The sequence below is a fragment of the Carettochelys insculpta genome, chromosome 4 (genome assembly GCF_033958435.1).
Source record: "Carettochelys insculpta isolate YL-2023 chromosome 4, ASM3395843v1, whole genome shotgun sequence".
Taxonomy (NCBI): domain Eukaryota; kingdom Metazoa; phylum Chordata; order Testudines; family Carettochelyidae; genus Carettochelys; species Carettochelys insculpta.
The window spans coordinates 14,499,508-14,628,595 of record NC_134140.1 but is presented as its reverse complement, the minus strand read 5'-3'; the positions used below and the strand labels follow the sequence as shown (position 1 = coordinate 14,628,595).

The window sequence follows — 129,088 nt, the reverse complement described above, 5'->3', positions numbered from 1 at the left end:
CCACACAAAAAACAGACCTTCCAAGATTCATTGGGTCCTGCACATGACTATCAGAGTATATGGTCTACCTCATCCAGCACATAAATGTCCCAACAGCAGCTATGTAGCTTACACCAAACAGCCACAACTCTCTCAAATGAACTCTCACAGAAAAATGTCAGGAGACAAACACCTTGTCACCTGTTGGCAAACATTTTTCCCAAAATGATTACTCCATAGCTGACCTCTCAGTACTTAACCTCCAAAGAAACAAAAGCAAGCCTGGGAACATAACTTCACAACTCTGCTAGACACTTAAGGCTCTTTACAACAGTGTGTAACATATCCTACTGCTTCCTAAAAAGTAAGTGCCCCTTTCATACCCTTTATGGATAAAAATCTAACCTGCACTTGCCCACTTAATTTCAAGTGACCACCTGTCACATGTTACACCTTCTGCTTAACAATCTGTCTTAGCATATGTTTAGCCCAGCTACTCTGCCTTCTTCCCCAGACCTAAAAGAGAGTTCTGTGTAGTTTGAAGACTTGTGCCTTCCATCAACAGATGCTGGTCCAGTAAAAAAACAGTATTACCTTGTCTTCTCTCTCATACCATGGGGTCAACAGGACAACAACACTGCAACTATGACTTTTTGTGATTTTTCTGGAATTTTATTGTGCATTCCTTTTGAATTAAAAATTGTGTGTTGGCAAACTGATAAGCTAGGAAACAAGAAAGATCTCTGAGGTTACCTCTACACTAGGCAAAGTAAGAAAACCACAGATATGCAATTCTAGCTATGGCAATTGCATAGCTAAAAGAACCAATGTATCTGCGCTTGGCTAACTGGGAGAAGGTGGAGGGAAGAGTTTCTCCCGTCAGCCTCCCTTACCCAGGAGCACAGAGGTTGACTGCAACCACAGAGAGGTTGATTTTGCATGTCCATACTAGATACACAAAATTGAACCCTAGAAGATTGCCCGTGAGTGGATCGATCTTCTGGGATTGGCTGAGGCCATGCCTACACTATCAATGCATATGAACATTCGCTAATCATTAATAAATATTTGCACAATGGGTCAAGTAGCAAGTTATTGTTATTTCAGAGTATGACCTTAAGACCAGCCACAAACATGTAGGCAATAACACTTTGCATATAAGGGACACAAGCTGCTTTCTCTCCCTCGCCACAAGATTTCATTTTTAAACTGTAATTCAGTTTCAGTCGTGTGTGTGTGTGTGTGTGTGTGTGTGTGTGTGTGTGTGTGTGTGTGTGTGTGTGTGTGTGTGTGAGAGAGAGAGAGAGAGAGAGAAAAAGTAACGGAAATGCTCCTTTCAAGATTTACTGCACGTCTGTTACTGTGTGGGCTGTTTTGACTCTGCTGCGTAGCAGAGACGATGCAAACCACGCACGGTTGGAATCCGTTCAAACTTTTACAGTCCTTCAAATTGGGGCTGGAGCCGGAGAGGAAATACTAAAATCCTGTATATACAACTTCTGTCTGTGAGGGGGAGAGAAATTCCATAACAATTAAGAACTCACTGATGTATAAATTTATATCGTGTTTTAGGGACGAGGGGTTGATTCTTCAAAAAAAACCCAAAATCAAACAGTCGAACTCTCACATAAGGAGGGACAGGGTGTTTCAATAGTACTGGCTTCTGTGAGCTGGTGGTAGTACACGGGGTCAGTTTGTTCAAGACAACTATTTAATTAGCTTGTGAGCCAAGTTTGATGAAGGTGAGTCAGTTCTGATGTATTTCTGGTTAGAAAGTGAAGCCAAACTTTTTTTTTTCTTTTTTTTAAATCCATGGTATGTGCTATAAACAATAGGCCAGATTGGGAAATCAACAACCCAAGTGTATTGTCCTTCATACTCTATCATATAAGGCTCCCTCATTATATCACAGCAAGTAGGAAAAAGTATCTGATTGCCACAGGCCCTGCAAGGGCAAGGAAAGCCCTAAATTCAGCAGTTCTTCTGTGGTCTGGGCAGACTTCAGGCTTCGGGATATTTGGCACTCTCTAGTATCTGCACAGGTCTGCCTCAAAGGGTCTATCTATAGAAATATGTCAAGAGGGTGAAAATATCAGTCCTCACCTTAATGGACTCCCCACAGGCCTGAACAGAATTGGCCACATTCCCTGATGGGTTTGCATTGTCCCTAATGGTGCAAACAGGCTGCAGTATGGCTCCAGCTGCCCAGCTGAGAATTCCCCGACTCCTCCACCAAACATGTCTACACACTCCAGTGTAGGGGCAAGCGGTGATGGCTGCCAGGGACAAGAAGCAGTGTTTGTATTGCAGGAGTGCTCTGTAGTGCCCCAGACATGGACCCAGACCCAGGCGTCTCAGTTGAGGTATGGTCCCTGCGGGCTGTTCGCTTGATCTCTGAAGTTAGAGCAATCTGCTGCCTGTTGTACCTGCACCAGGGCTCAGAGGAAAGGCCAGCTCTAACTCACTCACTGATGGCATCCCCATCCCTTCACTCCTGCCCGAAGCAGAGGAGACATGCTGGTCCAGGAAACCTAGCTCCTCTCACAGCCGTGCTTGTAGAGCTTTGTGAGGAAAGTTGAACAGAACGTCATTCTCTCTGTCACTTCTGGAATGGCACCTCCTCTCCCCCACATAAGCCACCTGGAAACCCAGCACAGAGGTTAGAAATGGGATCATTAAAAGCACCCCAGTGTTTTCTATCTGAGCGAGCAACCACCTGCTCTTCCGCTGACAGTTCCCATCCAAATGGGAGCTGCTTTCACTGGTGCCATGCCCACATTGTTTCCATAATGTGTGTTTGTCTCTCTTGGACACAGGGGAAGCCAGAGACAAGAATCACAGAGGAACTGAGAACAGCAGAGGCAACCTGTCAAGCCAGGCCTTGGAGGAGGCAATTGACAAGAATGTGAGGGTCAACTCCCTCTGGCGTGAGTACAGCTTGGAGTAGTGCTCAACCCAGCGCTCCATCTGTTTGGCTTTGTCAGCGATGACTTCACTAGATTTGGATTTCAGAGGTGCCATCTTGTTCTGGGTGGGTCCTAATGCCTTCTTCATACCCTCGTACATTCCTCTGAGATTACCAAAGTCAGCACAGGTCTGGATGCTGCTGCATAGCTGGAGCCAGTGGTTGTTGGCACAGCGCCTGGCTGTCTGCTGTACTGTTCTTCTGGCCGCTCTAAGTGCTTGCTGGGTACTCTGGCTCGGTGAGCGTTTGTCCTCCAGGAGTGCAGCGTGCTTCTTTTCAATGACTGGAATCATCTCATCGGAGGTAGCTTCGAACCAGTCGTTCGTGTTTCTAGCTCTTCTTCCAAACACCGACAAGGCTGTGTTGTAAACTGTATCCCTCAGATGTTGCCATTTGGATGTCACATTGGCGCCCCCAGGGCCGCTGCGCAGATTTTCCTGGAGGGTCTCTCTGAACTTTTCAGCTTTCTCCGAGTTTGCCGTCTTTCTGGTGTCAATGCGGGGCCTTCCAGCAGGTTTAGAGCGGTACAGCTTCTTGGGTCTCAGCTTGAGCTTGGAGCAAACTAGCGAGTGATCTGTATCACAGTCAGCACTATGATAGCTGCGTGTCAAAAGGACGTTTTTGAGGTTATTATGCCTAGTGATGACCACGTCTAGTTGATGCCAGTGCTTCGAGCATGGGTGTCTCCACGACACTGTGCTGTGGCTTCGTTTGGAAGAATGTGTTTGTGATGCACAGATTGTGGTACGTGCACAGTTCAAGGAGATGCTGTCCATTGTCATTCATTTTTCCCACACCCAAGTGTCCTAAGCAGGAAGGCCATGAGGCCCAATCAGCTCCAGCTCTTGCATTGAAGTCACCCAAGATGTCCAGTTGTTCACGAGCAGGTATTTGTGCTACAGCAGCACTAAGCACGTCATAGAACTTGTCTTTTACTTCTGGTGTGGATTACAGGGTTGGAGCATAAGCGCTGATCAGGTGGACGGGACCGGCACAAGTTTGAAGCGTGATCCGACAAGTCTTTCTGATCCTGCCATGACTAATTCCACCATTTGTAGAAGGGTGTTTCTGACAGCAAAGCCAACACCATGCTCTCTGGGTTCTTCTTGGAAAGAAGAGAGGAAAAGAGGCTGAACATCTTCCACTTGCGCTGCCACAGGCGCATCCTTGGAATATCATGGAAGGACAGAGTGACCAACACCACCGTCCTCGAGCAAGCTGGAATCCCAACCATGCACACCCTCCTCAGGCAGTGTTGGCTCCACTGGCTTGGCCACGTCCACAGGATGAATGATGGAAGGATTCCAAAAGACATCCTGTATGGTGAGCTAGCCTCTGGCAAAAGACCTCCCGGACGCCCCCAGTTGCGCTACAAAGATGTCTGCAAGAGAGACCTCAGAGAGGTAGACACCGAACTGGACAACTGGGAAGAACTAGCAGACGACCGCAGCAGATGGAGGCAGGGGTCACACAAGGGCCTTCAGAAGGGTGAGATGAGGATCAGACAGCTAGCAGAGGAGAAGCGAGCGCACAGAAAGCACAATAAGGACTTGCCAGACACCCACCACATCTGCAAGAGATGCAGCAAGGACTGTCACTCTCGTGTGGGTCTTTATAGTCACAGTAGACGCTGTAAATGAAGTCCTCAATTGAAACTATAAAGGGCGCGATCCATAGTCTATGCAGACTGAAGGATGCCTACTACTCCCTCCGGCACACATAACCCATAAAAACTATATGAAACATATGCAGTCTGCCCCAAAATAAGGCGAGCCAATCACTTCAATGGCGACCTTGCACGCCAGCCCTCACTGCAGGCACAAGCATTATGACCTTGACACACAGTTTTGGTCATCTGCTGATGACCACACAGGTCAGAAGAAAGTTACAAGTTTCTCAGGCATGCTCCTGCCTGCCTAAATCCCCACCTTGCTTGGACTTGATGGAGCATTCAGCATTCCTTGAGCAGATGCTTCTTGCAATATGGTGGTGAGGAGGGTTCCTGCTAATTTTTGCCATACGTGGGTGGAATAAATTTTGTTATGCGCACTGACATGTATGGATATGCACCACTCATAGAAACACATGCTGCCAGCTGAGAGTGCTCTGTTACTCAACTGGATGGCACCTGAATTTCTTGTGGGTGGCTGCCTGAGTGCTCAGCTTACAGGGTGTGTTGGTGGGGAGCACAGGCACCAGTTGTCTTCTTTCCAGGTGGGTGCTCCACCCCAAGACCCTGCCCTGATTGTCTCCACCCACAAATCCCCAACCCACTTTTCCCTACCCCACTGCCTCCCCCCAGCACCTCCCACCCACTGCCAAGCAGCTGATCAGCAGCTGATTGCTGACTGCTCTGTATCTTCTATATTTCTTCAGGGTGTGCACCAGCCTCAGTGTACCTGTGGCATCAACGCCCATGGTGGTGAGGTTGTGGCGTAGCAAGGGGATAGATACATTGTAGCGTCTTGTAAAGTGGGAGCAGGAGGGAGAAGCTGCCACACAAAGTTGCAGAGTCTTGGGACCATCAATACCAAGTTCTAATGAATCTATGGCCAGCTGGGAACTTTGTGGTTGTCACAATTCTGCAGGCCATGAGCATTCAGGGCTACACAGCAGCTGCAGAAATAGAACTCAGAGCCCTGCCAGCATTGAACAAACACAGGCATAACAATCACTAAAGGCGCCATTTGTTACATTTGTCAACGTAAGGCCTGACACACAATGGAACTGTTCCGATTGTGTCCACAGGAGGTCACTAGCTGCACAGATACCAGAAAAGATAACCATAAACCACGGACAATGGTATATTATCCCACCCCCACATTGCCCGATGTCAGCAGCAAAGACAAATTCCTTCTGAAAACTGAAATACCTGCTCAAACTTCCACCCAGAAAACAGGGACACTATCTACATCACCCTCCAATCCAGGACACGCCAGCCACTTGCTCACACTAGCTTGACCACAAACAGTCGCTGGTAAGCTTGGTGCCTGTCCTCGTGGTCAGGGCTGGGTGGTGGTACAGCAACGGCAGAGGAGTTTCCCAAGATGGGCAGCGGCTTCTGTGCATAATGACCCAACGTACTTCAGCTTCCACCACTGCAGTTCACGGTAGTGTCGCAAGTCCGTGGAGCAACGCTCCCTCTCATTTTAACCATCCATGTGTGGAATAAATTTTGTTATGGGCACCAACCCATGTGCAGATGTGCACCTCCAGTAGAAACACAGGCTGACGGCTGTGGGCATTCTCCTAATCCATTGGGTGGCACCTGAATCTCTCCTGGGTAGCTGCCCGAACACTCAGCTTCCAGGGAATGCTTCAATGGCGACCCACTCTATGCCCATGGATATCTGCAGCTGCAGACAGAAATTTTGTCTCCATGCTGGGATACCTGTTTGCCCACTTTGCTATAAGATTGCACTGGGAATTCATGTTTAACTATTTCCCATGGCCTCTGGATCCTTTTCAGTGTCACTGTGTTCCAGAGTATACTGTTTCCCATCGAGTAAATGTGACACGCATTCTTTGTTTTTTGATGTATGACTTTGCCTTTGGCTGCATTGAAAAGCACATAGTATAAATGAGTCCAATTTCCCATGTAATCCAGGCTGGTCTGTGTCATGAACTCATCCCCACCCCTATTTACTACTCCACCAATGCTGGTGTCATTTGCACATATTACTGAAAATTTTGCATTCTTCCTGCTCTACTGATGAAGATAGGGTAAGTATTGGGCAAAGACAGGATCCCTGCAGGGCCACATGAGAAACAGCCTCTTTGGCCTTGGATTCCTTGTTTACAGTTACTTTTTAAGAGCTCAGTTCAGCAGCTTTTAATCCCTTTAATATGAGTGACGCTAGTAGTGCTAGAATTTTATTTTTTAAATCAGAACATCAAGCTGGAGTAAGTCAAAAGCCTTAGAGGTGTCGAAGTAGGTAATGTCAACATAGTTGCCTTTATCAACCAATCTTGTGATCCCCATCCAAAACCCCTATCATGTCTGTTTGACAAGACCTCCTTTCCATAACCATGTTGGTGTCCATTAGTTATGCCGATTGCTAACAGAAGACAAAGTGCCCACTCTTTTCCAGAAAGTTCATATACGTATCAGACATGAGCCAAACATATCACCCGTGTCCCGGGCTCTGCCTTTGCCAACTTATTTAACAAACTTCCATCTGTGATTTCTCCTGAGGTTGGCTGCTCTTGTTATATTTTGTGGCAGAGCGAACCACCCCTGTTATGGACTAGGACCCCATAGTGAAAGGCGCTAGGGGGAAGAGACCAAAAAAATGGCCCCTGCCCCCCAAAATGCTTACAAGCTAAGCCCCGTCTGTATTGTACATGAAAAATAGAATCTTTGCCTGGGTTGAAATTTCATATCTTCAACCATTCCTGACTCCTACTTGTGCCCTGCCGATGCCTGAAGCATCAGAAAGAACTATCTTTCTAGCAGAACCTAATATGTGACCTGAAGGTGAGTCCACAAAAGAGCCCTGGGGTCCTTACGCTGTCCTAGAACCTGCCACCCTGTTAGCGTGGTTCAGGGTTAACAGACAGCACCTTTTCCTTCATAGTCAGTTTTAAAACAATGCCTTAGCATTATCCTTTGTCTTGCTGACTGGGCCTAGCTACTTTTGTCCATTAAATTCCCTTAACACTTTCACAAAAAGAAGTATTACACTCCTCTGAGAATAAAATTCCTCTGTACTGAAAACTCCCTGCAAAGCTTCAGTTTGCCACATTATCCTCCACTTCCTAACTTAAACTCCTTTGTAAGTGTTGCTGTGCACTGCTAAGCCATTGCCACAGTTCACTGAATCCATGCTTGCAAATGTGTGGGTATGCAAAAGTGGTGGGTGAAATCATGATCATAGGCTATTTATATCTTGCAACTGTTCAAACATAAAACTAGGGAATTTATGCCAATCAAAAGGGGGAGATTTCAGCTTTCTGTTGGGATGCACAAGTCTGGCTTCTAACTTTAAGGGTTAAATGATATCAAACTGTGATATTTTTGCTGACGGAAAACTATTTGGAGGAATTTTAGAGGTATTTAAAAACATATTAGTTAGGTTTTTTTTTCCTCTTTCCCCTCATGTTATATAAAAGGCACAGATGTTGCAGTTGGAGAGAGGCCAAAAATAGTTAACATTAAAAAGGTTACACTAAAATATTTCTAAAAACTTTCTGTTAATATGCAGCACATATGATGATGAGTTTGTGTGATATAAGAGTTTTAGTGCATGCCATTGAAGATGACCTAAATAATACAGCTCAGATAATACAGCCAATCCAAGTTCATACTGGTAAAAGTTTTATACCACATTGTCACATATCAAAACAAAAAAGCAGTAAAGTAGCACTTTAAAGACTAACAAAATAATTTATTAGGCGAGCTTTCGTGGGACAGACCCACTTCTTCAGACCATAGCCAGACCAGAACAGACTCAATATTTAAGGCACAGAGAACCAAAACATGATAATCAAGGTTGATAATATTTTTTCTGTTTTGTCAACCTTGATTATCATGTTTTGGTTCTCTGTGCCTTAAATATTGAGTCTGGTCTGGTCTGGCTATGGTCTGAAGAAGTGGGTCTGTCCCAAGTAAGCTCACCTAATAAATTATTTTGTTAGTCTTTAGAGTGCTACTTTACCGCTTTTTTGTTTTGATAGTATATAGACTAGCACCGCTTTTTCTCTGTTACTATTGTCACATATATTATTCATTCAGAGTATGTTAGTCACCCCAATAAATGCCAATAAGACTTTTATGCCACACCACATCATATTTCCTGTTTGCCATAAATTTAGCAATGTGTTTACTTTTTTAAAAAATTATTTGTATTACTGTAACATCTCTGAACCAAAGTCAGGACTGCACTGGGTTAGGCATTGTACAAACACAGAACAAAAAGACGCTCACAGCTCCAAGATCGTACACTCTAAGTAGTGTATAAGACATGAGACAGACAACTCACAGACAGACATAGGAGTACAATCAAACAATGAGAAAACATTGAGCAAGACCATTTTTTGTATTCCTGTATTTGTGAAGCCTTCCTCCCCTAGTGCCATGATGGACAGATAAGAGTGTTGTCACCGGGACAGTGTAAATTGTTCTCCATGTCCACCAAGTATAGGACATGAAGTAATTGAGTGAATTTGCAGCAAGGAAAATTTAGGCTAGATAATTAGAAAACTTTGGAAACATAAGGATAGTTAAGCATGGGATCAGGTTTCCTAGGAAAGCTGTGGAATCCCCTTTCTGGGGGACAGAGGTTCAAGAACAAGTTAGACAGACACCTGTGTGGGGTTGGCCTATGTATACTTAATCCAAGGGGATGGAGTAGGTGACTTCTTGAGGTCCTTTCAGCCCTACATTTCTCTGAGCTAATTACTGAAATTAATGTAGTGATGAACATAACTATGTAGTGATGAACATAACATGCCAGGGTCAAACCTACAAACTTCTTATTACCAAGGGGAAGGTCTGGTGGGCAGCTGTGTAATAAAGCCAACACACCACAGGCTAAATGTATGTGGGAGAGATATGAACCTACAATGCGCTTAGTTGGAGTCCCATGTCTGACTCCAGATATTTGTTGCTCCTCATCCTGCTGGAGGTGAAAAGTAGGCAGGGGACAACCATGAAGCCTTTCCACTCAGATTCGTCTGTCGTTCTGCATTGCTCAAGGAAATGCTCCTCCTCACCATATTGAAGGTGATCTGTCAGAGACTAACCCAGACACACCTGTGAACTGAGCCCTTCACACTCCCAAACACAGCACTCATGCCTTTTAATTTCCAAATGAAAAGGCATTTGGCACAGCGGTCAGAAACTAAACCAGAATCACCTCCTTTTCCTCCTCACTTCTTCCCATCTACTCCAGCACATTCCACGAGAGGCGAACCAGAGGTGGTCCTTTCAGATGCAATAAAATCACAGCCTTGTTGTTTCCAGGAAGAAAAAAGCTCACTTAAGAGGCCAGAGGAGGGCTTCATCCTTCTACAAGAGGATGGGAACCCTGAGGGAGGGCCAGAGACAGGGTCTAAAGCAAGAAACAGCAGGTTGCGCTGGTAGGTCTTTGGGGCAGGGACTGCCCCCAGTTTTTGTTAACTTGTGAGCCTCTTGATGGTGCTCAGCAAATACATTAATAAAATGTTCACATAGCAGATCCCAACAGCAAGGAGAGAAAAGGAGAACCAAGAAGCTAACAGCCAAGAGACAAAAGCTGGCCCAGGAGTTGGTGCTCTAGACTGCTAACAGGGAATAGATATCCTGGACAGAGCAGTGCTGGGGAAAAGGAAAGCTGGCACCAGTGGAGCTCAGGCCTGAATAAGTGCCAGGTTGAGGCCAAGCGACAGGGGTCCAGAAAGGTACTAGGGCTGCAGAGGACCAGCTAGGGCAGGAATAGGCAGCAGGCTCAACCCTCATGGCCAGTGATGAAGTGGCTAGTTCAGACTACAAATTGCTCTGAGGCAGGAACTAGCTGACTGGCAGTAGGTCACTGAGGCAAGTGATGACTTTTGGGGTAACAAGATTCCCTGGGAAGGGAGGACCCCCAGATTGTGGGTGCTGCTGTGGGGCAGTACCCAGAAGAAGGGCCACCAAGGTTTGGGCGGGATGTAGGGAGTGGTACAACAAGTCAAGGCTCATTTCAAGATGGTGCCTCTCAAGAAAGGGTGTGGGTATGTCTTCATGACAGGGAGGATTGAAACAGCCATGGTTGATCTTCTGGAGTTCAATTGAGCCCATGTGGTAGGGAGGCGCTAAATTGCACTCACAAGGTGCCCCGTCGGCACCAGGACTCCTGCCCTTCATGAGGGACAAGGGAAATCAATGGGAGCCTTTACTCCCAACAGCCTCCTGCAGTGGAGACAGTGAGGAAGCTTGAATGAAGGCATATGGACTCCAGCTACAAAATTAAAATAGCTGGAGTCACGTTTCTTAATTCAATCTTCCACTTTAGTGTACACCTGACCTGTGTGTGACACGAGACAACCATGTCTGATAACCAGGGATGCTATGGGCCGTTGCAACATCAGCTCAGAAGGAGCTATGAAGTAGCTGTGCCCCACAGGGGAAGGATTCTTGACCCCTACCACAAGCACACAGCCCTTCTACACAGTTTGTACATTGCCTCCTGAAGTTTTGGGCCATAGCAGATACCCCACGGTAACTCATTTGTCATGGTCCAAACTGGGTTAGGTTTTTAAAAGGCCTCTGTATTCCATCTTCTAACACCTCCCCTCATGCAGGCTGAAATGAAGCATCCTCCACTTCATATGTACAGATCCACAGGATCACCCCTCATAATCCAGCGGCTTGGGCTGCCAGTACTACAATTTCTAGTGCAGCAAAAATAACATCAAGAGTATCAGACTATTTCAGGACAGTTCTCTCATGTAGCGTGACACAGCCCAATGATCGTAGGCTGCTACTGTATGTGCGGATAGATATTAAACCTATGTGCCGGACATACTGTACTTTCCCTCGTAAGGACTTGCCCGATTCCGTTATATGGCTAAAGTGCTCTTCTGGCTATCATCCACCCAGATTCATACATTCCTGCTGACTAGAAGAAAGCATCAGAATTTAGTTGACAAATTCTAGCTGGTCTCTACATCACAAATCTGTTTTCACATACATGCTAAGTCTTCTTATAACTTGGCCAGAGTTGGGTGGACTTTCACTCAAACGGCAAAAGGCATATACCTGAGTTTTCCCTCCACTCACCATACTATAAGTGATTCCTCCAAGTCTTGGAGGAACTAGAGTTCATTGTTTTGTGGAGGAAAAATATTTTTAAGAGGGGCAAAAACATTTTCCCCTAATATGATTCTGAGCAATGGCTATGCTTTTAAATAATTTTTTTAAAAAAAATCTACCTGAGGCAAACTTACAGCATGAAGAATATCAGCCTGAATGGTTTAAATCTGGCAGACATATAAGCAAACAAAAGTAAGGTCTATACTGAAAAGAGTGGGTAACTTTACCCGTAGGTGTAAAGTTAATGGCTACTTGCCTCCACCTATGGGTTTTCTATAGCACTAATGGCTGCATCGCTGTAGGGTTGCTACTCCTCTCCAGCTGTGTTTGTACTTTACCAGTCATTTTTGGACAATAGAGCTAAGAATAAAGTTAACTTCTCCTTCCGTTATCTAGTCTTTACAATTCAGGTAAGAAAATTACCATCTATAGCCATTATCCTCAAAAAATCAAGACAACCTTTAGTCATGGGCATATTGCGCACTACATGCAGAAAATACTGAGGTTATCTTAGTGAGACTGCTAAATATTTGGGCTTTGTCTGCACTCAGAACACACTTGCTGGCATAACTTATACCAGCTCTCCAAATGAAATAAGCTGTGCCAAAGAAAAGGACTTTGACAGTACAGTAGGTTCTCAATATTTCAATTATTTGCGAGCTGTTGTGAGTGGCTGCTTCCCCCAGTGCTCCGAGCAGGGAGTACTGGCAGCCGCCACTTCCCCCAAGGCTCCAGGTAGGGAACACCAGCAGCTGATGCTTCCGCTGGGGCTCCGGTCAGGGAACACTGGCAGCTGGGAGCTGCCATATGCGCCAAATTCAACATTTGCAAGGGTTCTCAACATGGAACCCTTACGACTGTTCAGACCCTACTGTATAGTTGCATCTGTATAGGTGTTTTGCTGGCTGAGCTACATCATGTGATTTTCCCCACACCCCCCCCCTCACCTCCAGACCCCTTCGTAGTGTCTAGTTTTGGGGTCTTGACAACACGACACTAAACACTTGGCATATGGCAGCAGTTTTCAGCTGCTATTGCCCCAGGCTGTGTACGCGTAGGTGACTTTGTAGCAAAACGTTCTGCTTATTATTCTAATAAGACAGAGACATCTAAAACCATGTCTCTTATTCTCACACCATTCAGACTGCGGGAACAGGGCTAGAAGTGTGCACCAAAGTGTTATGTCGTAACTCTCCAGTATGGCTACCGAGGACACAAACTAAAAGTTCCGTCGCTTGCACTCATGCAATTCTCTTCGCATCGGCACCATCCCCGGGGGGAGGAGAGGGAGAGGGGATTTACGGCACAACACTTTGGAGGATGCAGCAATTCACACACACACACCCCGGCACACACACTCCAGTCCTTCGTTCACCTGTAGAGGAGGATCTAGTTTTGTGGCTCAGTGATGCTTAAGCATGCAAGAAGTCCCTTTTTTGCATTTAAATACCTTTCCACTGGCATACACTCATCCCTCATTTAACGAGTACTTTACTAACGAGTAGTCGGTAATATGGGGAACATTTATACCTGCCTTTATTCACTAAATGAATGAACTTCTCCCACTTTTTGAGCCCCAAACTTCCCTCAGTCTTAGACTTCCCGCCAGCCACCCTAAACAGCCCCAGCCTCAGACACTCCTCCTCCTCCTGCAGCCTCTTCACCTGCGCTGCTTGGCTGGGTGGCTCTCCCAGCTCTCCTGCTCCCAGCAGGTAACTGTCCTGAAAACCCATTAACTCAAGTGTTAACCTTTCAGCCCCTAGGCCTAAGGCAATTGCTATCCCTGGTGACAGAGAGAGCTGCTGGAGATAACAGCTCTCTCTCCTGATAGGCATCTGCCTGAGGCAGCAGTGTTAAGAAACTGCAAATGGCTTCTTTAACAGCCACATGCAGCTGGGAACTGTCCAGCTGGCAACCCTTAACAAATCTAATGGGACCCGTGTTTGGGTCCCAACCCATAGGCTGGAAATCCCTGCTCTACATACATACACTACATTCTATTTCTGGTGCCAAACTATTCAAATACATCAGAAAAGTACCGAAACTCAACTGGTTTATGTCAAGTTACAAGTACTTGGAATGAATTGGAGACTTTCACATGTATTTTAATGGGAATTTAGTGTCGGTCTTACGAGTTTTCGCCTACGAGCAGAAATTTGGGAACCAATTGTGCTCATATAGTGAGGGATGAGTGTACTGCCAAACTTCCTTATAATTCCATATTCCTTCAAATTCTATATTCATCTGCCAAACTTCCTTCTAATTCTATACTCATCTATCCTGTAACACCTCATAAATTTGTTAGTCTCTAAGATACCAGAGCACTGCTTGTTGGTTTTGAAGATACAGACTAACACAGCTACCCCTCAGACATATTCATCTGTGTGAGTCAACAAGGGAAGCTAAACCTTCAGAAACAAGAGATGCCTTGTATTAACTGGTCACAGTCTTCCCCTCATTGCAGCAGTAATGATTCCGAATGTGCAGAACCATCCTAGATACACAGACTTCAAAGTTAGAAAGGACTGTGGTGATCATCTGATCTCCACTACAAGTTGAGCCTCTCTCGTGTGACACCCTCAGGCCCTGACCAGTGCCAAACGAGAGAATTTGCCAGACTATGGGACGTTTATATTGTCTAGCAGCATTACTAACACTTCTACTGCATTTGGCTCTTAGAAGACATTTATGGGTAAATTAGAGATAAATAACAGCACAGAACACTGAGAACCAGGACTGATGGCTGTAAACAAACTTCATGTGACCATTGGAAACTTGGCCACACCCATGATAATTGGTTGTCTGTATAACTAAAATCATGCCAGTTTATGGATTTGCCAGATGAGAGAGTGTAAGATTAGAGATGTTCAATCTGTAGAGCATAGACCATAGAATTTCTCTGAAATAATACTTAGAGCAGATTATTTTGGAAAAAAAAATTAAATCTGATCTATACATTAATCAGTGATGGAGAATGTCCCCTGACTCCCTTGGTAAGATGTTCCACTGGTTAATAACTTAGGCCATTAATCTGAATCTGTCTAGCTTCAAATTCCAGCCATTAGACCAGTTTCAGCACAAACTAGGGATTTCCAGATGTGTTCCCTATAAGCTGAGCAACTGCCCATGAGAGATTCAAATGCTGCCCAGCTGATTAGCAGAGCACCCACAATCATCCAGAGCTGGCAGCTTGTGTTTCTATTGGTGGTGCACATCCAAACATGTCTTGGTGCACATAAAATTTATTCTGCACATGTGTGGAAAAAATCAGAAGGAACACTGACTTCCAGTGAAGACGGCAGTGTGGTGTTTGTGCAAAAGTCTGATCTTTTTTTTCCCCGCTAAAACAGACAAATGTAGACATAGACTCAGACTGTTCCTTTAGTTCCCTCCCCACCAGCATTAACCTCCACCACACAGGTGTCTCTACCATGTCCCTTCCCCCTTCACCATCACTAAACCTCTGAGGGTTTGGTCTCAGTGAGCAGCATGGTCCCAGAGACCTGAGATGCACCCGTCTCCAGTATTTTGGGAAGTGCAGTCTGACTTAACCAATGTGCACTCAGTTCCCTAACATGGGCTGTCATCTCAGACAAAACAAATGGGGAAAAAACTTGAGCAGCACTGAAACACCTCTCTCCCTCCCCTGCCCCACACAATACCAGGTCTCTAGGCCATTCCTTCAGATTTGGCCCATCACCGCTCCATTCAAACCTGATCAGCACTGTGGCACCAGGTCACAATGCCACTTACTCAGAGCTGGCCAGCTGTCCCATCTCATGAAGGAGAGAGGACAGGTCACAGCAATCTGATGCTTGGTCCCCGCACTTCTGCCACAGCCACCAAACCATGAGCTGGATGGCCACACATCCCCACAAGTCTAGCATGCGCCTGATGTGAATGAATGAATGCCTGTAAAGGGTGAGAGAGGGGTCTCCATAGAGGGCAGCCAAGTGAGCCAATGGGAGACAAGAGGGATTTTTGAACTGAAGCAGTGGCCTGAGGAGAAAGTCTTTTTGCTGGGCTGGAGCTGAGAGACACAAACAAGCTGCTTAAACTTTAAGCAGGATAAATAAATCCAGTCAATATCCTGACCATCGCATTACCAGTGCATAGATATGTTAGTAGAAAGGACATGTTTAGTTAGACATGATCAGGTTTTCTTTATTTTGGATTTGGTGTGCGCATTCTCAGGCTGGTTGATGATTTTGCCCCTGTACTCTCTAACTTCTAAGCTGAATCCCAGGGAAGTGATTCTCTGTGCTCTAATATTGATAATCTCTAGTTGCTTTAATTACATCTAGCAACCATATATGCTTATTTTCTTGGGTTTTTTTTCCCCATCTTTTGTGAATAAGGTAGTTTTGAGGCACTGATTTGATTCCTGTGTCTTAGAGGGGCGTGTGTGTATATGCCTGGGCCAAAAGGGTCAGCTTGGAAACAAAGTTGTAACCTGATAACTATCTCCTAAGGAAAGTGTGAAGCTTGGGGGCTCTCCCCACAGTGAAGTCTTTCAACTGTGTCTTCCTGGTTTTTGAGGGGCCCTTTTTCACTTGGTGGTGGCAGTGGCAATTACCATTCAGAATCAGGGCATTTGTGACCTTGGGGAGCTTTTTTAGCTAGAGCCTATACAGCCAAGGTATTTTTTAAGGTTTCTGTGGGCCTCTGCTTTCTGCACTTGGAGTGTCAGAGTGGGGAGGCAACCCTGACAGCCCCCCCGCAACCCACCTTTCCATCAGAAGTGCCTCTGCTCTATTGAGAAGACAGGGGATGGCTATTGTTTTGTATACTACATTCTCATCTACTATAAGGAAGGTGCCCACCAATAAATGCGGAGCCCCAGAATTGTTCAATCTGGGCATGCTCGCCTGTGGGTCCTCCACTGAACCCAGTTAGAATATTTTCAGCTGTCTTTAGGCCTGGGTAAGAGGGCCTCACTGGAGGTTACTCAGCTCTGTGGCTGTCTTCTGTGGCTTCAACAAAAAACCCTCTTCACATTACACCTCGTCAAGGAGCCACTTCAGCATCAGCCCCCTGTCACAATGCTCTTCCCTCTGCATGGGATCCTCTTGGGGAAGGGGAATCAATAGCAAATAAGACTGTGACCAAACTCTTTTCCATGCCAGTCCATTCATCACCACAAGTTAGGAAGCCTTTGCTGCCAGTCTCATTGGCTCTACCTCCCCAATCAGCCCTGAGTTTATATCTAGTTACAGGGCTCCTAGTGTGGTAACTAGATGTCCTGATTTTATAGGACTAGGGCAGGTATTTGGAGCTCTCTTACATGTGCTCCTAACACATCCCCATCCTGATTTTTCACTCTTGCTCTCTGGTCACCCTAGTTCTCCACATGTCACGGGAGGAATTCCGCATGTCACGGGAAGAATTCCGCATAGGACACTTATGCAAATGATGCTGCTCTGTGGCTCTTCACCCATTCACCAAAAGAGGAGAGCAGAGAGTTCCTTTCCCTCTGAAGCTACAAGCCACAATAGCAATGAGATTGTCCACTGTAGGACAGATCCCCCTTTTATTTCAGCTAGTAGCATTGTGGAGGAGGCGTGGACACGGCAGACAATTGACTTCTAACAGAAGAGCAACCCCTCCCAGCTGACACTGTGCACTCTGCACCAGCCCTTTGCAGGGAAGAGAGGATTCCAGCCTCTACTATTGTCAATATTTTCTTTGACATTTTTACAACTGAAGGGTGCCAGAATGACATCTCCTGTTTCTGGGCATTCATTCAACATTGACTCAAGGAGGAAATGCCACTTACTGAATTCCCAGCACTCATTTCTCAACAACCTGAGATCCTTAATTGGAGGTCTCCTGTCTAAATCTTAAACAGACCTATTTGCTACTTAACTTGCAAGCACAAAGGAGACTGGAGTTCAACGTGATACTATTTTGCATTCTGTAAAGCACCATGCAAGCAAATCTCTTAATGTATAGAAATAGATGATCGTATTTTAACAGATTGCTTCAGACAGTGTTGGTAATTCATTTCAGCCTCTCAGTCTTTCCATCTATAGTGAGCACAGGCCTGAGATACCATGACTCATTCCTGCTCTGGTAGCTCAGGTGGGTTTGGTTTTTGTCACTGTGCAGAGTTTAAATAAAACAGTTTGTTACGGGCAGGGGACAAAAGGGAGGAGGATGATCCAGGCGAAGATATTTTACCTTGCTGAATTTCGGCAGCAGTGGCTTTTCTCCTGGCATCATTTAGGGAGAACTCAGCCTCAGTGAAAACCCCTGTGTGCTTCCTCCATTTTCACTCTGTGAATTGCAAATTCCTACTTGTGCCTATAGCAGTTCCCTCCACCGCAGCCTTGTACACGCTGAATCAGACCTGAGGAAGGACTCTAGAATTTCACCATCTTTTTCTACTCCACAGAAACAACCCCACCCCAAAAAAAACACTGTCAAGACAAATGCTCCATGAATCTGAAGCTTGAAACTTAATTGCTGGCAGTATCTCCATCAGCCTATCCCCACCTAGTCCAACAGTGACACAGAACTCAAACTGTAGGGGTCAAAGCCTCTGTCATTTTCTGCCTCAGCAGGGGAGATGAGAAACCAGGACTTGATCCTGTAAGCTCTTCAGCACACTGGCCCGATCCACAAAGCATTAAGTGTACAGATTATACGAAAGCTTAACTGGCGGGAGGACGTTGGATAAAAGGTGCTGCTAGAATAAGAACGTGGCTAGCCCTGTAAATATCTGTGGACTACTGCCATCTGCTGGGTAGAATAGGTTGATTCTGATCAGGTGCATATAATAAAATACATTTCTATTTCTTCCTTTATTCTTAAAGATCCCAATGTGCTTTATAAACCCCACGACGTGCAGGACAACTGAGAAGGAGGACAGCCAGGGAGACAACCAGCACACTAGTATGAGGGGACATCTTGTCCATGGCCATACGGCCAAACCCTTCTATCAGAAAAAGTTCCATAGGGTCGTTACCCACGAAAGCGCATCACCTAATAAATGTGTTAGTCTTTAAGGTGCTACAGGACTGCTTATTATTTGAGAACCCAGATGGTTTCATCTGAAGAACCCAGCACAAACTACAAAGAACCCTGTTGACCATGGAAGGCTGGGGTTTGAACGTGTGGGGCACTAACATTTAGTTACTACCACAAACTGGATGTTTACGCCAATAGACTTAACCTCTCCTCCAAACCTCTGCCTCCCCTCCATAGTGCCCTTCTTATTGCATCCTGGGTAAAGGCTTGCACATCAGGAACCAAGGGTTGCTAGTACGAATCCCCATGCTGTACGCCTGTGTGGTCCCTGGACACTCAAACAGCGCTACCCTGTTGTACAATGTGCTTGTATTTAACTATGGTTTAGACTGTTAAAAACGTAGCACCCCATCAAAATAAAATGGGGTCCAGGAGAAAGCTTTCCTAGTGCTGAGAGAAAGGGGGTTGGTTAATACGAGCTCTTTTCCTCCCATTCATTTCTAATCCTCTTCCTCACCTGGTTTGTTGGGAGGGTGAGCTAGGCAATGGCCCATGGATCGATCCCACCAGAGAATTGCAGCAAGAGGCCTCTGTGGCCCAGCCACAGGGCTAGCGGGCAGGAAGTCCTGGAAGTCTAATCCCAGCTCTGTTTCAATGGACTGGCCCAAGTCATTTGACCTCTCTGTGCCCGAGTTTCTCCAACTTGGAAACGACAGCTGCTAACAACACCCCTGCTACATAACTACTGTCTGAGGCCAGGTCCAAACTAGACCTTCAAGTCAATAGTAGATCAGTCAATCCTAGGTACGCAATGGCCGTAGCTGGAATTGTGTATCTACATTTGACTTATCTGGCTATCCTCACTGAGGGAGAGTGATGGGAGTAATTTTCCCATCAACCTCCCTTTCTCCTCATGAGACTGAGGAGTTCAGGGATCCACTGTCAACCCCTGATATTTTGATTTTGCACATCCCTGCTAGGTGCACAAAATCACTAATGACTAAGATCGACCCAGTCTGTCTTCCCGGTAGTGAAGACATACCCTGAGAATATTCTTTGCACTTACATCTGTCCCCCACAAACCTGCGCTGAGCCTTAAAAGGGCATTAGCACAAAAGTGCCACGTTCACTGGCATTTATGCCAGAACTTCAGGTGGCCCTAGGCTGACATACCCCTTCTCCGGATCTGTCCCACAGTTACTACATTTCTCAGGAGTGACTTTATTTACAGTGACTGGCTGATATTTCAGTCATGCGTGCATTTCTTCAGCACCACCCCCAGGAATCTTCCTAACCGCCCCACCCAATAGCCACCGAAATGTGCACATTGGCTACACAGCCCTGACGGGTAATGATACTTTACGTGTTAAATCACAATGGTCCAGCCAGTGTCTGGGCACATTTCATATTGCTAGCTACAGCCCTGATTAGCTGTGTAAATTAGGAACACAGAAGCTGCCCGAGTGGATCAGACCCAATGTTCTGCTCTAATTTTTTCCGTGGGAAAAATACATTTTGTCGTGCATGCCAAGGCTCGTGCAGATGTGCACCACCAATAGAAATGCATGCTGCTCACTGGGGGTGGCTGTGGACGCTCGGTTAACCAGCTGGGTGGAATTTGAATTTCTCCTGAGTGGCTGCCCAAGCGCTCATCTTGCAGAGAACACTGATCAGACCTGTGGCCCACCATATCTAGTTTCCTGTCTCAGTTGGCCACAACCCGCTGTCTCAGAGATGGGTGTAAGAACCCTACAGTAACAGTCATGGGTAATCTGCTGTCTAGGCTGGTCTCATCCTAATCCCCCATAGTTAGGGCAGCATGAGTTTTTATCTCCTTTCCAGAGCTTTTGTTGCCATTATAAATCTGAATACTCTTGTTATCCATAGAAATGGATGATCTCATCTCCCCTGGCCGCATGATAAACTTCTGGCCTCAGTGATATTCCATGGCAATGAGTGCCACAATCTAATTACATACTGTGTAGAAAAAATAGAAAAGAAAAAGCAAACAAAAGCTTAGGATGCATGAAAAATAAGATAGATAACAACACAGAATATTATAAGGCCATTGTTAAAATCAATGGGACATCTAGGATACCCTCTTCAATATTGGTCATCTCATTGGTCATCCTTCCTATAATTGGGGTCCCATGACTGGACACAGTACTCCAGATGCGGCCTTACCAAAGCTGAATAAAGAGGAATAATCACTTCTCTGGATCTACTGGCAATGCTCCTCTTGATGCGACCTAATATGCCATTAGTTTTGTTGGCTACAACGGCACACTGTTGACTCATGTCCAGCTTCTCGTCCACTACAACTCCCAGGTCCTTTTCTGCAAAACTACTACCGAGCCAGTCAGACCCCAGCCTGTAACAATGCTTGGGATTCTTCCGGCCCAAGTGCAGGACTCGGCACTTGTCCTTATTGAACCTCATCAGATTAAACATCTGTCCCTCTCCTTTGGCCACTCAGAAAGACAGACTCCTCAGCAGTTACCTGATTCAATTCAAAAGATGGCTCTCTTCACATTGGCTCACCTGGCTGCTTGCCAACAGCAAACACACTCTCTGGGATTAACCCTTTATAGACATTCATTCACGACAACCTTCAATAAAAAAATTTCGAGGACATCTGAGCCAGCTGGTGTGAGAGCAATAGATATAGAAGGGAGAGTTGCCAAAGAGGCACAGGGGACAATTCCTCGTCTGGTGTAAATCGCTGTGGCTCCAATGAAGTCATCAATTTACCCCAGTTAAGAAATCACAGAACTTTGGCTTGCAGTTGCCTGTGTTAGATCTCCAGAAACAACCCTGCTTTGCAATAGTAGCTTGATTTATTTGCATCTACAGAACAGTACAGACACGTGAGAAGACCTCATCTGACATGTTCTCAGCAGGCAGAGCCGGCTGAACTCCCTGTGAGAAAGGGCAATGGACTATGGAGGCAAGAGTCAGTGAGAAGAGTTCTGTAGCATACTTCACTGATAGCATACAAAATGTGGGGGAACAGGCTATTTTCACAGGAGGGGAGAACAAATGAAGTGCTGGAGTTCAGTTTTCCAGCCATCTGCAACAGAAATTGTGCCTCATGAGAAAGTGCCCGTGATTCCGTGAGTAACCTGGTTAGGTCCAGTGATGGTATTTCCAGAGAAGATATGTGGACAAAGCTGGCAGTGGGCTTTGTTGCAGGGAAAGGTTCCAGGACTGGTAATCCTGGGGTATAGACTGTGGCTTAGTGAGAATCCTCATGAGGTTGGGAGGTTGTCTGTAGGAGAGAACAGGCATGTCACCCAGGGCCTTCTGGAGTGTGGCATCCTGATTAAGGATAGGTTGTAGGTCTTTAATAATTCGTTGCAGTGATCTGAGTTGGGGGCTGTAGGTGATGACCAGTGGTGTTCTGTTCTTGGCTTTTTTGGGCCAATCTTGGAGTAGCTGGTCTCTGGGTATTCGTCTGGCCCTGTCAATTTGTTTTTTTACTTCTCCTGGTGGGTAATTCAGGTTACCAAATACTCATAAACCAGGTTACTCACAGAATCACAGGCACTTTCTCATGCTCCTCTACTAACATCATATATTCCATCATGTGCCAACAATGCCCGGATGCTTTGTATATTGGACAGACTTCTAACTCCCTTAGACAAAGGGTCAATGGGCACAAAACAGACATCAAAATACTCCAGATCCACAAACCAGTTAGTCAACTTTTTAATGGAATGGGGCATTCTGTCAATGACCTAAAGGTATGTGTGTTACTGAAAAGGAATTATCGCACCGTTCTGGAAAGGGAAACAGCCCACCTGGCTTTTATATTCAAATTTGGCACATTAACACATGGTTTAAATCGTGATGGGAACTTTCTGAGTCACTATAGGGGGCTCATCTGCATACTTGGCTTAATCTAATTCTTGACCTCCCCCCCACCCCTCCACTCTCTGATTTGCTCACCTCGATTATCTTTTTCTGATTTGTCCTCCTTGCTTACTGTTTTTGATTCTCTGTGCCTTAAATATTGAGTCTGTTCTAGTCTGGCTATGGTCTGAAGAAGTGGGTCTGTCCCACAAAAGCTCACCTAATAAACTATTTTGCTAGTCTTTAAAGTGCTACTTGACTGCTTTTTGTTTTGATATAGTGTATAGACTTGCACGGCTTCCTCTCTGTTACTTGTCAACATTTTCAGTGAGTTAAAGTATAGGCACTGGGCCTACCCCTGCCCTTATCAGTATTTGGATCAGACAGTAGGTGGTGCTCTTCGTTCATTTTTCATTGCTCTTAAATCCTGTAATCCTGCCTTCGTTCTGCCTGAGGCTCAGTTAAATGGGCAGCACACCCTGCCCAGTTAAAGAGCCTTCACTCATCAGAGTTCTACTTGAAATCTGTTTTCTGAATCACTTGACTCTCTCCACTTTGACAGGACTGCAAGAAGCATAAAAGCACAGGGCTTTAGAAGTGGGCATTGAGTCTTCAGGCTTGTTATACAGCTGGTTTAGCTCCATTAGGAAATTTGAACAGGGCCTGAATTTGCTTATTCATCTGCATTACAAGGGCACCATTTCAGATTTTCACATGTAGCTGGGGGCAGCTAATAATGATTCCAGGGGCTAGTTGGGCACCTGGAAACTCTGGGTTTCTTTGACAATAACTAAGAAATTTGCTGGCAGGAGCACTATAGCTAATTCCTATATAAAGAAAATTAAATAAATGCTAGAGCCACTCAGCTCAAATATTAACATGTTCTGACATCTTTTAGAAATTCACTTAAGGGACACTGGTTAGGCTTAATATTTTAATGTATATGTTTACTAAGTCTTGAACACAATAATTGTCAAACAAAATCTATCATGTGGAATACTCACCTTTTTTTTTTTCTCATCTGAGGAAGTGGGTCTCACCCATGAAAGCTCATGACCTAATAAATCATACCATAGAATCATATCATAGAATCACAGGGCTGGAAGGGACCTCAGGAGGTCATCGAGTCCAGACCCCTGCTTCAAGCAAGATCAACCCCAACTAAGTCTTCCCAGCCATGACTATGTCAAGCCGGTACTTAAAAACCTCTAGGGATGGAGATTCCACCACCTTTCTAAACAACACATTCTAGTGCTTCACCACCCTCCTGGTGAAGTAGTTTTTCCTAATATCCAACTTACTGCTCTCCTTAGCCGTGTCTACACATGCACGCTACTTCGAAGTAGCGGCACTAACTTCGAAATAGCGCCCATCACGTCTACACGTGTTGGGCGCTATTTCGATGTTAACATCGACGTTAGGTGGCGAGACGTCGAAGTCGCTAACCCCATGAGGGGATGGGAATAGCGCACTACTTCAACGTTCAACGTCAAAGTAGGGAACGTGTAGTCGTTGCGCGTCCCACAACATCGAAATTGCGGGGTCCTCCATGGCGGCCATCAGCTGAGGGGTTGAGAGACGCTCTCTCTCCAGCCCCTGCGGGGATCTATGGTCACCGTGTGCAGCAGCCCTTAGCCCAGGGCTTCTGGCTGCTGCTGCTGCAGCTGGGGGTCCGTGCTGCATGCACAGGGTCTGCAACCAGTTGTCGGCTCTGTGGATCTTGTGCTGTTTAGTGCAAGTGTGTCTGGGAGGGGCCCTTTAAGGGAGCGGCTTGCTGTTGAGTCCGCCCTGTGACCCTGTCTGCAGCTGTGCCTGGCACCCTTATTTCGATGTGTGCTACTTTGGCATGTAGACGTTCCCTTGCTGCGCCTATTTCGATGTGGTGCTGCGCAATGTCAATGTTGAACATCGACGTTGCCAGCCCTGGAGGACGTGTAGACATTATTCATCGAAATAGCCTATTTCGATGTCTCCACATCGAAATAGGCTACTTCGATGTAGGCTTCACATGTAGACGTAGCTCTTATGTAACTTCAGACCATTACTCCTTGTTCTGTCATCTGTCACCACTGAGAACAGTTTCTCACCATACTCTTTAGAGCTCCCCTTCAGGAAGCTGAAGGCTGCTATTAAATCAACCCTCCCTCTTCTCTTCTGCAAATGAAATAAGCCCAAATCCCTCAGCCTCTCCTCACAGGTCACGTGCTCCAGCCCCAAATGTGTTCATCTTTAAGGTGCTACAGGACTGCTTGTTATGTGTGAAGCTAAAGGCTAACACAGTTACCCCTCTGAATTTTTTGTAGTTTGGAAAACTTTTGGAAACATCTTACTAGGGCAATGCTCCATGAGTTTATATTGTACCTAGCTGAGGCACTACAGGCATTACCTCACTACACAGAATTGACTAGAAACTGAAGGCTTGTCTATATTTAACAGAGAGTCGACACTCCAGAAGTTAATCTTCTGGGGTTCAGTTTAGTGGGTATAGAGGGAATATGCTAAACACAAACTCTGAGAGCACTCCCGGTACTCCTCACAGTCACAAGTAATAAGGGAAGATGATGGAGATTTTCTGCCATCAACTTCCTACTAAGGGGACGGCACAGAAAATCAGTGTAAGGTACATTGACTTCAGCTACTCAATTCACAAAGCTGGAGTTCCATACCTTACATGAATTTTCTCCCCCAGTGTAGACATTGCCTGAGTTTAAACAGGAGTGAAACTGACACTTTCAAGTCACTTTTAAAATATTGCCTATCCCAAATATTCAAAAATCAGGAATCCAGCTCACCAATGAAACTGGCTCAAAAAATCCTGAGACTATTTAAAAAATAATAGATGTTTCCTTTTTATTTACCTTTTGCTTTTTGAATCTTTAGGGGGCACTGGGGCAATAATTTGATAGTTTCTCCCCAACCATGAGGGCTAGAAATTTATTTTTTTCTTGGAAATGAAGGCTGAAATCACCACTTGTGTCCTAGACTCCTACAGCTGGAGTTATAAGGAAAACAATTATGAGATTAATGCCAAAAGCATGAGAGTTGGCAGAACTGTGTTCACTTCCATTTAAAAGCCAGGGTCTTTCCAGCAGGCACTTAAACACAACTCTGCAGTGATGGAGTCGCAGGTCCCACAGGAGAATATTTACACCTAAACACACACAAAAAATCCTCATTTTAATAGTGTGACAAAAGTGAGTTTTCTGAGGAATGTCGGATACAGCATACAGGAAAGGAAAAAATACCCAGGAATTCCAGGCAACTTCTCCTCTTGAACAACAGTTGGAGGGTAAAAACTTCCAGTGCTTAATTAGGTAAACCATATATAGTTGTCATCACCTCCCCATATAGATATTAACGTGTTCAGTAACTATACAGTTCATACTTAAATATCTGTAACAGCAACAAAGGGTCCTGTGGCACCTTATAGACTAACAGAAAAGTTTTGAGCATGAGCTTTCGTGAGCACAGACTCACTTCTTCAGATGCTGGTCTTGGAAATCTGCAGGGCCAGGTATAAATAAGCCAGAGAAAGGCTGGGGATAACAAGGTTAGCTCAGTCAGCAAGGGTGAGGCTTACTGCCAGCGGCTGATCTGGAGGTGTGAACACCAAGGGAGGGGAAGCTGCTTCTGTATTTAGCCAGCCATTCGCAGTCTTTGTTTAAGCCAGAGCTGAGGGCGTTGAATTTGCAGATGAATTGTAGCTCAGCAATTTCTCTTTGGAGTCTGGTCCTGAAATTTCTTTGCTGTAGGATAGCTACTTTTAAGTCTGCTACTGTGTGGCCTGGGAGATTGAAGTGCTCTCCTACGGGTTTTTGTATATTGCCATTTCTGATATCTGATTTGTGTGCATTTATTCTTTTACGTAGAGACTGTCCAGTTTGTCTGATGTATATAGTAGAGGGGCATTGCTGGCACATGATGGCATAAATTATATTGGTAGACGTGCAGCTACATATAGAATGCTTTCGCCAACGCGCACAGGCAGAAATTGTGGAGAGACAGCATCATTTGCCTCACAACCTCAGTCATGCAGAACGCAATGCCATCCACAGCCTCAGAAACAACCCTGACATTATAATCAAAGAGGCAGATAAAGGAGGAGCTACTGTCATCATGAGCAGGTCTGACTACCAGAAGGAGGCTTCCAGACAACTCTCCAATACCAAATTTTGCGGGCTACTTTCCTCAGATCCCACCGAGGAATACACTAAGGAACTACACCATCTGCTCAGGACACTCCCTACACAAGCACAAGAACAGATTTATACCAACACACCTCTAGAGCCCCGTCCGGGGCTATTCTACCTACTACCCAAGATCCACAAACCTGGAAATCCTGGACGCCCCATCATCTCGGGCATTGGCACTCTCACTGAAGGACTGTCTGGTCATGTGGACTCTGTCCTCAGACCCTATGCCACCAGCACTCCCAGCTATCTCCGAGACACCACTGACTTCCTGAGAAAACTGCAAGACATTGATGACCTACCAGAAAACATTATCCTAGCCACCATGGATGTAGAGGCTCTGTATACCAACATCCCACACAAAGATGGAATAAATACTGTCTGGAACAGTATCCCTGATGATGCTACAGCACATCTGATGGCTGAGCTCTGTAACTTTATCCTCACACACAACTATTTCAGATTTGGCGACGATATATACCTTCAAACCAGCAGCACAGCTATGGGTACCCGCATGGCCCCTCAATATGCCAATATTTTCATGGCTGACCTGGAACAGCGCTTCCGTAGCTCTCGTCCACTAACACCCCATCTCTACTTACGCTACATTGATGACATCTTCATCATCTGGACCCATGGGAAGGAGACTCTGGAGGAATTCCACCGAGACTTCAACAACTTTCACCCCAACATCAACCTCAGCCTGGAACAGTCCACACAGGAGGTCCACTTCCTGGACACCACGGTGCTAATACACGATGGCCACATCAATACCACCCTGTACCGTAAACCTACTGACTGCTATGCCTACCTTCATGCCTCTAGCTTCCATCCCAGACACACCACACGATCCATTGTCTACAGCCAAGCACTAAGATATAACCGCATTTGCTCCAACCCCTCCGACAGAGACAAACACCTACAGGATCTCTACCAAGCATTCTTGAAACTGCAATACCCACCTGAGGAAGTGAAAAAACAGATCAACAGAGCCAGACGTGTGCTACGAAGCCTCATACTACAGGACAAGCCCAAGAGAGAAACCAACAGAACACCACTAGCCATCACCTACAGTCCTCAGCTAAAACCTCTACACTGCATTATCAGGGATTTACAACCCATCCTGGACAATGATCCCCCACTTTCCCAGGCTTTGGGAGGCAGACCAGTCCTTGCCCACAGACAACCTGCCAATCTGAAGCAAATCCTAACCAGTGACTATACACCGCACCACAGTCACTCTAACTCAGGGACCCATCCATGCAACAAACCTCGTTGCCAGCTCTGCCCGCATATCTGCACCAGCAACACCATTACACGACCTAACCAGATCAGCCACACCATCGTGGGTTCATTCAGCTGCACATCTACCAATATAATTTATGCCATCATGTGCCAGCAATGCCCCTCTACTATATACATTGGACAAACTGGACAGTCTCTACGTAAAAGAATAAATGCACACAAATCAGATATAAGAAATGGCAATATACAAAAACCCGTAGGAGAGCACTTCAATCTCCCAGGCCACACAGTAGCAGACTTAAAAGTAGCTATCCTACAGCAAAGAAATTTCAGGACCAGACTCCAAAGAGAAATTGCTGAGCTACAATTCATCTGCAAATTCAACGCCCTCAGCTCTGGCTTAAACAAAGACTGCGAATGGCTGGCTAAATACAGAAGCAGCTTCCCCTCCCTTGGTATTCACACCTCCAGATCAACCACTGGTAGTAAGCCTCACCCTTGCTGACTGAGCTAACCTTGTTATCCCCAGCCTTGCTCTGGCTTATTTATACCTGGCCCTGCAGATTTCCAAGACCAGCATCTGAAGAAGTGAGTCTGTGCTCACGAAAGCTCATGCTCAAAACTTTTCTGTTAGTCTATAAGGTGCCATAGGACCCTTCATTGCTGTTACAGATCCAGATTAACACGGCTACCCCGCCGATACTTGACAAATATCTGAGCCATCTTATCCAGCTCTTCACTCATAACTCGCTTTGCGGATGCATGCATGGAATTTGGCCTCACAATCAGCTTAAAGAAGACCCAGGTGATGGGCCAAAACATGGGTAACGAGCCATCTATCAGCGTGCTAGACTACGAACTGGAAGTCGTCCATGAGTTCATGTACTTAGGCTCAACGATCTCGGACAACTTGTTTCTTAATAGAGAGATCAACAAGCGCATTGGAAAAGCCGCCACAACGTTCTCCAGGCTGACAAAGAGAGTATGGGCTAACAATAAACTCACTGTACACAGCAAGGTGCAGGTCTACACAGCCTGTGTTTTGAGCACACTGCTGTACGCCAGTGAAACGTGGACTTTGCGCTCAAAACAAGAGCAGCGGCTCAACACATTCCACATGCGCTGCCTTAGGCACATACTCAGTATCTCATGGCAGGACAAGGTCCCCAATAGTGCAGTGCTTGAGAGGACAGGCACCACCTCCATGTTCACCCTTCTCAAACAGAGGCGTATGCGCTGGCTGGGCCATGTCTCACACATGACAGATGGCCAAATACCAAAGGACCTCCTCTTCGGCAAACTGGCGTCTGGAAAGAGGCCAAAAGGGCGACCTAAATTGCGCTACAAGGACACGTGCAAGCATGACCTCAGCGCTCTCTCTCTCAGTGTGAACACCTGGCATTCGCTCGCCTCAGACAGACATGCCTGGAAACAGGGAGTGAAGGAAGCTCTTGCTATGTATGAAACTACCCTGGCGAAGGAAGCGGAAGACAGGAGAGCCCTCAAGAAGATCCGTGCCCGTGATACCAGAGCGACATCTGCCTACTGCTGCTCACAGTGCGGAAAGGACTGCCACTCCCGCATTGGATTGCACAGTCACAGAAGACGCTGCTCGAATCAGTCCAACTGGGGCGCAAACCCATGATCCCTCGGGATCGAAGCATGCCTACTACCTTATCCAGCTCTATATGTTTTATACACATTGAGCCAGAGGCTATATTTTCTGGCGTATTCTGAACAGTGCTGAGCAAACAGATGCTGCCCAATGACCAACACAAATCATGACAATAATTGTAGATTTTGTGGCTGGAATTTCTGTTCTGTGGTCTGGAATTTGCCTGAATACAGCAGAAACCCTAAGAATTTGAGACATAAACATGAGTGATACCCATACAACAGTTTCTCGTTCCTTCCTTTTTTCAAAAGCAGAACCAAAACTGACTGAACAAAATAGTTTCAGTGCACGTGTAAAACTGTACAGCAGCCCTTGCACTACAACCCAGGCTAGGGCAGAACCCACCACCCTCTGAGGGTTATGTGAGCTGCCAGCTGACTCCCATTCTCTCTCCATCTTTCCTGTCTTCTGTGCTGCCTTTCGTGCTGTCAGTCCCATTGATATCCTTCCCAGTATCCTCACCCATTTGCTGGCCTCTCAGCGAACTGGCCTGCTTAGTTTTGCTCCAGTCTCCCAGAGTGCACTTTTTTTCCCAGCATGCAGCAGAGCAGTACGCTGGGCCAGTAGATAGAGATCTCGCCTTAGAGACATGCGGTCTACTCTTACTGTGGCCTTCGTGTCTGACCTCAGGACACTGTCTTAGGGACAGAGTTTAAAAGGCTTTCAGGCACCCGAAGATGCAGCTAGTGGGCTTTATAAACCTCCTAAGTTGGGGGTGGGGAAACTTTTTCGGGTCGGTGGCCACTGCCCTGTAGACAGATCAGTTAAGGGCCGCACAAGTGAGAAGAAAAAACCAAATCAAAACAAACAACCCTCCCTGACGTGGACCCTGACTGTAGAGGGGCCAGGGCGATGGGGTCTGAGCAGCAGGGAGGGTGCAATCTGGGCAAGAGTGGGGTACAGGATCAAGATGAGGGTGATGGATCTGGGTGGGAGGGCGTACAGGAGCAGGCTGTGGGTAGGGGATCTGGGTGGGAGGGGCATGTAGGAAATGCATGGGGGTCTGGGTGGGATGGGGTGTGGGGTATGGAAGGGAGGGGTCAGTGTGGGGGTGAGTGATTGGGGGAGTGAAGAGGCAGGGTGAGGTAGGGTGAGGAGTTGGGGTGGAAGGGAGGGCACAGAAGGAGGTGGGAGCGGGGGTCTGGATGGGAGGGGGCTGAGGAGTGGTGGACGGTCACAGGGCCTGGGCAAAGGGGGCGCTCGCCTGCTCACTCCCAGACGCACGTGGCTTTGCACTCGCTCCTTCATCTCCCAAGCACTGCCCTCCATGTCTCTGATTGGCCAGACTTCCAGCCAATCAGGGAGGCAGCATGTGGCCTCCCAGATGTACTGTTGAGGCTGCTGCTGCTCCCCCTTCTGTTGCCCTGGCTGGGGGAACAGCAGCAGAGCCCAGAGATGCTTCCTGCCCTCTGCCCCTCCCCCGTCAGGGCTATGCCCCCCACCACCTCACCGCGGGCTGGATGCTATGGAGGGGAACCTTGAGCCTTGGGGTCCTGATCTAGACAAGACACACGCTGGCTCCAGACCACGGGCCAGAGGGTCCCCCCTGAGTTCTAAGTACTTTTGAAACTCTCCATAGGCACTAAGCTGTCTTTGACATCAGTCCTGTGGTCTGTGTGTGCCTTAGGGCCCCTCAGTACAGTAGCGCTAACAGCACTGCTCTAGCTCACAAAGGGGCTGAGTGCAGAGCTGGGTTAGGCTCTGTGAGGTGCTTAGATCTTACGGTGATGGGGCCGTGTATGTAGGGTGACCACATTGCCCTGTGGTAAATACAGCACACCAGCCTCTCAGGACTGGGGGGCTGCAGTCTCATGTCAGGTGTCCTCAGCGATGGGGGTGGCTGCCCCACAGTGAAGTACCAGGGATGGGACTCTATGGCCTCCCAATGGGGAAGCACCAGGGATGGTGGCTCTGTAGTCTCCCAATGAGAGGCAGCAGAGGATGGGGGTTCTGCAACCTCTGGGCATGGATGTGTGTCGAGAAAAGGAGTTTTGCAGCCTCCTGGCAGGGGGCTGGGGAATGTGGCAGCTGCCCTGTGGCAGGGGGCCCTGGCAGAGGGGGCTGCTGTGCCTGGGAAGTGGGAGCCGCCCGGTGGAGGAGGTTCCTGCAGCAGAAACTGCCTCCCCAAGGTGCAGGATGCAAGGGAACGAGGCATCTGCCCTGTGGAAGGGCTTCCTGGTAGGGGGAGCTGCTTCTCCTAGCTGTGGGGCAACAGGGAGTGAGACAGCCGCACTGTGGCAGAGCTCGCTGGCAGCAGGGGCTGCTGCTGTGGGGTGCAGGGGACTGGGGCAGCTGCCCCATGGAGGAGCTCCCCAGCAGAGGGAGCTGCTGCCCCAAGACAGCAGGTGACAGGGAACAGAAACCCTGCAAAATATGGGACAATTTGCCCTTTTCCTTTAAAAAGCTGGGACACCTGTGAGACAGCTTAAATAAGGGAGTGTCCCAGTAAACACAGGACGGATGGTCACCTTGTATATACGTACCACAGGCAAAATGGGAACTGCTTCATACCACTGCTACCCCTTCCTTTGGCTTTGCCCCCCTACTCCCTTTTCACCTACCCACCTCACAGCCCCCTCTTTCCTAAGCTGGGGCGTCACATTGAGCACTGCAGGGGCCCTGTGCATCTGGTGAAGTCATTCTGTGCTGGCAAAACCCCAAACACCTGCGTCCATGGGAGACGCTGTGCGCACAAGCACCTCATTTTATGGTGCTGAGGGGCACAGGCTGAATAGCATATTTATTGGAGCATAAGCTTGTGTGGGCAAGGACCCACTTCATCGGCTGCTTATGCTCCAAAAAATCCATCAAGCTACAAGGTGCCACCAGACAGCTTGTTGTTTTCGTGGCTACAGACCAACTCAGCTACCACTCTGAACCACAGGCTGAATGGCACCTTGGCTCTAGTCTCGAGTCCTCTGGGTTCTGTCAGGGGCACCTCACTCCCTTCCACAGAGGGATTCCCGTTTTACAGGCTCATCTAATGACTTCCAGAGCCTGAATTTAATTACCAGCCCTCCTTATCTGAATCACTCTGTCTCAGAGACTGGGAGTGGCTCGAGGCTTACAAAGGCAGTTTCTCTGCTCTGGGCGCCAATATCTCCCCATTAGACTCTGACAATGGCTCACATCCCCCTGTCTGAGCTGACTTGTTTTTTCCTCTTTTGATTAGTGCTGTTGACACTGGGCCATTTCCACCTTGCTGAATAGACCTTGTCAGCTCTGGCCCTCCCTCTTCTTGGGACTCCACTCTTTAAATACCCCTCTGAAACCACTCCCCCACTCATGCATCTGATGAAGCAGGTCTTTGCCCACAAAAGCTTATGCTCCAAAAAATCTGTTAGTCTATAAGGTGCCACAAGACTTCTTGTTCTTGAAGCTACAGACTAACACGGCTAACTCTCTGACACTCTGTTTATCAGCACCCCACCATCTCCCTGCCTCCGGGGCACACGCTGGGGGTAGCACTTCTCTGCAGAACTCCTATTCTACAAGCCGGCTGTGCTGCAGATAAGAGAGAGGCCTGGGGCTAGGACATGTGGCAGTCACAGGCCTCCTGTAGGAAAGCTGGGGTGGGGGCAGAAGCCCGCCTCTTTGCCACTAAGTGACTTCCCATTTGCATTATCCAGGACAGCAAGGTCTCAGCGTGTGTGACCCCAGAGTATGCGACTCCGCTCTCACGTAGCTGACCCCATTCCGACAGGAAACCCTGGACACACTCGATTTCCAGGTGCACTTAACTCGCACCCCACTCCCGCTCCAGCCCTAGCTAAACCTTTCCCTGCGGCTCTGCACAGCCTCGGTTCAGCCACCCCGTCAGCTCCTGCTCACCTCCCACCCCCACCTCTGGCTCTAGCTCTAGCTCACCACCCCTCATGCATGGCTCCAGTTCAAACCCACCCCCCCCGCAGTTTAAACCCACCACACATGGCCCCCGTTCTGTCCTCCCGCCCCGGTTCAATTCCCTGCTTGTGGCTCCAGTTCAAACTGCCCCCTCTGCCCTGCACAGCTCTGGCTCAACCCCTCACCCCCCGCCACATGGCTCGAGTTCAACTCCCCAGCCCCAGTTCAAACCTCCTGTGGCCTGGCTCACCACCCCCGTGCACAGCCCCAGCTCAACTCCACCTGTCACCCCCCTGCAGGCCTAACCCATCCCAGGCTTAACCCCCACCCACCCACCTCCCACGGTCCCAATCCACTGCCAGGCTTAGCCCTCCCCAGCTGCCCCCCACCCCAGGACTTACCTTTCTGCTGCTTCCCCGGCTCCAGAACTGGAGTTCCACCAGGGAAAAAGCCAGACCCCCACTTATGCAAAAATCCAGGTGACACAAGGGTGTGTGGAACAGAATCCTCACGTAACTCAAGGGGCCACTCTAGTAAAGAGAGAGGCTAATCGCTCCCTTCCCCCAGCTCACCCCGAAGCCAGGAGGAGCTGGGAAACTGGTGGGAAAAGATGTCAGGGAACAGCTCTGGAGTTCCTTTTGCTTTTCATTTCATGGGCTCATAGCAGCTGAGTGACCAGATCTTCCCCAGCTCCTGGCAGCCCATGAGGGACACTCCTGCTCCAGGCTTTGTACATGAGCTGAGCAGGTTTAAAAGGCCACCTTGGAGCAACCCACTTTTTTTAAAGAAAGTATAAGAAATGCGTCTAGGCCCCAGGGTCATCCCAAAGGGGAGCAGGGCTGTGGCAACCCACCTCCCCAGTGCCGCAGGCCTCACCCTCCCTTGTTCCTCCCCCACCTTACCCTGATCCCTTCCCCGAGCAACCTAGCCCAGGATTACCTGGTCCAGGGCACAGCAAGGGGTGGCAGCAGCAGCTGCAGGGAGTCATCTCCCTGGGCTTCGCCCTGCACTCACCCTGCTCTGCTCCACTCCACCGCCCCCTCCCAGCCTGCAGAGCCCCGCTTCTCTGGGGGCAGCTGGGTTGGCCTCCAAGCCGCCCACGGAGAAGTGGGGCAGGCTGCAGCTCACACTGCTTGGTGAGTGCTGGGGGGAAGAGTAGAGGGGGCAACCCCTTGCTGCTGCTGCTGTCCTCCACTGCTGCACCCTGCCCCAGGTAATCCCCCACCAGTGGGGCAAAGGGCAGGGTGGGAGCAGAGAGGGGGCAGGGATGGAGCCTGCAGGACCTGGGGGGTGCCAGGGGCCCCACACCTAAGATACTGAGGGCGTTGCCCTGGGCCTTATCCCCCCAGCCCAGACAGCTCTGCACTAACTCCTTGAGTAACTAGATGCAGCTCTGGCTGCCCATGATAAGAAAAAGATGGGTTAGGTTGGGAGAAGGTACAGAGACATCAGAAATGATTAGGGGTATGAGGCAGCTTTGGTGCAAGGACAGATCAAGGCACCTGGCACTGTTCAGTGTACAAACGAGACAAGTAACGGGGAACATGCTGGAGGGCTATAAATTCATGAGCGGTTTGAGGAAAGTGAACAGAGAATGATTTAACCTTCCACATAATACAAGAACTGGAGGCAAGAGGCCTCCCCCAGGCTCAGCATGGGCAGGGAGGAGTCCTGTGGAGTGGGGAGTCACATAGCCAAATGCCAGCTCTGGGTCCTTCCTCCCAGTTGCCCCAGCTTACAGGGACTGTGGTATCATAACTCACCTCCAGTCCACTGTCCTGAGGCCTATAACCCTTGTCTCCATTTCAACATCCTCTTGCCACAGCATTTTAAATGCCACAACTTCTCTTCTGGGGTGTGTCTTTTCTTTCATGTTGCCTCTTCCACCCAGAAGAGTCTTTTATTTAAAACACAACAAGCTGCTGCCTCCTCAATTCGCGAAGTGATGAAAACCCACTGACCCTGCAAGCACGAGAAGCAGTGTTGCATAGACAAGGCCATGCTGCCTGATACAGCCCATTGGAGCTCCGTGGCAACAAGAACCTCAGTAACAAGCCTGGAGTGTGGGAAAGAGAAGAATTGTTTATTGATATTTTCCCAATGCACGAGAGAGGGGAAATGCAGTTGCTTCAAATGAGCATCCGGACAGGGCAGGGAGCCATCCAATCCACATTTCCGAGGCTTGCCCATTGCTGGGCTATACCCAGGCCCTCTCCTCCCATCTCTCTTGACCCTTAAAAACAGTTTCCTCACAGCTGTGTTGCACGTGTATAACACAGCACAGCGCCTTGCAGAGGACCCAAAGACCCTGCACCCGTTTTCGGCACAGCCGTGTCCCCCCCCCCGGCTCTGTGACTCCCAAGGGCCAGATCCAAAGCCCTAGATTTCTATGGATGTGAAAGAACCCTTTATCAGCTGCTTGCTGTGCTGTGGGCAAAGGCTGCTGGACAAAGCCGTCGTGCGGGCAGAACGGCTGTTGCTGTGGCTTCTGTTTCAAAGCTACTAAACGTTTCTGGTGCAGTGGGGGCTCTATTTTAGACAAGGTGTGAGGGAAGGAACACTGACAGTTCCTTTCCCATGGCTCTTTTTCTCTTCCTGCAGCAGATGCTATTCCTCTTGACTGCTCTCAGGAACTGCTACGGGGAGCCCTGGGTTTTCATAGCTTCCGCTCTGCTGCCTATGGGGCCCACGTCGGTCACTGTACCGTGGATAGCATCAGAACATGGGCGTGTGGGAAAAGAGCAGAGCTGGCAGCAAGGCAGCGGCAGTGAGCGTGGCTGCCCCACGCTAGGGGTGGTGAAGACAGAGACTAGTAGGAATGCTTTGGTCTAACATAAGTCACACACGGACATCCAGACACTAGCTGGCTTTGGCCTGAACACAAGGCCAGGACGTTGGTGTGAATCAGGGACAAGCAAGCTACAATCCACGGGCAGGACCTGCCCTGCCACAATCTTCTGGGTCATCAATGTCCTGTGGCCCAGCAGGACCCTTGGGCAGAGTCCCTGCCTGCTGCACCCCCCCACCCATGGCTCACATTGGCCAGCTGCTGAGGCCAGCATGTGCTTCTCTGTGTGACATGTGCCACTGGGGATGTGAGTGGGACTCTGCATGCTGCTCCCACCCCCAGCACAATCCTTGCAGTTCTCATTGGTCAGAAACAGGCTTGGCTGCTGGCCAGAAGCCACTTAAAGCCACTTAAATTCAGCACCTCCTGGCCAGATTCTGCACCTGGCCCCTCACTCCCTCCGCTGCCCCCAACTTCCTATCCCAGGTCACAACTTAAAACCTTCATACTCCCTCCCACACCCCAGTCCCCTGCCCTGGTCACAATCTCCTCCTGCATCCAAACCCCTCCCAGATCCCACATTCCCTCCTGCACCCCAGCTCCCAATGCCGAGCTCCCTTCATGCTCCACCCCAGACAGAGGCAACTGGTCAAGGAGGATTCGGGGGACACCAGTCACATTACCTCCCCCCAGCCTGGGGAAGGTCCAGGAGGATCTGGGGGGAATGCGGGGACCACCACATCGCTCAATTCCCACCAGGGAGTATGGGAGCCGTTCTGCCCTCCCCCCCCACATAGCCTAGCTAGGGAAAGCAGAGCAGCTGAGCCACCTTGCTCCACTTCCCCTGTCGGTGAGTTGGGGTGCTGGATGGACCCTCCAGCAGCCACCAGCTCTTGTCTCCCACTAGTCCTTCCAGCTGCTGCTGGCTAACCCCTCCCACCCATGGTATTTGGGGGCACGTGACCCATCATGTTTCCCCCACGTTGCCCCTTATCCCAGGCCCCTGACCACTTACCAAAGTCTGGGCGCAGCTCCCCTAATGAAAATTATTGCCCACCCCCAGTGTAAATGGAAGAGCCTCCAGCCTCCCACCATCAAGACAAAGCACTGGTACTGAGTGTAACTCTTTGTTGCCCTTCTCAGCTCTAAGGCCAGTAAGGAGAACAGGTCTGTTGTTAATCCTAAAAAGTGGCCTGGAAAGTGCAGCTATGACACACACAAGTGTTTTAATTAGCATCAAGCCATAAATAAATAAATAAATAAAAGCTTTGTTAAACTACAGAAAAGTTATCTCAGAACCAGTGTATTGGCAATTAAGGAAAATAACAAATTTCTCTTTAGTTATTTGATGACATATAGTTAATATGTTAGACCCTGTGGGGCTGCTTCTCCATTGAGTTGGAAGGTACAAAGTTTTCCTGATGAGGAAGGAAACCCATGCCCTGCAAGTTAAAAGGAAAACCAGAAACTTAAAGCAACAAAGGTGAATGGTTAAGGATCTGTTTCCACATCTTCCCTTGATGTGCTGTGGCCTTGAGAAATCCATACCAGATATGTTATTTTTGCTGTGTCCATCCATTTGGGAAAGGTTCTACTATGTCCTCCCCCACCAGATTCTGGACAATTCTATGACATTCTACAAAGCTCCATGGGATTCTACCAAATTCTTCAGTGTTCTAGAACATGCCATGTCTCAAACCAGGGATGATGATTATGCTGTTATGGAATTAACATCACATGATGGTCTTTGCAGTGGCACCCATGGCTTGGTAAAGCAGGTGGTGAACGAACAGCTCCTGGAGGCAACTATTGCAGGAACAAACCATAGCGCCCTTATTCCCACATCACACTCCTACCTACTGACAATACGTTTCCATTTGTGTGGCAGAGACGTCAATTCCCAGTCCAGCTTGCACTTGCCATGACCATCAACAAAGCTCAGGGGCAGACACTACAGAAAATCCGTGTCTACCTGTAGGACCCTGTCTTCATGCATTGACCACTATGTTGCTGCCTCCTGTGTTGGCAACCCACACAACAGCTGGTTTGCACTGCCTCATAGCGTAAACAGTAAGACTCAGAAGGTAGTCCATCATGAAATGGTGTGAGCACTGCCTTCTAACTTCTCCAAGGACCAGTTTCATTGGATTGTGATGATAAACAAACTTTGGATGTGTATTACAACAAGTGTCTGTCCACAACTTTCTTCCACCCTAACTTCTGCTTGCAAACAGAGCTGCAATGAGTGCTCTAGTGTTGAAAGTCCAATTTTTTACTGCATCTTATAATAAGAATCGCAGGGAGTCAAATTTCTCTATACAGCATCTTTCTGCTTAAAAGAAAAAAAAAATCTCTTATCCTGGACCCAGAATGCGCTTGCTGTTCAGGGGACTGGTGTCTGTAATGCTGATTGGAGTCAGCATACGAAACTGTTTTGATCTTCAGTAACAGAGACAGGAAGCCGTGCTAATCTATATACTATCAAAACAAAAAAGCAGTCAAGTAGCACTTTAAAGACTAACAAAACATAGGACTCAATATTTAAGGCATAGAGAACCAAAAATAGTAGAGGCTGCTGAACTCTCTTTTATATTCAAATTCAACACATTAACATGTGCTTTGAACCGGGATGCGAATTTTCTGGGTCATTATAGGGGCTCTTTTGCATACTTGGCTTAATCTAATTCTTGACTTCCACCCTCGCTCCCGCCCCTCTGCTCTCTGATTTGCTCACCTTGATCATTTTTTTTTTCTGATTTGTCAATCTTGATTACTATTTTTGGTTCTCTGTGCCTTAAATATTGAGTCTGTTCTGGTATGGCTATGGTCTGAAGAAGTGGGTCTGTCCCATGAAAGCTCACCTAATAAATTATTTTATTAGACTTTAAAGTGCTACTTGACTGCTTTTTTGTTTTGTTTTGATCTTCGTGACACTTCATACCTCAGAGTGGCATCGTGAGCCTTCATATCCATTGAACTGTGCTTATGATGTGTTTTATACTATACCGGCTTTGTGAGTTGTCAAAGTCTTGATCTGTTGAACCTTAATATCCTATTTCACATGCAAGATCCCTGCCGACGCCATTATGAAGTCCAGGCAGGGGTGCAAAGATGGGAACCAGCTGGGCAAACAGGCCAGGTGCAGGAATGGAGAGCTGGGAACAGAGGAGGCACCAGGGAGGGACTGGGATGGGCGAGGCCAGGAGACTAGGAATCATGGGGCAGTGGAGGGAGAAGAGGGGAAGAAGTAGGTCTGACAAACAGCTGGGAAATGGGAGATAGCTAGGACTGGCTGGATAGTCAAGAGATGGAAACCAGGAGCCAGAGGAGGTGAGCACACTTAGACTATGAGAAGATCATGGAGGGAGGCTTGGACTGAGAACCAGTGAGGACAAGGAACATGGTCAGGGGATGGGCAAGTACAGGCCAGAAGGAGAAAACGGTCAGGGAGCAGAGAGAGGGAACTTGAACTGGGCAAGGCGAGTGGGGATAGGGAACTGGGGGTAGGAGAGTAATGGCAACAACTGGGCAAGAAGATGGGAGCAGGGGTGCAGGGTTGAAAACACAGACATTCAAGAGTTAGAAAACGCCAGCGTGAAGGTTGCCTTTGCAACCTTATATTTAGCCCACTGACCTGTATGGATTTTGGTAGAGTCCTTAATTACATACCCACACACTATTTATAGCTACAGACTCCAAAAATCAGGCCCTCCAGGTCTCCAACTGGGCACTCACCAGGAACAGATTTTTTTTAATCTATGTGCCTCAATTTGTAACGTATAAAATGAGGCCCATAACCTTTCATCCCACATTGGTGGCGTCCACTTCATCAGTGTTTGGGAAGCACCTGATTACTAGAGCGATAAGCAACACCAAAAAGCCCAGGAGGAACATATTAATTCTGTCCTCCGAGCAGAGTTTGAGTAGTGGGTGATAAATAAGGTGGAGGAGGGGGCACTGGCGGAACACAGAGACTACAAAATACAGACTCGCTGTTCCTTACAAGCACTGAACATGGAAAGGTTCTGGGAAAAACTAGAATGAGAAAGTGGAAAGGACTGAGCCCAGTCCAGCCAATTCAGGACTACTGACTACAGACTGTATTGTCCAGTGTACATTGCAGAGGACCAAATTAAGGTTGCACAGCCTTTTTTATGGCATTTCTTAATTTTGGAGTACTTGACTTTGCAACCTTGATTATGTCGTTTTCATGTTGTCTTTTGAATTTAAGACCAGAATACAGTTTCAGCAGCTTTGAGCCCACAAATACTAGAGCAGCGACTGGCAACTGAGACCAGGGAGTGGGCCCCATAAGTGGCCCTCAAGATTGAAATCCAATAATGGACAACCTCATGTTCACTGGGGTTCCACCTGCAGCCCGCACACCTCCTCTCTGCCCCCTAGCCCCACACCTCTTGCATGTTGGGACCTTGGAGGCCCGCCCTTACCTCCTACTCCCCCTCTCTCTCCGCACTTCCAGAGTACCATAAGTCAGGTGATTTGCACTCGGGCCCCGCTCCTCCTAGAACTTGAAGGGCTACAAATCAGCTGATTCTTGGTGCTCCATGAGTTTTGGAAGGGAGGGAGAGAGAGGAGTAAGTCAGCGCGGTGCTCCAGTGTGTGACAGGCCAGGGAAAGAGGGCACAGAAGGAGTGCGCAGGCCACAGATATAACCCCAAAGAGCGGCATGCTGCCGACAGGCCGCAGGCTGCCCACCCATGCCCTAGACCCACCCAAGCCAGTCAAATAGCCAAATTAAACGTGAACTGGTTTGATGTGCTTTTGACCACTAACATCAAATAAGCACCCACATTTTTGAAAATCCCCAACATTTAAATTCAAAAGGCAAAAGATTATTCATCCCCCTCCCCCAGCTTTCTTCAGCTCATATTTAAAACATTGTAAATAAAAATATGTCAGCTCAACTTTTGCTCACAACGGGCAGCTGTGAAACCTGTCATTGCAAAACCTGATCCCCACTGAAAGTTTCCACAGTGACCACGGAGCACCGGCTGTCCTGTATGGTGGTGTCACACATACAAACACTGTCGGTGTGGGGATATGGTTTAGTGGCTAGAGCGGGACGCTTGTTTTCGTGGCTGGCTCAGCAGACTAATGCAAATCACATCAACCAAAAGCAAAATGACATATGTGCTATTACATTTAGAGGGTGTTGTGAAGGTCAGATCATGTAAAGCGCAGAGAGACTCACACAAAAGGCCGCTTAGGGGCAACGAGCGTACACTATTGTTATTATGAGGGGGCAGCTGGAAGTACTTAGACCCATCCTGTTCATTGGACAGTTTGGGGCAGTTGGCTCCACACTCAGGGGAGACCCCACTTCAGAGGGGCTTGGTGGCCCTGGCAGTGCAGGGCGTCTGCAGAGCGACTTCAGGAAGACGTGGGGCTTAGATGGCGCAAGGGTCAGAGCAGTGTGACAAGTACATTTTTAGAGACTGCTACCTGCAAACTGAGGCCTGTGGTGTAGTGCAAGACAAAGGGGCTGTTTTATGCCTGTTCAAAAATTAGGAGCTTTTCAGGGGGCATTTCTTGTTCAGGAAAACAATAACATAGTTTTTGTTTTGGGCGTCACAGAACCCAGCAAATGATTATCGCGTACACACAACTAGACATGCACAATATAAACTGGCTAGGTAGGTGTCCCCTGGCATCTTTCCCAACAGTACAGCTTTTGTCCCTCTCAGACTATAAACGTGCCAAGTGTCTGGTTGTATCTTTCATCTCTCTTTACCATTACGTACATCTATGACAACACACAAGGAAGCAATAATGAATCTATCAAGTCGGCGGCACGTGGAGAGATAGGACAGACGTGAAGTTTAAAATAACCAAGTTCCAAAAAAAGAATGTCTAAACTGAGGCTCAAACTGGGAGACCTGGGTGCAGGGTTCAGGCATTTTATTAGCCAGCACAGTTCTTTAAATATTTCTTTTACCCAAAAAGAAGCTTAACGTAACTGGAGCACACTCGGTAATTACCTATTTGGAGAGAACATTTCCAAGAGAAGATGGCTCATTTAGGTAGCAGATAAAAGGCTGGAGGATAGACTAAAGACAGACTAGAATAAGGTGCAATTAACACTTGAAGTAAAACACAAGATTTTAAACAATTAAAGGGAAAAAAAATCCACTGGAACAACTTTACCTAGTGATATGGCAGAATCTCCATTGCCTGTGGTGTTGCTTGCTTGTCGCTTGGTGCTTAGTGAGCACCTGTGCCTCGTCCATCAAGAATGCTGTTATGCAGGCCACTAAGTCCACTCTTCCCATCCTGCTGCCTGTGGCGCCTGCTCAAAGATCTAGAGAAAGATCATCACCCAGTTTGCCAGGCCCATAGCCAAAAGACCACCAGTTCCATTGCCAAGTGGGTTTGTGAATAGGGGGTGACCCAGCTGCTTCTGTCTCCACTCCTGCTGGTTGGAGTGAATTTCTTGCCATAATTGCTGGGCCACAAACTGTGCCTTGCTTCTGCAGATTCACCATCCATTGCATCAGTGGGGCCTGGGTCTGCTGATGCTGCTGGCCTGTCACGAATAAGCAAATCACTTCCTCCATGATGGTGTCCGTGTTGATCAGGGGTTGTTTGGAAAGATTCCACCTGTGATACAAAATACAACTGCGTGGCACCCAGCTCTGACAAGAGCCCCATTCTGGTTGATTAGGCCTCTCTCAGTTGCTACGGACCCCTTCTGGCAGTTTCCAGTGACTCTGTCCTCCAGGCAAATCTCACACACTCTGTATAGAACACAATTCAAACAAACCCTTTCCAGGATATTAGTCCAAAAAAGTCTTTTGGTGCTTCTGGCCGTATGCCCAGTCCCAGTCCAGGAACCCTACAAATAGCAGCCATGTGCCACCATGTTCTGGTGACCAAACTTCCTGTGATGCTAGTCTTCACCAGTGCTTCACCTCAGAGATCTTCTATATGCTCAGGCCCAGCAGGCAACCAGGAGCTTCTTTCTCATTCAGTCCCTTGGTCCTTGCCAGCACTGCTCTGTCTATGGTACTGCAGTTCCATCTGAACTGCCAAGGGCACCATCTGTAGAGCTCTGTGTGGAGACAACACTTGAACCTGGACACACACACACACACACCCAGTAGAACTGGAAGGGACCTTCAGAGGTCATCAAGTCCAGTCCCCTGCCATCTCAGCAGGACCAAACACCACCCCTGGCAGATTTCTTTTTTTAACCTGTTTGCCACAAACCCCTAGATGGCTGCCTCAAGGACTGAGCTCACAACCCTGGGTTTACTAGGCCAACGCTCAAACCACTGGACCTGGTCTATGAGCTTCCAAAATAGTCCACGAGTATTTACCAGTTTGCAGGGCTCTAACCATCTGAACTGCTCTGGCTCCAGCAAAGCATTAATACTGGGCTGCACTGCAGCAGCTTTTATAGTTTGTAGTTTCTCTAGGCACTTAGAGGACTTAGCTCCACTGCTCCTTTATAGAGATGTGAGTGGCGGGACCTGAGGCCTACAGGGCTAGAACACCCAGTCATGGATGCAGGAATAGAATGAAAGAAGATGTCGCTGTATACATCAAAAATAAAGGTAAAAGGGGTGGGGGGAACAAGGGTGACATAGGAGTGTATTGTATATCACCAAATGAAGAGAAAGAGGTGAACGAGTTGAACAACAGAAATATCCAAAACAAGATGCCTGGCAGCAAGAATGACGTTTAACTACTCAAACATCTGCTGAATAAGTCGTATGGAGAAATACAAAATATGCAGTAAGTTCTGGAAATGTACTGGCCACAACTTCTTGTTTAAAAGACAGAAATAACTGTTGGAGGAACTTTAGGCTTGATTTGCTCGAACAGACAGGAAATGAAAGTGGAAGTAAGTGAATAGGGGGCTAAGTGGTTTCATGAGTCTGAGGATAAGGAGCTAGAGCAGCAGCAAAAAAAAAAAAACCAACAGACTTCAAAGAAGCAGACCTTAAACTGGTAGGTAAGGTCCCATCTGGAAACCCTGCAGAAGTGTGAAAGTTTGTGTCTCTCACCATGGCTAGGGCTACACTACAGTCATCCTTTGAAAGAAGCTCTTCCGGAAGATCTCTATTGAAGGATCATGGCCACACACAAAAAGTGGATCAAAAAAATCAATCTGCTCTTTCGATAGGAAGCAGCCACACAGCCCTGGCTACTCTTTCGAAAGAACAGGCCAGAACACACCGCAGATGGGGTCACATGGCTGGCAACCCCTTCTGGCCGCTCCAGCCAGGCGCCTCCTTAAAGGCCCTCTCCCCAACACCCGGTCCCTGCACATACCAAGGCCTGCTGAGCAGACCAAAACGAACCACAGCCAATGCAGAGACCACAAATGAATCGAAATGTTCCACAGAATCACTATGGATAGCACTTCCTTCTTCTGATGGAATATAGCACTAGGGATATATTATCGACCACCTGACCAGGACTGTGATGCTGAAATGCTAAGGGAGATTAGAGAGGCTATCAAAATAAAAAACTCACTAATAATGGGGGGTTTCAATTATCCCCATATTGACTGGGTACATGTCAGCTCAGGAAGGGATTCAGAGAGAAAATTTCTTGATGCCTTAAATGACTGCTTCTTGGAGCAGTTGGTACAGGAACCCACAAGGGGAGAGGCAATTCTTGATTTAGTACCGAGTGGAACACAGGATCTGGTCCAAGAGGTAACTATTACAGGACCGCTTGGAAATAGTGACCATAACATTTAATATTCCTTTATCATTTATAATATCCTTTATTTAATATAATTTAATAACAACATTTAATATTCCTGTGTTGGGAAGAACACTGCAACAATCCAACACTCTGGTGTTTAATTTCAAAAAGGGGAATTACGCAAAAATGAGGAGGTTAGTTAAGCAGAAATTAAAAGGTAGAGTAACTAGTGTAAAATCCCTGAAAGCTGCATGGAAACTTTTCAAAGATACCATATTAGAGGCCCAACTTAAATGTATACCTGTGAGCCGATGCCCAGGTGCCAGCTAAGGGTCTGGTGGGGCAAAGGGGGTGATGCCACACCAGCAGCCACACTAAGCAGCCAGGGCAGGCTGGGTTCTTTGGTTTGTGTTCAGGTACAGCAGCAAGAGGAAAATTACACTTAGAGAGGCTTTAACAGTTACTTTTTATTTATACAAAGATAGAAACAATTTAACTAAGACAAATGATTAAAGTACAAGTTAGTACTCGCAGTTTTTAAAGGGGAAACAACACAATTTAACTTAAGAAAAGTTTTAGACAAACTAGCTAGCTTAAACTAATACAATTAATGTGTACGCAAGAAAGGCAAGTTGCAGGTGTAATTTTCACCCCTGCCTCTTAGACCTGGTGGAACCAGAGTCTTTCCCTCAATTCCTATAGGAAAGAAGTTTAATACAGGTGTAATTCTTATCCCTGCCTCCTAGATCCAGTGTGACCCAGATTCTCTCAATCCCTCGGGAAGAAGTAGATATGAACCAGGCGTCCCCAGTCTCGGGAGTTAATTCCAGACCTGGCCAGCAGGTGTAGGTGATTGAAACTCAAAGTGGGGGGTGGTCTGCCAAGCCCCTTTATACTGCTTTTGTCATGTACGCTTCTTCCTGGTCTTAAGTGGCCAATTGGGAGGAATGTTTTGAACCCCAGGTTTCCCAGGGAAGGTGCAAGGCTCAATTCGCACCTGTGAATTGTGGACAATTGGGCACCTTTGGAGGTGATGGGCGGGGTTCCCCATTCTTCCTGGGGAAGCGATTAAGGCTGGGGAAGTGATCAAGGAGTGTCAATTACTGAGATTAGCCAGAAGGACGCCCATTAGCTAGCCCATCCACTGTCTGGTTTTCGTGTATAGTAGAGAGGCTGGGCGAGACAGCACACCTGCGTTCCCAGGACATCAAAGGCTACCTGTCTCCCCTGCTTATTTCTCTCTCTGTCTCTCCCAGTGGGCGGGGGGGAAAGGAAGAAAAGGCCAAATGGGGAGTTCATGTCTGGCTACATTCCACCCCCTTGACACTCCTTATTACGTCCCAGGAAGCAAGGTGGTGATGATGCCAGCACCTCTTGCCCTCCTTGGAGGAAGCTAAAATCGCCCTATTGGCAGGGTCTGATTGGGTAATTTTGGATCTAGGGATTGATTAGGATCACTTGCCAATGCCATATACCGGATTTGTGCAGAGGAGACAGCTGTGTACACAAAACGCCTAACAATACATAGAAGTATACAGCAAGCAATTACAATGAGTAAAATAGTTAATATAGCATTTACAATAGAGTGAAGGAATGGAGTTAATGAAAGTCCTAAGTGTTGGGCTAGCCAATCTAGCCATGAGATTTTCCCATCCTCAGTTACAGCATGTAGTAAAAACAGCAAGACTGGTTAATTACTGCACATACTCCCCCTTGTTGGGCTAAAACTGCATCTAAGGCTATTCTGTTTTGTAGGGCATAGCGGGCTACTGATTGTATTTGCTCATTAAGCAAGCCTAGGGCATCTGCAGTGCGGTTTAGAGCCTGCTCTATTTGCCCAGATACATAAATTAAAAGGTAGAGTAACTAGAGTAAAATCCCTGAAAGCTGCATGGAAACTTTTCAAAGATACCATATTAGAGGCCCAACTTAAATGTATACCCCAAATTAAAAAACACAGTAAGAGACCTAAAAAAGAGCCACCATGGCTTACCAACCATTTAAAAGAGGCAGTGGGAGATAAAAAGGCATCTTTTAAAAAGTGGAAGTCAAATCCTAGTGATCAAAATAGAAAGGAACATAAGCACTGCCAAATTAAATGTAAAAATGTAATAAGAAAAGCCTTAAAAGATGTTGAGGAACAGTTAGCCATAAATTCAAAAACCAATATTAAAATGTTTTTAAGTACATTAGAAGCAGAAAGCCTGAAAAAAAAAGCAGTGGGACCCCTGGACAATAGAAACATAAAAGGAGCAATCAAGGAAGATAACACCATTGCGGAAAAACTAGATGATTTCTTTGCTTCAGTCTTCACGGCTGAGGATGTTACAGAGATTCCCAAATCTGAGCCGTCCTTTATAGGTGACAAATCTGAGGAACTGTCCCAGATTGAAGTGTCATTAGAGGAAGTTTTGGAACTAATTAATAAGCTAAATAGTCACAAGTCTCTGGGACCGGATGTTATTCACCCAAGGGTTCTGAAAGAACTCAAATGTGAAACTGTGGAACTATTAACGGTGGTTTGTAACCTATCCTTTAAATCTGCTTTGGTACCCAATGATTGGAAGACAGCTAATATAACCCCAATATTTAAAAAGGGCTGTAAAGGAGACCCTAGCAATTATAGACCGGTAAGTCTAACGTCAGTACCGGGCAAATTAGTAGAAACAATAGTAAAGAATAAAATTGTCAGACACGTAGAGGAACATGATTTGCTGAGCAAAAGTCAACATGGTTTCCGTAAAGGGAAGTCGTGTCTTACTAATCTATTAGAGTTCTTTGAAGGGGTTAACAATCACGCGGACGGGGTGGATCCAGTAGCCATAGTATACTTAGATTTCCAGAAAGCCTTTGACACGGTCCCTCACCAAAGGCTCTTATGTAAATTAGGTGGTCATGGGATAGGAGGAAAGATCCTTTCATGTATTGGGAACTGGTTAAAAGACAGGAAACAAAGGGTAAGAATAAATGGTAAATTTTCACAATGGAAGGGGTAACTAGTGGCATTCCCCAAGGGTCAGTCCTGGGACCAATCTTGTTCAACTTATTCATCAATGATCTAGAGAAAGGGGTAAGCAGTGAGGTGGCAAAGTTTGCAGATGACACCAAACTGTTCAGGATAGTCAAAACCAAAGCAGACTGTGAAGAACTTCAAAAAGATCTCAGCAAACTGAGTGATTGGGCAGCAAAATGGCAAATGAAATTTAATGTGGGTAAGTGTAAGGTAATGCACATTGGGAAAAATAACCTCAATTATACATACAATATGATGGAGGCAAATTTAGCTACAACAGATCAAGAAAGGGATCTTGGAGTTATAGTGGATAGTTCTCTGAAAACATCCATGCAGTGTGCAGCGGCAGTCAGTAAAGCAAATAGGATGTTAGGAATAATTGAAAAAGGGATAGAAAATAAGACGAAGAATATCTTACTTCCCCTATATAAAAGTATGGTAAGCCCATATCTTGAGTACTGCGTGCAGATGTGGTCTCCTCACCTCAAAAAAGATATATTGGCATTAGAAAAGGTTCAGAAAAGGGCAACTAAAATGATTAAGGGTTTGGAATGGTTCCCATATGAGGGGAGGCTAGAGACACTGGCACTTTTCAGTCTAGAAAAGAGGAGACTGAGGGGTGATATGATAGAGGTATATAAAATCATGAATGGTGTGGAGAAAGTGAATACAGAAAAGTTATTTACTTGTTGCCATAATATAAGAACTAGAGGACACCAAATGACATTAATGGGTAGCAGGTTCAAAACTAATAAAAGAAAACACTCCAGATCCACAAACCAGTTAGTCAACATCTTAATGGAATGGGGCATTCTGTCAATGACCTCAAGGTATGTGTGTTACTGAAGAGAAATTATCGCTCCATTTTAGAAAGAGAAGTGGACGAGCTAACATTTATATTCAAATTTGGCACATTAACACATGGTTTAAATCGTGATGGGAACTTTCTGAGTCACTATAGGGGCTCATCTGCATACTTGGCTTAATCTAATTCTTGATCTTCCCCCCCCACCCCTCCACTCTCTGATTTGCTCACCTTGATTATCTTTTTCTGATTTGTCCTCCTTGCTTACTGTTTTTGGTTCTCTGTGTCTTAAATATTGAGTCTGTTCTGGTCTGGCTATGGTCTGAAGAAGTGGGTCTGTCCCACGAAAGCTCACCTAATAAACTATTTTGCTAGTCTTTAAAGTGCTACTTGACTGCTTTTTGTTTTGATAATAAAAGAAAGTTTTTCTTCACACAGCGCACCGTCAACCTGTGGAACACCTTACCAGAGGATGCTGTGAAGGCCAGGACTTGAACAGAGTTTAAAAAAGAGCTCGAGAAATATTTGGAGGTTAGGTCCATAGAGGGCTATTAGCAAGGGGAAAGGTATGGTGCCTAGCCTTTCGTCGAAGGACGGAGATGGATGGCAAGAAACAAGTCGCTTGATCATTGTCTTCGGTTCACCTTCTCTGGGGCACCTGGCATTGGCTACTGTCGGCAGACAGGATACTGGGCTAGATGGACCTTTGTTCTGACCCAGTATGGCCATTCTTATGTTCACAAGCTGGTAACACCCAGCTATGGACCCATAGCAGCTCCCAGGCCTGCACCATATTCACACTCTGGTCAGGCTGCTGGTCACCGTCACTGCGGCTACCCTCCATCTCCTCCCGTGGCAGAGACCTCCCACAGGGGGCCAAAGAGCCCAACAACCCATGGCCCCAGCGGCCCACCCCACAGGTGATCAGGTGTGTCTGGAGCTACCCCACCAGCTCAGACTGGTGGGACAGGCTGGTGATGGGTGAGTGAAACAACATACAGTGGCTCCAGAACTTCTACATGAGGAAGGAGACCTTTCTGGAGCTCAGCAGCTTCCTCACCCCTGCCTTTTGATGCCAGGATGACAACATGTGGCCCTCACCTACCCTCAAGAAGCACATAGCCATCACATCTGGAATCTGGCTACCCCAGACAGCTACCGCTCTATGGGACAGCCATTTGGGGTGTCAGAGGGTGTCATTCTGTTAAAGACCTGAAAGTTTGTTTTCTACTGAAAAGGGACTTTAACAACCATCTACAGAGGGAAAGCTCAGAACTAACATTCATATTCAAATTTGACACATTAACACGTGGTTTGAAGAGGGACAGCAATTACCTGACCTATTATGAGTCTTTTACATACTTTGATGCTTTATCTAACTCTTAACTTCCCCACTCCACACACATCCCGCCGTCCCTCTGCTCTTCTGATTTGCCAACTTTGGTAACAATTTTTCTGATGTCAACCTTCATAGCAATTTTTGGACCTCTGGACTTTATATATTGAGTCTGTTCTGGTATGGCTATGATCTGAAGAAGTGGGTCTGTCCCATGAAAGCTCATCACCTAATAAATTATTTTGTTAGTCTTTAAAGTGCTACAGGGCTGCTTTTTTGTTTTTATGTAAAAAACGGCTTGACAATTTTAAAAAAAAATTAAAAGGGTATGAAATAGCTTACTAAATGTTTAAAATAACTCTTTAAAATATGGGTTCATTAAGTTTTGCCTAAAGGAATTGCCCAGAATAAAAAAAATCACCGCACCCCACTCTGTTTGTGCATTAAGAAATCTTTGACATCCAGAACACAGTCAAACACCCACAGCTGATGGGTTTTGCAATTTAAAAAAAAAAAAAAATCCTTCACATGACAAGAGCCATAGCTTTGTGACTGCATAACACTACAAATAAATCCTGTTACCTCTGATGTGATTATCTGAAAAGAGAATCTCCAACCCACAACCTGGCTGCTTCCTGATATTTTTCAGATTTGAAACTGTCAGTTTCTCTGTGCTCTATTGCTAGATAAAGTTTTTAATTGTAAAAAGGAAAGTTGGGGATGTGGGTTAATCTTTTAAAATGGCTGCGTGTCAGGCAGGACGTAGGGGATAAAAGCTGCTCTGGATTTTAAGGGAATAGTCTTAACAGACAAAAATCTTTTTAGTGCAGCAGTTTTGCAGGTAGCTGTCATGCATTACCAAGGGCCAGCACTTACCATACAAAAACAAAACAAAAAAAGCAGTCAAGTAGCACTTTAAAGACTAACAAAATAATTTATTACGTGAGCTTTCGTGGGACAGACCCACTTCTTCAGACCTGTTTTTGTTTTGATACTATATAGACTAATACGGCTCCTTCTCTGTTACCATACAGAAACAGTTTCCTGCTTTATAAATCATTATCTCGCTCATACAACAGACTGTGAGGACTCATAAGATTAACAAAAGCACTGGGGCATTACATGCTTGGAGATTTTGGTAGCAGTAGTTACAAAGCAACAATTGCATTTTTGTTTATTGTGCGCTGTCCAGGTTTTCCCCCATTTTTATATGACACTTGACAATTTACTTTTATACAAGCCGTAACCATAGGTACTTTACCATAATAAATAATACACACCAGTAGACAAGAAACCTAAGAAATTACTGAAAACTGAAGTGTCATGATGACTGAAGTCCTAACACACTGATCCTGGAGAGTAATTCAAAAGGCACATCTGAAGTGAAGGAGGATATGATGTAAAATACTCTGTGAGGGCCAGGCTTCCCACTGCCTCTATTTCTAACACACAAGCACCATGGTCTCCAGGTGAAGTGGGGGAGATCTAGGTTGCATATTAGGAAAAACAATTTGACTAGGAAGGGGGGCGAAGCACTGGAAGGAGTTACTTAGGGAGGTGGAAGAATCTCCATCCCTAGAGGTTTTTAAGTCCTTGCTTGACAAATCCCTGGCTGGGATGGTTGGGATTTGTCCTGCTCTTAACAGAGGGGTTGGACTTAATGACCTCCTGAGGTCTCTTCCAACCCTGTGATTCTAGGATTAACCCCGTCCATATTACAAAATTCTTTGGGGCTCTTAAATATCTCCGATAATGGAGATTACACAAACTTCCTTGGCAATTTATTCTAGTGCTTAACCTCCCAGACAGTTGAGAAGTTTTCTCTAACGTCCAACCTAAACCTCTCTTGCTGCAATTGAAGACCGTTGCTTCTTTCCCTACCCTCAGAGATTAAGAAACATTTTTCTCCCTCTTCCTTGTAACACCCTTTTGGGTATTTGAAAGCTGTAATCATGTCCCCTCTCAGCCTTCTCTCTTCCAAATTAAACAAACTTAACTCTTTCAGTCACCCTCCTCCCCAAAGGTCATGTTTTCCAGACCTTTGAGCATTTGTGTTGCTTTTCTCTGGACTCCCTCCAATTCTGCCACATCTTTCTTGAACTGTGGTGCCCAGAACTAGACCCGATACTCCAGTTGAGGCCTAATCAGTGCAGAGTGCAGCAGAAGACTTCTTGTGTTTTTCTTACGACACTCCTCTCAATGCGTCCCAGTATGATAATTGCTTTTTTTGCAACAGTGTCACACTGTTCACTCATATTTAGCTTGTGGTCGATTATAACCTCTCGCTCTCTTTCTGAAATACTCCTTCCTAGACCGTCACTCCCATTTTGTAGAATGTTTTCTTGTTACTCTCTCTGTTTCTAGCTAGACTGACATTTTGAACCTTCACCTTTCCCAGGTTGTCCCTACATACTGTAATTTGACTTAGTTTCCACTTTTTATAGGACTCCTTTTTCATATCATTCACAATCTCTTGTTTAAGCCAGGGCAGCCTCTTGCTATATTTCCTATCTCTTCTATGAAGTGCAATAGAGAGCTCCTCCCTCCCTAACACCGGCCCTTTGAAAAACTGCCAAATATCTTCAAATTATTTTCTTTTTTCTGACTTCCCATTGGGCTATCACTTCTAGCTCCCTACTTTTCCTAACTCTGCCTTCTTGAAATCCATCATCTTCATTTTGCTGTGCTCCTTTCTACCACTCCTTAGAATCAGGAATTCTGTCACTTTCACCCAAGCTGCCTTCTACTTTCCAATTTTCAGCCAGTTCCTGCCTATTTCTTAAAAATCAAATCTTGAAGAGCCTTAGCAGCTTCTCCACCTTCTGGGGAAAAAAAATGGCTGCCAATGCATTCCAAGAACGTGTTGGCTAATTTGTGCCCTATGTTATTTTCACAACAGATCTCTGGATAGTTGAAGGGCGCCCCCCACATCATCAAGTTGGCAAGGTTGTAAATGTCAGCCCTGCTGTGCCCATGGGTCGAAGATTGTTGTGGAGCAGTGTCCCTCAGCCACCTGCCCACATGTGCACAGCTCAGGCATGTGAGCCTGTCACAGCCACTGCACAGGCAGGCTGTCACGTCTGGTCTGCTCTAATCTGGATGTTGAGGTAAAAATCTAAAGGAGAGGGAGGAGCGTGGGTGGTGGAGCACCCATGGTGATCATCTCGAAGAACTCTAGTTCCTGCACAGGGTGAGTAACCTCTCCTTCTTCTTCAAGAGTTGCAGTGGGTGCTCCACCAAGGTGGCTACAGAGCAGTGTCGGCAGGAGGCGGCTCCTTCAGATGATGTGTCTTGGCTGATAACAGTACAGATTGGCCAAATGTAGTCTGAGAATCAGAGTATGTTTGTATGGCATAATGTCATGTGAATGTGAGAGCCAAGGCCCACGTGGCTGCTCTGCAGGCATCCTCAGTGGATACGCCTCACAGGTAGGCCATAGAAGCAGCCATCACATGTGTGGAATATGCCCGAATGCTTAGTGGGGGTTCCTTATGTGCATTACTATAGGCAAGTCTTATGCAACTGGAGATCCATTTGGAGATCCTCTGTTTAGAGATGGGCATGCCATGGGACCAGCAGTGGAAACGAATAGTCATGTCGCTTTCCGAAAGGACCGAGTTCTCTAATTAAAAGGCCAATGTCCTGCAAATGTTGAGGATGTGCAGTTTGGGAAAGAAGACAGGTAAGTACAGCAGTTTATTGCAATGGGATGAGGTACATACTTTAGGGAGGAATTTGAGGTGGGTTCGTAAGACCACCTTGTCTTTATAAAAGGCTGTGTATGGTTGTTCTGACATAAGAGCACTGATCTCTCCTACTCTCCGGGAGTTATTGCCACAAAGAAGGCTCCTTTCATGGAGAAATCCAGTTGAGAGCAGGTGGCCAAGGGCTCAAATGGTTTCCTGATTAGAGCTCTGAGGACTAGGTTGAGGTCCCATGCTGGTGTCAGTTTCTGGTGGATGTGTGTTACAAATGCCCTTCAGGAACCATTTGATGGAAGTTTGGGGAAAGACCAAATAGTCTTGCACTGGTGGATGGAAAGCCCAATACAGCAGCTAGGTGGACACATTGATATATTTGTCTGTTGGAGGTGAAATAGGTAGGTAAGTATACATAGAATGCCTGCTTGCATAGGTTCACGTGATTGGGAGCAACAAACAGTCCGTGAAACACTGCCATATTCATGAGTAAGTCTCTCTCATTGTAGGCCTCCTGCTGTTTTCAAGAACTGAGCAGACCTCGGGCAGACAACAGAGCTCTAATTTCGTTAGCCAACTAGGAACCACGCATGGAGGTGAAGGCAGCCAATGGCTGGGTCACGGATGGGCCCATTCTGCTGGGTTAGGAGCAGAGATACAGGAGGAAGACAGTGTGGGTGACACCTCATCAGCTGAGGCAGCTCTGAGAACCTGGTCTGTCTGGGCCATCTGGTTGCTAGGAGTGTGACCTGAGCTCCATCCAGCTGTAGTTTGGCCACAACCCTCTGGATGAGAGGGGTTGGTGGGAATGCATATGGTAAAGGTGCGTTCCATGTGAAGATGAATGCATCCCCCAGGGAGTTGCAGTTTAATCCATGTTTGGAACAAAACTAGGGACAGAGTGTGTTGGCAGCTGAAGCAAACAGGTTTGCAATCAGGAACCCGTATTTGTGAAAGAAATGGTGGATAGTGGACTTGTTGATTTCCCACTCGTGATCTAGAAGGAAATTGCGACAGATTGTCCACAAGGATGTTGCTCTTGCCCAATATATAGGCTGCCATGATATGTATTTCTTGGGGGGTACACCACTCCCAAAGTTGCACTGCTTCCCTTCAGAGTTGTTTTGAGCATACTCTGCCCTGTTTGTTTATGTAGTGCACTGTTGTTGTGTTCTCTGTCAATATGTGGACTGTGTTGTTGGAGATCTGCGTGGAAAAAGGCATGCATCCATGGCAGTACGCTATGCCTCAGTTCTAGTAGATGGACATGTTTGAGTTGTTTGTCTGGTGACCGTGTGCCCTGGACTACTTGATCTTCAAGATGAGCACCTCAGCTCAGCAGGGAGTTGTCCATTGTTATCATGATAGTTGGAAAGTCCTCTTGAATGTCACCCCTACACATACATTGTGGGGTGTGTCCACCAGGTGAGGGAGCCCCTGGCCTTGGCTGGGATGCTCAACAGTTTGTTCAGTGGATGTATGTGAGGCCAGAACATCACTCTGAAACAGGCCTACCTAGATCTCCTTCAGAGGCATGCATGTGGCACAACCAACATTGCTGCTGCCATGTGGCCCTGTAGCCAGAGGCACTGCCTGGCAGCAACAGTAGGAGAGAGCTGCAGCTTGTTTATGAGGTCCTGACTTGTCTGCAGCCTGTGTGGAGAGAGAGAGGCTGTAGTGGTCTGACAGTCCAAGAGTGCTCCCACAAATTGAAATCTGGGAGTTGGTGTGAGGGTGCACTTTGGTAGGTGTATGCATAAACCGAGATTGGAGAAAAGATTTCTGATGAACGTTGTTGCTTGCTTGTTTTGAGTCAAGGATTGGCTCTTTATCAGGCAGTCATCTAGGTAGAGGAAGATGGTCACTCCCTTTGTTCTTATATGTTCAATGACTACTGCCAGGACCTTTGAAAAGACCCTTGCTGCTGTACATAGGCCAAAGGGAAGTACTCTGTACTGAGAGTGTTGATTTGCTACAGCGAATTTGAGATATCTCCAGTGCAATGAGTCGATAGCTATGTGAAAGTACGCATCCTGGAGGTCAAGAGCAGACAGCCAGTCCCCTTTTTGTAGTGCAGGGATGATCGTGACTAGGGTGATCATCTTGGATCTTTGACAAAGTACGTGCTGGTTCAGTTTCCTGAGGTCCAGTATGGGTCTCCAACCCTGTTTTCTTCTGTGAAAGGAAATACAGGGAGTAGAATCCCCTTTGCTGACATTCGATAGGTATCTCTTTCTATAGCCCCTAGCCATAGAAGGCATTGGGCTTCTTGCAATAGCACAGTCTCATGAGAGGGGTCCCTGAAATGGGATGGGGAATGGGGCTGGGGTTTGGAGATGAATGGACTCGCATAACCAGTTTGTACAATTTCCAAGACCCAGCAATCAGTCATGATGGTTTGCCAAGCAGGGTAAAATACTGCTAGCCTTGAGCCAAAGACGGTGTGCGCAGCTCTGTCCAGGGCTTGTGATTTAAGGGGGCCATCCGACTCTTGACCAAAACTTCAAAATGCCTGGTGGGCCGGAGCCTGCTGGGTTAGAGGCTGGCTTGATGCCTGTCTCATTCTAAGCTGTTTTTGATGTCCTCTGTTGTCATAGTCTGTTATTAAATGAAGGTGGTTTATATTTGTAACTGTATTTTCTGTTGTGGTTATGCTTTGCAGTGGCTGTTTGGATACCCAGCATTACACAAGGAGACCCTTGAATCTTTGAAAGAGTTCAGCAGCTCGTTGGTGTTTTCTGCAAAGAGATACTAGACACCTCAAAGGGAAGATTCTCAACTGTGGCTTGGACCTTATTAGGGAACCCAGTAATTTGAAGCCAGGACACTCCCCTCATGACTACTGCAGATACTAAAGACCTGGCTGCAGTGTCTGCTGCACCTAGGGTGGATTGTAATGCTGGTTTTGCAATTAAGGAGCCTTCTGCCATGAGCACTTTGTATTGATCTGTTTTCTTGTTTGGAATGGAGTCAATAAAGGTGTGAAGCTGGTCAAATATGTGATGCATATATGTTGCTAGCAGTGCCATGTAATTGGCAATGAGAAACAGAAGACTGATGGAGGAGCACAACTTCTTCCCCATTGCATCCAGCCTTTTCCCGTCTTTATCACTGGGGCTGACTCTAGCATTATCCTGTCTACCCCTTTGGTTCACAGCATCCACTACTAAAAAGAGTTAGAGGGTGGATGCAAAGAGAGTAATTTTGTGCCTTTTGAGTCTACATAGTACTTGCACTCCTAGCTTCTGACAGTGGTGTGACAGAAGCCGTGGTATTCCAGAGGATCTTAGCTGGATCCAACAGCACTTCATTGGCAGATATTGACAGTCTATTCTGTGTGGACGTATGGAGAATGTTTGTCAGTTCGTGTTTAGTATCTTTCGAAGTTGAAAGGGATATCTCAAGTCTATCTGAGACCCTTCTAAAAAGGGTCCTGGAGGGTTTTGGAGCTGTTGGTTGGAGGTAGAAGGGTGAATTACTGAGGTTATTGAGGACAGCAAAGAAGAAAGATGTGACGGAGGAAGAGAGTTTGATCAATCTTCGCCCTTAAACTGTGAGCCATAGTCTTCTATGTCGGAGATGTCCAACTTGATGGATGATTGTATCCTGGTGGGTTGTGGTCTGCGGTCTGCCCTAGGTATGGGGAATGGATGTGGAAGAGGCTAATGTTGAAATGCTGCCCACGGGTCCCAGTAAGGCCAACTGGGTGGCAACAGTGGAGGAGCCCATTGATGCTACCCTTGTCAAGATTGTAGAGACTTAGACTGCTTCTTTGGTATTTTCTGAAGTGGCCTGTCTTCCTCTGAAACTGAGGTCCCATTAAATCTGTGGCTGGGTTGTGTGGAAATGATAGCCTTAGGCTATGCAAAGAGGTCTTACTCAGCAGGGGTGTGCCTGGAGCCGAAGCAACAAATAACTCCTCAGTTGCTGCGCATGGCATAAATGGGGCAGGCGGGGGGCAGTGGTACTGGAACCCCCTGCATGGTTGGTACTGGGGGGAGAGTTGGTGCAGGCAATGCAACCGTTTGAGCATGCTTCCCCGGTGCTAGTTTGTCAGCGCTTCCCCCTGCCGGTACTGAAGCGGTAAAAGCAGAAGCCGGTATGCGCTTGTCAATCAGCGGTCTCTTCTACTCTGCCGTAACGGTTGGATTATCAAAAAACCTCACCATTTTGGCTGAGGAGGGGCGATCCCTCTCCTTACGCTGCCTTTTTGCCAAGCACACCTAGACTGCCCCCTCAGATGCGGGAAGAGCAGCAGCGCAGTGTTTGGAGGTGGTCCTGAGCGCACTCGGGGAAATAGACTTTGACAAGGCAGGAGACGTTTTCCGGTCTCCAGGGGATTTCCCCTTTCGTGTAGGACTTGTCTGAGTCCAAGTCCTCTCTGAGTTATCAGCCCCCTGAGGGCTACATCGGGGGGAGGGAGTTTGTATGGCCCCTAGACATTAGAGCCTCCTCCATTAACCAGCCTTGGAGCTGTTGCTCTCTTGCTCTGCAGGATAATTTAGAGAGCTTTTTACCGTGTGAGCAGCTCTCCATTTCATGGTGCTGACGTAGGCACTGTATATACAATAAGGGGCCATGTGATATCGGCATGGAGAGGCCACACGTAGAACACTTGAAGCCCAGGAAACTGGGCTTTGAGTGAGTGACAAGGCTGTCTGCTGCTTGTAACAGAGCCAGACAACAGCTGAATCTGGTTGGGGAAAAGCCACATCAGTGGCTTTCCCTTTAGTCTACTCTTTTGTCCTTAAATGATGCACCACTGATTGTTCAAAATTACTTTCCTTTTTGTTTCTTTTTCCTCCAGGTCTGAGGGAGAGAAGGAGATCTGCAACCCGAGTGGGCGGCGATCAGACAACAGAGGTGACAGCCTGCCTATGCACGTGCAGCAGCTGCAACAGGCTCTTGCGCCTGGGCTCTGCGTGCATGGGCAGGCAGTTGAGGGACACTGCTACACAAAAATCTTTGACCCATGGGTGCAGCAGGGCTGCCACTCCTAGGTGGAGCACTTCAGTGGAGCACTCCCAGGAACCCTCAAAAGAGCAGCAGCAGCAGCAGCAGCTGTCTCATCTTGCCACTTCACACAGGTAGCAGCTTTTTCCTCTTTGGTTCACAGATACAGACAACTCTTAACTGGGAGCCCCGGGACCAGGAGGTTGCCGGACATTCAAATATTCTGGATAACAGAAAGATATACCTGGCAATGCAGAACTTTAAAGAAAAACTAGAATAGATATTAAGAACTTATGCAGAGTACTTTATTTACCAACAACAGTAGTATTGCACGCTGTAAACTTACACTCTATTTGCTGTATTGATTTCTATTTACTTTCACTATGCTATTTATGGAAAATGTAACGAAAATTTGCTTATCGTTAAAATGCTGGTTATTTGAGAGTTCTGGATGGTAGAATTCCAGCTATGAAACAGTTTACTATATTATGTAGTACACAACACAGCTATAACCACTGCAGTGTTTTTCTTACTGAGATCCAATCTACTGACTAAAAGTCAGTGTCTTTCACTCTATTAAAAGCACCATCAAGAGTCATCCTGCAACTGCTGAGCTAGTAGCTGTACCTTTCTTGGGCGCTGTCAAAGTGGCCAGTACATGGGTTCATGAGCCAGGAAAGCTTCATATAGGCTGGGTCTCCAAAAATCACTATTTCAGCACTGCCAGTGGCAATCTTTTGATTGAGGAAGAATTTCCCTGATTGCACAGGATTTTGCCAAAAGCCATTCCTAAAGAGGAGAATGTCATGCACCTTGTCTGACAAGCCCACATGGAAATGTGTGATGTGTTCCCAGTGATCCAGTACCACTTGTCTAACCATAGGAAAGTAGTTCTGTTTATGTACTCGCTGGCAAGGTGTGATGGTGACAGAACATTTCAGGAACTCCATTGCTGCAAACACATCCACTACTACCTGTACATGATCCTGGAACGTTTCCTTGCAACAAACCCCGCTGCCAACTTTGTCCATGTATTTATTCTGGGGACACCACCACTGGACCTAACCCTGTTAGTTACAAGATCAAAGGCACATTCTTGTGCGCTTCCAGCAACATTATATATGCCATTATGTGCCAACAATGCCCTGCCACTATGTACATTGGACAGACTGGGCAAAACCTTCACCAAACAATAAACAGAGACAGAGCAGACATCAAGAAACTCAATAAACATAAGCTGGTCAGTGAACACTTCAGTGGAGTGGGCCATTCTGTTAAAGACCTGAGAATGTGTGTCCTAGAGCACAGGGAATTTAAAAACCAATTACAGTGAGAAATTTGTGAATTGGAATTGATATTCAAATTCAACATATTAAACACATGGTATGAACAGAGACATCAATTCTCATGCATTACAGGGACTGCCTCCCTTCCTTTGATGCTCATAATTATCTCAGGCAGGACAATTAACATCCCCCCACCCTCATCCCCCTCCTTCAGTTCTATGTATTTGATTCATGAGTTTTTATTGATTTTTTTGTTTGTTTGTTCGGTCCTCTGTACTTATAAATGTCAGTCTGTATTGGAAATGAGGTTGATCTGATGAAGTGGCTCAGTCCCACGAAAGCTCATCACTGAATAAATCATTCTGTTAGTCTTCAAAGTGCTACATTTCTGCTGTTTTGTTTTGTTGGAGTACAGACTAACACAACTACCTCTCTGTTACTATTCAATAAGCACATATAGGCTACGTCTACACGTGCAGCCAACATCGAAATAGTCTATTTCGATGAATAACGTCTACACGTCCTCCAGGGCCGGCAACGTCGATGTTCAACTTCGACATTGCTCAGCCCAACATCGAAATAGGCGCAGCGAGGGAACGTCTACACATAGCACACATCGAAATAGGGATGCCAGGCACAGCTGCAGACAGGGTCACAGGGCGGACTCAACAGCCAGCCGCTCCCTTAAAGGGCCCCTCCCAGACACAGTTGCACTAAACAACACAAGATACACAGAGCTGACAACTGGTTGCAGACCCTGTGCCTGCAGCATAGATCCCCAGCTGCCGCAGAAGCAGCCAGAAGCCCTGGGCTAAGGGCTGCTGCCCACGGTGACCATAGAGCCCCGCAGGGGCTGGAGAGAGAGCATCTCTCAACCCCCCAGCTGATGGCCGCCATGGAGGACCCAGCACTTTCGACGTTGCGGGACGCGGATCATCTACACAGTCCCTACTTCGACGTTGAACGTCAAAGTAGGGCGCTATTCCGATCCCCTCATGAGGTTAGCGACTTCGACGTCTCGCCGCCTAAATTCGAAGTTAACTTCGAAATAGCGCCCGACGCGTGTAGCCGCGACGGGCGCTATTTCGAAGTTGGTGCCACTACTTCGAAGTAGCGTGCACGTGTAGACACAGCTATAGAATGCAAAGGACAGTGCTGTAATGAAGACAGATACATTCACATCTACATTAACCTCAAGAAGTTGGAGAGCACATTGGCAGGGGACCAGCTCTTCTGTAGTAGCCCTCATTAAATTAAATTAATTAAATGAAATTGGTGTAAGTGAAAGGAAATGTGGCACTATTCAATGAGTGGGCACTAAACAGCTACTTGCACCTTCCTTTGGCCATGGTTCAGTGTTCCCAGCCAACAGCAGCTGCAGGAAGTAGTGCCAACCAGGCCAGCTCCCCTTGGCCAGGAATGGAGTTCCACTACCAACCGGAGCTGCGAGCAGCAGTACCTGCTGATGCGCAGATAAATAAAGTATCTGGTAGTCTGCCAGGGGCAAACCTTGTCCAGCCAATGGGCCACTTGTTGCACACTCCTGCACCATTCCATAAGGTCTCCTCTTTCTAGATGGTTTGGGATCTAATGTACACTATTAAACTGGATCAGTGAATACCCCAGCTATATACAATTCTTACTGAAAAAGGCAGAATATGTGAAAATACATCAACAGAAAAGGGTTCCCTGTGTTTATTGCTTTTCACAGCTTCAGTTCCATTGCTGTTCAGGAACGGTAAAGCCTATATAGAAGTATTCTACACAATATTTACTACCACAGAGAACAAATTTTTATCACAGCTGACAAAAGCTGGCTAAACTACAGTTTAAGCCCACATTAAAGCATCTTGTAAAGCTGATGATAAATGGAAAACCTCAAAAGGATGCTATTGTTTGCTTTAATAATAACAACACTTCCATTCCATTAAGTTCACATTTTCATATTCTTGCACCCTAAAATGTGAAGTTTTGGTGAACTAACAGCTGATGCACAACAAACCTTTTAGGTAACAGTACTTTAAAATAGTTAACTATAATACTGTCCACATACACATGTTGAACTTTCCCAAACCTTTTCACTTTTCAGTAACATTGAATTAAGTTAAGGTAGCTTGTTTTGATCATAACTATATGGGGATAGTAATCAACAGGTTGTATTAAAGAAAACACTATCTGTAAAAACTCTTTACTCAAAAAATTACTGAAACAAACAATTTGATTGATACTTCAAAGCATACAAAAACATTGACTAAAAATTTATTGCTCTTACAAAAATTACTTTGTTCCAAGTTACAAGGTGAATATTATTGCTGTTACACAATTGGAGCCCTGAATACACAGAGCATGATTTCTAATTGTTCACTTTAGGGGATGTGTGGGTGCTTAGGAAAGATCAGGTTCATAGCAATTACCTTCAATGCTACACTTTGTAAGCAGGTTGTTTTATTGTCTCTCCACAACCACAGCCAGTGCAATGCTTGCTTTCATCCATTAGACCTCTTCATGGCACCTATGAATATTATATTGCATTTCCACATCCTGTTTTCTTAATGCACTTCCTAAAGCTCACTAACAGTACGCCTAGTATATCTTACCACATGGCAAGGAACTAATAGAAAGTTTATCAGCTGAAAGTCAAAGTGACTCATGTAATTCATATAATTATGTTTCACTAGTTCACTGTTATCAACATTCTGATAAGATTTCATATTCAAACACAGCATTTCATTTCCTCCGAGTAATGGGACAGCACTCAAAAGCAAGCAGTCCAATGAACACGCACTGTGTTCTTTACAAAAGCAAATGAAACAGTTCAGACTTAACAAATCTGCTATCCCACTTTCTTTCACTGCATTGATTTCCACTCATTAGAAAGTATATTTATATACAGGAACTTTAAAAAAGTAATCTGTGCTTAACAGACATTGTACAGTACCAGTAGATCATTTTACTTCCTCAAAGACAGTTTCTTTTTCATAAGTTATTTGTGCACACAGAATTGCTTGTTTATTAGGTTGTCTGCAAAGCAAACAACTCCACTGTCTCCCTCCCAATTAAGAAGCATACACCAGAAACACAACACACAAGGCTATTATCAACTTCAATTATAGCTGAGTCTGATTTTTTTATTTTACATAGTATTGTTGGAAGTCAATACCTACGGTATCATGAAGGAGAAAAAAATAAAATACTTCAGTTCTTTACTTTGTCTGTTGTCAGTTTCACTGCGACTACTACACAGTAAGCTTCCATTTTCCTTTTGAGTCTTTCCCACAACAGAAAAGTTAAACATGCTTATAAAATAGCAAAAGGGCACACACTGTCTTTAACCCTCTCCCTAAAAAGGGCTGCAGTACACCTTGAAGCTGTTCCTTTAACAGTGATGCTTAAAATTTTTTGTGACCCAACCACATTATAACCAGGCATTTGGGAGCCAAGAACAGGAAAGAGAAGTGTTCGGGCTCAGATATTCACCTTCTGTAAGCTAAACTTGGCTACAACAGGGTTAGGCCCAAATGTGTCAAGTGGTTAAGTAGACAGCATTCTAATCCTAAAGCATTTGCACCCATCAACTGTTTAAATACCAGGCATGGCTAGATGTGGCATTAATGAACGTACTGTTCAGCTCCATCACACGCCAGTTTTGCCCCTTCCTGTTTGCTGCCCCTCAGCCCTCCTCCACAATAGGTATCGGCACAGAAAGTAGCTTAAATAGAAGGTTACACAAGCAGATGATCTACCACACAGGCAGTGAACCTGCAAGTAACAAAAGCAAATACACTTAAAAATGCCCTCCTTTGCTCTTCTTTGTATACACAAAGAGGAATAAGGTACTGAGAAATGGACCCAAGGTAACACCACTTCACTGGGAAAAATTCTCATATCCCCAAAGCAGGGAACACATGCCTACACATGAGTGCCCGTCACATAAGAGATCGTTAAATTGCCAGTTTTTCTTCAGATAGCTTAAAACAGGACATTAAATATCCCTAACTTCAAAATTGCGTATTGATAAATTATCCACAGAAGTGTGCAATGTAAACACCTGGCCTCAAAATAAATTAAAAAAAATACATAAACTCAACTAACATTAAAAAGCAACAGAAATACAAAGAACAGAGATTCTTCAGAGTCTTTGTGGCATGAGAGCACTGAACACTACAGGAACCTCTAATCCAGTCTGTACTCTCAGGTCCAGCCATTAGCTTGTTTTTTTGCAGAATTCACACTGTATTCCTCCACTGAGGTCTTTCACAACCTCTTCTTTGACCAGTTTTTGTAGGAACTTTGTTTCAGTTGTCACATTATGCATAGTTTGTCCGTTCATTGCAGCCATGCAGAGACTGTCATAGTAATGCAAAGGTGTGCTGGGTTGACTGAGGTCATATCCAAATCCTGCTAAACTCACTTCATCACATAAATGTGTGGCCAGAACAACTGCAGTGACCCCGATTGTGGGAACGTTCTAAAAGAGAAAAAACAAACATTTACAATATAACATATCTCTTCTTTATTAGTTTTCACAGAAACATGGGAGTGGCAGGAAACCCTAGAAGTCATCTAGCTCATCAATGTGAGCTAAGGAAGACAAAAATCTACTAGATCACCCCTGCCATTTCCAGGTTGTCTTTCCCGCCCCACTTTTCAAAAGACAGCTGTTAGGTTTGCCCTTCTCCTCGCCCATGTTCTGTAACAGTGGTTCTCAGACTTTTTGGCTTGCGGCCCACCCAATCAATGCAAACCTTTCCGTGGACCACTAGCCAGCCTCCCATCGTGACAAAATGCATTCACTTATCTCTAAATACCTTGACTATTAAATTATTCATATTCAGCTGTAACCATATAATAAACATGGTTTTTCTGAAACCATATTGAGAGTCCTAGAGCTCTTCTGCAGCCAGAATAAAAAGCAGCAGCTATTAATTGGGAAGCCACAAGTTACAAACTCACATTCCATCAACATTTCATAACAGCCTGGTATGATGCTGTTGTAAAGAAGGTGACCATATCCTAATGCCACCTACTGTCACCAACCAACAGAACGAAGAACTCAAGATTGGTAAAGAAAACGTAGTTAACAGCATTTTGTCTGGCAAGAAACTACATATCAATAACTGAGGTTGTGGAATCCCCATTCTATGATAATTGTCCTCACTTTCCTACTGTTTTCTGTATAATCTCTGTCTGGTTTGTAATTGTTTGTCTGCTGTAGAAGTTAATTTGCTAGGTGTAAATCAAATTAAGGTGGTGGAATAGGATTGGTTAGGTAATTCTGTTAGACTAGGTTAAAAAACTGGTTAGTAAAATTATACCAAAATAATTGGCCAAGGTATAAGGAGTCCAGGAAGGAAGGAAGAGAACAGCAAAAAGAGGAAGAAGGAAAAAACCTGGGAGGACTCACCCCCAAGAGCAGAGCTGCCAGACACTGAGGTGCAACAATCAGTATCCAGACAGACTGCCTTTGTCCAACAGGGGAAGTCTGCCTGCCTTTATCAGGATTAGTGACCATAACACTGGGTGCTTAGTATGTGTTCTGCTTTCTTGGTAGTTGAAAATAAATAAAGAATAAGAAATATTACTGTGTAAGACTTTTCAGTGACACAGATCCTGCATACCCACTGGGAATTATGCCTTGAGCCCTAGGGATTGGGTAAAGGTGTGTGTGTCCCTGAAGCACGGATAACACAGCCACTGGACACAGAAATGTAAATTTGCTGCTATAACGTAAGGGGGCATTTATGTAGATTTTAAAGCACATATACCATATTAGTTTACCAAACTTTGTTTTAAATATAGCAAAATATTAGTTTTAGGTCCAAAACAAAAGGTTTCAAAACTGTCTTTATTTACAGTAACGGTGGTTGGGAACCTTTTCTGGATCAGAGGCCACTGACCCACAGAAAAATCACGAAGTGAGAAGCGAAAAAAAAAGAAAGCCCATCACTGATGTGGCCCCTGACCGAGACACTTCACTCCCCCTCATGCTGCAGTCCCACGAGGGGGAAGGGGTTGAGACCAAGGTTCAGGATTTTCCAAAGGTCAGATAAACTCTTTGGGGTCCCAGGGCTTGTAGACTTTAGAGGACCCCTTAGGTTCTAAGGTGTGGCCAAACATGAGGGGTTCATTGTGCAGGAGGGGGCTGCCAGGAAGTGGGATGTGGGTGTGAAGTCTGGATAGGAGGAAGGGTGAAGGAAGGCATGCATAGTCTGGGCAGAGGGAACATGGGGGGGGGGGGCACTTTCCTGATTCCAGGCTCCCCACTAGTACCAGGCACTGCCCTCTGCTGCTCCAGTGGGCTGTGATTCCAGCCAAAGGGAGTGTCAAGGCTGTTCCCCCTCTCTGAGTGCAGAAGGTAAAGGCCCACAAGAAACCTGAGCAATACCTTGCCTCTATAGTGTTCCGCTTAAAAGCTTCCCAAGCACAGGGAACCTGTGACTTTGGGGAGCTTTTTTAAGCAGAAGCCTATAAAGGCAAGGTCCTGTTAAGGTCTCTTGCAGGCCCCCACCTTCTGCACCTCGGAGCATCAGAGCAGGGAACAGCTTTGACAGGCTGGCAGCACAGCAGGGAGCAACACGTAAAGCCTCCTGTGAGCTGCTTCCCTATACTGCCATTCCCCAAGCTGGGGGCTGGGGAAGCAGCAGAGTGCAAAGCCACTTCTCTCTGCAAACTCGCCCCTGAGAGTGGGAAGCTGGCACTGGTGCTCCAACCTCATGGGGATGCTGTGGGGCTGGAGCATCAGCACAGGCCCTTGCTGCAGGAGGGCAAGTCCCAAGCCCACAGGCCACCTGCAAGGCAGTTGGGTCTGCGGACCACAGAGCAGTGGTTCTCAAAAGACAAACATTAACAATTCCATAACTGCTTTAGTGACTACCTTAGGCAGGACCACCCCTAGAGGAATGGGGAGTGCGAAGCCTAGACAAAGCTCCCCTGGCCCCGCATGCCCCAGCCACAGGGCTAGGGGCAACCCCCCCACCCACCACAGGCCCAGTCCCAGCCCTTCTTCAACTCTGCCCTGCTCCCACCCTGCCCCCTCCCACGTGAAGCACAAGGCAGGGGATTACCCGGGTAGCACAAGATGGCAGTTTGGGTCGCCCCCTCTTTGCCTGCACTGACCACGGCAGCAAGGAAGCCAGTGCAGCCAAGCACCCTGCTCCCCTCTACCTCATTGCCCCCTCCCAGCCTGCTGCATTCTGCTTCTCTGCAGCAGCAGAAAGCAGGGCGCCTGGCCTCGGGGTGCTCTGCTTCCCACCTAAAATATTTTCAGAACCCGACATTAATCCATTACTTAAATTCAGAGGAAAAAAAATGTCAGTCAAAATTCCTGTTATGCTCAGGCAAAGAACTATGGTTTATTTTTTGAACAAAGGAGTTTAATTATGTGATTATCTAGAACAATGGTTTACCCATGATCTGCATATTTGATGTTGAACACCACTCTTCCCCACGCACACTGATTGCAAAGTCACCTTTAGCACCTTATTTGTTAGCAGTACTCCTCAAGCTTGTGTTTTAACACAAACTATTTTTCGAAGAGCACCAGACTTTGGTGGAGAAGGTAATTTATATGCAGTCATATTGCTTCAGCTGAATGCTTTAGATTTCGAATACATATGCTTCTCACCTTTGCCATGTTTATGCATCTTCCAATTACCACCTCTAACAGCAAGCTGTCAGAGCCTTAGTTATGTGGAATAGATCTAAGAGTGTTCTTTTCTGGGTTAGCTAATCAGCATTACTTAACCTGAATTACAATAGTGGGGAAGACACAGGAACTCAAGTTCAATTCCAACTTCCCCACAGGGTTTAACTCAAGTCACTCACCCAAGTTAAAAGCAGAATTGCCATGTCCTCACTGCTATTTAAGGTCAGTGAGCTATCCCCAATGAAGAATTTACCTATTTTTGCAGGGTACACATATTCTTAGGCAAAATCATCCTTATGTTCTTAATGTTTAAAGGTCATGTAATGTCTATCATATGCTATCAAGAAGACCCTCATCCTTAATCCATTTCTCAGAAGTACGTTCTTTTTAAAGCTTCGGGGTATTTAAAAAAAAATGCCAATCACCCTACCTGAACAGAAACAAGCCTAAACCAGAACTAAACTGGCACTAGATTTGTATTTTTCCTGACTGACAAGAATGCTGAGCCCAACTATTTTACAATATTTAATACAAAAAAGTGCTTCAGAAGACTATGGTGCTCTACAGTAACTGAGAATTTACACAAAGATTACCCAGAATCAGAAGTCCAAACCACTTTTATTTGATCTTGCCATCTTAAATTTCTAAGGAGTTAAATTAATCTATCCAGCACCTTTCTCTACCCGCCACCCAAATATGTCTTACCTTATCCCAGCCCCAAAATTTAGATCGAGGTTCTGGGTAGTGTAGTATATCCAAGGCAGTCTCTTTAACGATGATTGGATTTAAAATACGAAACTGTTCTGATGTTACAGGAATGTTCTCAGCCACTTGCTTCCAAAAAAACAGTCGTACCCATAATGGCTAAATAGAAAAAAAATACATATATTTTGACATAGCAAATCGTTATCAGGGAATAGCATGTCACTCATTACTATTAAAATATAAGAGCATCCAGAGCTCATCACAAAGGGTTTATGGCAAAGACTTACTAGACATTAATGCATAATTCACAAATGCCAGTATTCTTTTACAAAATAACATTTAAGATACGAGAGAGAGAGAGAGCATGCACAATTCTCTGTTTAACTGAAGGGTGGGGAAACCTCCAGCAAGTGGGCTGGATGCAGTTCATCAGGTTTAGCTGCCAGTGGGCCACCAGATGTTTTGTTCACCTGAGTGTCCACAGGAACAGAGCTGTGCACCTTCCAGTGGCTGTGGTTTGAGGTTCCCGGCCAATGGGAGCTGGGGGAGGGCAGTGGCCCAGTTTAGGACCTAAAACTATTTTACTCACATTTTCAAATTCATCACATATCTAGCCAACAGTATACATTTAAAAGACAAATGTAGTAGAATGGAAGGAGAGAAGAACTATGAGATTCAGCAATCTCGATTTAATGCCAGAAGGTGTCAGAATTTTAAAGAAATCAATAGCCACGTAATGGTGCTAATCTGGTCAAAGATCGGAATCAGGCTCATTTTTTATTTCCTTCCCATAAATTGTGTCATGGTGAGAAAATGAGAAAAGTGTTGTAATAAGAGGATGTCTTTTCTGTACACTGGATACATCTTTCAAAAAAATTCCCTATATCTATTACTGTAACGTGACTTCTCATCTGATATTACAAAAATACAGGGACTTAAAAAAAAAAAAAATCAAAAATACGCTACATGCAGCTTTAAGCCCACAAAATGACACTAGAGCCACCAAAGGCAGTCAAATATCCCGTTCAAATCAGAGGGTGTATTCAACAGTCAGTAACTTAAAGCAGCTGTGTGTGTGTGACTGTTCAATTTTTGCTGAAAGGTATACCAATGTTCTGTAAAACCACACACAACATGGGCCCAATAGGTCACATAGTGATACTTCCTCCAAATTCCACAAAATTTGACACTTTTTTGCTCATTACCTCTAAAATTCAATCATCATTTCATTTAATATCACTAAAGTTTAAATTCAAAATGTAAGAATAATTTCTTCATATTATCACTTGTATTACACAGAAAGCATTTTAAAAAACCACAAGACAGATAAACTTGAGTTTTGTCCACAACCGGTAATAGCTTTTAATTGTGGAGGGAGGGAAAGAGAACATAAAGACCTGAGGACTGTAATAAAATGGTGTATTCTATCAAAATGCATGTTCCACCTAAAACAGATCGCCACTGGCAATTCTGCAAGTCTACAAGATTTGCATAACTAGTCCAGGTTGCAAAACCATAAAATTTGGCTTTGGTCTGCACAAACCGCTAAATATCTTGAAAATATATTTTACCAAATAGATCTCTAATGAATAATTGATGGATTTCATATGTGCATAATGCCTCTTGTCCTGTGGGGGCAACCTGCAGCCCAAGGGCCACATACGGCCCATTGGGTTTCTATGTGTGGCCAAAGACACGTTGTTCACTGTTGCCCATGTGCAAGGCTGCCAGTTTTTGCTGGTTCCATGTTGTCTTTTTCTACCGCTACTACTTACGTGACATGCACTTCAAGGCATATAAAGTACGGTGTATGTTAACTGCACACAACATTGACTGCGAGAGCAGTGCACTTCCTCTGCATCCAATCAAAGTGCCGTTACAGTTCAATTGGCACACGTCACAACTTCTAGTTATGCAAGAACGATGAAAAGTCCTGTGGCACTTTATAGACTGACAGATTTATTGGAGCATAAGCTTTGGTGGGCAAAGACCCACTTTATCAGATGCATGGAGTGGAATGTACTGACTCTGGAATTTCTTTAAACATACATAAAGTAACACTTGAATTTTCAAATCGAATCTGAAAAGCACTAACCAACATTAGTGAATACCAGCTAGGGACATTTTTATTTATTTAATTATAGCTATTACAAATAACACAAATGGTCCTAAACAAACTTGTGGTTCAGCAGTTAAAGGAGGAGACTAGCAGTCAGAACTTCTGGGCTTTGTTGCAGGCTCTACAACCTTAACAATCTAGTTACTTAACCCAAAACCAAAATGAATTATACTTTACTGAGCACATAAGGCATTGTGATGTTTAGTCTGAAGATGTATGAATGAAAGGCTTCAGCGTGAGCACATAATATTAAATCTAGCTACTGTCTGAACAATAGCTGAAGTACTGCACCTGATTGCTTAGAAGACGGATAAACAAATATTGAAAAATCTGATTTATGTTAAGTCAACATATCTTTTTAAAAGTAATTTGAAACCGCGAAGTTAAGGCATAAAGTTATTAAAATGTATTCTAATAATTTAGATCTCAAAATATTTAAACAGTATGGCCACGCAAATGGCCATTTCCAATATTACTAATGAGGTGCTGAACTGAATATTCAGCACCTCATTAGCATTAGGATGCTTCTGGCCACGGTGCAGCTACACGGGGGTTCTTTTCGAAAGGACCCCGCACATTTCAAAATCCCCTTATTCCTCTCAGTGAAACAGCTGTGCGCGTTTGAAAGCAGCACTTTCAAAGCGCTGCAGCCGAAAGCATCCTAATGCTAATGAGGCGCTGAACATTCAATTCAGCACCTCATTAGTATCTTCGAAATGGCCATTTGCATGACCATTTCTAAATTTTGGCCACGTGTGGCCACAGCCTGTGTATTTGCTACCAGGAATGTCAAACCAATGACTTAATTGAAGTAATTTGGCTATGCACTTAGAACTAGGGTTTGTTGAAGTGTGACACCAGCTTTTGACAACAGGTACAGGGAGAATGTTTTCTTCATTTTATTTTATTCAAATAAATCAGTGCAACAACTACTTCATTCAAAGTTGAGAAGCCAGCTGGAAGCTAAAACGGCAGAAAGCTTATTCTCCTTTTCTAATCTAACAACAAACATAAGGGGCCAGGACGAGATTTACCACTTATAAAATCTTGATGGACATGATACGTAGAAAGAACTCAGTTTGATTAACTACAGATAATAATTTTCATTGTTTAATAATTCAGTTTGAAAGGCAAAAAAAAAAGGATATACTTCATTTCATACATCCAGCATGTTTAAGGAAATTTTAACAAACTGACAATTTTAAATTGTTATTGTTGTGCTTTTAATTAAATTCCAATTTCCATACAAATAATGCCAAGAACAATAAAATAACAAACCACTTGGTCTTTATACAACACTTGTGATCTTTTATATCTCAAAATAGGTCACAATGTCACTACCCCTATTTTATAGATGGGGAAGCTGAGAGACATGGAAAAGTGACTTGCCCATGACCACATAGCCTTGGTAGAAGAACCAGGAATCTAACTCACATCTCCAAAGTCCCCAGCTAGTTAGCTAACCACCAAGCTACAGTAAACTCTGTCTTAACTGGCATGCTGTCTTCCAGAACTCTAAAATAACTGGCATTTTAACCTAGGGAAATTTTAGCTACATTTTCCATAATAATTGTATAGTGAAAGAAAGTACAAAAATATAACACATACAGGATAAGATTACAGCATACAGTACTACTGCTGTTAGTAAATAAAGCACTCCGTATACATTTTTGTTTGTTTCTTAATAGCTGATCTTGTTTTTCTTTAGTGTTATGCATTGCATACACCTCTCTATTATCCAGAGAATTTGAATATCTCGCAACCTCCTGATCCTAGGGCTACCCAATGCGGAAGAGTTTACTGTATATACAAAGCACCTAGGCAAGTCACTTCAAAAATAATATATTGATCTAGTACTTATAAGGTGTCATTCAGTGTTTCATGACAAAATGTAAAAATTAAGAATCTGACTAATATATGTTAAGCTACATAATTGCTTAAATAAATGAATGTAAATCATCAAAACATAGGACTGGAAGGGACCTGAAGAGGTCATCTAGTCCAGTCCCTTGCACTCATGACAAAACTAAGTATTGTCTTCTAATCTAGACCATCCTTGACAGGTAACTGTCTAACCCACTCTTAAAGGTCTCCAGGGAGGGTGATTCCACAACCACCCAGATAGTATGGCAATTTTTCCCCTAATAATGCACAAGCTCAACTGTCCTTGCTGCTGTTTAAGCCCATTGTTTCCTGTCCTATCCTTTGAGGTTAAGGAGAATTTTTTTCTCCTGTCTCCTTATAACAATGGTTTATGCTGTTGAAAGCTTATACCCTGTCTTCTCTTCTCCATACTAAAACAAGCCCAGTTTCTTCAATCTTGCCTCAAAGATCATCTTTTCTACATCTTTAAAATCATTTTTGTTCCTCTCCTCTGGACTTTGTCCAATTTGTTCATATCTTTCCTGAAGCGTGACATCCAGTACTGGGGGCACTACTCCACTCTTGAGGTCTACTCAGCATGCAACAGAGCAGAAGAATTATTTCTCATGTCTTGTTTACTACACTCCTACTAATCAATCCCAATTTTTTTTTTTTTTTTGGCAACAGTGTTGCCTCATATTTACTTTGTGACCTACGATACCCCCCTGGTCTTTTTCTGCAATATGCTTTTCCAGGCAGTCGTTTCCCACCTCATATGAGTGCAACAGAGGCTGCTGCTACACTACCATTCTCCCGTCGAAGGTGCCATGCTAATGCCACCACACAAACAGACTTCGAATTGCAGATTGACAGTGAAGATGGGGGCAGCTTCGAAATAAGCACCCCACTTTGACATTCCCTGAATCCAATCTAGTTCTGTGGGAATAAGGGAATGCCAAAGTGGGGCGCTTATTTCAAAGATGCCCCCATCTTCACTGTCAATCTGCAATTTGAAGTCTGTTCCCATGGTGGCCATTATGCTAATGAGGTGCTGAATATGCACATTAGCACATCAGCCTCCTTCAAATTGCCTCATTACCATGGCACCTCCAACAGGAGAATGTTAGTGTAGCAGCAGCCTGATTGTTCCTTCCTGAGTGAAGTACTTTACGTTTATCCTCCTTGAATTTCATCCTATTTTTTCCTCAGGATCATTTCTCCAGTTTGTCCAGATCATTTTGAATTTTAATCCCATCCTCCAAAGCACTTGCAACCTATCCCAGTTTGGTATCACACACAAACTTTTTAATGTGCTTGTGATGCCATTAACTATTGTCTCTCTTTCTGGGTAGCAAAAAGTAGCTCCACAATTATACCTGCCAATGAGAACCTACCTTTCTACAGAAAAATCATCCAAAAGTACAAATGCAAAACAAGATTAAAGTGAATATTTATCTCAAAATTTTCTGCTTTCTCATTTAACAAAAAACCCATCTTGACTGCTTCTGAAATATTCACTCCAGTAAAATAGTGATAGGACTGAAATATCAGTTTCATGTGCACCAGAAAACCAAGACAGGCATGCAATAAATCAATGATTCACCTACCAATGCTTCATTTTTTACCATTGCTTGAAGCCAACTGAAATCAACACTTTTAAATAAGACAACAACAAACAAGCTGTCAGGGTGATACTCATTTTCAGAAAGTGGTGCTCCCTCTGGGTAGGTCATTCTTATGGTAGTCATGTTACCAACATGATCTGTGTAGCCCTGAACCGGTGCATTATTTAATCTAAAAGAAAAAAGGAATAAAACCACATTAAGTTAAGCCTAATATGTGACATCATTAAAATACCATTCAAATGACCTTAAATACCTAAGTAACAAGTTATCGTTGACTCACCAAATTTTATTTGAACATAACACCAGGAGAGCAATTTGTTGATGTAACAAGAACAAACTTCAATGGGTAGCCATAACCTGAAGAGCAACTATACAAATATAATTGGCATGTTCTAGTTTCTTGTTGCCTCTAACTCAATTAGGGCTCTGAGTAGCAAACAGAAAGCTTCCTTCACATCACCACCAGTAATAAAAGGCTCTTCAAGTCAAAATGACCCTTTCAATGACACTTGAGGAATCCTAATGTCCCTCAGTGAGTTTATACAATTCTAACTGATTGGAATTTACAAGACAAGGTGGATGAGGTATCTTTTACTGGATCAAATTCTGTTGCTGTGAGAGCAGTTTTTAAGCTTATGTGGTGCTCTTCTTCAGGCCTGGGAAATTAACTCAAACCATGTGTACACTAAAAATTAAATTGACCTAACGTCACCGTTCAGGTGCTCCAGTAATTACACCACTTGTTCATATCTGTGCTTTGCTCTGTGCCAGGAGCGTCTTTCCTCAAGAAAAGTGCTTGTATCCATTGTACTGTTAACGTGGTGCATTGTGGGATGCTTCTGAAAGCCAGGAACAGTCAAAATAAACAACGCGGTTTCTGCACTGACACTGTGTGGACTTTGACTCTATGCTACTCTGGAGGGGGAGTTAGATCAGTGCAATGTGGCAATTACCCCACCAGAAGAGAAAATGGAGGGCAGACTTTTCTATATGTATGTTGACTTACGCTGCATTGTGTTGATCTACCTCGGTAAACCTCATCTAAATGCAAGATGGAAGATTGTTTAGCATAAGTAGTTAACACATATTTCAAAAACAAGAAGACCTGTGGCACCTTATAGAGTAACAGATAATTTGGAACATAAGCTTTCATGGGCAAAGAGCCTCTTTTGTCATAAACTTAAGCTTTGACCACGAAAGCTCATGCTCTAAATTATCTGTTAGTCTATAAGGTGCTACAGGAGTTCTTGTTGGTTTTGAAGATACAGACTAACTCAGCTACCCCTCTGATATTGTCACACATTTCAAGAGACTATGTAAGGTAAAGTGGCCAATTAACACATTTCCAGTTAGACAGAGGAAAAGGCAGGGGAAGCAGCAGGTAGGGGCTGTTAGTGAGTCATAAATTTATGAATAATCCATAAATCCAATACCTTGATTCAATCCACGATTTTTACTGGCAACAATCAAGGTAATACCACTACAGGGCTAATAAAGGTAAAAAGTAGTAAAGACTTTGCTAATTAAAATGAGCAGTCTATATCTTATATAGCACTTATGTTTTAATTTCAATGAGTATTTAATATGAACTGTACCAAGCCCATGTTATTTTTTGCCCCATTCCATCATCCCCAAGACTTTTGGAAAGCAGGCAGTGGGTTTATTTCATTTATATGACTGTATATTGTGCTTCTGTTACGTGATGCGTCTTCCAGAGTGTGTCAACGACACAGAGCGTTATTTTCAATGCACCTATGCTTCACAATGCTGAAACAGAATGCTTTCTAACACTAACACTTATCCTTTCACCTGAAAGGCTTTATACCGTAAAAACAAGATAGCTGACCAACTACCCTGATAAACAAAGGTAGGACAGGTTATTGCAAGAGCTTACATAAGAATGATCAGATTATATCTGTTTGCTTTAGGAATGTATGTTATCAGCTTCTATGTGTACACTGTGTCTTTGACTGCAGTAATTTCCAACTGTGTGTTTTCATTAGCCGTGTTTTCTGATACCTGCTGTCTAGAGCAGTGCTTAAGTCATAGCCTAAAAATGGGTCTCAAGAATACAGAAAAGGGAGATAGCCACTTAAACCCCACTACCCAGGGCTGAAATCACAGAGGTTACATAAAACCACAGAATCAGTGATCTCTGTGAGCCACCCCCTAGCTTTACCCATTAGCCATATCTGATGCAACGTGGGAACAGTTGGGGGAAAACAGTGCTGTGCAGAGTTTCTAGTGCAGAGCATCTGTATTAAACAAGAAGTGACTCTTTAGTTAATGAAATGGATAATTTTTTAAACTGTCTTGTTGCAACAGCAAGCACCAGTTATAGGACTTCATTCCAACTTAAGAGGCAAAGCAATCATAGGGATGACCCTGCTTACTGGAAGTGTGGGTTTTCATTTACTGAGGCGAATGCAGGCCACAGCATGTCATCTGCAGAGAACTGTTAAGCACGTGAAATGCTAAAACCATCAAATGTATGTAGACTTTGGAGACAGAGCAGTCTAGCTGTAAGGACAAGACACCCGATTTTTTTTAAACGAAAAAGAAAATAATTAGGAATGTCATAAAATCTGCACACGTACTTACTGCTTGTGAGCCAACATAAACGAAGGGTCCTGTGGCACCTTATAGACTAACAGAAAAGTTTTGAGCATGAGCTTGTGGGAGCACAGACTCACTTCATCAGATGCTGGTCTTGGAAATCTGCAGCGCCAGGTATAAATAAGCCAGAGCAAGGCTGGGGATAACAAGGTTAGCTCAGTCAGCAAGGGTGAGGCCTACTACCAGCAGTTGATCTGGAGGTGTGAACACCAAGGGAGGGGAAGCTGCTTGTGTATTCTGGCTGGCTAAATAGAGGAGCAGCTTCCCCTCCCTTGGTGTTCACACCTCCAGATCAACTGCTGGTACTGAGCCTCACCCTTGCTGACTGAGCTAACCTTGTTATCCCCACCCTTGCTCTGGCTTATTTATACCTGGCCCTGCAGATTTCCAAGACCAGCATCTGATGAAGTGAGTCTGTGCTCACGAAAGCTCATGCTCAAAACTTTTCTGTTAGTCTATAAGGTGCCACAGGACCCTCTGTTGCTGTTACAGATCCAGACTAACACGGCTACCCCTCCGATACTTGAGCCAACATTGTCTCTTATCCTGTTGCAGAGCGTGTTGCAAAAAATCTCACACCATCACCAGCAACTTAATTTTATCTTTGGCTATTGATATATGCACTGAATGCTGGACAAGTCAGTGGCACATTTAAAAACAAAAACAAGAAACAATCCCTCTCTCCAACAATATGCTATGGAGAAGAATCTTGCATATATTTGAGACTAACCTGCGAACAGCTGATCACCTTTCATTAAGCAACTGTTTCGCTTTACAATTAGATGAAGCTACAGATGTACCAAACTGTGCCATCTTGCTGGTTTATGCAAGGCATGCATGGAAAAGTGATTTGAAGGAATAATACTCGTTTAGTGCAGATTTGTCAATTTCCACTACATACTGCTGATATATTGGCTCTTCTGGATAATCACTTGGAGTCGGTGGGATTAAGCTGTTGAAATTGTTGGTGTTATAACTGATAGAGCCACATCAATAAAAGGGAAACATTCAGGAGTTGCTCAAAGTATCCTTTTGAAAGTCCTCACTGCAAGATGGAACTACTATTTCCTGCACAGGGAGGCATTAGCAGCTAAATACAAGACATCCAAGCTTCAAAATATTCTTAAAATGTTGTCAAAATTGTGAATTACATAAAAAAAAAAAAAGTCAAGAATACATGATGCTTTCAAGAAAACAGTCAGTGCACATGTACATCTGCTTTACCATGCTGAGGTTCACTGGCTTTCCCATAGCAAAGTGTTGCTCGTGTATATGAACTGACGTATATGAACTGAGGAGTGAGTTGGCAATTTTTTTTTTCTTTTTTAAAACGTCTCCCACAGGAGAGCAATTCAGTGATAGCTTGTTTGTGCTGTGTATCTGAAAGATCTATTCGATCATCTGAATCGGTCTTTACAGGGCAAAGGACATAATCGCATTGAATTAAATGTCAAAACTGCAAACGTGTTCCATTAAGTATCTCTAAAAAACAAAAAATTTGGAAGAGTCCACTACCTAGGAAGCATGCAAGATTCTTCAATTACTTTCCAGACAAACAAATTAAGAGCAAAGAATGGTTATGGGATCCATTTGGAATTGTACTGGAAAAATAAACCTGCCTATAGAGGAAGAATTTCAGCTGGTTATGTTACCCTGAGATCAGAGTCCTTAGAGGAAAATGCACTGAAGTGAGCCTTCCCCGGTTTTGGTGTAGTGCTGCTACTGGACAATTTGTCTTTCAGTGCAACCTAGTTTTGTGCAACTCTATTCTCTGCTTTGATGCAGCTGAAGAATAAAAGCAGAAATAGCCTGGATGTTGTGCCTTCAGATTGCCCTGCCTACAACTACACCAAACTTTGATAACTGGTCAAAGAGAAGCAGGCTCAGATTTCTCATTAGGAGGAATTTGACTTTATTATACTGTTATGTGTTCCTGTTGATGTCTATTTCTGCCTTTAACTTTTTGACTATTGAGCTACTTTAACTTATTATTTTTATTATGGTCAACGTTGCTACCTGTAGTAATAGGTATTCTGGGGTCACAATACATCTTTTCTAATTAAGCTATTTACTGGATTGGGACTGGCCACCAATGTTTACAGATGGGTCCTGGTCCAAAAAAAAAAAAAAAAAAAAAAAGATTGAGAATTACTGGTCTAGAGTACATTGAAATAATTATATATATCTGGTCCCTGCAGTCTGAATTTGAGCGATTTTATCTGATTCACCATATTTTGAATATTCTAAAGACAAGCAATTTTAATAAAAATACTTTCACTTTCATAAAGAACACCAACAGAGAGGTAGCCGTGTTAAAAACTGTATTCTAACAAACAAACCAGCAGTCATGCAGCACTTTAAAGAGTAACAAAATAATTTATTAGATGATGAGGTTTCATGGGACAGACCCACTTCTTTGATCTAAAGAAGTGGGTCTGTCTCATGAAAGCTCATTACCTTATAAATTATTTTGTTAGTCTTCAAAGTGCTACATGACTGCTAGTTTATTTCACTTTCACAAAGCAATAAATTTAGCTTTGTGACTTCACTTCCCACCCCACAGAGAGGCTCTTTGTAAATAACACCATGCTAAATTACTTTGTAACTTTAGACAGATGAGAAATATGCACCTTATAACAATATCAAACTGATTGAGCACATGGCCTAGCTCCAATCCATGAAGTATTCCACCATTTCCTACAACAACACAACGCTTACAGTGTTTTGACTTCAAATTCTCAGGCAAATCATGCTCGGGTAAGAGTTTTAAGAGGTTCTGAAGTTTATCAGCGTTCTTGTGAAATCCAAATGGGGGTTCATATTTAAATACATCTTCATGTTTGTTTATATCTTCTCTCACAAAAGGAAATATGTTCATGCTGTACTTCTCAGCAAATAATCTGTCCATCTCCTTCTTCACAAAAGAAGGTCGACATTCTCTCTGCAGAATGACTTTGGCATAATTTTGTGCTCTCTGAAATGAGAAAGTATATAAAATTTAAGTGACATAACCTAGCATATTGCATTACTACAAATATAGCATATTCTGTCTGAAGCAAACTCCCAGGAGATCAACAAGTATCTATAAATTACAAGATGTACATTTTAGAAAGACAAACCAAGTTGAATTGCCAGCTGCCTGTTTGTGGTGTTATTCTGACTGCAGATTTCAGAGTATAACTTTTACATCCTTCAGGTGGAAGCTTTCAGTTAGAGTGCAGGAGTAATTAGAAAAATTACTATGTGAAAATGGTACCTGTTTACAAAGACTGCCTGCTTCCTGAACATTTTCAAGTAGTAACTGATGACTTTTGTTCCTGGCCAATACATTATGGGAAAGGAAGATGTTTTTAGCTGGGGAGAGTCAGCACCTTTGTGTTACAATGTAATAGCAAGCATAATATTTTAGTTACCAGAATAACTTTCAAGCATTAGCACTCTCCAGTTGGCACACAAAAGCTCATTTTTAAATCTGCCTAATCATCCCATCCATTCTGCAACTTCCAGGAAGGTCAATGCGCATTCCATGCACGCAGACAGCAAGATGAAAAGGCTACAGAATTCTTTCTTGCAATCTTCTACTTTGTTAATGCAGTAAACCTTTTTCAAAAACCATGTCTCATATCAGTGATAGAAAACGTTACTCTAAGCCATTGTTTTTGATTCCTTTCAATTTTACTCCTACAACTCTATAATTTTCTCTGTGTAAGTCTCACTACCTATATAATCACAAGAATTGAAACCATCAGCCTCCCGGTGCAGGAAATGGAGTATGCAAAAAAGGTAAATTAATCTACCTTCATTGCAGGACTTCGGCCTACAACTCTATCACTTCAGGTCCTGCAATGAATTTTCCAACTCTACACAATATTGCAGTAACATTTGTAGATACTGATAAAAAATAGCAAACCTTTACACGTTCAAGGTCCACATAGTGCATTTTCTTCATGTCACATTCTTCAGGGCCAAAATGTAACTTGAGGATGTAAAGGAAACACACCACGACAGCAAACAGTATAACATGTCTAAAATGAACAAAAGCCACTGATTACTTTAGAACAGAAGGTCACTGCCAACATTGGAGTTATTGCTGAACTACTCCTTTGTGAAGCTGATGAAATGTGAACTAGTTTTAAAAAAAACCATAAAACAAAAACAAAACGTAAAAACGCATGTTTAAATGAAACCCATACTGAGATAATGCACAGTTCTTATTCTGTAAGATGCATTCTTCCACACCCCACCAAAGCTTTTTGTACTGAAGTACAAAAGTGGATCAACACTGCAATACGGAGATTGGCGTTCCAGGATGGTATGCTTTGGTTTTGTAGTGTAGTTCTGTATTGGTATCAGTCAATTTAAACTACATAACCTTGATATGCTCAGAATCAAATGTGACTACTGCAACATACTGCTCTCTGTAAATTTTAGGGATAATAGTAAAGTGTTTCTTGTTTTTTTTTAAAATAATAGTTTAACGTCACTCTTAAAATTGGCCAAAACAAAAATCTACTCATGTCAAGAGTGCAGACGAAAAACTGGGTTTTCAGTACCAAAAATACTTTAAATATTTTTGGTGCGGAAAACCCTATTTTAAAACGTCAGAACCTTTAACATTGTTATGTTCAAACCACTACTTAGATGGCACCCCATCTACTTTAGGTTAGTTAGAAGGCCAGAAAGCAGGATTTATAATCTGAAATTTAAAGACCCAGACACGGACATTTCTGCCTCATATTACAGAGCCAGTACTCCTAGAATTATTTTAATCCAGGTTTTCCTCTGTGGTTTGAGTGCGGTATAGGGCTACGTGAACACCGAGTAATATTGTTGGGAAGTACTATCTGACAAAAGAGCTAAGAGCTACTGGTCAGCTGAGCACTGTTACCTTAGAAGGAGTGCTAGAGTGCACTCCAAATATTTGTTTGAAAGTATTTTAAACAGTGGTTACTATTTCTTGTCCCACCTTTAATTTGGAATGTAGGAGAGAGTAATTATAAATTGTTAAACTGTTACACTACAAGTAATGATTGCAAGCCCCCCTTACAAAAATAAACCTTTTATGCTTTCTCCCCTCCTGCCAGTGCTAGCTCCCATAATGGGAGCTACACCCTAGATATATTAATAGACATTATTCCCTTGTTCTGAAAAGGATCAAAATAAACTACAAAGAGCAAATGTCTTTTTTTTGCTGCCAACATATGACGACACATGATTGCCTGGCCTCTAACCTCACAAAAAGTGGGATTAAGCGTGAGAGAAGGTTACTTACCATAACTGGAGATAGTTTGCAATATATGGTCACTAACTGCATTACTTTAGAGGTCACCGAGTCCAGTCCCCTGAACTCACACTATCTGACTCATCCCTGAAAGGCATACCCACTCTTAAATATCTCTGGGCGATTTTTTCCAGTACTTACCCACCCGTCAGGAAGTTTTCCCTAATGTTCACCTTAAACCTCCCATGCTGCAGTTTAAGCCCATTGTTCCTTGTCCTATTGCCGGAGATTAAAGAGAATAATTTTTCTCCATCCTCCTTGTAACACCCTTGTAGGCACTTGGAAGCTGTGATTCTCTCTCCTCTTAGTCTTCACTTATCCTAGCTGAACAAACATATTTCTTACAGTCATCCCTCACAGGTCACGTTCTCTAGACCTTTAAATCATTTTTGTTGCTCTTCTCTGGACCTTCTCCAATTTCTCCACATCTTTCCTGAAATGTGGTGCCCAGAGCTGGACACAACACTCCAGCTGATGCTTAATCAGCACAGAGTAGAGTGGAAAAATTTCTTCTTGCGTCTTACTTATGACACTCCACTATGATCTTTAGATCCCCTTCTGTAATACTCCTTCCTAAACAGTCACTTCCCATTTTGTAAGTTCCTCCCTAAGTAGAGTACTTTGCATTTGTCCCTGTTGAACTTCATCCTATTTACCTCAGGCCATTTCTCCAGTTTCTCCAGATTATTCTGAATTATAACCATATCCTCCAAAGCACTTGATTGGTATCATCCATAAATTTTTCAGTGTACTCTCTATGCCATTATCTAAATCATTGGTGAAGATATTGAACAGAACTGGTCCCAGAACTGATCCCTGTGTAACCCCACTTGTTATGCCCTTCCCTCATGACTGTGCATCATTAATAACTACTCTCCAAGAACAGTTAGCCAACCTGTTATGCACCCACTCTACAGTAGTCCCACCTACATTGTATTTTCCTAGTTGATTGAGAAGGTAGTCATGTGAGACTGTATCAAATGCTTTTCTGAAGTCTAGGTAAACCACATCTACTGCTTCCTTTTTTCCACAAGGCTTGTTATCCTCTTTTTAAAGAAGAAAAAAAAAAAAGCTATCAGGTTGGTTTTTTGTACCATCGTTGCTACAAAAGAGTTTCAAAAATCACCTGCTATTGTTTCTGAAAAAGCACAGCCACAGACGGTGTTTTAGAATCATGGAGTCCTGGCAAATATTCAGTAATATAGAGTGCATTTTCCTGAGATCTTACTTGCTTTTTTATTTTTTACTCAGAACAGAAAATATGGTTAAATACTTTCTGACAAAGAATATTGTAGAATGGTAACTGAGCAAACGACAATAGCCTGATTTGCAATGTTAAAACATAATACCAAAAATAGTTAGCAAAAGACTATTTGGTCACTGATACCTTAGAAATACTCAGATGCCAGAGAATAAAAATATTTTTAAAATCAACAGTTACAAATTCATATTGTTTTGATTTTACTTGTTAATTTGAATAATTTCTTGCTATTTACAAATCTGGGTATTGGTTTTTGAGGTTCAGTCCATTTATTCCTATGGAACAAAAGCCAACCACAATTTATGGGATTTTTATACTCAAAAATCAATATTAATTGTCAGTCACTTAGGCTACATCTACACTTGCCCCATTAAAGCAGGGTGATGGGAGATTACGAATGAAGTGCTGCAATGACTATGCAGCACTTTATCAGGCAAATTCTGCCCTGTGGCAACTTCAAAGTGCCGGCATGCTGTATAGCCATGGGCACTTTGAACTGCCTTCACTCCCCAAAATTTTGAGGAGTAAAGACACTTTGAAGTAGTGCGGGCTCTTCGAGGTGCCCGCAGTCACACCACATCCCGGCACTTTGAAGTTGCCGCTGGGGGGAGAATTTGACTAATGAAGTGCTGCATACTCATTGCAGCACTTCATTAGTAATCTCCCATCACACTGATTACCCTGCCCCCTTTGAAGAAGGGGGCAAGTTTAGACATAGCCTTAGAGTAACACAAATAACTTTTAATAACCTAATGATCTGTATACTTGGTTTCTGCATGTCAGACGTAAATGTACAAGTCCAAGATTTTCATAAACAAGTGAATAAAGTTAGGCTCTGAAGTCTGTAGAAGGCACCTTAACAAAAGACCTCCTTTTTTTGGAAGTGCTGAGCACTCAGCAGCACTCATTTAACTATCTTTGAGATAAATTTATTGAGTGAATGCCAACCAATTTTAATAACTTCTCTGTGAAAAAGTAAATTTGTTAATCCGCACACTAAAACTATAAAAACACTGGTGATTTCTTCACATCTCACAAAGATTCAGTGGCCCACGCTGCAGTGATGTGTCTTAATACAAATATATCTTTTTACATATCATGTCCTTATATTAACATTCTACTAGCTATGAAATATCAAATTAGAACTAACTACAAGGGACAAAAATTTTGATGCAGTATTTTTTAAAAACTAATTGTGTTTAGCAACTAAATCAATAATAGGAAAATTCAGTAATCCACAGTGCATTTCCACTGTATTCTATTTTCATCACACACCACATTATACACTCATCCCTTGTTAAACAAATACTTTATTTATGAGTACTCAGTTAAACAAGGAACACATATACTTACCTTTTGTTCACTGGACGAGTGAATTCCTCCCACTACGAATATGAGCCTTACTCCCTCCCCTCAGCTCCAACCTGCCAAAGTCTGACCCCGCTTCCACTGTCCCGCAGCCCAAGCCCACCACAGCCCGACACCCCCTGCCAGCCCCACGCACCCAAACTGCTGCAGCCTAACCCCACCAGCTCCACAGACCAAAAATGTCACAGCCTTAACACCTCCTCCCCCTCTGGCCCCACGGACCCAACCTGCAGCAGCCTGAACCCTGCCGCCTCCATGAACCCAAACTGCCACCATGTTTTAACCCTCCCTCCTACTCACGGCCCCAAACTGCCCTCAGCCTTTAACACCCTCCCCTGTCCTGCAACCCCAGGTTCACTTACCTTTCAAAAGCAGCACCACCTGCTGCCACTTCAAGCACTTGGAACCAACCAGAGACTTTTACACGTATTTTAATAGGAATCTGGTGTCCCTCTTACAAGTTTTCGCCTCCAAGCAGAAAGTTAGGAACCAGTTGTGTTCGTAGAGTGAGGGATGAGTGTTTTGACCAAATGATTTATTGTGCACAAAATAAAACTGAATTCTAGGGCTTGCAGCTAAATTCTTACTTCTGGGTGAAGGAGGAGAGAGGAAATGAGTTAGGTATATTACAAAGAGATCTTTGGCAGTCACTCAATAACGAGTAAGACATCTTCATGCCACCCTCCTATTTGTGAGTCTGTTGATGGCTGATCAGTCCAATTCTGGGGGCTGCAGATCTTATCCCAGAAGGAGCAGGTGTTGGTAGCTGCTGGACGGGCGTGGGACAGTCTTCAATTCGCTTTTCTTCTTCTCCTCTGCCTCCCCTCATCTGCACGGTAGCAGAATCTCTCAAGTTGCGCCACCCCCTCACAGATTACCACTCCCCGCAGAGGACAGTTTTCAGCAAGGTTCTCCCATTGAAGTCAACACTAATGCTGCACTTTTTTGTGTGCGCCTTCAGTATGTCTTTATATCACTTCTGCTGGTCTCCAATGCTCCTCTGTCCTTCCTCCATTTCAGAAAACAGAATGTGTTTTCGGAGGCGCTGATTACACAGCTGAACCACGTGACCAGTCCAACGAAGTTGTTGATGAATGATAGCTTCAATGCTGGTCATATTTGACTCTTCCAGAACACTAGGGTTCGTGTGCCTATCCTCCCAAGAGAGATTTAGGATTCTCCTGAGGCATCATTGCTGATATTATTCAAGGGCCTTCAAATGATGCTTGTATGTTGTCCAGGTTTCACATATGTACAGCACAGTTGGAACAATCACTGCACAGTATACAAGGAGCTTTGTCTTGGGATAGATGTTCCTGTTCTCAAAGACCCTTTGTCTCAGGCAGGCGAAAGCAGAGCTTGCATGGCTCAAAGACAGAGCTCTCTTGAAAAAAGTGGCACAAGCACTCAGCTTCCACTGGATCTCAATGTGATTGGAGGCCTAACTCCTTTTGGAATATGTTATGCTTTTATACCACACATCACTGAGGTATCTTGAAATATGTTCGCTTAAACAGCAATTTAAATCTAAGTTACCATGAGAGAGAGACACTTACTTGAGAGTACCTTTTAAAAACCAGCTTGGTCTTTTCATCTTCATGTGTGACCAGCTTATACCATTGCACAGAGGGAGAGTGATAAATTTTCAACTTCATACAATCATCTTCATCACTCAGCATTGCTGTAAAGAAAAGAAAACACTTTAAATAAGAATCTTGTTGCTATGCATTCAAACAAGTTTCTGAAGGCATCCAATTACTATGAGCAATTAAGTGGAAAGTTTCCTGGAAGATAACTTGGTTTTGTTTACCCTGGTATCAATGATGCAGTTTTAATTTCAGTACTGTTGAGAACCACTTCATCTTAATGGGCTGCAATGAATAAATAAATTCATCCTAATCGGCTCTGAACTACATTGCTAGGGAGCAATTCTGAAAATATACGTGAGTGTTGCTATTTACAAAGCTTAATCGCATGTGAGTTTAAATAATAAGAGATGCAATTACATTATGCAGAAGTTGTATAAAGATATCATAGAACACAGTAGCTGACCGTAGTTTACATGTACACCCCCCCCCACACACACACACACACACACTGCCTCTTCCAACGTTTTATTATATCTCAGATGGTAAACTACCCAAGGCAACTGTATGTCCAAGAGATTATATCTCTAAGCTCTATTCAGCATCACATATGTCTATGACAACATACAAGAAAGTAATAAAATATTTCAAACAGGGAGTCCATGCAAAGACAGGGCATTTGCAATGTACTGGATGAACCAGTTCCAAAAAGGATGTCTAAACAAAGGGAAAATTGAAAAGTGGAGTTCAATGGATTTATTACAGAGGATTACCTAAAACACAGATAAATATTTTCAAAGAGCATGCTAACGGGTAATTTGATCACAGTCTATAGGAACCTCTATGGGGAGGCTATCCTTGGTAGCTAAGGACTCGTTAAATCCACCAGAAAAGGGCATAATAAGGTCCAAAAATAAGAGGCTAAAGCCAGACAAATTCAGACCAGAAACAAGGTGCAAATTTTTAACAACCAGGACAGACTATTGGATTAACTCTGTCACTTGACGTCCTTAAAATCAATACTGGATGTCTTTCTAAAGAAACAAACATTCTACCTCAACCAGAAATAGAATGAAGAAGAAACTCAGCCTAGATGATCAAAATGGTGCTGTCTGACCTCAAAAAATTATTAATGTAAATTGACCACATCCTCTATTTTCTGCTTAAGGATAAATTGTACCTCCTTTACAAGTGTCAGTTCTAAGGCTACATCTACACTGTGAGATAAATTCAAATCTATTAAAATCAATTTTTATAATGCTGATTTTTCTAAATTTTATTTTGAGTATCCTCACTTTCCACAGGCTCCCAAACTCAACATATTGCTTCCACACTCAAATCACCAAACATCGACTGTTGCGGCAGTGCATTGTGGGAATCTATCCCACCGTTCCCTCAGCCCCGCATTCTGAGCCAGGAGCTAGATGCAGCAGCACTGTCAGTTCCCCTCGTCGGGCAGCTTGGGGGGACCCAGGAAACTGACAGCGTGGCAGACCTGGTCAACTTCCTGGCTTCCGCTAGTACAGTAAACCCTCCATTTAGTGGACTAACAGGGCTGTTCATTCTTTCCCATGGCCTGTTAAATGGGAGGGTTTACTTCCCCTCCCTGCAGGCTCCCCCAACCCCAGTCCCACCCCAACTTTCCCCCCAAAAAACCACAACCTCCCAAAAACAACCAACCCCCCCAAAAACACTCTCCCCGCCTCCAAAAAAAAAAAAACCAACAAAAACACAAAAAAAAACCACCCTCTACAAAAAAAAATAAACCCAAACCCCTGCCACTCACTGGCTCTGGTGGAAGAGCTGAGCTGCTGGAGCCCATTGGCTGGGGGCACCTGGGCACAGGTGTCCAAGGGCGCCTGCAGGATGGGTGCCTGCCCATGGGCCTCTGACGCCCTGTGGCAGAAGCAGCCTGGCCACATGGTGCCTGGCCCTGTACAGCTCCAGCAGTCCAGCTGAGGGGTGTCTGGCCCTGCATGGCTCGAGCTGTCTGGCCTTGGGGTGTGAGCAGCATAGCGTGCCTGGCCCCACGAGGCTCAAGCTGCCTGGCTATGGCATGCCTGGCCCCGTGTGCAGCTCGAGGTGTCCAGCCACGGTTGCCTGGCCCTGCATGCCTGGAACCACCTGGCCATGGGGTGCCTGGCTCCCCACCACAGACATGCAGCAGCCTAATCAGTTTCCCAGCTCCTGCTAGTAGTGGGGAGCTGGGAGTCAGATGCAGCAACACAGCGATGTGGGATAGATAGAGGATGCTTCTGGAGGCTAATAAATTTAATTTTAACATACGATGCTTCCAAGCTGGGCTTTAATCCAACTTCTGAATTCGAGCTTGATGCTATACCCATCAGGTAACTGCAATTTTGTAATCTCTAGATTAGTGCACCCTAAATCAAGCTAATGATATTTACAGTGAAGACAGTCACCTGGTAATATCGAGCTAACTGCCTTAAATTCGAATTTATCCCATAGTGTAGACGTGGCCTGAGTTACTTCTTAATAAGCCTGCTATTACTTCTCCAATAGAAACATCTGGATGTGAAAAGCACTGGATGCTGTTTAATTGCTTTTGCATACTGCAGGTTACCATTTGCAACATGTCTGCATGCCAGTGAACTGGTCAGTCTCCATCGTTCTGACAATTTTAATATTAAAAGACTGAAAATATTTAAACTGTCTTCAAGAAAATCTCTTAATTTGTGGGTTTTTATAAACAGATTTTCCACGAATGAAAAATTGGAGAGTCCTTTGCAGTAACTGTGGTTTTCATATTTATATTAACAAATATACATACTGTCATCATTGTCTTAAAAGGAAGAGAAAAATGGAAAAAGGAATTGAAGAAAAAGAATGCTGAAAGACAGAAAGGGGTAAATGAAGAGGGGGGAAGAGAGAGTGTGGTAAACCCATATTATTAATATTCTGAATTTTCTCTACCTTGGAGTGAAAGAATTTAACTTCTGTCCCATTCCCAAAAAAGCTTGTTCCAGTAAGCAGGAAGAGAAAGAAAGGAAGAGATAGTTTGTTGTAAGACAGGAGCATTTGAACTAACATTTCAACTTGATTCAGAAAGTATGGTCTTTTCTCTACAAATACACATTAGACAAACACAATCCTATTGGAGGTATTACTTACTCCAGCACATTCAGATCTTTAAGAACTCGAATCAACATTCTGAAATTCTTCCCAAATTTTGGCAGTCTGAATCAATTTCAGTGGTAATTCATCCAATGAAATCCCACAGAAATGAATTTCACCCCCAAAGTTCCCTGAATACCTTTTCTAGTCACTTTTTACACTGCATTACCTTTGTTTTCTCCAGGATATGCAGTTTACATTTCATCTATTTGTATTTTGTGAGCAATATTAGAGGAATAATGAGAATATTTGTATTTTCAAATTATTGTTGGGTAAGAATAACGTCTAGTGAATGCGAAGTTGGAACGGGACTCAAGAAATCCTGGTTCAATTCCCAGCTCAGCCACAAGGCTTCCATCATATACGACCATAGAGAAGTCTCCTCTGTGCGTCAGTTCCCAATCTGTGAAATAATAGTTCCCTGAATAGCGTTCTGAAGATAAAAATCCATTAATGATCACAAGGGCCATAAGCCATACCTAAGATTACTGAATAATGAAAATCAAAGGTCTATTTGTATTAACAAATAAGGGCAACAGGACCCCACCTTTGGGGAGGCTAGCCCCACGATCCCATCCTTGCTCCACAAAGCCACATTTCCTGGGCTAGAGCCCTGAGCTTCCCCCAGCTCCCCTCCCACAACCAGAGAAGTCCCAGGCTGGCCCAAACCAGCAGACTGACCTGAGCAATCCCATCCGTATCAGAGGAGTGAAGGCTGGAGAAGCCACAACCCAACATCCTCCAGTAGCAGCAGCCACCTAGGAAAGCAGACCCTTCCCTGACCTACTGTATCAGTTTCCCATGATAGCATATGATATTAACGCCTAGCTTATCTAGTGTTTTCCAACAACAATCCTAAGAGCATGTCACATTATTTAATATATTTAGCCTCATGCTACCAAATCAAGCTGGCAGGGAGTGCAGTTATCCCTATTTTACAGATGGAGAATGGAGGCACAAAGATGATAAATTACTTGTCCAAGGTCACACAAGAAATCTGTGGCAGAGTGGAGAACTCACGCTAGGCCTCCAACATTACAAAATGGTGCCATAACCACTGGAGCATCCTTCCTTACAAACACAGCGTTACACATTGCTCGAGTTTGTTTCACATTTAAACAAAAATACTCTCACATAACTCAGTAGGATGACAAACAAACTCAGCAAGCTGAAGTACGCCTCAGCTAAAATGTCTGTGCTTTGCTGACTATAGCACAGTGTTTTCCCTGTGCAGACTGAAATGGCTGTGGGAGGGTATAAACAGATTCAGAGCTCCTTACTCGTGAGCTTTGTCAGAACACCAGCCATTTGGAGCACTCTTCTTTATGCCATTGGCTTTTCAGATAGACAATAAAATTCCTTTAATCTGGCCTCTGATGGTCCAGCATCCCCCGAGATATACCTACCTCGAAATTCGCGTAAGTCGGGGGGCTTCGGTGGTGGGTTGGGGCCATGGGAGGGGGGTTAAGCCTGAGGTGGGTTAGGACTGCAGGGCAGCCGGGGGATGGAGTTGAGCTGGGGCGTGCAGGGGTTGGAGCCGGGGTATGCGGGGATGGTGAAGAAGCTGAAGGAGCATGGGGTAGAGAAGAGGCTGGGCGGCGAGCTACAGCTGGGCACAGGGGTGGTGAGCTGTGAAGGGGGAGGGTTGAACTAGGGCTTGGGGGTTATGGTGATGTCCAATAGTCCAGAAAATTTGGTAATCCAGTACCTGGCTGGTCCTGGACATGCCGGATTAAAGGAATTTTACTGTATTTTCAATTAACCAAAGATCACAGGGTTAAATCATCTGTAACAAATAATTTAGCAGTAACTTTTTGTGGGTAATTCCATGAGAAGAAAAGAAATTATTCCCACCTTTTCTTCAGTTGTGACAATTTAAATAAGGCGTTTCTGTAAGCTGCCTTTACCATCATTGTAAAGTTTACAACCAAGTCTTCAGATTCATGTTTTCGACAACTGCTCATTCTGCTCACGGGGAATGGTGTTAGCAACTGATTCAACAGGATAGATGGGTCTGGATGGGAGGAGAGTGTGCATGAGAGATCTTTAAACACAATTTGACAAGAGTAAGTGCTAACTGATCCCCAAGACAAAGAAGCGGTCTCAGACTATGGAGAAATATCGGAGAAGGCTTTCCAAGCCAATAGTGATCAAAGACAGGGAAGAAAAACCAGACAGGTCTGATGCAGTTGAGCCTCAGAACTATGAGCACCAGAATTATGACCTAACCAGTCAACCACACACCTCATTTGTAATCGAAAATACAAAACCCGGCAGCAGCAGAGTTCAAAATAAAGGCAAATATGGAACAGTAAGTACTGTGTTAAATGTAAAACTACTCAACAATAAAGAGAAAACATATTAAAAATGTATAAAGTAGGGAAACTGTTTCTGTACTCATGGTTTGTTTAACTGAAGATGTTAAAAGCAGCACTTTTCTTCTGCTTTGTAAAGTTTGGAAGCTATATTAAGTCACCATTCACTGCAAACTTATGAAAGAACAACTGTAATGTTTTGTTTGGAGTTATGAACAGCCTCCACTCCTCAGGTGTTCAGATCTCTGAGCTTCTACTAGAATGCTTGCAATGCTCTTCAACATGGAAGTCAACACATGCGGATGTTTACTAATTAAGCATGGTGTAGGTACTTCCAAAACAAAACTATATAAAATGGGCTTATTGGAGGGTCAGGGCACACAATCAGAGGATTTTCGGTCCTCAGTGAAGCATGTTTTGATTAATTCTTATTTGACACAAAGGGGGCAACATTTCATTTATACTAATGGCATCAACAGGAGCTACCTGGGCCATAATTGTGCTATTACTTGTTCTCTGATGCACCCCACTGAAAAACTACTTCTGATGTGTTAGTGAAACAAGAATTGCTCCTCCACGCAGGACTTGATCCTGTTCCCATTCAAACCAAAAGAAAACTCCCATCAACTTGAGTGGCACGGGATCAAGCGCTCAGTGAACAAATACTACAAATATAGAAAGGGCAGGCAGCAAGCATTTAAATAAACCAACTCCTTCCCCAGCCACCCTCCAATTTTTGAGGACCAGAAATCATAGAAACTCAAAATAAAAACCCACAGAAACTACTGAATAGAAATTATTCTTAATACTTGTGCATATGTTATTACCTTTTTAATTTATGCATAACCAAGGTTATGCACTCAGACAATATCACACAGACAGAAAAGGGCAAAGCAACAGTGGCTTTGGAACCAAAACTCAGCTTCTTGTGTGCATATGTTGTATCTCAGGCACAACACTGCATTACTGTTAACATTCAGTTACTCACAGGGATGAAATTACTGCAAACTTCAATCACAGGCACTTTCTCATGCTCCTCTACAAACATCATATATGCCATCACGTACCAACAATGCCCAGATGCTTTGTATATTGGACAGACTTCTAACTCCCTTAGACAAAGGGTCAATGGGCACAAAACAAACATCAAAACACTCCAGATCCACAAACCAGTTAGTCAACATTTTAATGGAATGGGGCATTCTGTCAATGACCTAAAGGTATGTGTGTTACTGAAGAGGAATTATCACACCGTTCTAGAAAGGGAAACGGCCGAGCTGGCTTTTATATTCAAATTTGGCTCATTAACACATGGTTTAAATCGTGATGGGAACTTTCTGAGTCACTATAGGGGCTCGTCTGCATACTTGGCTTAATCTAATTCTTGACCTCCCCCCCACCCCTCCACTCTCTGATTTGCTCACCTTGATTATTCTGATTTGTCCTCCTTTCTTACTGTTTTTGGTTCTCTGTGCCTTAAATATTGAGTCTGTTCTGGTCTGGCTATGGTCTGAAGAAGTGGGTCTGTCCCACAAAAGCTCACCTAATAAACTATTTTGCTAGTCTTTAAAGTGCTACTTGATTGCTTTTTGTTTTGATAGTGTATAGATTAGCACGGCTTCCTCTCTGTTACTATTCAAGGACCTAGGTTTGCTTCTTATCTGCTCAACTGTAACAGGATTCATGCAAAGCTGCCGTGAAAGCTAAATGGCCTGTCAGTCTGGAAGCACTGACAACTTTTATGGTGTTAGCCTTTTCAGCTTCATTTACTGGTGTCCTATTGTTATTGTTAACTGGACCAAACACTGTCACATTTAAAATATTTTAGAGGCAATTCACTTGAATCTTCAAGCTGTTCTTAGTATGCATGAACACTACAAAATAAAGCAAAAAATTCTAAGAAACTGCTGGCACATTCTGAAAGTTGCATTTGACTAACTAAACAATTCAGGTGGTGAGGTACTCTCCTCTCCCAGCTGCAGCGCTCGGGGAAGAGAGTGGGGCCACCCCCATACTCACTGGTGGGAAGCACTGTGATGCAGCCCAGGGAGCAGAGCAAGCTGGGCCCACATTACTCTGTTCCCCTGCCTCTGCCAGTGAGTGGTAAGCAGCAGTTTCCTATCCCTGCTATTCCTCCCCAACCAATGTGGCCCAGGGGACAGGCAGCATGCTGGTGGAAGAAAGGCAGGTAGAGACAGGACCAGAGGAGGAGGTGGAGGAGTGTCCTGGCCCTTTCACAGGCTGTGGGGCGGGGGGGAAGAGTCATGTGGATGGTGGCCTCCCTTGTGTCCTCACTCACCAGTCCCCTAGCTGCAAGCATCTCAAAATGAATTAAGAAAAGAAGAAAGCCTATAAGAAATGGAAGGTGGGTAGGATCAGAAAGGACAGCTACCGCTGGGAGGTCAGAAAGCGTAGAGAAACTTGAGAGCTCAATAAACTGAGCAGAGCTGAATCTTTCAGAAGAAATTAAAGCCAACAGTACAAGCTTCCAGAACCACGTAAATAACAAGAAAATAAGAAAAGATGTGGGACTGCTAAGCACTGAGGACGGGGTGGACATGAAAGATCATTTAGGCATGGCCCAACATCTAAACAAATACTCTGCCGCTAGTGTTCCCTCTAATTTTTCCCACCCGAATTGAATGAATTTTGTTAAGTGAACCAATGTGGAGGTTTGCGCAACCTCACCTTCATAGTGGTACACAAATTCATATAGCAGGAGTGGGGCCAAAGGGTTCTACATGTGAGAAAGGGCTGGATACAGGTGTGTTAGGGCTCTGGCTGGGGCTGGGATGCAAGGGCTCTGAGGATGATGGGTTTCGGATACAGGAGGGGGCTCCAGGCTGGGGTGGGGCTAAGAGATTTGTAATAGAGGAGGAAGCTGCAGGGTGAGGCCAGGGGATGGGATGCAAGAGGTAAGGATCAAATAAGCTGTGCTCCAAGTCCTAAATAAGGGTGGAGGTGAGAGGTGGGTGAAGCGTTGAACTGGGGAAAAGGGAAGGCTGCTTCTCAGTGATGGCCCACTCCACTGAGAGTGATTGTGCTATTTATTACGAAACTGACCTAGTTATAGCTGTGGCTTACACCACACTACTAATAGGAGGAATAGGAGTACACCCAAAAGGAAAAGAAACACCCCCTGGGTTTTTTTTTTTAAACTCCCAGTAGTTCTCTAAAATAGCCCACGGGTTGGTGGAATTCATTGGCTGTTATCTATCCCGATTTCTAAGAGCTGTTATCTATCCCCAAGAAGTGTGCGTTTTGAGTTTCAGGGGATAGGACTTAAGGATTAACAGAAAAAAGTGAAGTACAGATACAAACAACATTCTGTTTTGTAGAACACGGAGGTTCAGCGGACCCCGCTTCCCAGCTGAGGCAGCTTGCTTTCAGAACTTTCCGGTCATTGGGTCAAAGCCCTCTCGGGGGTCCTGGGGCATCTTTGCCTCAGCCTTACACGTGACTCTTACAGACTCATAAAACTAAAGACATACACACAGCAATACACATAGCTATGGCAGGGTATCAAAAGAAAAGCCAGAGATAAAATGCAACTGCTAACTTTTACTTACATAGCTGAGCAGGTACAGGAACAAAACAATAAAACACTGCATCTGGCTATCTAAGCTATACTGTTACAAATTTCTTCATGATACCAATAGGTTTTCACACACTACTCTATTTAACTTGTGAGCAGGCGGGAGGAGTGGCGAAGGATGATCAGTCCTAGTCTCAGACAGCATCCGGTCTCTCCAGGATTTGGGAGTTCCTCCTCCTCCTTACTTTGTTGCCCCCTTTTATGATCTGCCATTTGCTGGCTCCTCCCGAGGCCTAACACATCACATCCTGGTTGCTTCTGCTTCTCTTTGCCTGTAGCCCCTCTCAGCCCCCTCCCCTTTTTACACAACCATGGCTGTGTCTACACGTGCCCCAAACTTCGAAATGGCCATGCAAATGGCCATTTTGAAGTTCACTAATGAAGCGCTGAAATGCATATTCAGCGCTTCATTAGCATGCGGGCGGCAGCCACGCTTCGAAATTGACGCTCCTTGCCACCGCGCGGCGCGTCCAGACGGGGCTCCTTTTCGAAAGGACGCCGTCTACTTCGAAGTCCCCTTATTCCCATGGGAATAAGGGGACTTCGAAGTAGGCAGCATCCTTTCGAAAAGGAGCCCCGTCTGGACGCGCCGCGCCGTGGCAAGGAGCGTCAATTTCAAAGTGCGGCTGCCGCCCGCATGCTAATGAAGTGCTGAATATGCATTTCAGCGCTTCATTAGTAAACTTCGAAATGGCCATTTGCATGGCCATTTCGAAGTTTGGGGCACGTGCAGACACAGCCCATATGTCCCATACTTCTTTTTCCCTTTAAAGCTATGCAGCTGGAGCCTCTGGGCTGCTAGGTTAGAGGCCATGGCTCTTTTCTGTATAGGGTTTTCCTGTTTGTCAATTTTAGACTGGGTGGGTGGCTCCAGACAGTGCAGTCTGCAAGCACTTCAGTAAATTCCATTGCTAACTGGGTTAGACTTCCCCAATTCACTTGGTTTCCTCAGTTATTGGTCTGGAGTTTGTGGTTTAGCCTTTTGTGCTAAGGCACATTTCCCTATCACAATTTAAAAGGGTCTCTGGACCCTGCCTCCACCCCACGTACCTCACCACATTGTTCAAGTGCCCATGCAATTCACCCTAACATGCCCAAGCGTGGCCATTCACTTAAGGGTCACCAAGTAATTTTGCACAGGAGAAAGTGAGAACCAGGGCTGAGGGGTTTGGGGAGGAGCTCAGAGCTGGGGACTGAAGTGGAAGAAGGGGTATGGGCTCTGAGCTGGGGGTGATGGCTTTGGGCTGGGGGAAGGGATGAAGAGGTTGCGGTGCAGGAGGTAGCTCTGGGTTGGGGCTTCGGCTTACCTTGGTGACCCTGGCCAGCAGCACTAAGGAAGGCTGCCTGGTGCCTGACTGACTGTCCTGGCACAATTCTCTGTGCCCTAGAAGCAGCCAGCAGTTCCAGGGGACAGAGGGGCATGGGGGCTCTATGGCATGTAGAGCCCTGTGGGTCCTCTGATTAAAAGCCACACATGCTGTGCTGGCCACCTCCCCTCTGGCCCCAGCACTGAGCTGCACCAGGGACAGGAGAGAGACACCTTTCTGCCGCCTACAGCAGCTTTGGGGCTTGGTGAGAGGCATCTCCCCCTGCTCCAACCCTGAGAGCTAATGGAAAGCTGCATGTTTATACAGCTTACCAGGAACTTAGTCTGCTTCAGTTCCTTCTGAGGGTAACAAGAAGCTTAGTGCTAACTATGCAGCCATGAAAAAGGCTAATGCAGTTTTAAAATGCACCAAATATTTTCAGTATTTCAGTACATTAACATTAACACGAGTTAAGCACAACCAGAGAGGAGCTAAACACCAATAGGAACACAAGAACAAATATGGCTATAAACTGGCTATCAACAAGGTTAAGTTTGAAATTAGATGAAGGGGTGACTCCTCAGAGTGAGAACTCTTGAAACAGCAGGCAAAAAAAGTAACTGGCTTCAAGACTAGGGCTGCTGCTGCTACACTACCACCTTCCCATTGGAGGAGCCATGGTAATGAGGCAATTTGAAGTAGGCTAATAAGGCACTAACGTACATGTTCAGTGCCTCATTAGCATAATGGTGGCAAAGCAAATTTCAAAGTGCAGATTTCAAACTGCAGATTGACAGTGAAGATGGGGGCAGCTTTGATAAGCGCCTCACTTCAACATTCCCTTACTCAGATCTAGTTCTGTGGTAGTAACGGAATGTCGAAGTGAGGTGCTTATTTCAAAGCTGCCCCCACTTTCACTGCCAATCTGCAATTCGAAGTCTGCACTTTGAAATTCGCTCGGCCACCATTATGCTAATGAGGTCCTGAATATGCACGTTAGCAGCTGAATTGCCTCAGTACTATGGCACCACCGACAGGAGAGCGATAGTGTAGAAGCAGCCTGAGCTTGATAAATTTACTAACATGATGGTATGACAGGACTGCCTACAGTGGCACACAGCTGATCTGCAACTGTTAGTAGCCAATATCGCATATGGCCGGCACTGGGACACTCACTAGACTCACTCCAAGTTACTAAAGAGAATTATTTCCTAGGTGTCTGGCTGGTGGACCCTTAGCATTTTGGTGAGGCTCAACTGACCATCGTATCTGGGGTCAGATAGGAACTTTCCATTGGATCAGTTTGACAGAGATCCTTGGGTTTGGGGTGAGCATCTTTCGCTTTGTTTTTGCTTTCCTGGGCAGTCTGCAGCATGGGTTGCTTACAGGTTTAAGCTAGGATAAGTGGTGAATACTCGAACTTGAAGTCTCTAAATCATGATTTGAGAATTTAAGTGGGTCTATTATAGGAATACGTGGGTGGGGATCTGTGGCCTGCAATGTGTATGAAGTCAGACTAGATACTCAGACTTCAGGAGCCAAATTAGCAATCATTTACCAAAAGAGCCATAATAGTGTGAATTCATTGTTTCATTTACTATTTTATATATTTCTCATAGCAAAATGACTGACCAAGTATGATTTTATCAACCACAGATGGTAAGTAATGTAATAAAGGCTTCCAGATTGGTTAATTATTAAATCATACAGTATTTTAATATCATGCGCTGTAAAGAGACACAGGAGATGCATGAAACAGCCACCTGCCGCTCATAAGCCTTAGTCTAAGTATCACTGGACTAGATGACCATGACAGTCCTTCTGGCCTTAAACCCTCTGAGGTCTGGCATATTAAGGCCTTGTCTACGCTGCTCGGTTTTGTCAACAAAAGTCAGCCTTCTTCGACAGAACAGGGGACATGTACAAGCTGCAATTCTTCACCCGAGCAGTTAACTTTCCAGCTTTGATGACATAACAAAACCACTTCAACAAAAGGTGTAGGGCTTATGTCAGCATAGTTAGGACAACACAGAGTCTGTGCAGACACTGCATTCCTTATATTGGTTGTTGGCAGCTGATTGGGCACCAGGTGCAGATCTCCCCTCCAGAGGCCGGAACAAGAGGCAAGGAGGCCTGGGGGCCGGCTTGATGCCTGGTGGGGAGCTGAGCACAACTGAGATCCCCAGCTTAGTTCACCAGGTTGCTCTTCTGTTGGCAGAAGCACTTCTGATGAGGATACGCACCACTGACAGAAGGAGGGTAACAAGGACCCCACCACAGCAGAAATTAATATAGCGGCTATAAATTGACCTTACAGAGGTCAATTTAAAACTGTAATGTAGAAACAGCCTAACTCATTGTCGCTGTTCTATACAAGGCTTTAATAGATTGTTTAGCCTAAGTAGTTAACACAATTCAAAGGGCCATTCACGGCGCAGTGGCCCACTAACACCCTTCCAGAGATCAATTTTGCGGCACCTGTGAAAACACAGCAAAAATCGATCTCTCTAGGCTTGGCCATTGACCCTGGTAATCGTGGAGTAAGAGATGTCAGCACAAGCCTGAAGAGCCCTGATCTTGACTAGGGAACAAAGTTGATCCTGATACGTCAATTCTAGCTACATTAATGGCATAGCTAGGATTGCATATCTGAGATCAATTTTGTTCCCTAGAATAGACCTGGCCAGAGGAAGGAAAGCAAGTGGGGGAGCAGCTGGTTTCATCAGCTCAGTGGTATCCAGTTGAGTGTCCAGTACAGCCAGCCAACCATACTGTCAAAATGAACTCACACAGGAAAATGACAAACGAACACCACTTCACCAGCAGGGGAACACTTTTCACAAGCTGCTCACTCTCTATGTAAGTGATCAGTCCTGCTCTTCAAATGTAACCTATACAAAACTTTTGAAAGGTAAGGCCGAGAGCTTAAATTCATAACTTTGCAAGAGACTAAGAAACATGGACTGAATATAGACAGTGGACTTATGGCTTATAACAATTTGTACTCCACAATCAACTTTCCACCTTCCTTGCCAGGCGCTTTTTTTTTTTTTTTTTTTTTTAAAAAAAAAAAAAAAAAAAAAAAAAAAAAAGGCAGCTACAAAGGGGGTGATATGCTCCCAACCCACTGTCCATAATAATAAAAAACCCTTTACTCTACCCTGGACTTGAGGGATGAGGAATCTCCTTGACACATGGAGGAGGAGAAGCAATGCATTCCTAAACCACCACTACAAAGAGAAATGAAGAGGGGTGGTGGTGGTCATTGGTGACTCTTTTCTAAGGTGGATACAAGCATCCATCTGCAGGACTGACACAGTATCCTGGGAATTATGCCAATTAGCGGGAATCTGTATGGAAGGCATTACAGAAAAAAATTCCAAGTATCATCTGACCCCCTGACTACTACCTCACGTTACTCATGCATGGGGGCAAGACTGATACTTCAATGTATGATCCTGAGCAGAGCAGAAATGATCTCTATCTCAATTCCTCAGATCAGGTTTACCTCTACAGTCATATCTATTGAGAGGTCATATTAACCTTTGACCCTCTGGGCCTATTCATTCTAGCAAAGTTAACACAACTGGTGAACCCTAGACTTCCTGAAGAAGCCCTAAGATAGACATGGTTCCTCACAGACACCAGCAATTAACAGTGTCTCTTTCAATCCTATTCAGAGTGGATCTGCACCTCTGCTGAAAAATTAAGCCCAACAATTCCTAAGCAAAGAGAGAGGAAAGCCAAAAAGATTGAGGAACAGCGAGTCAAAAGCTCAAAAAGTAATAAAATGTTTTTTAAACACATTAGAAGCAGGAAGACTGCTAAAAAAACCAGTGGGTCCACTAGACAATACAAATACAAAAGGAGCAATCAAGGACGATAAAGCCACTGCGGAGAGACTAAATGATTTCTTTGCTTCAGTCTTCACGGCTGGGGATGTTGGGGAGATTCCCAAACCTGCACCATTTTTTGTGGGAAATGAAACTGAGGAACTGTCCCGGATTGAAGTGTCATTAGAGGAGGTTTTGGAACAAATAAACAAACAATGTTAACAAATCACTGGGACCAAATGGCATTCATCTAAGGGTTCTGAAAGAACTCAAATGGGAAATTGCAGAACTATTAACACTAGTTTGTAACCTGTCCTTTGGATCAGCTGCCATACCTAATGGCTGGAAGATAGCTAAATGTTACACCAATATTTAAAAAGGGCTCTAGAGGTGACCCTGGCAATTACAGACGGGGAAGTCTAACGTCAGTTCCGGGCAAATTAGTTGAAACAATAGTAAAGAATAAAATTGTCAGGCACGTAGAAGAACATAATTTGACGGGCAAAAGTCAACATGGTTTCTGCAGAGGGAAATCACGTCTTACTAATCTGTTAGAGTTCTTTGAAGGGGTTAACACATGCAGATGGGAGATCCAGTGGACATAGTATACTTAGATTTCCAGAAAGCCTTTGACAAGGTACCACTTCAAAGGCTCTTATGTAAATTAAGTTGCCGTGGGATGAGAGGGAAGATCATTTCATGGACTGAGAACTGGTTAAAAGACAGGGAACAAAGGGTAGGCATAGATGGTAAATTTTCCAAATGGAGAGGGGTAACTAGTGGTGTCCCCCAAGCGTCAGTTCTAGGACCAATCCTGTTCAATTTATTCATAAATGATCTAGAGAAGGGGGTGAGCAGTAAGGACGCAAAGTTTGCAGATGACGCTAAACTGTTCAAGATAGTCAAGACAAAGGCAGACTGTGAAGAACTTCAAAAAGATCTCAGCAAACTGAGTGATTGGGCAATAAAATGGCAAATGAAATTTAATGTAGATAAGTGTAAGGTAATGCACATTGGAAAAAATAACCCCAGCTATACTTACAATATGATGGGGACTAATTTAGCTATAACTGATCAGGAAAGAGATCTTGGATAGTCCCTTGAAAATATCCACTCAGTGTGCAGAGGCAGTCAAAAAGGCAAATAGGATTTTAAGTATTTAAAAAAGGACAGAAAATAAGACAAGGGGTATCTTACTGCCCCTATATAAATCTATGGTATGCCCACATCTTGAACACTGTGTACAGATGTGGTCTCCACACGTAAAAAAAAAAGATATCCTGGCACTAGAAAAGGTTCAGAAAAGGGCAACTAGAATGATTAGGGGCTTGGAACAGGTCCCATATGAGGAGAGGCTAAAAAGATTGGGACTTTCAGTTTAGAAAAGAGAAGACTGATGGGGGACATGATAGAGGTATATAAAATTGACAGGTGTAGAGAGGGTGAATAAAGAGAAGTCATTTACTTGTGCCCATAATCAAGAACTAGAGGACACCAAGTGAAATTAATGGGTAGCACCTTTAAAACTAATAAAAGAAAGTTCTTCACTCAGCATATAGTTAACCTGTGGAAGAGACTGCGAAGGCAGGGACTATAACAGAATTTAAGACAGAGCTAGATAAATTCATGGAAGTTAGATCGATAAAAGGCTATTAGTTAAGGGGGAAGAATGGTGTCCCTGGCCTCTGATTGTCAGAGACTGGAGATGGAAAGTAGGAGACAAATTGCTTGATCATTGTCTTTGGTCCGCCCCATCTGGGGCACCTGGCACTCGCCACTGTCAGCAGACAGGCTACTGGGCTACATGGACCTTTGGTCTGACCCAGTAAGCCTGTTCCTATGTTCATGCATCTCTGTATGAAACAAGTCTACACAAGTCTGCAAATCCCCTTGCAGGTTAAAATAGTTGCTCCGCTTGAAAAGTTAAGAATAATTTCTCTTTGGATTTACCTGAACAAAAGAGAAGTTTTCCAGGAATATGAGATACAAAGACCACAGATGGCCTGCATAAGGCTAATATGTCTCATGACCCTAACAGCATTCTACTGCAAGAGGGCATGGATCTAACTGGTAGTGACTTTCAGCTGCCCTGCCCAGCTTGATGTGCTCCAATTAATTTATGTCATAAATGGTATCTCATCCATGTCATCTAAGGAAGTATTCCCAAAGTGTGCTACATGAACCATCAGTGGTACACAAAAGGATTTCAAGGAATACAAAGCAGAAAATGAATTACTAAAAACCAGGAGATAAGCACTGGCATGGCACTGGGAGAGGGGGTACACTAGTAAGGCCGAAGTCCTGAAAGGGTTACACGAATGTTTTAAGTTTGGGAAATGCTAACCTAAGGTACTGCAGGAAAACTAAACACTACACTGATCATAAATACTTTCACATGGTGTGTGTACAGTAAATGCCTCAGGGACTATAAAAGTCAGGAGATGTATAACTAAGGTGTGTTCCCCAGACATGTCTGGAGGATGTGAAAGAATTATATTACTTTACTATATTTGAGTAAAGCGATTATGAAACTGTTCCAGCTATAAAGCTCGTCAGCCACATAGCAATCAAGAAGTCTGCCACTAAGCTGAAAGGAAACATACACTCCATAGCGAATGAGGACTTTTGCCATAAACTGCTTAACCTACTCTGAATTTAAGAAACCCGACAACTCAGAGATCAATATTACCAGAAAACAACAGGAACAGCCATCAGAGAGTACATAAACCAAAAGCTTAGTCTGCATGTAACTTTTCTCCTCAGAGAAGAATATCACACTGTTTGGTCTACCAGCAGGTGGAAGGAACGATACAAGTTGAAAGACAGGCAAATGTAGATTTAAAGTGCAAGAGAGGACAAGATGTTCACAAAGATGTTGCTAAGATCACAACGTGAATTTGTACGAAGAAACGGGTTCCAGTCAAAGGTGTGTCTAATGTTTTTTTTTCCTCTGGGCTCACTTATGATTATGTACTAAGTTTTTGTAGAGACTCCCCCCCATTTTGCTAGTTAGTATGTATTATTTCTGTGATCTTTGGTATTTCCATTATTCTACCAATTCAAAGTATTATTAATATTGCACTCTAAATTCTTATGTAAGTTTTGCTGTTTCTTTTGTGACAGACCCCCCCTTATCTGTTTCTTAGGGGTCCTGCACTTCCGGGCAGCTCTCTGTGTGCCTCAGAGACTCACAGAGGCCCCTTTGTTACCCTGGGGGTTCCCAAAGGCAAGGGTCTCCCTTTACCAAGCCATTTATATCACAGGCCAGTCTTAAATGGAGGTGGAATAGGACCTTCTCCACTGGTCTCAAACTGCCCTGGTTTGGCTCAAGTTGGGTAGCCCACCAGGGGAAGGGTGGGGGAGTCCAGTCCTGCCACTGTCCTGGACTCCAGCCCAGGGGCCCTAGGGAAGGAGGGAGCTGGCAGGGCTTTTGTTCCTCTGCCCTAGGGCGGCGACATTTCCCTGGCCTCTTTACCCACCACTTCCCTGTGGCACCTTGTGGCTGGTGTCACTCAACTCCACTCTGTTCTGCCTTCTTCTCAAACCTCATCCTCTCTGGGCACTCCCCTCCTGCTGCCTGGCGAAAGCCTCTTATAGGGAGCCTGGAGGCCTTAACTGGTCCCAGGCGCTTGATTGCAACCTATTGCTGGCTGACTTCTAACGAGCCGCAGCTGTCTATCCACCCCACAGGACTGCACCCTCTGGGAACTTAGGAGAGGAACAAAAAGGAGTTCCTCCATCAGGCACTTGTTGGCTGCAGCTACTGATTTGCCACACTTTATTTTAGTAATCATCCTCCTAATGGACACAGATGGATTGCAATTTTTCTCCTCCTTCAATCACCCCAAATTTTCACAATCATTGAACTTGCTACAGTTCAGACCTGGACGGAATTTTCAGCATGATATATGTTTAGACAGACACTATCGACACTCACCAACAGTCCACTAAAACTCTTAGCTTCTAATAGCTTCATCCATCCAAGTTTCTGTTACAGGTGAAGATTTTCCGGTGAGCTCTACATAAAAGGCCAAAGCCTGAAGTTCAAATATGGGATTCCTCTCACTATTCTCCTGAACCTATTTTTTAAACCACAAAAAAGAGATTCTCCTCCTCCTCCTCCTCCAACCTTTCAACTGCCATGGAATCTTCTTAAAGTGTTCTAAAGGTAGAAAGGAAAATAACCCATACTGAAAAAGGCATTTCAGTGATTAAAACAGTGTTTTCTGATGGAAAGGTCAATATTTGAACTGGGGATTTCTCTTTCTATTTAACATTATACAATGGATTACTATCAAATTTCACCATTATAGCTGAGAACTGGCAAGATAATTATATTGGTTAAGATCTAAATTGTATTAAATACATTTCTTCTTAGCATTGAATTTATTTTGTTTGACATTAGAGCCAGCTCTGAGTTTCGAAAGTCCCATTATTTTTCCAGCCAAGAAGTGTTCTACATTACATCTGAACTATGCAGTAGAACAACAATGAAAAACAGCAAACTGGTAATTTTGTAACAATGTTAATAGTTCAGCAGCATTTTTACAACCAGGTCATCTAGCACCCCATGCCAGGGTGGCAAAAGTTATACTAATGCTTAACCAACTAGTGTCTGCAATGCCAGAATTGTCTATATCAGGGGAGGATCTAACAAAATTTGTAATAAGGCAGAGGAAATCATTTTAAACTCAATTTCAGGAATTATTGCCTCTGAGATGGATGGGATTTAACCTTAAATTCATAGTTATTTGTGAGAGACACAGAAATGCCAAGAAACAATCTAACAACACTGAGGAAATAATTTTATGAATACCATCTGTGACATGGGGAAGCTGTTGTATACTGGGTTTAGACCTGAAAGTCTTAACGCATTTATCTAGGCGTTATGAGAGAACATATAGAGAAGGAAACACAATGGCTTCCATCACACAAGTATCCAGGAACAAACAAACACAATAGACAAGGGAAAATCGTTAGCTTTCAGGATCCAGTATCCTGTCTCCAACAAGTTACAGGCTCTGTGTGGCCAAATTTGTTAGTCTTGTGATCAAGAGAACACGAAACAGTTTTAAAATGCTGCTTGACGGAAGAAAGGCCAACTGTCAGAAACTGGTAGGGAGACAGGCTAATAACCCAGTGATACATTTTGCAGAGGGCATATGCAAGAGTCTTCCCAGAACTAGACAATGATAGAATTATACAAATATACGGTGGGAGGAGACCTTAAGAAATTGCGAAGTCCAATCCCCTTTATCTAGACCATCCCTGACAAGCGTTTGTCCAACCTACTAAAAACTTGCAATGATGAGGAGTCCACAACGTACCTTGGAAGCTTATTCCAGAAATTAGTCAGTCTGGAATTTTCTTCTAATACTGAACAAATTTCCTCACTGCACTTCAAGTCCATGACAGTACTACTTATCCTGCTTTCAAAGGGTACTTAAAACAATGGATCACAGTCTTCTTTATGACACCACATAACATATCTGACGACCGTTATCCAGTTACCCACTCAATCTTCTTTTCTCAGGGCTAACTACACCCAGGGCTTGTCTACACTTGCCCCCAACTTCAAAGGGGGTACGGTAATCAGTGCCACAGGAGATTACTAATGAAGTGCTGTGGTTTAATTTAGAAATAAAGTACAGTAAGATCTCGACGTTTGCAAGTCCGACATTTGCGAATGCCACTTCCCCAGAGCTCCAGGGCTGGGGAGCACCAGCAAACGCAGCTTCCCCAGAGCTTCAGGGCCCCGTATTCATGAAAATCATCATTTGCGAGGGTTCTGAACACAGAACCCTCACGAATGTTGAGGCCCTACTGTAAATTCTTTAACAAGTGGCAGTAGGATTTTAAGTGAGTTCCAGGACAGAGCTACAAAAAAATAAATGTAAAAATAAACTTTCTAGTGATTAATACTTAACAGAACTACATGTTTGTATACAATAAAATTCTTATCATATTACCTTCTGGCTAGATAGTCAGGATGCCCTTCCAAGCCCAAAGGGCTCTTTGTAGTCTTCAGAGAAAGATAACTTGGGGTTCTTTATTCCTCTCTTTTATAGTTCATATGAACCTCTAAAATGCATTCAGAAGGTTACTTCCAGAATAAGGTATATTCAGTCGTGAAGAGGGAAACAAAGGAAGTTCCATGCTGGCCTCTTCCCTTGCCCATGCTTGCTAAAATATAAATTGAACTATTCCTGCTCTGTCCAACGCAAACAAATTTTGATGAAAGAAAAGGTGAAATACTCATTTTTTTTGCCTCAGTCTTTATGGACAAGAACAGCTCCCACACTACAGTGCTAGACAATGCAGTATTGGAAGATGGAGAGCAGCCCTCAGGGGGAAGGAACGAGTTACAAGCTACCCAGAAAAACTAGATGTACATAAATCCATGCGTCTGGATTTATTGCACCCAAGGGTACTGAGGGACTGGCAGATATCATTGCTGAGCCTTTGGCCATTATCTTTGAAGACTCTTGGAGATTGGGAGAGATCCCAGATGACTGGAAAAAGGCAAACATAGTGCCCATCTTTAAAATAGGAAAGAAGGACAATCCAGGGAACTATAGACCAGTCAGCCTTACCTCAGTCACTGGGAAAATAACAGTGGGGATCCTCAAAGAATCCATTTTCAAGAACTTAGAAGAGGGGAAAGTGATCAAAAGTAGTCAACATGGATTCACCAAGGGCAAGTCCTGCCTGACCAATCTGATTAGCTTCTAACATGAGGTAACAGGCTGTGTGGACACAGGGAAATCAGTAGATGTGATATAACTTGACTTCAGTAAAGCTTTTGATACAGTCTCCCACAACATTTTTCCCATACATTAAAGAAATATGGATTGGATATGTGGACTATAAGATGGATAGAAAGCTGGCTTGACGGTCAGGTCCAATGGGTAGTGGCCAATGGCCTCTTATCTGGATGGTGGTTGGTTTCAAGTGGAGTGCCCCAAGGCTCAGTTCTGCGGCCAGTGTTATTCAACTTTTTTCTTAATGACCTGGATGAGGGACTGGACTGCGCCTCAGCAAGTTTGTGAAGGACACCAAGCTAGGAGGAGAGGTAGATATGTTGGTGGGTAGAGAAAAGATCCAGTGTGACCAGGATAAATTGGCGGATTGGGCCAAAAGAAATCTGATGCAGTTCAACAAGGAGAAGTGTAGAGTCCTGCACTTGGGACAAAAGAATTCCAAATATTGCTATAGGCTGAGGACTGACTGGCTAAGAAGTAGTCCAGTAGAAAGGGACGTACGGATTATGGTGGATGAAAGACTGGATATGAGTCAACAGTATGCCCTTGAAGCCAAGAAGGCTAATGGCATATTGGGGTGCATTATGAGGAGCATTTCGAGCAGATATAGACAAGCTGTTGTTCCTCTCTCTTCAGTACTTGCGAGGCCACATCTGGAGTACTGCATCCGGTTTTGGGCCCCCCCAGTATAGAAAGGATGTGGATGTGCTGGAGCAGATTCAGCAGAGAGCAACAAAAATAATTAAGAGGCTGGAGCACATGATCTGTGAAGAGAGGCTGAGGCATTTGGGCTTGTTTACTTTGCAGAACAGAAGACTGAGGTGCGATTTAATAGTAGCCTTCAAATTCCTGAAGGGGAGCTCTACAGAAGATGGTGAAAAACTATCCTCAGTGGTGACTTACAGCAGGAGGAGGAGTGATGGTCTATAATTACAGAAGGACAGGAGTAGGTTGGATATTAGGGAAAACTACTTCACCAGGAGGGTGATGAAGCACTGGAATGTGTTGCCTAGAGAAGTGGTGGAATCTCCATCCCCAGAGGTTTTTAAGTCCCGGCTTGACAAAATCCTGGTTGGGATGACTTAGTTGGGGCTGATCCTTCTTGAAGCAGGGGGCTGGATTCAATGAGTTCCTGAGGTCCCTTCCAGCACTATGATTCTATGAACACTGGACATGATATTGGCACTGAAACCTGGGTGAAGGTGTTGGGTTTTCCTTTGTCTGGAAGAAACCTGTTTACCCACTCCTCAGGTGTATTTGACAAATACATTTTAGTTTCACATTGCTGTCATATTTCTATAGCTACTTGGGCATTCACTCTACACATACCATGCAAGAATATTAATGATCAGTGGGTTATCAGTTTTCCAGTGACGCCTTACAGAATGCATCAAACATAATTTAGAACATTAGTGAACTGGGACACAATAAGTGGATCAGGCAAGCTGGAAACCACTGCCAGATACCAGTAAGCCTCTTGCAATGGGATTCTGTTAAGGTCATGCTCGCTTTATAGACACATCATCTAAACCACATTTTCCTAGGTTGTTCATAAGACTGTATCAAAAGCATTGATAAATCAAGATATATCTCCTATAAATCACTCCTACACACAAGCCAGTAACCCTTAAAAAAAAAAAAAAAAGAGGCTTGTTTGGTTCCTGACAAAACCACATGGGCTATTTCTTTTCAGACAGCTAGCAGAGAAGAAGCGAGCGCACAGAAAGCACAATAAGGACTTGCCAGACACCCAGTACATCTGCAAGAGATGCAGCAAGGACTGTCACTCTCATGTGGGTCTTTATAGTCACAATAGACGCTGTAAACCAAGTCCTCAACTGAAACTTTAATGGGTGCGATCCATAGTCTATGCAGACTGAAGGATGCCTACACTGATTTCTTTTATCCTCACATCTCAGAAATTTGGGATTTGTCAATGGAATGCAGCCCACTGGTCAGGTGACCTGGGCTGAGCAAAGGAATTTAAATCAGATGCCCAGACATCCATCCCACCTCTGCCACCATGTCAGGGCTCCTTCCCCACTGGCACTCCGAGTGCAGAAAGTGGGGGCCCACAAAAACTTTAAAACACCTTGTCTATACACAGGCTTTACATGAAAGCTTCCCAAGTTCACAAATCCCCTGGGCCCTGAAAGATATGGCTATCACCTCTCTGTTACTATTTATCTTCTAAGTGTTAACAAATTAATTGTTTAATAAGTTATTTCAGTATCTTTCCAGATATTTCAGTTGGGCTGACTGGTCTATCATTACATAGGTGTTTGTTTCCCCCCTTAAAAGTTAAGTAACAAGCTTTCCCTTCTTGAGTGCTCTGCAAGATCACCCATCTCTCATGAGGTTTTTAAACATCATTGCTAATGGTTTCCAGATTGCTCAGCTAGTTTCTTATCTACAGTAGAATGAATTTTGAACAGGCCCTGCCTACTTGAATACATCTGACTTGTCTGCATCTTCTTTAAACTATTCTTTCCCTATTTAGACTTGTATTATTTCCACTTTGCTGTTACTATTAATTGAATTAAGTATATGGTCATCATTAACCTGTTTAAGGAAGGCTGAGTGAAATAGCCTAAAAGCATCAGGGCAAAGGAGGTGTGCAGGCTCTGGTCTTTGTCCAGGCGGCTCAAAGTGTGGCAGAGGCTCTGAGCTAAGCCTTGGTCAGAGGGTTTGGATGCAGGAAGGAGCTCACAAGGTAGGCTTTGGGAGTGAGTTTGGATGCAGGGTGGGCTCGGAGCTGGAGCAGAGCAATGAGGTACAGGAACGGGCTCAGGATTGGGGCAGTGCTTCTGGATTCTGGCTCCAGCCGTGCACAGCTTACCTCAGGTGGCTCCCAGCCAGCGGCACAGTAGGGCTAAAACAAGCTCACCCCCACCCTGACCCTGAACCATTGCCAAACGCGGCCAGAATGTCCAACTGCGGCTTCCGGGATGCCAGGTAGATGACTTTGCCTGCTGCTCGCTGTCCGTAGGCACCAGCCCTTCAGCTCCCATTGGCTGCAGCTCCTGCTGAAAGAGTAGTGTCTGGAGACTCTCTGCACTGCTATTTCGGTCCCACAGCAACATGCTGGTTGCTTCCTGAAGTGGCACAGGGCTAGAATGGGCGGGGGAGCCTGACATGCCCTGCTGTGCTGCCGGACTGTTAGCAGCCACTCAAGTTTGACTGCAGGAGAATGAATCCAATTCCAGGAGATTTCCTGCCAGCACTCCCTCTAATTTTTTTCCATCCATGTGCAGAGTGACTTTTGTTATGTGCACCATATCCAGGTAATGTGCAGATGTGCCACGTGTGAAAACCAAAGACCTAGACACATATACTTTTTTATAATTACCACAGAGACAATTAGTCCAGCCTTGACAGGTTAGGCATCTTAGAACTCCCTACAATCAAATTTAAGCATACAAAAGACTTAAAAATTATGATATGCACAGGCCAATCACAAACCTAAAACTGCACACTTTAAAAGAAGTAAAAGTAATAACACAAGTAGGTGTTGGACAGTGAATGTGAAAGAGTGTGAGTGTGTGTATGTGTGAAAGTGACAGACACTGTGAGTGACAAATATGTGCACTGCCCCTTTAAGTACATTGAGCTTGTTCAGATAGAAATGCAGCTGTCAGCAAGCGCCCTGCATCCTGAGCCCTGTCATGCCCCCTCTGCCTTCCACTCTGGAGATGGGACTTGGTGGTAGTTAGAACAAACACAAAATCAGCACCCTCTCCTGCCCTGCATAGCAAGCAGGAGGCTCTTGCGGTAGGGGGCAGCTCCAAGGCAGCGCACAGGAGCAGCATGGCAGCAGCAGCGTTTGATAGTCTCTTGGCCAAACCACCAACTAGTGATCACTGCTCTACAGAGAGTAATTGTGGCAGGTCTGACTGAGTAATATGAATAGCACAGGGATAAAAAGAAAGCCCACCAAAACCTCATATGCACAGAATCAGCCAAACTTTCCTATCCAGAACTTCCATTCAATTAAAAAAAACAAAACCTGGCAGACAGTATCTCTGTACTCCCTGCCATTACCATAGGGCTGTATCCCTTAGACTAGCCCTTCTGAAAGCTGAACTAACCAGACACAGAGGAAGATTTAAGTTACAAAACTACACTGCACCAACACAATGCAGGCAGTAATGCTGAAAAAATGAGAAGTGAGACACTTTGGCTCCTTAAAGGTCACACAAAGAACTAACAAAAAAAACCACCAGACTTCTCTGCGGAATTATGGAAAGGCTGTGGAATTTCTTGTTCTAGAATTTGTTTTGCATTCAAACCCTAAGTTCTTAAACACCATGTGACTTTTGCATTCTTTGTATTGTTCAGTTGTTACTTCATGAATGTGTTAATTTCTTGGTGATTTAGCTTGTATAATTAGACACACCTAACTGCATGGACAATTTGGCACCTTCCCAGTGTGACTAAACTCAGACCAATAAACTTTAAAACCAAAAGGGACCATAGTGATCATCTTGTCTGGCCTCCTGCACACTGCAGACCACAGACCCTCACCTACTCACTCCTGTAAACAGATTCCTAACTTCTGGCTGCGTTACTGAAGTCCTCAAATCCTGATTTAAAAACACTTAAATTTGCAAGTGACCTATGTCCTATGCTGCAAAGGAAAGCAAAAACCCCAGGGTCTCTCACAGTCTGGCCAGGGGGAAAATGCCTTACCAACTCCAAAGTGTGGACATCAGTTATAACTGGGCATGTGGGCAAGAGCCAGCCAGACACCTATGAGAGACTTCTCTGTAGTGACTCAGAGCCTTCACCATCAATGACCACTGTAGTTATTTGCTGGAAGCAATCTCCAATTGGCTACATACCACAGTAGGCCATCTCATCATATTATTCCCTTCATAAACTTATCAAGATCAGTCTTGAAGCCTGTTAGGATTTTTTGCCCCCACTACTTTCAGCATGATCCACTGTATTCTCCTCATTATCACCTTTCAATTTTCATATTAAATGTCTCATCTTCTTTCAATTTGACTAATAATTTCCCTTGGGGAACTATATCAAATCACCGACTGAAATGCAAGTATATGAAATCTACTATGTCTCTTTTGTCTTAAAAATATATATTCTCACAGAAGCAGATCAGGTTGTTCTGGCCCACTATACCTATTGCAAGGTTATGTTATATTTTATCCCAATTACCTCTATTCTTCAACTATTTTTTCTTTCAAAATTTGCTCCACTATTTGGCAGATAATTGAGGTCTTGAACATATTACAGGTTGAACCTCTCTAGTTTGACACTCTCAGGACCTGACCAGTGCCAAATGAGAGAATCTGCCAGATGCCAGGAGGTCAGTATTTCATTGCTCAAAGAGCCGCTAGTTGGCCACCCCTTGTCTAGCAGAATTAGCAACATTTCCATTAGTTACTGGGCTCTTAGAATACATATATGGCAAAATTGCAGCTAAATAACAGAACATTTAGGGATTGTCTACACTACCTTCCTAGTTCAAAGGGAGGATGGTAAGTAGGGTGTTGGGAGTTTCATAGAATCACAGAATCATAGGGCGTGAAGGGACCTCAGGAGGTCATCTAGTCCAGCCCCCCTGCTTCAAGCAGGATCAACCCCTACTAAGTCATCCCAGCCAGGACCTTGTCCAGCTGGGACTTAAAAACCTCTCTAGGCAACACATTCCAATGCTTCACCACCTGCCTGGTGAAGAAGTTTTTCCTAATATCTAACCTACACCTTTCCCTCTTCAGCTTCTGACCATTACTCCTTGTTCTGCCATCTGACACCACTGAGAACAGTTTCGCACCCTCCTCTTTAGAATCATAGAATACTAGGACTGGAAGGGACCTCGAGAGGCCATCGAGTCCAGCCCCCTGCCCTCATGGCAGGACCAAGTATTGTCTAAAAACCATCCCTGACAGACATCTATCTAACCTGTTCTTAAATATCTCCAGCAATGGAGATTCCACAACCTCCCTTGGCAATTTATTCCACTGTTTGACCATCCTGACAGTTAGGAACTTTTTCCTAATGTCCAACCTAAACCTCCCTTGCTGCAGTTTAAGTCCATTGCCTCTTGTTTTATCCTCAGAGGCCAAAAAGAACAAGTTTTCTCCCTCCTTCTTGAGACACCCTTTTAGATACCTGAAAAACGCTATCACGTCGCCCCTCAATCTTCTCTTTTCCAAACTAAACAAGCCCAGTTCTTTCACCCTTTCTTCATAGGTCACATTCTCTAGATCTTTAATCATTCTTGTTGCTCTTTTCTGGACCCTCTCTAATTTCTCCACATCCTTCTTAAACTGCAGTGCCCAGAACTTGACACAATACTCCAGCTGAGGCCTAACCCACGCAGAGTAGAGCGGAAGAATGACTTTGCGTGTCTTGTTCACAACACACCTGTTAATGCATCCCAGAATCACACTTGCCTTTTTTGCAACAGCATCTCACTGTTGATTCATATTTAGCTTGTGGTCCACTATAACCCCTAGATCCCTGTCTGCTGTAGTCGTTCCTAGACAGTCTCTCCCCATTCTGTAGGTGTGAAACTGATTGTTCCTTCCCAAGTGGAGCACTTTGCATTTGTCCTTATTAAACTTCATCCTGTTTACCTCAGACCATTTCTCCAATTTATCCAGATCATTTTGAATTATGACCCTATCCTCCAAAGCAGTTCCAACCCTTCCCAGCTTGGTATCATCTGCAAACTTAATAAGTGTACTTTCTATGCCAATATCTAAATCGTTGACGAAGATATTGAACAGAACTGGTCCTAACACAGACCCAATTGGAACCCCACTTATACTTTTCCAGCAGGATCGATAACCATTAAGAACTACTCTTTGAGTACGGTAATCCAGCCAGTTATGCACCCACCTTATAGTAGCCTCATCTAAATTGTATTTGCCTAGTTTTTTTAATAACAATATCATGCGAGACCGTATCAAATGCTTTACTAAAGTCTAGGCACACCACATCTACCGCTTCTCCCCTCTCCACAAGGCTCATTATCCTACAAAGAAAGCTATCAGATTAGTTTGACATGATTTGTTCTTTACATATCCATGCTGGCTGTTTCCTATTACCTTACCACCTTTCAAGTGCTTGCAAATGATTTCTTTAATTACCTGCTCCATTATCTTTCCTGGCACTGAAGTTAAGCTGACTGGCCTGTAGTTTCCTGGGTTATTCTTATTCCCCTTTTTATAGATGGGCACTATATTTGCCCCTTTTCCAGTCTTCTGGAATCTCTCCTGTCTCCCATGATTTTCCAGAGATGATAGATAAAGGCTCAGATATCTCCTCTATCAGCTCCTTGAGTATTCTAGGATGCATTTCATCAGGCCCTGGTGACTTGCAGACATCTAATTTTACTAAGTGATTTTTAACATGTTCTTTTTTTTTTTCCCCCCAACTTCTAACCCTACCCCTTTCCCACTATTATTTATTTATTAATGAAGTGCTGCAGTGCATATACAGCACTTCATTAAGCTAATTCTCCCCCACAGCAACTTCGAAGTGCCAGCTCGCATGTTTTGAGGAGTAAAGGGACTTCGAAGTTGCCTAGGCACTTCAAAGTTTAACACTTCGAAGTTGCCACAGGCAGGGAATTTGCTTAATGAAGTGCTGCATACGCACCGCAGCACTTCATGAATAAACTCCCAACACCCTACTTACCATCCTCACTTCAAAGCAGGGAGGTAGTGTAGACAGAGCCATTACAGAGGGAATGGTGGCTGTAAACAAATTTTACGGGACCACAGGAAACTTTGCAACACCCATGATAAGTGGTCATCTGACAAACTAAAATCATGCTTGATTACAGATGTTGCCAGATGAGAGAATGTCAAACTAGAGAGATTCAACCTGTACTTACAAGCCTATAGTTTCAAATTTTCCTCTTTTCTTAAAATTAGGAACTATATTAGCAATCCTCTCATTGTACGTATGTGTCCCAAGTTTACAGGTTCATTAAAAATCCTTGCTATTGACCTTGCAGTTTCATGTGTTAGTTCCTCCAGTAATGCTGGATGAAGATTATGTAGGCAGCCCCGCTATTAAAGCTATGTCTATACTAGCCATAGGTGTTGACCACCAATACTCATTTTTAGCTATGCCAATTGCATAGCTTAAATCGAATAATCAGCTCAAGTTCAATGTCTGTCTACATGGAATGATGCCAACGGGAGTGTTTTCTCCCATCAACTTTCCTTAATTCTCACACAAGGAGGAGTTCTGGGGTCAACTGTGACACTAGAAAGCACTGTTTCACACCTGAGTGAAATAAAATCCAGGAAGATGAATCCTGAGGGGGGTCAATCTTGATGCTAATGCAGCTGTAGCCTTAGTCCCATTCAAAAGTTGGAGTTTGACTGCCACCTCAGATGTGGTAATTTTTACTTCCATACCCTCATTTCATTAGCCTTGCTGCAAGTACCCTCCAAAACTCTAAATTAGCCTTATTAAAAATTGAGACAAAGTGTTCATTTAGGTGTTGGGTCATGCCTAGATTATTTTTAATCTCCATCTTTCATTCCTTACAGGCTTCTGCTTTCTCTTACTAACCTGTTTTGAGATGCTTGCTCAACTGGTTTGGCCTGCAATACTTTCTTGTGATTTTTTTCCCCCTCTAACTCAGGATGCAGGCTTCAGATAGTGTCTGCAACTACTTAAAGCAGTGCTCTTCATGCTGTGTTTTCATAATGCATCACCTCCAACCCTTATTACCAAACTTATTCTCCATAGATAAGTGTCTATAGAAACTCAGAGGGGTAGCAATGCTAATTTGTACCCTCACAAGAAATAGTCTCCAACCTGAAAATCTGAAGAAGCATGTTTTGCCCATGAAAACTAATAAATAAATTTCTTAGTCTTTAAGGTGCTACATGACTGTTTTTCGTCTAAAACAAACAAACTTTGGCTTCAAACACTCAGGCTACCTCTACACTTGTATTCTTCTTTTGAAAGAGGAATGCAAATAAGGGAAATCAAAAATGCAAACAAGGCACTTATTTACTTATCTTGCACTTCATTTGCATAATCTCTTTTCAGAAGAAAGTCTTTCAAAAGAAAAAAAAAAAAGCAGTGTAGATGGGGCTCTTTCAAAAATAAACCCTCTCTTCAAAAGAACCCTCCTCCCTGAAACAAAATAGGAAGAAGGGTTCTTTCAACTATGGGGTTTATTTTCAAAAGAGCCCTGTCTACATTATCATTCATGATATTAAACAGGTTTACAAAAAAAGCCCCCACTCTTCCCATTAAAATATGAGAAATCTATCACCATTAACCATGATTATTAACAGTGAGGGAGCTGTGCTAGTCTATATACTATCAAAACAAAAAGCAGTCAAGTAGCACTTTAAAGACTAGCAAAATAATTTCTTAGGTGAGCTTTCATGGGACAGACCCACTTCTTCAGACCATAACCATACACAATCATTGTTAATGTTTCTGGTATTTTGTTACCAATTTGCTGATAGCTTTCTTGGGGAAAAAAAAAGAATTTATACAAAATATATGAAAAATAAAAACAGAATTCTAAAACTAAATCTATATATTTGGGTACCTGCTGAATTTAAAACTATAATATTTATGGGCTCCTCCAAAATTTTCAGGCCCCTGTAGAGGATCTGTGGCCAAAAAAGTTTGGGAAACCCTGACTTAAAGGAATTCCAAACCTCCTCCACATAAAGATCCTGGAGTTCTTCGATCCAGCCTACTCCCCTTGATTTCAAACGGACAAACTTTAAAAAATGAAGGATCTTAGTTGCTTATCTATTTTTGCTTTAAGTGTTCTTTTTCTTTAACATTAGGTTTGGAAGCATTAATTTTTTATTGGAAACTGTCAGTGCAGGAACAGAGGTCCAGATTAGAAATGGGTGAACTATGGTTTTAAAACAAGTTTGACTATTACCATAGACAGGAAGTCCAAAGCATGTGACAACAAATAATGAAATCATGAGAAAGAAAAACAGTGTTCATTTTTACTGATCCTTGAAATACCAGCACTACCTTATTTAACATTAAGATGAGATAAAAGAAACAAAAAACACAGTTAAATGAATACCAGGTATAATGCTTAGGTTTAAAACACCCTAAACTGGCTTCAGCAAAGGTCCAATGACAAGCAGAGACAACATCTACTATCATAGAGTATAATATAAAAGGCAAGATTTTCTAAGTGCTTTTTGACCCTGCTTTTCCTTACTCCTCTGGATCACACCAGGATGTGATCACTGGTAGCTGATCCTGTTGTGAGTAGCTGACTGTATTCTTGCTAAAATGCAGTGAATATGTGCACATATGCTTGTATTTGTATTTTGGATGGAAACAATACCAACTGGACTTCGGACAAATAAAGAAATGCTTTTGCGGAAATCATGATAAACCTTAAACTTAGAGAAATTATTTTCAATTAATAAATATCACTCACTGTACATGCACAAACTAATGAAAAAATATTTCCATAGATGATAATCCAGATTCATAGACAAAGAAAAGTGCTGCTTGAGAACCAGAGTTTGTTTTAAGGATGTTCATTTTGTATATTTTGACATATGATCTTGACAGTTTTTGTTTTAACAGTTATAAAGTTTTAGCCTTCTGAATCTCAAGAATTAAATAACCACTGTCTGGCATACCTCATAGTTCTCTGAAACTGTGAACATTTGATAAAAAATGAAGAAAATGCTTAAAGCTGATAATTTTTCAGGACTGTGAGCCTTTAAATTAATAAAAATAAAAATGCTTGAAAATATACTTTGATAATATCCATTCAAATCAGATAAAAAAAATTCAAGTTCTCCCAAGCCTAGTTTCATTATCTGCAGCTATCAATCTTGAAAAGTTCCCAAGACAGTAAGCAGTCAGAAGTCTGTATGAAAAATGGAATGGAAGCAATGAAGTTCAATGGAAACAGTTCGGCTGGAATCTCAACTTTGGAAGCAATTCAGAGAGATGATAGCAAAATACTTCATTACTCTTCCACTGGTCATAGGAGTCAACCCTGTGGGTGCTCCAGAAAAATAACTAGTGGGTGCACCTAGTGGCACCAGCTCTCAGCAGCTGGTGGCCTCTCCAATCAACTCCTCTTTCTCCCTCCCAACACCTCTCTCCCATCGCAATCAGCTGTGCTGTGGCATGCAGGCTGTGCTGGGTAGGGAGAAGCAAGGACAAGGCCACACTCAGGTGAAAGATGGAGCTGGGTGGGAACAAGCAGGATGGAGTGGAGTGGGAGCAAAAAGAGGCAGGATAGGGGCCCACACACCCTCAGGACCCAGAGAAAGCCAATACCTGTGCCTAATACCCTATCTCCATTTCCCAGTAAGTTATCTGTGTGCCACAATCATACTTTATTAAAAAAAATATGCATATAACAACTTTGAGCTTAAGTGAAAAAGACATGGTAAAGCACACACAGCATAAGGTCTTCCCTTTCTTCAAATGCACTGGCCCACTGCCTTTTTCAAAGGGAAGAAAGATTCACTGTATAAAAGACAAAAGTATGTTGGTGGTACTTGTTATCTTTGGGAAAATTAATAGCAATTATCAAAAAAAAAAAAAAAGAGTTTGCAGAAAAGATGTCAAGATTTTCTACAAAATGGAAACCACTACCTGTAATTTTGATTAGGGCTGAAATTCTGTTGTAGAAGTTTAAGCAACAGGAAGTGTTGACTCTGTAGGGCGTTTCTCAGAAAATTAAAAAGGAGAAAAAATGTTATGTTCTACATCAGTGTTTTGTTAATTATTCCCATACCCCAGGTTATAACAAATAAATAGTTTGTGTAACCAGGTTGCCTGGTTATAGACATCCTTGCAAGTTGGGATGTTCACCTCATCGGTTCAATAAAACGTGTATATCTAACACCTAAGAAAAGGTTTTTTAAACCACATTAGACATAATAAAGGTTTCACAAAATTATGGAAGGGTTTTGTACCATTTCTGATTTGCTGAAACAATATTGAACACATCCTCAACTACACTTGCAACTGAACAACATTTTCCAGACCACCTGCTGCCTACAGCAGGGGTGAGCAAGCCTTTTACACTGGACCCCATTTTTCATCCCTGCAATTACCAGAGTCCTACCGCATCCCCATTCTGTCTAATGTAATCCACACCAATAGAAATTTCAGTTACGTTCACGTGAAAAAAAAAAAAAAAAATCTCCTTTGGCACATGTAAGAAAATACGTATGTAGAATGTAAAAACTTTATTAATTGGTATATAAATGTGAATACCTGAATAAAAAAAAAGTAACATATTCAACATTTTTAATGAGCTGGATGAGCCTGAGACCCAGCAGCTGATCATGCTACATCCCCCATATGAAATTTAAAACCCCCCAGGAGGGGGCCAACCCACCACTTTGAGCACCCCAGGCCTATAGCATCTATTATTTCTAGTGTAGACTAAACCAGGACAAACTTGTGCTTACTTTCAACCTCTTGCCATCCCACTGATGCCCATACTCAATTCTTCCAAATCCCATGGTGGAGACAACCTTTATTAGACCTCAGATAAATATTTTACCAATAGATTTTGAAGAGCCTCAATGTGAACACTGTGCTTGAGTTAATAATATTCTGTGTGTTGTTATGGATAGTTCATTTGTGAACCAAATTTATTCTACTATGCCAAAGATACTACATGTAATTGGAGACCTAAGACTCAGGCCTTTGGCTAGTCTAATTTTAGAATGTTACTATCAGAATTTAACTAAAAATTTAGGTACATAAAATAAGTTGTTGGTTTTTTTTACAAAAGCTAAGACCAAGAGAAACATTTCCATTATCTCCTTTAATTGCAACATAAAGTATTTTAAACAAAAATATTCCCTTGTACTAAGTCTCAGCATGTAAGAACTTGAAAGTGAAGCCAATTTATCACTCTCCAGAAACAAAACAAAAAAAAGCTATGCAAATTATATTTTAAGTTTCCATTTCTGTTCATCTAAATTGCCATTTGCAATACTGTACACGAATACATTTCTAGCCTTTATAATATCTCTGTAAATGGGACGGAATTAAGAACAGGCACATTCTGATCACTCTGGCAAATTTTCAGAGCTGAAATAACAGAAATAAGAACAGTATCTAGGAAGGAAAGGATTGTTTTCCCACAACAAATTCTTATAAACTTCCCTCCTGCCCCCACAGTTTTAGAAATCAAAAGTACTATTTTACGGATGTAAGTCTGAAGGCCAAAGCACAAAAGATAATCTAGGAGGATGGTAATTCTGTTTAACAGCCTTAGGGACAACGGAGGCCAGGACAAACTTACGTTTTGGCACTTGCTGAGTTTAAGAACAGCAGGACGGTGCTGAAGTCATATGGATTATCTCCCAGCCCTGAAGCCAGGCTGGATTGCTCAAGGAGGAGCTGCTGAATCTGAGCAGCCCAGGTCTACCAGTTTGCAGCACTCAGACAGCATCCCCGTACTCCCAGAATCAGAGCACCCTGGGCAGTTGTCCTGGTCACCCACTTATACGGCCAACCCTGACTATTAAATAGAGCAAGGGCCAGGGAAATGTGTTTTATTAGCAGAAAAAAATATTACTTTCCACTTTGCCTCTTCACAGCAGCAAATATGCAAACAAACCATATATTCAAACGTAAATATATCTGTATTTCAGGGGAAACCCAAAACAATGTAAGCCAAAAAATGTTCTCTTCTCAAAAATAGCACTAAGAAAAACAACTATCTTCCACCATCTGTTACACACATCTACAAACTTGTCAAGTCTCTTTTATTTGCAGGAAGCCTTCCTCTTTAGACCAAAAGCAGTTTTTAAAATCTTGCTATCTTTTATGATAATAGGTTCTGCAAATTTCACATTCATCTGAAAATTTATTTAGTCTGACAGCTGAGAATCCAGTAGAGCCAGAAACCAATTTAAAGCACCAGACCACATGACAGAAGATATGCTACGAAAAAGATTTTACTTATGTTTAAGCACAAAACATGCAGTAGAACAATTCTATAGTATGCAGTCATGTTTCACCCACTGTTTCTGGCTGGCAGTAAATTCCCAAATGGAGCTTGCTGCAGCTTCCACAATAAAAGAGCAGTGCTTATTTAGTGAGATATATTCCAACTACCAGTACTTTGGGTTTCTGTGGCTGAGAAATACAGCCGTCCCCTACTGCACCATCACCTATTTAACTGCGTATGTTCCAGCCATCTATCTTGAAAAGTTACAATTGCAAAAAAAGTCAAGGGGTTAGAAGATCCCACAGCAAGTTTCAGCTTTTGTGACACAATATAACAGGTACCAGTGATGGCACAGCTAAAAATCTGATTTAAAGAAGTAAATTTACCCCATAAATAGTATTTTCCTCTGAACCAAATAAACTGCTCTTCACAAAATGCATTCTACAAAACTGAATCCCCCTCAACCTACAACATCACTTCTCAAGACTCTCCTCCCCCTTCCCTCTTACCCACTACCCCCACAATACCCTTTTTACAAAATCTCTACACCTTCATTATTAGTCACCTACATCAAAACTTCTTATGTAGCCCTCTACAGCCTTCCCCTAATACAATGGAAGCCCACACCACGCTTCCAAAGACACTTACAAACCCAGTAACAACCTCCACAAACTCTCCCAGAACCTCACAGCATCCACACCTTCCCAGTAACCCATAAAAAATTATGTAACTAGAGTGTTTGGGGAGGAAAAAAAAAAAAATCAGCTGAGCTAAAGCTATTAATGAATTCTTGTCAAATTCTCTAAATATTTTGATTTTTTTTTCTGGTTTGACCAAAACAGTTTTTTCCAGGTTGAAGTCACAATAGAGCTGAAGGCGAGGGGGGGCGGTGAAGGGTGAGTGAAGAAATCATAGAATACTACAACTGGAAGGGACCTCAAGAGGCCATTGAGTCCAGTCCCCTGCCCTTATGGCAGGACCAAGCAGCATCTAGACCATCCCCGATAGATGCCTTTATAAAGTTTAATCCAATGTGCCATAGCCATTGGGCTGGATTGTCTTGTGTGGGGGAAATCTCAATCTTTTCTACTGAAGCTATTGCACTTTGTATAGATAACAAATTAATCATTGAAACAGTGACTGAACTTGGGTACTCCACATCCTGGGTGAATGCCCTTATTCCCCTGGAGCCAGAGTCCTTCCCTTATCAACTGTTCCTATAAATAACTATGAATTCATACCAGGAAAAGAGAAGGAGGATCTCTCTATAGCCCAGAGATCTAGGACATTCGCAAAGCATATGGGAAATCCAAGAATTATTTTCACAAAGTAAAACAGTTTCAGCAGGGGAGAGACAGAGACGAACACCAAAACATTCAGCCCAATGGTTAGGGCACTCTCTGCCATGTATCAAACTCAAATCCCTTCTCCCCATCACAGACACGAACAGAACTTGAGTTTCCCACACCCCAAGTAATTTAGAAGGCTAGCACAGCCAGCCAACTCCTCCATCTCCCCTCCCATTTTATAAGTACAGCCATCCTTTAAAAATATGTGAAATCAAAACCAAAAAATTACTTGGCTTGAAGAAAATGTTTCATTCACCCCCACCAGAAATGCCTTCTGATTGTGATATGCCAAATTTTTTTAAAATACATATTTTCAGTTCAATCCAAAAAAGCATGAAGATTTTTTGAGAACTGCCACAGAGAACTGAAAAAGATTAACTAAACTCTGCCCACAGCATTCCTAAGCCTTCTGAACACCATGCTCATACCAACCCCCCCTGCGTCCCCGGACACACGTCATAACATCCCCTGCTAAACAGAAACCACCACCCCAAGACTAACACGCCTACATCCCCGTGCAACAGGCAAGAATACTCCCTTCCCAACACTCCTAAAATCTCTTACAGAACCCCCAATATCCCACCATCAACCCCCCCATAATTCTCTCCAAACCTCAAAATATCCCCCTACAAAATCATCCCAAAGCCCTACAGCACAGAATACCCCAGCCCTTACATAACCATCTGGCCCTGCCCCAACATGCTCTAAAATCCCGTTACCTATCCCATAGCATCTCCCACAAAACTTCTTCCCACAACCCCCGCGGCTGCCAATACTAAACGCTCCCAACCCCCGGAAACCCCCAACTTCCCCAAAACGCAGCCCTCCCAAGGCCCCCTAGCTCCCCACAGAACGGACGCCCAACCACCTCAAAACACTGCCCCACCACCAACGCCCCATAACCCCTACAGACAACCAACCCTCACATCGCCCGTAAAAATCGCCTTCCCCTACACAAGCCCCTACAGGCAACCATCCCCCAGGCATCCCCCAGCGAGGCCTCAAAAGCCCCTCCAGGCAATCAAACCCAGCCCCCCAACCTCCCCAGCCCCACACCACCAATCACCATGAGCCCCTACAGGCAACCAACCCTCAACCCTCCACCCGCTCACTCATCCCAGCCCTCAGCACCGATGCGCCTAACCCCCTAAAGGGGGCCAACCCCCCGCCCCATAACCCCCTAAAGGGGGGCAGCCCCCATAACCCCCTGAAACCAACCAACCAACCCACCCCCCAGGTCCCCAGCCCCATAAATCCCCTACACGCAGCCACCCCCAAGCCCACCCCGCAGCCCCTACCTGCGCTGGGCTCCGCACCAGCCCCGCCGCGGCTCCTCCGCATGGGGGCGGGCGGAGAGAGGAGGGGCGCGGGGTGCCGAGCAGCGGCTGCGCCGGGCTCCGCGAGCACCGGCGGCTCGGCTCGACTCAGCTCGGCTGCGGGGGGAGGGGGCGCGACACGTGGGGCGGCCCAGCCAATCGCACCGCGCCGGGTCTGCAGCCGAGCCTGGGCGGGGGGAGGCCGGGGGTCGGCGGGGGCGAGGCGCTGAGGGGACGGAAGTGGGCGGCGTACAGGAGGGGACTGCGGGAGCCGAGGCGGCTGGCGGGCCCCCAGCAAAGCCTTCACCCGTCCCCCGCGACCCCCTGCGCCGGGCCGCCGCCGCCTCCTACAGTGACCCTGGCCCTGCGGCCGGCGCGCTCGCTCGTGGGCAGAGCTGCATCCTCCGCAGCCGGGGCAGCGGGTGCTGTAACCTAGCCCCGTCCGTGCGCGGCGTTCCTCGGGGCAGTACCCGCAGCCTCCAGCAGGGGGCTACGATGCACTGCCGGAGCGGGAGTCTCCGACCCTCGGCGAGCCCTGTGCGGCGGTGCCCGCAGGACGCCAGCCCCGGGGTCCGAACCTGCTGGGGGTGTCTGAAAATCGGGAGGGGGTTTAAAAAGCATTTGGGGTCGTTCCCTTTGCCCACTCTGGCTCTTTCATTTGTATTTGCGTCATGCCTCAGGGAGGTGTCATTGCCGGGGTTACCCTCTTTGACCTTTCCGAAATGAGGACACCCTATTTCGTAGCTCAGGAAGGGAGCTTGAAAGGTCAGATCCAGTCCTGTGCGCTCACAGCAGGACCTATCGCCGTCCCTGGCACATTGGGGTGTTTGTTTTTTTTTCATCTGTTTGCCGCAGATCTCTAAATGGCCCCTTCCGGGGTTGATCTCACAACCCTGGGTGCGGCAGGCCCGTGCTCAAACCGGAGCTGTCCCACCCCTTAGAAGCAGCTTAGTGCCATTATGCAAGGCAGTGGCTGAACACGGATTTAACAAAAAACAGGCGGTCTTGTAGCCCCTTGAAGACTATCCATTTTATTGATTAGGTAGTGAGCCTTCCTGGTAGAAAAGGGCTTATCCAGGAAAGCTCATTAGCTAACTGCATGACCATCCATCCCCTTTTTCCCAGGACAGTCCCTTATTTAAGCTGTCTCACGGGTGTGCTGACTTTTAAGAAAATGAGCCAGTTGTCCTGTATTTTGTGGGGCTCCTGTTCCCCAGCATCTGGTGTTTTGAGGTGGCAGCCCCCACTGCTGGGGAGCTCCTCTGCTGGGTGGCTGCCCCATTCCCTGCTACCCCATGGAGGCAGCCCCCACTGCCAGTGACCTTTGCCATGGGGTGCCCTCTGCATTCACTGGTGCTCCCTTGCTGGTAGGTTGTGGAGACCCATCTTCCATTCCCCCTCATCAGGAGGCTAAGGAGACCCCGTCCCTGGTGCCTCGCTGTGGGGCAGCTGACCCCATCACTGAGGAGCCCTGACATGGAACAGCAGGACCCATCCCTGGAGGCTGGTGTCCGGTATTTGCCATAGGGCAATGTGGTCACCCTAAAGTCAACAGTGTGATGCTGTCACAAAAAAAGGAGACATGTTCAGGGATACATTAACAGAGCTACGTCTACACGTGAAGCCTACATCGAAGTAGCTTATTTCGATGTAGCAACATCGAAATAGGCTATTTCAATAAATAACATCTACATGTCCTCCAGGGCTGGCAACGTCGATGTTCAACATCAACGTTGCGCAGCACCACATCGAAATAGGCGCTGCGAGGGAACGTCTACACGCCAAAGTAGCACACATCGAAATAAGGGTGCCAGGCACAGCTGCAGACAGGGTCACAGGGCGGACTCAACAGCAAGCCGCTCCCTTAAAGGGCCCCTCCCAGACACAGTTGCACTAAACAACACAAGATCCACAGAGCCGACAACTGGTTGCAGACCCTGTGCATGCAGCATGGATCCCCAGCTGCAGCAGCAGCAGCCAGAAGCCCTGGGCTAAGGGCTGCTGCACACGGTGACCATAGAGCCCCGCAGGGGCTGGAGAGAGAGCGTCTCTCAACCCCTCAGCTGATGGCCACCATGGTGGACCCTGGTATTTCGATGTTGTGGGACGCGGATCGTCTACACGTGCCCTACTTCGACGTTCAACTTCGAAGTAGGGCGCTATTCCCATCCCCTCATGGGGTTAGCGGCTTCGACGTCTCGCCGCCTAACATTGATGTTAACATCGAAATAGCGCCCAACACATGTAGCCATGACGGGCGCTATTTCGAAGTTAGTGCCGCTACTTTGAAGTAGAGTGCACATGTAGACGCGGCTCAGGTGTGTTGTGAGCAAGACAGGAGAAGCCATTCTTCTGCTCTACTCTCCACTGGTTAGGCTTCAGTTGGAGTATTGTGTCCTGTTCTGGGCACTGCATTTCAAGAAGGATGTGGAGAAATTGGAGAGGATCCAAAAAAGAGCAACCAGAATGATCAACAGTCTAGAGAACATGATCTATGAAAGAAGGCTGAAAGAATTGGGATTGTTTAGTTTGGAAAAGAGAAGATAAGAGGGGGAACATGATAGCGGTTTTCAGATATCTAAAAGGGTGTCGTAAGGGCTGTGTCTACAGTAGCTCCGTAGTACTCTAGCGCAGGCACTTTGAAGTAGTGGCGGGTTAGCCGCAGCAACACACAAGCCAGCACTTCAAAGTTTTACACTTCGAAGTTGCCGCAGGGGAGAATTAGCTTAATGAAGCGCTGCATATGTACCACAGCACTTCATTAATAATCTCCCAACACTCTATTTACCATGCTCCCTTCGAAGTAGGGAGCTAGTGTAGACACAGCCAAGGAAGAGGGAGAAAGCTTGTTCTTCTTGGCCTCTGAGGATAGAACAAGAAGCAATGGGGTTAAACTGCAGCAAGGGAGGTTTAGGTTGGACATTAGGAAAAAGTTCCTAACTGTCAGGGTGTTCAAACCCTGGAATAAATTGCATAAGGAGGTTGTGGAATCTCCGTCTCTGGAGGTACTTAAAAACAGATTAGATATATGTCTGTCAGGGATAGTCCAGACAGTACTTGGTCCTGCCATGAGGACAGGGGGCAGAACTCGATTACCTCTCGAGGTCCCTTCCAGTCCTTTTCATATTCTATGATTCTGAGATTTAAATAAATAAAATGACTAGCCTTTAAAGGGCAACAGAAGTGAATGTTTTTGGTGAAAATACAGACTAACACAGCAACCCCCCTGAAATAGATTTAACATACAGGCAGCAGGTTGAAAACAAAAGGAAGTATTTCTTCACCCTATGCACAGTCAACCAGTGGGATTTTTTTCCATAGGATGTTGTGAAGGAGCTAGAGCTAGATATATTGAGAGAGGACATATTCACCAATGGCTATTAGCCAGGATGGGTGGCGAGAGTGTCCCTAATCTCCTTCTGACTGAAGCTGGGAAAGGCTGACAGGATGAATGATTTGATGATTACTTGTTGGGTTTCTTCCTGTACAACACCTGGCATTATTCACTGTCAGAAGATAAGATAAAGGGCTATGAGAACAATAAGAAGTCTTGTGGCACCTTATAGACTAACAGATATTTTGGAGCATGAGCTTTCGTGGGCAAAGACCTGCTTCATCAGATGCATGAGTGGGGTGGTGGTTTCAGAGGGGTATTTAAAGAGTGGGGTCCCAGTAAAAGAGAGGGCCAGACCTGACAAGGTCTATTCAGCAAGGTGGAAATGGCCCATTAGCAACAGTATGTATCAAAAGAGGAAAAAACAAGTCAGCTCAGACAGGGGGATATGAGCCATTGTCGGAGTCTAATGGGAAGATCTTAACACCCAGGGCAGAGAAGCTGCCTGTATAAGCTGCGAGCCACTCCCAGTCTCTGTTTAATCCTTGGTTAATGGAGTCAAATTTGCAAATAAGTTGCAGTTCAGAAATTTCTCTCTCCATTTGATTTTTGTAATTTCTTTGCTTCAGGACTGCCACCTTAAATCTGCCATTGAGTGTCCCGGGAGATTGAAGTGTTCCTCCACAGGTTTCTGTACATTACTGTTCCTGATGTCTGATTTATGTACCATTTCTTCTTTTTCTGTTAGGTCCTGTGGTGATGTCACTGGTGTAGATATGTGAGCAGAGTTGGCAGCCTGGCCCCACAGTATGCCAACATTTTTATGGCTGACCTGGAACAATGTCTCATTTCTCTTCTCCAAAATATCGGTTCGTCTATAAGGTGTCACAAGACTTCTTGTTTTATTCAAAGCTGCAGTATGGCTGCTTTTATGTTCCCCTAGAATACTGTATACAATTCTGGTATTCCATATTTATTGCCCTCATGAGCGAGATATCAATTAAAACTGCCACCACTTGTGGAAAACAGTGGCAATAATCAGTGTCATTGCCCTCTACTTGTGCCTATGAATATGGAATGAAGTGTTATTGTTTCACATAACCAAAATTCTTCCCACACCCCACGTGGGCCATATTCATAGCTGGGCTGGGAAGCAGCGTTCTGCAGAGGTGCTCCAACTGTGAAGGATCAATAAGCATGTCTTATTAAAAGTTTATGGCACTAAGGGAAGGCAGTTTTGAAAATTCTCTCTTCCTTTCTGTTATGACCATAAATGCAGTGATACGTCTATTCAGTTGGGGTTTGTTTGTTTTTTTTGTGTCAGTACATGCTGGTACCTTACTACACACGAGCAAATGGTCAGTGCCACAGTCTGCGCTGTGGTAGCTACGTGTCACCCTGACATTACCTAAATGGCTGCGTTTGGTGAGGATGAGGTCAAGCTGGTGCCAATGTTTCGATCTTGGGTGTCGCCACGAAACTTTGTGCTGGGGTTTGATGTTGAAGAAGGTATTGGTTACGCAGAGGTCATGTTGGGAGCAGAGTTCAAGGAGGCACTGTCCGTTTTCATTCATCTTCCCTGTTCCAAACTGTCCCAGACAGGATGACCAGCTGTGGTGGTCGCTGCCACTCTGGCGCTGAAGTCGACAAGGATGAATAGCGGCTCATAGAATCATAGAATCATAGAACACTAGGACTGGAAGGGACTTCGAGAGGCCATCGAGTCCAGCCCCCTGCCCTCATGGCAGGACCAAGTACTATCTAAACCATCCCTGATAGACATCTATCTAACCGGTTCTTAAATATCTCCAGCGGCGATGGAGATTCCACAAGCTCCCTTGGCAATTTATTCCACTGTTTGATTGCCCTGACAGTTCAGAGCTTTTTCCTAATGTCCAACCTAAACCTCCCTTGCTGCAGTTTAAGCCCGTTGCCTCTTATTCTATCCTCAGAGGCCAAGAAGAACAAGTTTTCTCCTTCCTCCTTATGACTCCCTTTTAGATACCTGAAGACCTCTATCATGTCTCCCCTCAATCTTCTCTTTTCCAAACTAAACAAGCCCAATTCTTTCAGCCTTTTTTCATAGGTCACATTCTCTAGACCTTTA

The 129,088-nt window shown here is 44.5% G+C and overlaps 1 protein-coding gene across 5 annotated transcripts; it reads right to left on the bottom strand.

The window, feature by feature from the left end:
* Positions 1-61,154: 61,154 nt before the first annotated feature.
* Positions 61,155-123,765, bottom strand: ST3GAL5 (ST3 beta-galactoside alpha-2,3-sialyltransferase 5). 5 transcript variants are annotated; one of them, XM_074992286.1, is made up of 7 exons: positions 123,630-123,765; positions 86,086-86,210; positions 80,530-80,644; positions 79,250-79,593; positions 73,986-74,172; positions 68,397-68,555; positions 61,155-64,514 (listed from the first exon to the last, which is right to left on the bottom strand). In XM_074992286.1, exons 2-7 carry the CDS (start codon positions 86,127-86,129, stop codon positions 64,251-64,253), a joined length of 1,113 nt encoding a protein of 370 aa, XP_074848387.1. In that variant the 5' UTR covers positions 86,130-86,210; positions 123,630-123,765; the 3' UTR covers positions 61,155-64,250. The 5 variants fall into 5 exon arrangements, with proteins under 5 accessions (XP_074848387.1, XP_074848385.1, XP_074848386.1 ...); XM_074992284.1 differs by having other exon boundaries at positions 86,096-86,210; positions 123,630-123,759; XM_074992285.1 differs by lacking the exons at positions 86,086-86,210; positions 123,630-123,765 and adding an exon at positions 85,117-86,068.
* Between the last annotated feature and the right edge of the window lie 5,323 nt (positions 123,766-129,088).

Excerpts from the sequence above, each read along its gene's own strand:
- ST3GAL5 (XM_074992284.1), bottom strand. The coding sequence starts at position 123,672 with ATGCGGAGGAGCCGCGGCGGGGCTGGTGCGGAGCCCAGCGCAG. Across the intron at positions 79,594-80,529 it reads TGGACCTTGAACGTGTAAAG|AGAGCACAAAATTATGCCAA; the intron begins GTTTGCTATTTT and ends TTCTCATTTCAG. Across the intron at positions 64,515-68,396 it reads AATTTTGGGGCTGGGATAAG|AACGTTCCCACAATCGGGGT; the intron begins GTAAGACATATT and ends TTTCTCTTTTAG.